General features: G+C 41.8%; 1 protein-coding gene across 3 annotated transcripts; it reads right to left on the minus strand.

Moving 5' to 3' along the window:
* Nucleotides 1-57,171: 57,171 nt before the first annotated feature.
* Nucleotides 57,172-114,884, minus strand: GXYLT1 (glucoside xylosyltransferase 1). 3 transcript variants are annotated; one of them, XR_008892676.1, is made up of 10 exons: nucleotides 114,217-114,880; nucleotides 108,653-108,745; nucleotides 89,069-89,243; nucleotides 85,845-85,970; nucleotides 83,891-84,142; nucleotides 81,087-81,210; nucleotides 80,001-80,170; nucleotides 74,022-74,174; nucleotides 59,652-59,830; nucleotides 57,172-57,898 (listed from the first exon to the last, which is right to left on the minus strand). XR_008892676.1 is itself a non-coding variant. In XM_056573944.1 (9 exons), exons 1-9 carry the CDS (start codon nucleotides 114,378-114,380, stop codon nucleotides 67,638-67,640), a joined length of 1,464 nt encoding a protein of 487 aa, XP_056429919.1. In that variant the 5' UTR covers nucleotides 114,381-114,884; the 3' UTR covers nucleotides 67,254-67,637. The 3 variants fall into 3 exon arrangements, 2 of the variants coding, with proteins under 2 accessions (XP_056429919.1, XP_056429920.1); XM_056573944.1 differs by lacking the exons at nucleotides 57,172-57,898; nucleotides 59,652-59,830 and adding an exon at nucleotides 67,254-67,844 and having other exon boundaries at nucleotides 114,217-114,884; XM_056573945.1 differs by lacking the exons at nucleotides 57,172-57,898; nucleotides 59,652-59,830; nucleotides 108,653-108,745 and adding an exon at nucleotides 67,254-67,844 and having other exon boundaries at nucleotides 114,217-114,883.
* Between the last annotated feature and the right edge of the window lie 29,295 nt (nucleotides 114,885-144,179).

Genomic DNA, 144,179 nt, shown 5'->3' on the forward strand with positions numbered 1-144,179 from the left:
TATTTTTAACATTTAAATTGAAGATTTCAAATAGATGAACCTAAAAAGTTTTATTTTATGTGCCAGCAGCATGAGGAGACCACATGGTGGCACAGTGACACAGTCTAGAAGTGGCAGCAGCATGAGGAGACCATAATCTGGCAGAATGACACAGCCTGGAGTTGGCAGCAGCATGAGGAGGCCATAATCTGGCAGAATGACACAGCCTGGAGTTGGCAGCAGCAAGAGGAGACAACATTTTTTGCATGCAGCGTGCCATTTATGCAAGAGACTCGGAGGGATTCCCTCGGAGGTGTGTCTGGGTCCTCTGTCTCACCTTCCTCATAACCCCTTTAGCTCCTCTGGCTGCTCCTGCTCCTCCTGTCCTCCAGTTCAGCCCCCACAGGGCTCCTGTGGTGGTGAGATGTAGGCTCCACGTCTCCAGTGCTCTGACCAGCCATCATTTCCAACACGTGTTGTAGGAAATGAAGCAGTGGAATGATGTTGTTCTTCCCGTAATGCTGGCGACTGACTAATAATGTGGCTTCCTCAAAGGGCCTGAGCAAATGGCAGGTGTCACTTATGAGCTGCCACTGGTTGACATTGAAGTTACATAGGAGAGTGTGCCTATCCGCTTGGATCATCAAGAATTCAGTGATGGCTTTTCTCTGTTCGTATAGTCGGTCCAAAATATGGTGGAATTCCAACGAGTGGAAACGTCGCAAATCAGACTATGTTGAGGGATGCCATTCTGACGCTGCGGCTCAAGGAGGGTGTGCTTTGCAGTGTACAAGTGGCTGAAGTGCATGCAAAGTTTCCTTTCCATTTTTAGGATGTCTTGCAGATGAGGGGAACACTTCAGGAACCACTTGACAACCAGATTGAACACGTGTGCCATGCAGGGCGCATGGCTCAGGCTTCCTTGTCGTAGCGCAGACAAGATGTTATTCCCGTTGTTGGTCACCATGGTTCTCGTTTCCAGTTTTTGTGGAGTAGGCCACCTCCTACGCCATGCTCCTTATCACTACTTTCCCACCTAGCGGAGGAAGCAGCAGATGTCTCCTCCACTTCTTGGCTGGGCAGTAGCTGCTGACTGTCCTCTAGTAGAACCTCCTCACTAAATAGGGGAGATGAACCCACAGCGTAAGATATTTCAATAGGGGAGGGAACAGCATAGGACAGAGGCAATGGGAGGACAGGGACTGCTCCTGGGCCATTCCAACTGAGGGTTGTGTCTGAGGAACCCACCGACTGTTGACTAGGGGTGTCGGATGTCACTTGGGATGAATTGGATGACTGAATTAACCAATCTATGACAGCACATGGGTTGCTGGTTGAGACACGACCGCTAGCTAATACTGGGAGCTCAGGCCTCTCGCTGCGACTCCTGCTGCCACTTGTCCCTAGTCTGCTGCGACCTCTGCCTGATGAATTTAGACCTCTACCACTCCTCTGTGCATGTCCTGGCACTTCTCTGCCTGACATAGTTATACACCAGCTGAGTGCGTATATGTTACATTTATGAGAGGAGGACAATACATTCCACTACACTTAAAACTGTATTAGGCTACAGAAAAAGTGTGTAGCTTTGGCTGGCCTTTCACAGTAACTAGGCCCAAATTAGTTTAACAGGAAAATATATAAAGGACACCACGTAGGTGTACACACAGTTTACACTTATGAGAGTTGGACAATACGCTCCACTACAAACTGTATTAGACTAAAAAAAACAAGTGTGTAGCTTTGGCTAGCCTTTCACAATAACTAGGCCCAAATTAGTTTAACAGGAAAATATATAAAGGACACCACGTAGGTGTACGTACAGTATAAACTTATAATAAGAGGACTGTGTGCTCCACTACAAAGTGTATAAGGTTACAGAAACAAGTAGGTAGCTTTGGCTGGCCTTTCACAGTAACTAGGCCAAAATTAGTTTTTCAGGAAAAACAAAATGTTCACTATGTAGGTGTACCTACCGTTTACACTTATGAGAGCTGGACAATGCGCTCAGCTTAAAACTGTATAAGGCTACAGAAACAAGGGTGTAGCTTTGGCTGGCCTTTCACAGTAACTAGGCCCTAATTTGTTTTCATGAAAAAAAAAGCCTACACCATGTAGGTGTACGTACAGTTTAAACTTATGAGAGCTGGACAATGCGCTCTACTACAAACTGTATAAGGCTACAGAAACAAGTGGGTAGCTTTGGCTGGCCTTTCATAGTAACTAGGCCCTAATTTGTTTTTCATGAAAAAAAAAGCCTACACCACGTAGGTGTACATACAGTTTAAACTTATGAGAGGAGGACTATGTACTCCACTACAAACTGTATAAGGCTACAGAAACAAGTGGGTACACCACGCAGGTGTACAGTTTACAACTATGAGAGCTGGACAATATGCTCAGCCTGGCTGGCCTTTCACAGTAACTAGGCCAAAATTTGCTTTTCAGGAAAAAAACGTACACCACCTATGTACGCACAGGTTACACTCATGAGAGGACAATAAGCTCCGCTGTGCAACCTGTATTAGGCACTGTAAACAGGTGACTATGGCTTTTCGTGCTCACCCTAACTGGCCCCTGTTAGCTTTACAGTTGTTGTACAACCAACTGCAGCAGTACAGAATCGCTGTGTAGTAGCGCCCAGTACAGTATTATTAGGCACTAATAGCAGGTGACAATGGCTTTTAGTGCTCTGCCTAACTGGCCCCTTTAACCTCTTAAGGACCAAGGATGTACCAGTACGTCCTGAGTCCGCTCCCATTCTATAACATCGTGGCCCCACGTCATAGTGGGTCGGGCCCGGCACCTAGCAACGGCGGGGACCCGTGGCTAATAGCACGCGACACTGATCGCTGTGCAGCGCCATATTCACCCTTTAGACGCAGCATTCAAAGTTGATAGCCACGTCTAAAGTGAAACTAAACTACCCCCGGCTAGCTCAGCGGGCTGTTTAACAGCTGTAGGACAGCAGGAGGGTCCCTTACCTTGCCTCATGTTGTCAGATCTCCGAATGACTGCTCAGTGCCTGAGATCCAGGCATGAGCAGTCAAGCGGCAGAATCATTGATCAATGGTTTCCTATGAGTAACCATTGATAAATGTAAAATATCAGTGTGTGCAGTGTTATAGCCCCCTATGGGAGCTATAACATTGCAAAAAAAAGTGGAAAAAAAGTGAATAAAGATTATTTAACCCCTTCCCTAATAAAAGTTTGAATCACCCCTCTTTTCCCATTTAAAGAAAAAACTGTGTAAATAAAAATAAAAATAAACATATGTGGTATCGCCACGTGCAGAAATTTCCAAATTATAAAAATATATTGTTAATTAAACCGCACGGTCAATGGCATACACGCAAAAAAATTCCAAAGTCCAAAGTAGTGTATTTTTGGTAACTTTTTATATAATTAAAAAATTTATAAAAAGCGATCAAAAAGTCCGATCAATACAAAAATGGTACCACTAAAAACTTCAGATCACGGCACAAAAAATAAGTCCTCATATCGCCCCATACGCAGAAAAATAAAAAAGTTATAGGGGTCAGACAATTTTAAACGTATACATTTTCCTGCATGTAATATGATTTCTTCCAGACGTACGACAAAATCAAACCTATATAAGTAGGATATCATTGTAATTGTATGGACCTACGGAATAAAGAGAAGGTGCAATTTTTACCCAAAAATGGACTGCGTAGAAACGGAAGCTCCCCCCCCCCTTCCCCCACCCCAAAAAAAATTTGTTTTTCTTCTATTTTGTTGCATAATGATTTTTTTTTCCGTTTCGTCGTAGATTTTTGGGTAAAATGACTGATGTCATTACAAAGCAGAATTGGTGGCACAAAAAATAAGCCCTCATATGGGTTTTTAGGTGCAAAATTGAAAGAGTTATGATTTTTTAAAGGTAAGGAGGAAAAAAAGGAAAGTGCAAAAATGGAAAAAAAAACCTGGCCCTTAATGGGTTAAGCTTTAGAGTTGCTGTACACCCCACAGCAGCAGTGGAGTCACTGTTAATTACACCCAAAAGTGTACTTTCTCTCTCTCTCTCTGTCAGTGCTTTTATGCAGTGATTTGTGGTGAATCGCTGCTGTCAAGCTGTGCAATGCACACTCTGCTCTATCCCTACAGTGAAAAGCTCTCTGAAATAAAACGCTGTGTGACTGTCCGTAAGATGGCTGCCGATTATATAGGGCTGTGACATCACAGGGGTGGCTGGCTGCTGGTAGGCTGCATGCTGCATGTGATTCAGGGTTTTCCCGCCTACCCGCCTGAGTCCTTTGCCCCATGTCCTCACATGTGGATCCACCATTTTAGATGCCCTGAAGCCTGGACCACACTAAATAGAGTTTAATAAAGTGATTTGTGCAATTGAATCTTATTCGGATTAGTTGAAAAGCTAATTTTTCCTGAAATTCATAACAAATTCGGATTCATCAGATTCGATTCACTCATCCCTAATGGCTATCTCATAAACTACATATGGAAGTAATGGTTCAGGGTAATGGTTGTGTGAACATGTCACTAATGCTGCCATCTAGACTTTGAATTATATTGTTGCTTTCCTGTCTTTTCATTTATCATTTCGCTGCTGACATCCAGTGAAAGGATACTATTTGGAGAATTTTTACCAGAATTCACATAAAGTAATGTTTTTGTTTTTTTAAACGTAAGGAGGTTGACAAACTCTGTTTATGGTATAAAAGCAATGATCACTGTGTATAGAACTCTGCAGTAAGCAATATTGCTATCTACTTTCTGGCCAGGTGATCATGTGATTGCTAATGCCTGGTAGTTGCAGAAGCTCCCAGGTCTTAGTAGGCCCAGATGATCTCTGCAGACAATGTCAGGGGGCTGTATTTCCCCTGTTATGGGGGCTACTGTATCAGCCCCACTTATAGGGGTAATCATTAATGATTAAAAATGTGTTTGCATAAAAAATGATCTTATGGGGGAATAAAATGTAAAATAAAAAAGTCTAAACATATATAAGAGTTAATAAAATACTTAAAGGGGTACTCTGGTGGAAATTTTTTTTCTTTAAATCAACTGGTGCCAGAAAGTTAAACAGATTTGTAAATTATTTCTATTAAAAAAATCTTAATCCTTCCAGTACTTATTAGCGTCTGTATACTACAGAGGAAATTCTTTTCTTTTTGGATTTCCTTTCACGAACACAGTGCTCTCTACTGACACCTCTGTCCATTTTAGGAACAGTCCAGAGCAGGATAGGTTTGCTATGGGGATTTTCTCCTGCTCTGGACAGTTCCTGACACGGACAGATGTGTCAGCAGAGAGCATTGTGTTCATGACAGAAAAAATGTCCAAAGAGAAAAGAATTTCCTTTGTAGTATACAGACGCTAATATGTACTGGAAGGATTAAGATTTTTTTATAGAAGTCATTTACAAATCTGTTTACAAATCTTTCTGGCATCAGTTGATTTAAAAAAAAAAAGTTTTCCACCAGAGTACCCCTTTAAATAAATACTAGAAAAATAGCCTTAACTATGCCCCTACTGCCAAATAAAATGCCTCCCCACCCATATAACATCCTGTATAGTAGTAACTGTAATAAAAAGGGATAAAAATAAAACATTATTTTAGCAAAACTTTGTGCTATTATAAAACAATAAAAAATTATTTGAAATCTGATATTTTTCAGTTTTGTCATCTATATTTTCCTCTGATGGCACAAAAAATGTGCATATAATGATGTATCACAGAAAAAAAACAACAAAAAACTATTTGAGTATCCAAACAAGAAGACACTTTAAAATTCTGAAATGTGTCTGGCCTGTAGCCTCATCTGGAAGTGGTTAAAGAGTGTTCTTTTGGCATTAGAACAATATTATTCAAGATATATTTGCCTCTACTATATGCAAAAAAACATGTATAGTGTATACACCCCTCTTCACAATGTCTTCTGCACAGGTGACAGAGCATGCCAAGAATACCTTCCCATAGAATTCAGTGAGTCACCACCAAGTTACATTTTCATGTATCCATGTAAATCTTATGAAGAAGATCTGCCGTTTATAGAGCAGATAGACAGTTCATGCAAACAGGCATCTTATATATTTATATTCTGTAGTTTACAAAGTATGTGTCAGTAAATGGTTTTAAATAATAGGAAAAAGGATGATACATTTCTTGTAAATCACGTGGTAAAATAGTGAACTAGGACATTTAACAATTGTAGCACAATACACAATACATATCTTTTTAAAATTCAAATGCATCATAAATAGGTAATTTTTCTGTTATGTTAGAGTAGAACCAATAGATTGCGACACAGCCAAATGAGCAAATAACCTGTGAACCAAGAAAGAATGGCTCACGGAGTAGCAGGTAGCATGTGATATACTACTGCATTATAAAATGTTAATGGTGACAGATTCACATTATATCTGAAGAAGTGAAGAGCAGATCCTGTAAGGGCAATTGCGGCCAAGTCCTCTCAAAAAGATTTAACTACCCAGTACAGCCCCACAGGGCTGATTTTTATCAAAGGCAGAATATTAACTCTTTTTTATGACAGTTTAGTGTTACAGCTCCATTGAATATGTTGTCCATAAACTATCCTCTGTTTACATTTAAAAGAATTTAGCATTTAGAATGTTTTCCTTTTAACTTCATTAACCAATTATAATCCATAAACTTATTCTTCTGGGTTATTAATTTTTATCAAGGATCAATTAAAGGGGTATTCTGGCCATAGACATCTTATCTCCTATCCAAAAGATAGGGGATAAGGTGTCTGATCATGAGGGGCCCGCCGCTGGGACCCCCCGCAATCTCCCATAGACATGAATTGAGGGAGCGTGGCGTGAAGTCACGTCTCCAATCCCAAAAACTCAGAGGTTTCCGACATTGGAGCAGCAGCCCAATACAGAATGCCGGGCGCTGCACAGAGATGGCGGGGGGGTCCCAACGGCAGGCCCCCCACGATCAGACTTCTTATCCCCTATCCTTAGGATATTGGATAAGATGTCTATGGTCGGACATGTACACTGCTCAAAAAAATAAAGGGAACACTAAGATAACACATCAAAGATCTGAATGAATGAACTAATCATATGAAATACTTTGTGTTAGATAGCTGAATGTGCTGACAACAAAATCACACAAAAATTATCAATGGAAATCAAATTTATCAACCCATGGAGGTCTGGATATGGAGTCACACTCAAAATCATAGTGGAAGACCACGCTACAGGCTGATCCAACTTTGATGTAATGTCCTTAAAACAAGTCAAAATGAGGCTCAGTAGTGTGTCTGGCCTCCACATGCCCGTATGACCTCCCTACAACACCTGGGCATGCTCCTGATGAGGTGGCGGATGGTCTCCTGAGAGATGTCCTCCAAGACCTGGACTAAAGCATCCACCAACTCCTGGACAGTCTGTGGTGCGTTGGTGGATGGAGCAAGACATGATGTCCCAGATGTGCTCAATCGGATTCAGGTCTGGGGAACAGGCGGCCAGTCCATAGCATCAATGCCTTCCTCTTGCAGGAACTGCTGACACACTCCAGCCACACAAGGTCTAGCATTGTCTTGCATTAGGAGGAACCCAGGGCCAACCGCACCAGCATATGGTCTGACAAGGGGTCTGAGGATCTCATCTCGGTAACTAATGGCAGTCAGGCTACCTCTGGCAAGCACATAGAGGGCTGTGCCACCCCATACCATTACTGACCCACCGCTAAACCAGTCATGCTGGAGGATGTTGCAGGCAGCAGAACGTTCTCCACGGCATCTCTAGACTCTGTCACGTGTGGCACATGTGCTCAGTGAGAACCTGCTTTCATCTGTGAAAAAACGTATGCGGTTGCAGTACGTTTTTTAAACCGGAGTCAAAACCGTGGTTGACCACAATTTTGTCTCCGGTTTAAAAACCGTACTGCAACAGCATACGTTTTTTTTAACATGGACGTCAATGGGAAACGCACATGTATACGGTTCCATACGGGAAAAACGTATACGTTTTTACTTTGCACATGCGCATTTGAATCCTAAAGTCCCCACCCAAGACCCCTCCCATTAAAAATGGACAAAATTTTCAAAAACGTATGGGTTTTTTTAAAATAAAAACTGACGGAACTGTATGCACTTTTAAAAACAGTATACTGTTTAAAAACGCATACGGTTTACTTTTTCCCATACTGTTCCATCCGTTTTTTTGCCATACGGTTTTCTTTAGAAAAACGGATTGAAAACAGTATGGCAAAAACGTAGTGTGAACCCAGCCTAAGCCAGCTTTTCAAAATGCATCCGGCTAAATGTGGGTTTTTAATTCTGCTTAAAAACCTATGTAAATGTGTGTTATATCTTTTGGTTGAATTTGTTTGTGGTGTTTTTTAGATTCTTCAAGATAAATCCTTGAATGACATAACAAATCACATGGATTGCAATGGGAAAAACTCCACAGAAAAGTGCACAAGCAAGAACGCATGTGCAAAAACAAACTATTTTAGTAAAAAGCCACAAAAGTTGCATATGAATAAACACATAACAGGGTCCAAAAAAGGCAGAAAAAAGAATGTGTGAAAGTGGCCTAAGGTTGCTCTTATTTTCTTTTGGGTTTTTTTCTGTGCCAAAGCCAGAGACGTATGTGAAAGCTGAAAACTCTAATTTTCCTTCCTGCATTTTCCAGCAATTTGAGTTTTTTTTGGCATTTTCTTTATTTGTGTGGAAACACCAAATTTTTTACCTGTGACCATTTTCAAGGTTACCCCTCCATTGGTTGAATCAAATTTCAAATATTCAAATATCAAATTTTTATGGATTTCTTTTCCTGTGACTTTTAAATTGATATTGAATCACTGAGAAGTGTCTGATTTGCCACTAGCAACCAATCACATTTTTTTTCCTGTGCATTTTTTTTTTTTAAAGAAAAAAGCATGGTATATTGTTCAGGTATTTCTCCGTAGGCTACTCTACAAAAATACTGAAACACAGGTATGTCAAAAGTGTTTACAAAAGCCATGAATCGTTCAATTCCTTATATACTACAGTGCAATATTATTGTACTGCAGTGTATTGTCAGAATGGTGGCTGGGGCAGGCTGAAATAGCTGCCATGGCAAACAATCAGCACCCCAAGATTGTAACCCTGGCAGCACAGTCCTCTATCAACAAACCATCTGGATGCCATGTTTGCTAATGAGGGGAATATTCTCACTACCAATGGTGCAAAATACCTAAAAGCCATAAGTGAAAGGGTTAAATGATGGTAGAAAAACACAATTAATTCAAGCTCCTCCCATTTCAATTTTTAAGAAATGTTTTTGGTATTTTTTTTATTTTGTTACATTTGTGATATGCCTTTGTTCTACTATCCTTCAGGTCCTATAGATGGCCTATGAAGAGAAGGGCCAGAAAAAGACCATAGTCATTGTATTTTGTGTTTTATAAAAAATTGCCACAACAATGCCACAAACTTACAAGCAATGTTCATTTATTTTACATTTCACTTTAGACTTTGAGATAACATATGGCTACAAACAATAAAATGCCACAAAACTGTTAAAACAACATAAAAAAAACTACAAGAAATGTGGCTCTTTCACAAAAATGTAGTGAAACCAGTATATTACGGTACATTATATCGAGCAACATCCTTTCTTTGCAGAGATAAAAATAGATACATTTAAATCACATTTTACTTCACTTCTCGGAATTGCGGGTCAGTTCCCAAAATATTACAAAATGTCAACAACATATGAGCCAATTATGTTGAAATGATAAATAAGTTGGAGAAAGCATATTGAGAGGCAGAAATTTCACCAAGAGTAGGTTTTCTCCAAGCCTCTACCAGTCTCGAGAGGACAGCTGAAAATGAATAGGTTTTTAAAGAACACAGGTGGAGATGAGATCTACAAATATATTTCCCTGCCTGGCTATTATACACAAATGGAGATGTCATTTCTTACCATGGTTACAAGAGTTCTATTCAGTCATCACATCTTTTTATCTGGCACAGCTAATTTGTGAGCAGGTTATTGTGTGCATCCTGCTTTCTGGGAAAACAAACATATTTGAATATTAGTCAATTGTGCATTTTAATGAACATATATTTATTGTATTTAACAAAAATTGTTCATAGATAAATACTGATTTATTAGGACCTACTCTCACACATAGTTTATTACTTACCACTTACGGCATGTTGCACCTAAACCTTACGCTTTGTGAAAACCACACCACACTACACTTACACTTTAATGAACAGTGTACATTAAATGGATATCTCCATCTCAAGATGTTATCTTCTATTCCCTATCCAGTGGTCTAACTACCTCTAATTCTGAGAACTGGTAAAAAAAATTGTACCCAGAATGAATGGTGAACTCCATTACATTTTTGTGGGGCCACCAAATAGTGCTACGTTCATAACTCAGTAATGTTCATCTGCCCTATAGAGAATGAACAGAGTGGCGGCCTTGAACACACGATGCACACCATTCAAACTGTTGCCAGCGCCATGCCTGTGTTCTTCTGATTTTTTTTATCAGATTTTTTTTTCACATGATTTTTAGAAATCATAACCCCCTCTGGGCAGTGGTGTCAAGAGTAACTAAAATGGACACCAAAAGCGTTCTGCTAGAACACACCTAACAACAACAAACCAGATGGGGAACAGGGTTATCCCCCATTTGTTGTTGCTGCTAGAACACAGACATTAACATACTGTTGTTACTAAGAAAGGTCCTGAAACATCTGATGTCTCACCCTTTGAAATATAGTCCAGAAATAGGAACTGAAACCTTCTGATTTTAAATAAAAAAATAAAGCTGTGAAATTTAATTGTGAGTGCCAATGATATTTCTCCCATCTGTATGTAAATTGCTATGGTTCCTGGATTATTAAGAATAATGCTTTAGGGCTATTTATATTAAATGAAAAGGGCAAGTTATTATACTATCTATAAATATTTATATATTTCACATTACCCCTTAACCTCTTAAGGACACAGTGTGTACCTGTATGTCCTGCACCTGTGCCCGTGTGTGTCCTGCGTGTGTCCCAGTGTCATAGTGGGTCGGTCCCGGCACCTAGCAATGGCCGTGACCTGTGGCTAACACCGGACATCACCGTTAGCGGTGATGCCTGGTACTAACTCCTTAGATGCGTCGATCAAAGTTGATCGCCACATCGAAAATGTAAAAAAAATGCTTCCTGGCAGCTCAGCAGAGCTGATCGGGACCACCGCGGTAAAACCACGGTGTTCCGATCAGCTGAGAGGACAGGAGGAGGGTCCCTACTTTCCTCCTCGGTGTCCGATCACCGATCTACTGCTCCATGGCTGAGATCCAGGTTGGAGCAGCAGAGTGCCGATAACACTGATGAATGCTATGCTATGGCATAGCATTCATCAGTGTATGCAATTAGAAGATCGCATGTTTTAGTCCCCTATGCAGGCTATACAAGTGTAAAAAAAAAGTGAAAAAAAGTTAATAAATGTGATTTAACCCCTTCCCTAATAAAAGTTTAAATCACCCCCCTTTTCCCATAAAAAAAAATTGTAAAGAAAAATAAACATATGTGGCATCGCCGAATGCGTAAATGTCTGAACTATAAAAATATAATGTTAATTAAACCACATGGTCAATGGTGTACTCGTAAAAAAAAATCCAAAGTCGAAATTGCGTATTTTTGGACACTTTGTATACGATAAAAAAATGTATGAAAGCAATCAAAGTCCCATAAAAACAAAAATGGAGCCGATAAAAACAGATCATGCCGCAAAAAATTAGCCCTCATACCACCCTGTATGCAGAAAAAAGTTGAAGGGGTCAGAAGAGGAAATTGTTAAACGTACTAATTTTCATGCAAACAATTTTAATTTTCACCAGAAGTAACACAAAACCAAATCTATCTAAGTTGGGTATAATTTTAATCATATGAACCTACAAAAGAAAGATAAGGTGTCATTTTTAACGAAAAATGCACTTCGTAAAAACGGAAGCCCCCAAAAGTTACAAAATGGCAGTTTTTCTTTCAATTTTGTCCCACAAATATAATTTTTTTGTTTCATCGTAGATTTTTGGGTAAAATGACTAATGTCATTACAAAGTACAATTGGTGGCACAAAAAAACAAGACATCATATGGGTCTGTAGGTGCAAAATTGAAAGCCTTTAGATTTTTAAAAGGTGAGGAGAAAAAAACTAAAGTTCAAAAACGGAAAAACCCTGAGTCCTTAAGGGGTTAAGGCCACAGGTTTTTTTTTTTTGTTTTTTTTTTCATTTTCGCACTTTTTCACCTCACCTTCTAAAAATCAGAAGGCTTTCAATTTTGCACCAACAGACCCATGTGAGGGCTTATATTTTGCACCACCAAAAAATTTACAGCAAAACCAGAAAAAAAATATCTGTGGGGCAAAATTGGAAAAAGAATGCCCTTTTGTAACTTTGAGGGCTTCCGATTTCTATGCAGTGCACTTTTTGGTAAAAATTACACCATTTTTTTATTCTGTTCTGTTCTATTCTTAAATGACACCATATCTTTATTTAGTTCAATACGGTTACAAGGATATCTAATCTATATAAATTTTATTTTATTTTTCTGCTTTAAAAAAAATTATAACTACATGCACCAAAATTAGTATGTGTAAAATTTTCATTTTCTGACTATTTTATTTTCCATATACAGGGATGTATGAGGGCTAATTTTTTGCGCTGTGATCTGAAGTTTTTATGGGTCCCATTTCTGTTTTGATGGAACTTTTTGATTGCTTTTTATACTTTTTTTAGGGTATACAGAGTGACCAAAAATATGCAATTTTGTTTACATATAATTTTTTTTCAAATGGGAATAGGGGGGTGATTTAAACTTTTACTACTGAAGGGGTCAAATCACATTTATTATCTTTTTTTTTTTTTTTTACATTTTTTACACTTTTTTTTACTCCCCATACTAACTTTGATCGTCGATGTCCGATATTAGCCACGGGTCCTGGTTGCTGCCACGGACGTTAATATATATCCGTGGTTGTTAAGGGGTTGATCATGTGAGACATCTTTTATCTGACTTTGAGGAAGTGCTAGGTGACCCAAAATGGGCAATGGTCACTTCATGTGTTTACGACTACTGTGTTTTAATAAACATAAAAAGACAGTCAATATTTCAATTAGTTGAGTGTGATGGATACATTTCTTTATTTTTTAGTTTAAAATACAGATACACTTTTGGTGCATTTCCTTGAATTGAAAGCTTCCCGAAAACACTTTAGCATATTCTAGCCTAATTTAAACAACAATGTTATTGTACAGCCTCCATATTAAAGCTGCCCTTACAAGATTATTGCAATGCATAAGCCCCTAATGAGATCATTTGCACATAGAGTTCATTATGACCATATTGGAATTTTTAACTACCAGTAAGAAACACATTTTGCTGCAAACTGTAGACATTTACAACTGTTTGCTGGATTGGAATATAATTGTCTCACCCTGGAAAACAGAGGCTGGTTTTGCAAAGTTAGCAAACAGCTGTATGTTTCTCTAAATGTTCCCACAGAGAAATTAGAACGACTGCTGTGCCAGTCCCAGCCATCTACTTCAGGCATATTCTATACACATGAATACCCGCAGTGCTTTGGCTCATTGCTAAACAAAAGGAAAATGTCACCACTCAGACACAAAAGAATACTAATCCCTACTCTGTCATTATACTTTTGCAAGCAAATCGTCAAAGAAAATATATTTTTGCCCAAAATGGTCCAAATTTGTACAGTACACAATGCCTACTGATGTGCTTCTGTGTAACAGGAGCAATGACTTTACAGTTGTGATTATTTTTCCCATCTCACATGCTTTTACATTTACATTATACACCACACATTGTAATTCTGGCACGTGTAAAGATTAAACTTAGAGAAGGCATATATTCAACTCATTACACGAGTCTGAACGGTAGAGTTGATTGCTACTATAAGCATTAAATATTTAAATGAAATTCCTGGTTACCACAAAGCACCATTTTACAGACAGTTTAACGTACAATTATACCATTAGCTTTTTGGAGTATTTTTTATTTAGTTTGTAACAATTGATTCCGCAGCACTTTGCTGAGCTACATTATATACTCTCCAAAATCAACCTCATTAGATAAACTCTGCGCTAAAGCAAATATGTTTTGGGGTAGATATTCTTCAATGCAGACTTCCCTTTTAGGATTAGGATGTCATTGGACTTATGTCTAGTTTTATATTGTAAAACATAACTGGCTACAAAATTTTACTGTACGTAGTAGTTTTTTTTTCTCACACTCTACAATTTACTTTGTTAGGCCTCCTGCACATATGCTATTGTGTGGCTTTATTTGACATAAAAAATACCAGTTGGAGTGTTTATTCAACACAGTGCTTTAGTGCATGCATCTTTTGGTTGCATTTTTGTGGCTTTTTTCCCATCACAAATCATGTGGTTTATTGATGATGTGATTTAAATGGGCACTGTCAGACACAAAAACTTTTTACATGTTGTACATCTTGGCAACACATTAACCTTTCTAATATACTTCACAAGAACATTTTATTTCTTTTAATAGAAATCATGGCTTATAAAATCACAGCTTTGTCCAAGTTGAAGCAGAGGCATGGACAAAGTCCAGTAAGTGAGGGTGTGCTAGCACTCCTCTGTGCTGTCTCCTGTCTGATAGCACTCCTCTGTGCTGTCTTCTGTCTGATAGCACTCCTCTGTGCTCTCTCCTGTCTGATAGAACTCCTCTGTGCTCCCTCCTGTCTGATAGCACTCCTCTGTGCTCTATCCTGTTTGATAGAACTCCTCTGTGCTCTCTCCAGTCTGATATCACTCCTCTGTGCTCTTACCTGTCTGATAGCACTCCACTGTGCTCTCTCCTGTCTGATGGCACTCCTCTGAGCACTCTCCTGTATGATAGCACTCCTCTGTGCTCTCTCCTGTCTGATACGACTCCTCTGTGCTCTCTCCTGTCTGATAGGACTCCTCTGTGCTCCCTCCTGTCTGATAGTACTTCTCTGTGCTCTATCCTGTCTGATAGTACTCCTCTGTTCTCTCTCCTGTCTGTTAAAACTCCTCTGTGCTCTCTCCTGTCTGATAGGACTCCTCTGTGCTCTCTCCTGTCTGATAGTACTCCTCTGCCCTCTCTCCTGTCTGATAGTACTCCTCTGTCCTCTCTCCTGTCTGATAGTACTCCTATGTGCTCTTTCGTGTCTGATAAGACTCCTCTGTGCTCTATCTTTTATTTTAGACCTTCTTCTCATGTATCTTTGTCTGTATTCTAAATGTATTAAGTATAACTTAGCTTTAAACATGCATAATATGAGCCTCCGTCTTTCAATAAAATTGGAGATTTTCCTAGTCTAGATAACGGAAAATATGGATTTTATTAAAGACAGGAGGCGAATATTATCCCTCCCTTTTAACCCTCCCTATTTATCTTTGTTGTTGTATCTTGTTTATTTCAGCCTAGATGGAAGACTACTGACATGCCTCGTGGTCAATTCTGCATTCTGATGTTCTTCTCGTTGGCCTCCAAATTCCAGTTCTATTTCGGAAGCTGTTTGATGTTCTTCACCTAGACTCCTCGCAACAAGAAAGAGGAATAACAGTTGGTGTCAACAGACTTTATCACCTGTACCCTACTCTGATTGGATGATATGGACTTCCATACACCTTATGTTTGGTTACGCTAAAAAAGTTTTCTTCACTTTTCTGTATGTTAACTCTTTGCTGCTGTGGGCTAGATTAAAGAAAGATTAGCATAATATTCGCCTCCTGTCTTTCATAAAAATCCATATTTTCCGTTATCTAGACTAGGAAAATCTCCAATTGTTTCAACAAAATGTATACGAATGACTTGATGCTAAACTATTGTAATAGAAAAGCTCAGAATACAACTCTGTTTGTAAACTTCTTCATGATGAACAACAGGAAAATTCCTAGGAGAGAAATCCTGTACTTAAAAATTAAAAACATATCAGCTTTTTCATTAACCCCTTAAGGACAGAGTGCATTTCTGTTTTTGTACTTTCGCTTTTTCTTCCTTACCTTTTAAAAATCATAACCCTTTCAATTTTGCACCTAAAAATCCATATGATGGCTTATTTTTTGCGCCACCAATTCAACCTTGTAATGACATCAGTCATTTTACCCAAAAATCTACAGCGAAACAGAAAACAAAATCATTGTGCGACAAAATGGAAGAAAAAATGCAATTTTGTAACTTTTGGGGGCTTTCTGTTTCTACGCAGTAATTTTTTTTGCAAAAATGACATCTTATCTTTATTCTGTAGGTCCATACGGTTAAACTGATACCCTACTTATATAGGTTTGATTTGGTCGTACTTCTGGAAAAAAATCATAACTACATGCAGGAAAATTTATACGTTTAAAATTGTCCTCTTCTGACCCCTATAATTTTTTTATTTTTCCACGTACGGGTAAATTACATGTTATTATCCAGACATGCTAGTTAGGTGAATTAGTGAAATGCAAAGGCTGTAAAATAGGGAACTGCTAGAAGTTGTCTATTGGGAAGGGGGTACTGAACTTTAACCCCTTAAGGACCAGGCCATTTTACACCTTAGGACCAGAGCGTTTTTTGAATATCTGACCACTGTCACTTTAAACATTAATAACTCTGGAATGCTTTTAGTTATCATTCTGATTCCGAGATTGTTTTTTCGTGACATATTGTACTTTAACATAGTGGTTAAATTTTGTGGTAACTTGCATCCTTTCTTGGTGAAAAATCCCAAAATTTGATGAAAAACTTGAAAATTTTGCATTTTTCTAACTTTGAAGCTCTCTGCTTGTAAGGAAAATGGATATTCCAAATAAATTTTTTTTATTCGCATATACAATATGTCTACTTTACGTTTGCATCATAAAGTTGACATGTTTTTACTTTTGGAAGACACCAGAGGGCTTCAAAGTTCAGCATCAATTTTACAATTTTTCCAAAAATTTTCAAACTCACTATTTTTTAGGGACCAGTTCAGACTTGAAGTGGATTTGAAGGGTCTTCATCTTAGAAATACCCCACAAATGACCCATTATAAAACCTGCACCCCCCAAAGTATTCAAAATGACATTCAGTCAGCGTTTTAACCCTTTAGGTGTTTCACAGGAATAGCAGCAAAGTGAAGGAGTAAATTCACAATCTTCATTTTTTACACTCGCATTTTCTTGTAGACCTAATTTTTGAATTTTTACAAGGGGTAAAAAGAGAATATTTATACTTATGCTTGTAGCCCAATTTCTCTTGAGTAAGTACATACCTCATATGTCTATGTAAAGTGTTCAGCGGGCGCAGTAGAGGGCTCAGAAGCGAAGGAGCGACAAGGGGATTTTGGAGAGGACATTTTTCTGAAATGGTTTTTGGGGGGCATCTTGCATTTAGGAAGCCCCTATGGTGCCAGAACAGCAAAAAAAACAACATGCCATACCATTTTGGAAACTAGACCCCTTGAGGAATATAACAAGGAATTAAGTGAGCCTTAATACCCCACAGGTGTTTCACGACTTTTGCATACGTAAAAAAAATTCACTAAAATGTGTGTTTCCCTCCCAAATTTCACATTTATGCAAGGGTTAATAGCAGAAAATATTCCCCAAAATTTGTAACCCCATCTCTTCTGAGTATGGAGGTACCACATAAGTTGACCTGAAGTGCACTACGGGGGAACTACAATGCTCAGAAGAGAAGGAGTCATATTTGGCTTTTTGAGAGCAAATTTTGCTCGGGGGGCATGTCACACTTAGGAACCCCTATGGTGCAAGGACAGCAAAATAACCCCCCACATGGGGTACCATTTTGGAAACTAGACCCCTTGACCAATGTAACAAGGGGTACAGTGAGCATTTACCCCCCACTGGTGTCTGTCAGATCTTTGGAACAGTGGGCTGTACAAAATTTTTCATTTGCACAGCCCACTGTTCCAAACATCTGTCAGACACCAGTGGGGTGTAAATTCTCACTGCACCCCTCATTACATTCCGTGAGGGGTGTAGTTTCCGAAATGGGGTCACGTGTTTTTTTTTGTTTTTTTTTGCGTTTGTCAAAACCGCTGTAACAATCAGCCACCCCTGTGCAAATCACCTCAAATGTACATGGTGCACTCTCCCTTCTGGGCCTTGTTGTGCACCCCCAGAGCACTTTGCACCCCCATATGGGGTATCTCCGTAGTCAGGAGAAACTGCATTACAAATTTTGGGGGGCTTTTTTCCCTTTTACCTCTTGTCAAAATGAAATGTATAGGGCAACACCAGCATGTTAGTGTAAAAAAAATGCTGGTGTAGACCCCAACTTCACCTTTTCATAAGGGATGAAAGGAGAAAAAGCCCCCCAAAATTTGTTAGGCAATTTCTCCTGAGTACGGCGATACCCCATATGTGGCCCTAAGCTGTTGCCTTGAAATACGACAGGGCTCCGAAGTGAGAGCGCCATGTGCATTTGAGGCCTGAATTAGATATTTGCATAGGGGTGGACATAGGGGTATTCTATGCCAGTGATTCCCAAACAGGGTGCCTCCAGCTGTTGCAAAACTCCCAGCATGCTTGGACAGTCAACGGCTGTCCGGCAATACTGGGAGTTGTTGTTTTGCAACAGCTGGAGGCTCCATTTTGGAAACAGTGGCGTACCAGACGTTTTTCATTTTTATTGGGGAGGGGGGCTGTGTAGGGGTATGTGTATATGTAGTGTTTTTTACTTTTTATTTTGTGTTAGTGTAGTGTAGTGTTTTTAGGGTACAGTCACACGGGCGGGGGATTACATTGAGTTTCCCGCTGCGAGTTTGAGCTGCCGCGCAAAATTTGCTGCATCGCAAACTTGCAGCCTGATACTCACTGTAAGCCCCCTGCCCATGTGAATGTACCCTGTACATTCACAGGGGGAGGGGGAGACCTCCAGCTGTTGCAAAACTACAACTCCCAGCATGCACAGTCTATCAGTGCATGCTGGTAGTTATAGTTTTGCAACAGCTGGAGGCACACGGGTTGGGAAACACTGAGTTAGGAAACAGACAATGTTTCCCAACCAGTGTGCCTCCAGTTGTTGCAAAACCACTACTCCCAAACATTCTCAGGCATGCTGGAAGTAGTAGTTCGGCAACATCTTTAGAGCCAGATGTTGCCGAACTACAACTCCCAGCATGCTTGGAGTTGTAGTTTTGCAACATCTGGAGGACTACAGTTTGCAGACCAATAATACAGTGGTTCCCAATCTGTGCCCTTTCAGATGTTGCAAAACTACAACTCCCAGTATGCCAAAACTGTCCAGGCATGCTGGGAGTTGTAGTTCTGCAACATCTGAAGGGCCAGATGTTACAGAACTACAACTCCCAGCATGCCTGGACAGTAAGGGCATGCTGAGGATGTGTAGTTTTGCAACATCTGGAAGGGCACAGTGGTCTCCAAACTGTGGACCTCCAGAGGTTGCAAAACTGCAACTCCCAGCATGCCCAGACGCCAAGGGCTGTCTGGGCATGCTGGGAGTTGTACTGGAAAGGGACCAGATGGAGCAGTCCAGATCGCTTTACGGCGGTCTGGACTGCTGCAAAGGTCCCATGACGCCGCCGAAGATCAACTCACCTCTCGCCACCGCCGCCGTCTCTGCCACTGGGATCCAGGTCTTCAGGGACAAGGTAAGTACCGGGGCCGGGCCCCAGCACTCCCCCGTCCCCCACCGCATCCTCCGGTCTTCCTCCCGTTTTCCCTGGACTTCCAAGGGCCGGGCAGGGCGGCAAGTAACCGCCCCCCCCCCCCCCCTGCGATTGGTCAGTTAGCTAACCGAAGAATAACAGGGGATTCAGCATGGTCCTGGCTGTCTGTGACAACCGGGATCATGCTAAATTACCGGGCGGTCGGGTCCCAGAGACCCGATCAGCCCGGTATCGCCGCAGATCGCTGTTGTGATTTCAGCAGCAATTTGCGCCAATCACCGACATGGGGGGCCTACATGGCCCCCCTCGGCATTTGCCCTGGATGCCTGCTGAATGATTTCAGTAGGCATCCGGTTCCGATCTCTGCCCGGCGAGCGTCGGAGACCGGAATGACTCAGGACATATGCATACGTCCTTGGTCCTAAAGTACCAGGGTCCCAAGACATATGCATACGTCTTGGGTCCTGAACAGGTTAATGGTTGTAGGTGGTTTCTCCTCACAGGCTGATAGTATGGCCAGAAGAACACTGTAAAATAGTTCATAAGGTTGAAAAAAGACCAGAGTCCATCAAGTTCAACCTATATCTCTAATAAGTCCCTACTGAGTTGATCCAGAGGAAAGCAAAAAAAAAACTCATCTTAGAGGTAAAAATTCCTTCCTGACTCCAAAATGGCATTCAGAACAAAATCCCTGGATCGACCTTCTGTCCCTATAAATCTAATATCCATAACTTGTAATGTTATTACTCTCCAAAATACATCCAGGCCCGTTTTACCGAGTTCACCATGACCACCTCCTCAGGCAGAAAATTCCACAGTCTCACTGCTCTTACAGTAAAGAACCCCCATCTGTGCTGGTGTAGAAACCTTCTTTCCTCTAGACGTAGAGGATGCCCCCTTGTTATAGATACAGTCCTGGCTACAAATAGGTCATGGGAGAGATCTCTGTACTGCCCCCTGATATATTTATACATTGCTATTAGGTCTCCCCTACGCCTTCTTTTTCTAAACTAAATAACCCTAATTCTGATAATCTTTTTGGGTACTGTAGTCCTCCCATTCCCCGTATTACGAACCCTCTCCAGCTCCACTATATCTTTCTTGTACACTGGTGCCCAGTACTGTACACAGTATTCTATGTGTGGTCTGACTAGTGATTTGTACAGCGGTAGAATTATTTCCTTGTTGTGGGCAAATCTGCCCCTATTGATGCACCCCATGATTTTATTTGCCTTGGCAGCAGCTGCATGACACTGGTCACAACTTGGTGGCAGACTAGGTTGGTGTTGACCAGCTGAAAAGAAACAGTTCCAAGGTCACTAAGGAAGAATATTTTATTCATAGGAATGCCATTTCTGTTGTGTGGGATAGAGGACTAGAATACAGTAATATGTTGCTGTTATTAATGTTATTATGGTATATAACAATGTGGCAAAACCCCTTTAATTAGCATTCAAGCTAAAAGCAGTTTGATGGACATACAGTTACTTTGGAAACTACATGATGACATGGTCCTAGCCACATTGCAGTTGCTAGGTGTGAACACAGCCAAAAAGTCATACTAATTACTGCTTAGGGAACAACTGTCAGTGACAGACTATGCCTTGTTACATTCCCCACATAAGAATGAAGAGTCGTTTATGGTCTATTTTTCTCACCTATGAAGGCAGTCAGCATCAACATATTGCTTGTGTGTAAATGATCAGATATGCTGCTCTGATCCATAACCATGTTTCATATGAAAAGCAAATCAATAGAACATACAGAAAATGATTTCTTGATGATATTACTAACTGCCAGTTTGTTATATAAATCCAGACTACCGACTGATGACTAGAAATATAGTTGTAAGATATATAGTGTTATTCCTCAGAAGATGTCAAATCTTTACACGAGAAATCAGGTAGATGAAAATTAATCTATAGTAATATATGCTGCACTTCTTTGTTCTATCAAGTAGAAAAATGGTGAGCTTTGCCGGATACAGCTGCCTTTAGTGCACCTTTCCATTATCCATTGCCATTACAGCAGATCATTAGAAGATTTCAGTATGAATGTGGACTTCATTTCATAATAAGGTTAGAACATGGGATAACTGGCTTTGACCTTGGCTACAACTGGAGTCCTGAAGTCCAGCATTACGTAAAAAAATAAGATTTTTGCTACTTACCTAGAAATTCACAATACAGTAGTTGATCTCAGCCACCATCTTTGTCAAAATGGGTCCAAGAGTACTTGATGCTTGTAGGTGTGCAAGCAGTATTTCTCAAACAGTGAACTAAGAAGCACATGAGGCTTCCATATCCCTTGCATGTAGCTCCACAGCTGTTGATAGCAGTGGTTATTGTTGGGCCAATATATACTTTTCTTTTGTGCCAACTATATGCCAAGAATACGCTTTATACCCTATCTGTCCCTCCGCAGATGTTGTTCCAATGAGACAGCTGGGATCTGTTGTGCCACACACTAGCGCTAGTTGGTCACGGTAGCTGGAAGCTGGAGTGGAGCCTCTGGTCCCAGGACATACCTTCGGCACATCTCAGCAAGTGGTAATAGGGGTGCCCCATGAGCATTGTAGTAGATGGTAATCCCTTAGTATGTTACATCTGAATACAGTGACTGGCCAATGGTACCTTCGAGTGTCCTCAATTTTAAACTGGTGCAGTTCAATTCAGGACATCAGGAGATGGAAGAACAAGATCAGAGAGCTGTGCAGATCAATGTGTAACAGATCATCCATACATATAGAGACAGGGGCGTAGCTATAGGGGGTGCAGAGGTAGCAGTCGAACCAGGGCCCTGGTGCCTAAGAGGGTCGAAAAGCACATCTGCCCCATAAGAGACAAGTATTATAAATTACAAATGGGGCCTTGTTGCAGATTACGCATCGGGGCCCCGAAGCTACAAATTATGTCTCTGTATAGAGACACAGTTGTTGAATACTTTACAGCTCTAAAGTGAATGAAACAACAACAGGTGGGGCAGTTGGTGCAAAGTTAAAGCGGTACTCCACTGGAAAACATCTTATCCCCTAATCCTAAATTCAATTTAAAGGAAAAAAAGAAAAGTGGCAAAAATTTTACAAATGCTCATCTGTACACTGTTCTCAGCAGCCATGAAACTCTCCCACAGAGACCATGAGTGTTCAAAAAAAATTATACCCCCAAAAAGAAAAAAATGCTGATCAGTGTTGGTCACCGATCAGCTGTGTGAGGCAGATAAGTCTGCATCACAGCACAATTGGAAGTAGGCCGCAATGAGAGGGTAATGAGAGGTAATTTCACAAAAACAATAACGGGGGGGGGGGGGATGGACAGTAAGTAGGAACCGATCAAAGCAAAAATGACATTAACAGAGCCTTGTCATTACTTTACACAGCCTCTATGGATTGGCCAGTCACCCCAGACCGGCCAATCATAGCCATGGTGATAGGTTTTTGCCCACAGAAAGCTGCCACTGGCTAGGCACATTTGATCAGCCAGGGGCAGCAATCACTGATGCAGAAGGGTAACAGAACAACACCCCCATCCCAGTGCCTTGAGGCAACTTACTGCAGAGGTCAGAAAAACCTTATTATAAAGCCAATATCCTGACCTATGAGCTTTCAAATCACATTTTAGGCAAGTTGTTAAAAATAAATATATGTTCAGGGTAGAATTACTATTTTTAATGTGCCCCTTAAAGTTAAAGATAGTCACATCATTTTCATTTTGAAAGCTAACATTTTAGTTGTATTATAGGAGGCAATTCAATGCAAAGAGCAAATGTGAGGAAGCAAATGATGTCAGACTTTGAGGAGAAAAAGTAGTTCCTAACTATATGATAAAGTCATTTAGGAAGTTTAGGTGCCATAGCTATCCCACAAAATACATATCATTTGGGGAGACACCGCAGTGAAGGATTATTTCAGCACTAGAATTCATAAGATTACTATGTTGTAGCACAACAGCAAGATTCTTCATTTTCCATTGCAAATGTAAACCAGAATGTCAATTATGAGCGACTTCAGCTTTCATACTTCATGACAAAAATTACCATATTGAGTACAATCAGATTGAGGAGCTGTGGTCAAAGTGCAATCTGTTAGCTATGTGGGTCTGTAATGAGACAGGACTGGGAGACAGCTATTATTTATACCTAATAAAGGTTGTTCAGCCCAGGAGAAGGGTGGAGATGAACTGGCATATCAATAAGCAGGCTGAAATTGTTACTTTCATAATGTAATTCCCTCTTTTATGATTCATTAGGGGTCCAAATTCATAAGCTTGAACTGCATTTGACTATACGAGTGCAAAAGTGATGCAATAATGCAAAAATATTAGAAATGAAAGGCATCAAAGAATGTGAACGCAAAAAGGTGACAGTGGTTAGGGGTAGGACTTGAGTTAAAATCTGGCCCTGGCACACAACACACATAAAGACTAGACAGACAGATAGTCAGATAGATGGACAGACAGATAGATCAAAGAGGTCGATTAGATAGATAAACAGATAGATAGATATGAATAATTGAAACCAGGTAGTGAGGTACATACAGTTAGCTTGACATTGGCTTTATCTAAACTTACTGTTGCAGTCTCCTTAGAAATGTTACAGGAGCTGCAGAGCAACATTTGCTCCCCTGACCAAAGTGAGGACTAGACTAAAGAGAGGAAACTAGTTCTACCTCTTTCCAGGCTGGGGGGGGGGGAGGGAGGGGGGAGGGATAACTTTATTTTAACACTACATAAATGTAAGTGCACCATGTCTCCCGCCCTAACAAGGAGGATAACAGGCAAACGCGGCCATGGATCAGGGATCGGTAGGTATTGTTATCATCAGTGTCACCCGCACTACACACCTGTACCAACAGGTTAGTGCAGGTGAAACTGATGACAGTTTCCCTTTAATAAAGTTTATTTTAACGTTTGTCATATATTTATATTCCGGTGTGCCTCTTTTCAATGTTTGGCTATTTGGGCACAGGAATCAGTGTGCTAACCCAGGATATTTTTGTTGTTGTATTGTGAGTTAACAAGTTGTAAAAGGCCACTTTATCATATATTGACAATATGTAAGCAAAAATTGCGGAAACCTTTCAGACCAGATATGTAGAAGTTCTAGGGTTTTAGTCTTTCACATTTCAAGCATATTTAGCCTAGCACATATGTTATCATATGTTAAACACAGATAAATAATTGATAAATAAATTAAAATGATTGCATTGCATGTAATCCCTGGTAAACTTACAATTCAGTGTAATAAATGTCTGCTGTCATGATGATATATTGTGCTCCCAACAGCGTTCTGCTTTGTGTCTGAGTTTCTTTTATTCTTCCTTTTGCCCTGAACAATCTGTTGAAAAAGAGCATAGTAAGCAAGTTTTTATTCTCTATACCATAATGTACTGGAATTAGGATGCTTAGTCAGCCCCCATCTAACACAGAACATTATTCTACAAAATTAGGTAAGGAAATAAAAAAATATTACCTCACATACGTTTACATGTATATATATATATATATATTTTAGTTTTTAATTAACACTTATATGTATGTGAAAAAATAGAAAAGGCCTATGCTGGTTGGTATGGGCAGATATTGGCTGCATTTTACACCAGAATCTGGAGCCATAGGACCTATAATAAATTCCTGTACCCACGCATCAGCCTAAAGACAAGACTTTTCCTTGCATCACTAGAACGGTCCTGTGCAAATACTGTATACACAAAAATATGAACTTTCATGACTGCCGAAGATGATTAGATTATATGGTCATTAAATAGAATTGTACAACATATCTTATCCTTAACTAAATAATGTTCAGGATTTTTCCTCTCCTCCATTAGTGATGCTTCAATGGTTTCATGTGTATCGGCAGATTTCTCTTATTTCTCCTTAAGTTCATTATCCTCTCATAATGAATAGAAAAACAATGATGGACACATTATGCAAGGAAATTGTTGTTTCTCAAACTTCTCCATCTCAGGGGATTAACTTTATTAAATTACATTGGAAAATGGCCCGTCTTTCCGCATGGTGCTCTCCTCCTAATAACTGTAAGGAGAGGAAATACTGATTATTTCTAGGCCTTCAGACTCCTTAATAAATCATTTGCTCAAGTGTTGTGCTTTCATGCAGAGGCGAACTATAACCAAAAGACGCTATAGTTAAAGGGGTTATCCACCATAAGGTGATTTTAGTACGTACCTGGCAGACAGTAATGGACATGCTTAGGAAGGATCTGCGCTTGTCTTGGGCTAAATGGCTATGTTGTGAGATTACCATAATACTGTGGATAGCTTTTTGTGAACTAGTATTTCCAGACAACAGTCATTTTGTATGCTGTTAAAAATAAATATTGGGGTGAAAATCACAGAAGAATAGTGAGAAAACCGTCACACACAGGTACAGACACTATATTATGAACTACACTTACAGCCCCTGTAGCATAGTCAAATAAAAAAAAATCCTGGAATACCCCTTTAAAGGAGAACTCCAGAATATAAAAATTGTCCCCCATACTGCTGGCAGTAAAAAAAATAAAGATGTACATACCTTCCTCGGCTCCCCCGGGGCCTCCGGTAACCGTCTCCCGTCTCCGCCGTGATCCTCTTCCTGGTTGCTGGTGGTCGGATGAATAATACTGCACTCAGCCAATCAACGGTCGCAGTGAAGTCCTGACTCGGCCGGCGATAGGCTGAGCGGAAGTGTGAGAACACTTCAGGACACAAAATTCTTCACTACACCGGCACCTGCTGCTGGGGCCGAAAACGTCACACTGCCGCTCAGCCTATCGCTGGCTGAGTCGGGACTTCGCTGCGGCTGGTGATTGGCTGAGCGCAGTATGACTCACTGACCACCAGCAACCAGGAAGAGGATCGCGGCGGAGGCCAGAGCCGGTTACCGGAGGCCCCGGGGGAGCAGAGGAAGGTATGTACATCTTTATTTTTTTTACTGCAGGCAGTATGGGGGACAATTTTTATATTCTGGAGTTTTCCTTTAAGGTTTACATGCTTTATATTTCCCTAAAGAAGAGCACAGTCACCTGCCAGTCTATAGAGCAGCTGGAGGTGCGTATTGGTCAAGCAAAACTTCATCCTCCAGTATCATCATAGAATTATGTTTCCGTTGTCTGGACACATTTGTAACGTTATATAAGTAACTGTTATTGATGTTTCTAATGTCAAATAATTATGTCACTGGAAATATGTTTCCCATATTGTAAGTTTTTTATGGCAATGATGAGGATACCAAATAATACCATAATAATTCAGTAGAAAAAACCTCAGAACACAATAAAAGGTGATCCTACACAGGTAGTAAATATGGCATATTCCTGACCTTAGTGCTGCCACCAACCCTGATAACAGGATGTGAGCAGGTAATGATGATTATGGTGATGCAGAAATATGTCAAATTTTGCTGTGATTTAACTTTTCCTGCAAACTAAGACCATAGTTATGATGTCATTAGAAATATCTGACTTTTGCATGAACATCACATATGCCTAATGATGCTTATAATGTCATAGAATTATTTGACCTTTCTATGGGCATTTTGATTATTGCTGAGGGAATCAAAACAGTCAAACTCGATTTCAGTCCAAACTTAACTAAAAGTTCAGTTTTGCACAAAACCAAAACTCAGTCTCATGAAATTCCTTAATAAAATTACTTGATAATCTGATCCTAATGAACTACAACAAAGACTAATACTGACATGAGTACATGAGTACAATTACATGAGAACATACCTTTGTAGAAGTAGAAGCCTGAGGGGTCCATTGGGTTTCTCTTTTCTATGCAATGGGGTTCAACATCTTCACATTGTGCCACTAGAATTTGAGATTGAGTTTTTGCTCTGCAGTTGTGCTACGCCAAAACGCCAAGCCTGCACTTAGTATGAAATAGAAGCTTTGTGGCTCTCTAGAAAATCCTCCATTTGAATTGCTTTTTTATTTGATGTATAAGATCAGTCCACCAGTAGCTGTATGCTATATAATCATTAGGACATTTACATACATGCTGTCTAGTAGCTAAATTCCCTCCTGTGTCAAAAACACACAACCCCCCCCCCCCCCCAAAAAAAAGATAACTGCCCACTAAGACAAAAAAAAACTAAGTGGCAAAAAAAAAACCTCTATTTGTGATATATTTCCCTAAAGACTTAAGTAAAAAAAAACAACTGGCTGCAAATAAAATTTATACAAATTTGTCATTCATAAAAACACACACATTGGCCTAGATTTATCAAAAACTGTCTCGTTTGCCCATAGCAACAAATTAATAATCTATGATTGGTTGCCATGAAAAAAAAAACAGGCATTTTCCATTTCAACAATTTTCTCTGGGCAAATCAGACAGTGTTTGTCTTAGACAGATTGATATATCTGGGCCACTTGTGTGCATGTTTGTAAAATCCCTCTTTAAGATAAACATGTGTAGCAACAAAAGTTTAGAAACATTTTAGACAGACTGGCATGCGTAATAAATAAGCATCAATTTCATAGATTGGCACAGAGATACAAATACAGTTAAGGAGACGGCTGTCCTGAGATTCGGAACACCGGGATAAAAATCCAGGGCTTAAAGGGGTACTCCCCTTTGGATAGAGGATAAGATGTCTGATCGCCGGGGTCCGCCTACCGGGACCCCCAAGATCTCCGGCCCGGCACCCGGACCACGGCCGCCAGAGGATCCGTGGTCCCAGCGACTAGACCCCCACACAATTAGACATCTTATCCCCTATCCTTTGGATAGGGGATAAGATGTCTAGGGGCGGAGTACCCCTTCAAGCCCTGGATGACCTTTAAGCTAACTGGATAATTTTTCCAGACCTATATATCCATCATTCATCAGATGCAATTTTTTACCTGATAAAACAATGTCATCTCTACTAGTGTTGAGCGGCATAGGCCATATTCGAATTCGCGAATATTCGCGAATATATGGACGAATATTCGTCATATATTCGCGAATATTCGCATATTCGTTATATTCTCGTTTTATTTTCGCATATGCGAAATTCCGCGTGTGCGAAAATTAACATATGTGAATATTAGTATATACAAAATTAGCATACGCGAAAATGCGCATATGCGAAACTTCGCATATGCGAAAATACGCATATGCGAATCTTTCGCATATGCGAAAGTTCGCACGCCAGTCTCACACAGTAGTATTACCGCCTTCTTTACACCACACAAGCTGGAAGCAGAGAGGGATGATCACTGTGATGTGTACTGTGAAAAAAAAAAAATTAATAAAAAAAAAAACGAATATTCGTAATTACGAATATATAGCGCTATATTCGCGAAATTCGCGAATTCGCGAATATGTGATATTCGCGAATAATATTCGAATTGCGAATATTCGTGAGCAACACTAATCTCTACATATAATTGGGCCCTTACACATTTAAGCTCTAGGAAACAGTATGTTGTTCACTAAATGTGTCAATAGCTTTGTTGTGATCAAGAATGCTCTCACTGTAAATGCTTTGCTTTTGTGCATTACAGTCCTGGAGCACCCTAGAATCAGTCTAGTTCACATTACTTTGTGTGTCCAAAGTGGTGACATTAATATAAGGGATTAATTCATTCTGAAATTGGTCCCTTAATTCATCCTGATATAATAGTCACCTTCAGATTTAGGGAGGAAAGATGAATTTAAGATGAATATTTTTGACAACTGTAAAAAGATAATGAAATGCAAAACTAGTAAATGACTATGATGACTTATGACATGTTGGACAATTCTTGGTGTTTCTCACATTTGAACATATATAACGTGACAAGTTAATTTTCTATAAAGGCATTTAAATGCCATGTTATGCCAGTGATTAATGGCTAGACTCCCATGATTCCACTTGCTTTTGAAAACATTTCTTACATTTTAGAAGGAGGGTAAGTTGTGGCAGCACTATTGTGGGGAATCAAGGAGACAGGGAACTGGTATAAAAATAAAATGATGAGTAGACAGGGAGATGATAGCCAGACAAAGAACTTGCTAAGCAATAACTTTTGCCTTAGAAGTTATGGAAATGATGAGGTTTAGTGTTCCTTTGCTGTCAACATGATAGCCATCAATATATCAGAACAGAAACTTTCAACAGCAAAGGAAAATAGAAGCAGAATTCATGACAGACTATAAAATTCACAGGTGATTCAAAATGTTGAGACTTTGATGATTCAATAATTTGATGATACAGTTTTGTCTTAGATACTGAAACCAACTAGACTACTGGGGGCATAAAGATCCGACTTTAGGGCAGTACAGTTAGATTTGCTAGGTAGTGCCAGGTCAGGCACACTGTCAAACAATGCTACAAATTAAAGGGGTTATAATAGATACAACAAAAAAAAAACTTTATATGTTGCTGGGGGGGGCATAAAAATAATGAAAATAAAAAACACATACTCACCTACCTTGTCATCCGGTCCCTTGTCATCTGTTTCTTTGCATCTCCGTCTACTTCCTAATTCCTAGACATCTACTTCAGCAAAAACAATTGACGGGTTCAATGTTTATGCAGAATCTGGAATTCGGAATTCCCGCAACTCTACAAAGGGGCGTGTCCATCAGAGAAAAGGGGCATGTCTTAATTTAAAAAAACGAAACTTTCAGAAGATACCTACAAATTTACTTAAGTTTAAACGTAAAATATGGTAGATTTGAGCTCTGGAAAATACAACTACTCAGAGCAAGTGTAAAAATAGCAAAACATAGAAGAAATTGCCAAATACAAGATACAATAGTAAATACCATGGAAAAATACCTGTTGAAAAGAAACTCAAAGAAAACTATACTCCACTCTTAGTAAATGAGGTCCAATGTGCAGTAAATTTTGCCGAGATGTGCAGTGTATTACATCAGAGATCATTGGGGAGATTCATTAAGACCTGTGCTGAGGAAAAGTTGACCAATTGCCCATAGCAGCCAATCAGATTGCTTCTTTTATTTTAAAGAGGCCTTTTCAAAAATAAAAGAAGTGACCTGATTGGGTGCCATGGGCAACTGGTCAACTTTTCCTTTGCACAGGTTTTGATGATCCCCCCCATATGATTATATCTATGCTGGTAACTCCATAGGCCTCGAGTTTCCTGATGCTAAAGAGACGGATCTGCAAATTTGCCTGAAGTCTTAGCAGGTCTATGGGACTTCTGGCAAAACTGGAGACTGCTCTCTTGAGCAGCAGGCAACTCATGGCTGCAGAGTAGCCATCAGTTTTAAACATGTATACTGCCATTGCAACATCATTGGAGTTGTGCTTTAATCCTCCTCTTTAACACACAAGCCTTTATTCAGCTATATCAAGAGAAAGAGAAAAATGTATGTCTGTAAAAATCACTGCAAGGCTATGTTCACATGTCAAAATTTCTGTGCGGAATTCAGCATTGGAATTCTGCATGAAGATTTCATAGCAGCATTTCAATTTCCGTGCAGAAGTTCTAACATCTGAATATAGCCTATGTGTTTAATGACTCAAAGAGAAATTTATAATGATATTTTTACCTCATGCTGAATGGTGAAAAATTCAAACACAAAAAAAAAAAATTCCATTACAACTCCCCACCCCCCCATCCTCCCCCAAAAAATTATTACAAAAGTGAATCAATTACCCAAAATATTTGGCATTGAAAAGTACAAATTGTGCTGAGTAAAACAACCTCTCATATGGCTATGGAAACTGAGAAATTAGAAACATTGATTGAAGGAATTCTACCTCGAGTAGGTGGAAGTGACCACTAAACCAAGCAGAACAGAACCCTCACTAGTCCTGAACACCTTTCTCCTCACTGTATGGGACAATATCATAATCACTGAACAGCATGATTGGTGCAATGCTCTATAGTGAAAACAAATATCACAAAAAATTCCCTCACAAGAACAGAACCTTGTGCAGAACATTGTGTCAAACACTGCAGACTATCTCATTTAGCCTACGTTTCCATGCAGGTTTTTTTCTGGCTTTTTAGGAAAAACTGTCACTGCAGTTTTAGAGCCAAAGCCAGAAGTGTATTGAAAAAGAATGGAGAACATAAATTAAGGACATATTCTTCTCCTTCTTGCTGGATCCACCTCTGGCTTTGGCACAAAAAGGGCAGAGGTCATTTTCCAAAAATCTCCAGAAAAAAAAACTGTGTGGAAACGTAGCCCCACTGCTGCAGAACATTACATGAAACATTACATAATGTGGCCTTCGCTTCTGCAGAGCATTTCACTGATGTACAAATCACAGTTACAACTTTACAGTAAACAGTACAGTAAGAAAAACAGAGCACCCAGATTCCTGCTCCCTGCAGAGAATTGCATGCCCAACATTATAGCTCACTCAAAGTCCCTGGTGCCTGTAGAACATTGCTTTCCTTGGAAAAAAGTGCACCTCAAGGGCCAAAGTCTCAATGGCCCTGCATATGTGGATCACATCATGTTGTTGCTAATACACAGTACAGGTAAAGTAAATGAGCAACACCATAAGGTACACAATGCCGGAGCTACTGCCCAGATTCCAGCAACTTGGCAACCACTATCAGTGAACTATGATTTTAAGGAAGTGACGGGCAGGAGGCACGCCTGGTAATACACCTAGTGGACAGATCGACGTCAGTGGCTCCAGTTCTTCAGCTCTAGTCCCGGTGTCAATGTTGGTTGGCAGTTGATGTGTAGGATCCTTGGTCTGGTGTCTAATTCACAAAGGAGTAGTCGTGCTGGGATCTTTAAAGAAATAAAAATAAATGCTACTGTCAGATACTTCATGTGTAACTCGCTCGAGCCTCCTAAGATTGTATTATGTATACATACTATGCAGTACAAACATATAATATGTCAAAGTTTGAGGAGTTTCTATGTTAACTTCATATGACTGTTTAATTGGAACATGTTTGTGTAAAATTTTAGGTATACAGCAGAATTGCAGAATTACACTTTTGAGAAGGATCATCAGAGTAAAGACTTTTTTGGTACAATATTACATTTGCCCATGACCCACTTCATCACTCCCCATTATCAATACAGCCACCTTAAACTGACAAAGACCCCAGAAAAGACTCGCTAAGCAAATACAGACCACAGGCCAGACTGCCTAAATAAATACACAACATTCAGAGCTCTTGAAGTAATACAGACCCTAGACCAGAATCTCTCTTAATAAAAACTCCACATTTTAGGTTTTGAATGGGTTTCCCATCTTGCAGAGTTATCCTCTATCCACAAGATAGGGGATCACTATTTGATCATGGTGGGTCTGACAGCTGGCACCCTCCACAATCACTAGAACTCCAGATCAGACTCTCCATTAATATAGACCCTAATCTAATCTAACTATAGACTCTGGACTACCCCTTAATCTCGACTCAGACTCCTTCTTAATGTAGACCCTAATGCAGCTTCCCCTAATACAGACTGCAGACCAGGCTACCATTAAATACAGACTCCAAACCAGACTACATCTAAATACAAACCCTAGACCAGAGTCTCTATTAATACAGACCCCAGACCATACTTTTTCCACAGCAGGAACACCATTCCCATTAGCAGGAGTCCTGCGAGACCAGCTCCTGAGTGGAGATCTTGGGTGAGTTCCTGTACTTTTACTCTAGGAATTGCACCCTGGACCAGGCTATTCTAACTACAGATTCCATGATACCTCTTAATCCAGACCCAGACTCCTCCTAATGCAGACCATCAGTCTGCCATTACATACAGGCTTCAAACCAGACTACAGCTAAATGGAAACCCCAGACCAGACTACACCTAAATACAGAGTCTAGAACATACTGTTCTATGAATACAGACTTCAGACCAGACATGCAAAGAATATAATCACTTATTCTAATTCCTCCACTCTTCTTAATTCCTGCTTGTACATGGCTGTTTTTAGCCAGCTGCATATGCATTGAAAAGACAGGAAGGGCACATACGTGAAAACTTTTACTGCATAATAGCGACACTGTTTTAGCCAGTGGAAAAAAGAGGGCTATAATGCAGTGGTTACTAAACTGTGCCAACTGTACATTTGTTCTGCTTTGACAGAAAACTGAAACATAAGGCTCTCTTTGTGTTCCTCTTCAATTATACAAATAAGTGCAGGGCAGGAGGCAGGGAAAACTGTTTGACTTTATAAAAATATACATTTCTTTCTATAATTGACCAATGGTGCTTCACTGTTGGGTTGCTAGGAAACCTTGGGCAACTGCCAGGTTTGCCTAAAGAAAAGTCCTGAAACATAAGGCTCTTACCATGTTCCGCTTCCTCTTTAGTTATACAAATAAGTGCCGAGCAGGAGGCAGGGAGAACAGTTTGACTTTATAAAGATTAATTTCTTTCTATCAAGTGAATGGGGTCCGTCAAGACCCGGCAGTTTCCATTGTGCTGTGTTCCGTTTCAGGGTCTGTTCTGTGCAAGGGGAAAAAAATTGCCAAATGGACCCTGAACATGACGGATGTGAATGGCAATGTAAAAGTTCTTTACATTCTTTAGTTCTAAAGTGATCACTACTCAATAGGTACTGTACATACCAGCGCATAGCAATTACATGAGAAAACACTTCTAAATTTGGGATTCAGTATAAACGTACATGTAATTGTTTTGCTCATTCATAGATATTAGACAAAGCTCTACTTTAATATCAACGCATACTTGGAAATTCTTACATCGAGGTTTTGATGTTTAATCCATCTCTAGCAGTAATCTAATTAAAATGTCTATCATTTTACTCATAGATGTAATGAGCAACCACGTATTTTCATAAAAAACTTCCCCTCCACTACCCAGAAGTAATCTCCTGCTTTCATTCTCTAATCCTGGCTGTGGTTGCTGTCATGAGTAATCCTTTAACTGCATTAAAGTGCTAATCCGACACACTGAGCCATTAATGAGATAACGTGGCCAGCAGTTGTGAAGCCTTTTTCTTTATTAATATCATATGAAATTCCCTAATGAGAAGCTTTCATACAGCCTCGCTATCAAATCAATTTAAAACCCAAATTCTAGAAATAGAACCTTTTTACTGAAAATGCTTTGCATGCTTGCTCTTTGCTAAGGTGTCGTGCACCTTCTGATCTTTAGAACAGTTTGATCCTTAGGATTTTATTAATTTTTTTAATCCATACTCGATTTAGCTTTGTCTAACATTTCACTACAATTTTTTACTTTTGTAACAAATGAAAAATTCAAGACTTCTTGCAATTTAAAGATGTCATTAATTTGTGACTTCAGATGAAGTTAAAGGGGTCTTTTGGCTTTAGAAATTTTATCCCCTATCTAAAGGATAGGGGATAGAATGTCTGATCGTGGAGGGCCCACTGCTAGGAAGACCCCCCCCCCCACACACACACACACACACACACACGATCTCCCTGCAGCACCCGCATTATTTGCGGAGCTGCATCTCCAGGCTCGTAAACCGGAAGTTTCCGGGACTGGAGACACGCCCCCTCGTGATGTCATGTCACATCCACTCCCTTCATGTCTATGGGAGGGGACGTAATGGCCATTATGCCCCCTCCCATAGACATGAATGGAGAGGGTGTGGCATTACGTTACGTCTCCAGTCCCAGAAACGTCCGGTTTCTGATCCGCACATAATATGGGTGCTGCAGGGAGATCGGGTGGGGTCCCAGCAGCGGGCCTCCGTGATCAGACATCTTATCCCCCATCCTTCGGATAGGGGATAAAATGTCTAAAAATGGAATACCACTCTAAGGATGTGCAAAAGCCATTGTTTCAACAATAAAGTAGATATTATATAGGCAACCCAATCAGCTGATATTAAAGGGAGGTCTTAGGTTCCCTCCTCCAATACTATGGCAATATGGGCATGCACAGGGTACACCCCAAAAAATAAAGAAAAAAGGGAATGGCAAAACGGGTCTATTGGTCACCAATAACTTATCTTTGAGGGTGTAAGCATGCACGAGTATATTTCATAAAGTGTGGTCGCCTTGGTAATAGGGCATTGCTGCTAACACAAATTTCTGCTTAGAAGCATATGTATCTTTCATACTTGGGCTTTGACCCTGTGGGGGAGGGGATGATGGGTGGGGTGTGTGTCACATGTGAGTGGTTGGTGTTGGTTATAGAGTTAGACATATCCATTTCTACAGTTCCCTATTGCCTTTGTAACTCTTCTTGCCTGTACTCATTACGATTATTCTTTGTTGGATTCTGCTTCCTGTATGAGATCAATATTGTACAGAGGCATTACTTGTTTTCTCTGCAGTCCATTTTTTAGTTTTATTGTAAAATTAGAAATAATTAAAATAATAAAATATAGGTGAAAAATCTGAGATCACTGGGGGACCCACCACTAAGATACTCCTTTGTCTTCTTTTCCTCCCCACGATGCAGATGAAGAGTTTACACAGAGCAGCAGTCAAGCATGTGTTCTGCTCCTCTATAGGACTCGAAAGGAGTTATGGAAACAGCCAAGTGCTAATGCTTGTGGGGGGACCGTGGATACAGTGGATAGCTAGGATATGGGAACACCATTTTTACAAGATCCAAAATGTTATAAATAAAATGGAGGTAGATATTTTGCCATCTATTGTAGAAGATTGTTTTCCTATGACAGAAGTTTTCTATTTAGACCTCTTTTTTTTTCAGTAGGCACAGAATTTTATTTTTCTTCCTTAACTTGCCAAATACATCTGAAAACTTATTTAAAGCTTTTAAAACCATGTGAATCCATCATTCAAGTATTTTTGTGGTGTTTTCTAAATATTCCATAATCTTATTTATTTTTTTATATATATTTTGACTTATTCAGAGCACTACATTATTGTGATTCACATTGTCCTATGACAGGTAATTTGCTGAATTAATGTATTCACACACAATCTCATAGAAGCTTCTGCTTTACATCTTAGCCAATGCTAAGTGTCCACAATCTCACCTAAGTCTAATATATTAGCAACATTATTTATGCTAATGCATTATAAAGATCGCTGACATGAATAACAACATTACCGTAATAAATATCACCTAATCACATTAGCATTTCTATTACATTAGCAACTTTCTAATAAAAGCTTCACTGGGAAGGAGTTGGCTGACACAAAGCACAACCCTGCAATACAAATTCAATTAGAGTCTGTGGTTAGACTTACCTGTCCAGATGAAATCTTACAAGTGTAAACTAAGCTAATGAGTAATTTCATTGAAACATCTTTTACTGCTATGATATGCTGTACTGGTCTGTTACTAATGGCTTGTATTAATGGAATGCATTGTATATAATATTATATATTTACACATGTATAAAAAGTAATACAAAATGCAGGAATATTCATTTTAATGGCCCTCATTTTTTAAATATTAAAGAAGAAAATCATACTATTGCCCAATAAATATAGCTTAAAGGGGTACTCCAGTGGAAAACTTTTTTTTAAATGAACTGGTGCCAGAAAGTGAAACAGATTTGTAAATTACTTCTATTAAAAAATCTTAATCCTTTCAGTACCTTTTAGCAGCTGTTTGCTACAGAGGAAAATCTTTATTTTTTTAATTTTTTTTTGTGTTGTCCACAGTGCTCTCTGCTGACACCTGATGCCCGTATCAGGAACTGTCCAGCGCAGGAGAAAATCCCCATAGCAAACTTAAGCTACTCTGGACAGTTCCTGACATGGACAGAGGTGTCAGCAAAGAGCACTGTGGACAACACAAAAAAGAAATTCAAAAAGTAAAGAATTTCCTCTGTAGCATACAGATGCTAAAAAGTACTAAAAGGATTAAGATTTTTTTAATACAAGTAATTTACAAATCTGTTTAACTTTCTGGCAACAGTTCATTTAAAAAAAAAATTTTAGTTTTCCACTGGAGTACCCCTGGATGTCTTACAGAAGAGTACCCCACTCAGAACACCCACAAGCATCCCACAGAAAAAAAAAACTATGGGATTGGAGTGTAGGTTTCTTTGTGGGTTTTGATTTCTGACAGGTATTTTCCCAAGGTATTTACTAAAATTTCCCTACATTTTGCACTTTTCCTTACATTTTGCTTTTTTTTTTACACATGCTCTGATCTGTGGGGTTTTGCTCAGCTCAAATCCACCACATTTTCTGCGGAAACCTTATTAAATATGTTGAGATTTTTCAAAACTATCGGTGACACGCCCCCTTTTCAGGTTTTTCTTGTAAAATGGAGGCTTTTGGTTTTTTTTTTTGCAAATTGTGTCGCATGGAACATGCGACACAATTTGGGCACAAAGACCAACAAAAGAGTCGGGATCACGTTAGTAAATAAACCTCAATATGTTATGCAGTACCTAATCCTGATCACATACATCTAGTTTTTATGCCTCTATCACCTATGTATATTATAAAAATACCTCTTTTCATTAGCTTACAGTGTTAGAAATCCTCTCAGAGGAAGGGGGCGTGTTTCTCCCTTGTGGTGGTGGGAGATGATTGGTGTGTCTGCTCATGCAGCCTTGTCCATGATTCATCTCTTGTCCATCTCTTGTCTTGAATCATGGACAAGCCTGAAGCTGCTCCACAGGCCATTTTCTTTATTAAATATTCAAACAAATGAATACGGTAACTAACAGTGCCCATTTAACCCATTACCGACGCAAGATGTAAATATACGTCCTCATGCAGTGGTACTTAACACACCAGAATGTACATTTACATCCTGTACATGACTGCGAGCGCTGGGGGGGTGCTCATGTCATGCATGCCAGGTCTCGGCTGCTATCATCAGCCAGGGACCTGCCGGTAATGGCGGACATGAGCGATTGCGCTTATGTCCACCATTAACCCCTCAGATGCCGTGATCAATACAGATCATGGCATCAGCGGCAACGAGGTCAGAAAAATGGGTGATCGGATCTTCCGCAGCGCTGCCGCGTGGATCCACCCATCGATAATGGCAGACGGAGGTCCCTTCACCTGCCTCTGTCCGTCTCCTGGGGTCTTCTGCTCTGGTCTGAGATCGAGCAGACTAGAGCAGAAGATCGCCGATAATACTGATCAGTGCTATGCCCTATGCATAGCACTGAACAGTATTAGCAATCAAGTGATTGCTATAAATAGTCCCCTATGGGGACATATAAAGTGTAAAAAAAAAAGTTTTAAAAAAAGTTTTAAAAAATGTGAAAAAAAAAGTAAAATGTCCCTTTTTCCCATTTTACCCCCAAAAAGTGTAAAAAAATTAATTAATAAACATATTTAGTATGGTCACGTGCAGAAATGTCCGAACTATCAAAATATAATGTTAATGATCCCGTACAGTGAACGGCGTAAACGTAAAAAATAAAAAAAATTGATGCTTTTTTGTGATATCATATTACAAAAAAAATTATAAAAAATGTATGAAAAGTTTTATATTAGCAAATGTGGTATCAATAAAAGGTAGATATCATGGTGCAAAAAATGAGTCATACTACCGCTTATTTGGAAAAATGAAAAAGTTATAGGTCGTAAAAATAGAGGGATTTTAAACGTACTAATTTGGTTAAAAAGTTTGAGATTGAGTGGTACAGTAATAGAAAAATATGTAATCATGGGAATCATTTTAATCACATTGTCCCACAGAATAAAGAAAACTTGTCATTTTACCGTAAATTGTACAGCGAGAAAACGAAACCTTCCAAAATTTGCAATATTGCGGTTTTCTTTTCAATTTCCCCACACAAATTGTATTTTTTTGGTTTCACCATACATTTTATGGTAAAATTAGTGATGTCATTACTAGTGTTGAGCGGCATAGGCCATATTCGAATTCGCGAATATTCGCGAATATATGGACGAATATTCATCATATATTCGCGAATATTCGCATATTCGTTATATTCCCGTTTTATTTTCGCATATGCGAACATTCGCGTATGCGAAAACTATCATATGTGCATATTAGCATATACAAAATTAACATATGCGAAAATTCGCATATGTGAAAATTCGCATGTGCTAATTTTCGCACATGCTAATTTTCGCATGTGCGAATTTTTTCGCGCGCCAGTCTCACACAGTAGTATTAGAGCCTTCTTTACACCACACAAGCTGGAAGCAGAGAGGGATGATCACTGTGATGTGTACTGTGAAAAAAAAAAAAAAAAAAAAAAATGAATATTCGTAATTACGAATATATAGCGCTATATTCGCGAAATTCGCGAATTCGCGAATATGCGATATTCGCGAATAATATTCGAATTGCGAATATTCGTGAGCAACACTAGTCATTACAAAGGACAACTGGTCCCACAAAAGACAACCCTTCATACTCATCTGTGGATAAAAATATAAAAGAGTTGTGATTTTTCGAAAGACGAGGAGGTAAAAACAAAAATGCAAAGATAAAATTAGTCTTTAACCACTTAGGGACCCAGAGCGTACAGGTACTCCTTCGCTCCCCGATAATTAAGGACCCAGGGCATATCTGCACGCCCGTGGGAATTTCGGTCCCTGCCGCGCGTTGGGCAGGGACCGGACCAGGGTGACTGCTGATATCTATCAGCAGGCACCCCGTGCAAATGCCCAGGGGGGTCCTGGGACCCCCCCATGTCGGCATTTACGCTGGCGATTTGCGGCGATTCCGGGTCATATGGGTCTCCGGTGACCACCAGTGACCCAGAAAATAAGGGGGATCGGGGTTGTCCAAGACAGTAACAGGCAGAGTATGGGAGGAGACAATGGGAGAGAGTAAGGGAGGGCCATCAGAAATATGGCAGGATTTCACAAAGAACTGTGGGTAAGAGGGGGTGGGGGGAGTAGAGGAAGGAAAAGGGATAAAGAAGATAAGAGAAGAAGGAAGTAGCAGGCTAAATAAACAGATAAATGCGGAAAATATGGAAGTGAATCTTCACATTCCCAATTTGTGTAGTCCTTGTGGACCAGTGAGCAAACAAGTGTGAAAACTAAAAAAAGAGGCTATTAAAACTTTGAGCTTCTCGGTATGATAAAGGAGAAGTAATGCATTTCAATCTCTGTTCAGCTTTTCAGGAAAGCCCTTTAGACTTATAATGGGGCCACAGGATGGAAATCGCTAACATGGGAAAATGTAAGCAGTTATTACCGAAATGAAATGCAAAAAGAAATTGAAAAAAATTAAATTGTTGTGGGCAAGCTCTTTGACCTGCAGAGGCATTGCTAGGATCTAAAAAGATCAGGGATATGAGTCCCACCGCCTTATCAGGACACTGGTTATTACTTCACCATAAAACCTGTACCCATAGACACATCATCCCTGCCCCCACATAATTTGTACTACAGAGAACAAAAAAAAATCAATCTCATAGATATCTACTACACATTACTTGTATAAACAATAATATCATCATACAGTGCCACTGCAGTGGTTACATACCAGCACTGCACTGGCACTCTGCAGAGTAAAATCAGGCTGTAGACCACAGAAAGAGAACCCTAATATCACAATGGCCCCCCCCCCTTACATTATTAAACAAAGTACCGTTATACCCAGCGACTCACATTTGATATCTTCTCTGATTGATTTACTTTTCCTTTTTATCTGGCCTATGTTACGCCGAGCGCTCCGGGCCCCTGCTCCTCCCCGGTGCGCTCGCGGCGTTCCTCTCTCTGCAGCGCCCCGGTCAGAACCGCTGACCGGGAGCGCTGCACTGACACTGCCGGCGGGGATGCGATTCGCATAGCGGGACGCGCACGCTCGTGAATCGCATCCCAAGTCACTCACCTGTCCCGGCCCCCGGCTGTCATGTCCTGGCGCGCGCGGCTCCGCTCCTTAGGGCGCGCGCGCCAGCTCTCTAAGATTTAAAGGGCCAGTGCACCAATGATTGGTGCCTGGCCCAATCAGCCTAATTAGCTTCCACCTGCTCCCTGTGTATATTACCTCACTTCCCCTGCACTTCCTTTCCGGATCTTGTTGCCTTGTGCCAGTGAAAGCGTTTAGTGTTGTCCAAAGCCTGTGTTCCAGATCTCCTGCTATCCTTATTGACAACGAACCTTGCCGCCTGCCCCGACCTTCTGCTACGTATGACCTTGCCTCTGCCTAGTCCTTCTGTCCCACGCCTTCTCAGCAGTCAGCGAGGTTGAGCCATTGCTGGTGGATACGACCTGGTTGCTACCGCCGCAGCAAGGCCATCCCGCTTTGCGGCGGGCTCTGGTGAATACCAGTAGCAACTTAGAACCGGTCCACGCCAATCCCTCGCTGACACAGAGGATCCACATCCAGCCTGCCGAATCGTAACAGCCTAGACTGCCATGACAACAACTTCTGGCCATGGCACAATTCTGGTCTGGTGCACACCTCAGTGTACCATACTACACTAGTGCCCCCTTAATTTCCCCCACAGTAATGGTACACCTATACACGGTAAAATTGTGTTGCCTATATTGGTGCCATATTAGTTCCTGTCACCTATTCAGTATTCTTAATGCCCCTCTCAAAATGAGTGCATGAGGGATGTATTCATTTTTTTTTTTTTAAGGTTTTTATTGAACTTATACATATATATAGGAAAAGAAAAAAACAACAGCAACACAGCAAAATGAAAAATACTTATCGTAATACTTCTAACAAAATAAGAAAAAATTTGGGAAAAATAAAAATTCGAAATAAAAAAAATAACAGAAAGAGTCTGGGGCTAATTAATTAATCAATCAATCAATTACCTTGTCCAGTTTTTATAATTTGTCCCTTTCCCTTCTCTCTTCCTCCTATTCCCCCATATATAGTTATAGAGTAGTTTTTTTTTTTTTTAATCAACAGAAGGGAAGGTCAAAAGAGCCGTAAAGCGGAACTGATTCAGTAATAACTTATAGAGCCTTAAACTCCAGCCATTTACACCAGGCAGAATTAAAATAAGTTAGACAGTTGTTTGCTATAGCAATTGATCTCTCCATTAGAAAATAGGAATGAGTTTTGTTAATAATATGTTTCAGGACAACAAAGAGTGGATGTCAGCTTCACTTCTCCGAAGTGTACGGTAGTCTCCACAGGAAACAGGCAATGAAAGAGCAGGAACCAGCGCTGATGTATCTTCAGATTTATTGGAGGTTAAAACACAAGAGTAGATAAGCACACATACAAACACGCAGGGATAACAGTAACGCGTTTCAGGTCACATGACCCTTTTTCAGACTGATCACAGAATAATATGTTTCACATTGGGAACATTTTTTAGTTTTCCAATTGCCTGCTGTATTCGATTTAGCAACTGACGAAAAATGCACTAATAGGGTGGGTTGGTGTATTCTGGTCGACCAATACCCATATGCAGCAAAGCTGTTTCTGGTCCCCATTGAAATGGTGCATTTATAATTGTACGCAGCAGTGTATAAATCTGGTCCCAATAGCATCACACTCCCACCAAATGTGCAGGAGAGTGCCTACCTTTGGGTTGCATCTCCAGCACAGGTCTGAGCATCCCGAATACATCTTGGAAAGTTTATATCGAGTAATATACCAATGGTATAGCAGCTTTCTTGATATCTCTAAGTGTGAAATACAATGAGATATGTCTATGCTCAGTCTGTATAATTTTTCGCATTGGGCAAGAGAAAAGGTCCTTCCCAGATCCTTCTCCCATTTATGGCAACATGGGAAAATGTCAGAATTAGAAGACAGAGCTACATATGCTTGTGAGATACCTTTTTGCGAGGAATGTGAAGAAAAAAACAAAGAACTGAAGAGCGGGCATGTGGTCTCTAGAGGAGGTTTAATAGAATTTATATAATGTCTTATTTGCAGGTACTTATAGAATTCTGTATGTGGGAGATTACATTTATTTGCAATAGTAGAAAAGGGTAACAGACCCGAAGAGTCAGATATATCTGAAAGCTTAAAGATACCACTACCCTGCCACCTAAGGAAACTTGAATTGGGAATTTGTAACTGTATAACGTCAAGAGATAGCTCTCCTGAAGGTAGAGGTGGTAGCAGTTGTGATATTTTTGGAAGAGTCCAAACTTGTATCACTGCTTTAACTGTAGGGAGCAAGCATTTTTTATTAGGAGTTAAAAGTCCAGAGTATAGTTTTAAATGAGGCTGTATAATTTTCAGCAGTCTAAATGTCAACCCACTGTCTTGACTTTTCATCTAGCCACAAGTCTGGTCCAATATAGTAGCCTGATAGTAGCTTAACAAGTCAGGACATCCTAGACCTCCTCTCTCTATTGGCAAACAAAGAAGTTTTGAAGACACTCTAGCCTTTTTACCTCTCCAAATGAACTGAAGCAGCAGTCTTTGTAGACCGGAAATTCTACCTTGTGGCAAAAAAAAAAAAAAAAATAGAATTTTAGGCAAGAATATCATTTTTACCACGGACACTCGAGCTACCGAGGAAATGGGGAGCTTCATATATTTTTCAAGGTCTCGTTTGAGGGAAGAAGCCAATAAATCATAATTGCAAGACACCAAGTTAGATGATAGGACAGTTAGTGTAATCCCTAAATAAAGCATTTGTCCCTATGTCCATTTAAAAGGGTATTCTTTTTGTAATTTATCCTTCATATTTGGCGGAATAGCTAGGCCCAGAACTAGTGACTTTCCTTCATCGATTTTGTAATAGCTGATTTTGCAAAATCTTTGAAGTATGTCCATTATTCCTCTCAAAGTGTAACGTCTGCGCTGCGGCCGGACGGCCGTGAGCACTCTTTGCTCATGTCCCAGCTGCCAGCAGTGTTGGGATTCGCTTCATGGGATGTGACTCTTAAAGGGCCAGTGCTCATTTAGTCAAGTGTCTACACCTGCACCTTGTCCTTAAATATCAACTCCTCCCTTGGTTCCCTGCCAGATCTTTGGTTACCTTGTGCCATAGTGAAAGTCTGTTACCGTGTACCTGTTCCTTGCTACCTTATCTCCCCTGCACCTTCCCTGAGCTACTACCATCTTACCACATCCTGCAAGTCTCCTTCTGTGCCACGCCACCTCCCAGCTACCTGTGTGGACGAGTAGGGGTAGCGACCTGGGTGCCGCCTGCCGCAGCAAGACGATCCCACTTTGCGGAGGGCTCTGGAGAAAACCAGCGGCACCTTAGACTCCGCTGCCTGGTACAGCTCACGTCATCATCCACACAGGCCCAGAGGATCCACCACTTGCCATGTCCCGTTACAGTAAGATCCGGCCATGGATCCTGCTGGGGTGCCTTTTCCAGATGTCTCAGATATTTCCACCATCGTGGCTCAGCAGTCGCAGCAGTTAGCTCATGAGGCACAACAACTGAATCAACTTTCAGCCATGGTGCTACAGCTCCTTGCCGCTCAGCAGCAACAACAGCAGCAGCCACCTGTTCCTGAGCCTCCTCCTGTGTCTGCAGCTTCCTCTGGGGTTAAGGTTCATTCATTGCCTTCAAAGTATGACGGAGACCCCAAGCTGTGTAGAGACTTTGTGACACAGTGTTCTATCCATCTTGAACTCATGGCAGATCTGTTCCCGACGGAGCGTGCTAAAGTGGCGTTTGTGTTCAGTCTACGGTCTGGAAAAGCTTTGGCCTGGGCTAGTCCTCTCTGGGATCATAGAGATCCGGTCTCCTTGAACCTGTCAGCTTTCCTTGCAAAATTCTGCAGAGCATTTGAAGAACCCACGCGAGAATTGATGTGCGTTTTGCCAAGAGGCAGGTGGAACTTCCTTTGGAAAAAGAACCTGCCCGAACACGGTGTTTACCTCGTCTGGCCCCCGTGGCCTATTTCCATGCCAGTAACGGGATAGTTTGAGTCGCTGTAGTTTAAGATCAAATTTGAATGAATGTAGTTGGGCTGTGAGGTCAGAAATTTCTCGGGCTCTTATTTGATCAAAACAAAGCTTGTTCTGGCTATGGAGATTAATTAATTTATTCTGTATGTTTACTATCTCTTGTGTATTTACTTTTCTGAAATGTGACCCCTGTTTAATAAAATGGCCCCTAATAGTTGCCTTGTGGGCACACCAAAGCGTGTTGTCTGAAACATCTTTAGTGTCATTACAGATAAAATATTGGCTGATTGGCCATCGACTGTGGGTTGCATATAGGTAGAGTGGTGCAGAATAAATGAATTTAGTCTCCATAATGAATCTCGTGAATATGGGACTTGTTCTCTTATGGAGAGAAATGTAAGGCTATGATCCGACCATGAGATTATTCCGATTTCTGTTGTTTCCACTAAATGTAGGAAAGATTTTTTAACTAGTAAAAATCTATTCTGAAATACATCTCATGGCAGGGGGGAAAAAAAGTAAAATCTCTCTTGCCTGGATGTTGAATTCGCATAGGCCATATAGTTGTCAAGATTGAAGGGTTTTGACATATGGGGTTGGTTCATTTACCTGACGGGGATTAGTGGAATCCATAGTAGGCCATTGTGCTATGTTAAAATCCCCATTTATAATTAAAAATCCCTTTATGATTGGATTCATAATTTTTAAGATTTTTTCAAAAATGTATGCTGTTTTGTATTTGGACTATACAGTGATACTATTGTGTATAATACATTATTGATTAAGCAAACAGCAAGAACGTAGTGGCCGTCAAGATCTACCCATGTGTTTAAAATATAAGTTGTTACTGAATCTTTTATTAATATTGAGACCCCTCCCTTCTTGTGTGATGCAGGGGAGGAAATAATATGGGGGAATGATTTGTTTGTTAGTCTAAAAAGATCTTTATTATTCAAGTGCATTTCTTCTATCCAACAAATATCTGCGTTATGTTGTTTGAATTCTTTAAACAAGAGGGATCTTTTATAAGGTGAGTTCAGTCCCTTAGCATTAGAAATTTCAATACCATTTATTTAAAGGGGTACTGTGGTGGGAAAAAATGTTGTAATCAACTGGTGCCAGAAAGTTAAACAGATTTGTAAACTACTTCTATTAAAAAATCTTTATCCTTCCAGTACTTATTAGCTGCTATATACTACAGAGAAAGTTCTTTTGTTTTTGGATTTCTTTTTTTTCTGTTCACAGTGCTCTCTGCTGACACCTCTGTCCGTATCAGGAACTGTCCAGATAAGGAGCAAATCCCCATAGCATACATATGCTGCTCTGGGCAGTTCCTGATACAGACAGAGGTGTCAGCAGAGAGCACTGTGGACAGAAAAAACAAAAAACTTTCTCTGTAATATACAGCTGCTAATAAGTACTGAAAGGATAAAGATTTTTTTAATATAAGTAATTTACAAATCTGTTTAACTTTCTCGGACCAGTTGATTAAAAAAAAAAATGTTTTCCACCAGAGTACCCCTTTAAGTAATAAGTCATAGTCATGCAGCAAAAAGTAAAATCTCTAATATCAGCTGGACAAGGTATTTCCATAGAATATTTATTTCTAGTAAGCACAAACAAAACAAAGATAGCCAGCTCCCCCAAGCCAAGGGTTATGTTTATAAAGCTACTTAAAGAAAAATATTTAAAAAAAAATAAAAATAGAAAGCAAATAAATAGGTAGGTTAACTAGTGTGGCTGCCAGGGTCGAGGGGTGGTCCTGGGTGCATTCATTGTGCACCCATTGGGGGGGGGGGTTGATGGGGTATTTCCATCTTATTTCTATAGAGGCTAAGCCAGCAAAAACTTATAAAGCTATAATAGGATATATATGGAAGAAAAAAAAAAGAAAAAAATTAAGTATTGATGTGCCCGTTGAATACTGGCGCAACAGCGCTGGTTAGTGCCTGTCAGTCAGTAATAATGTACCCTTTAGTGATGTCCTTCTTAGAGTCCCTATTAATATTAATGTCTGCATTCATGCCCCCACTTAGTAATAATGTCCCCTGTAGTGCCCACGTTTAGTAATAATGCCTACATTTTCCCCCAATTAGTTGTGATGTTTCCCTTAGTGTCCCATTGAGTAATAATGCCTTCATTTATGCCCCCCACATAATAATGCCCTTCCTTATTGCCCTTGCTGTCTAAATATGACTCCCCATTTATTCACTGTGGCAAAAATTAAAAAAAACATATACTTAACTATTACAGTTTTTATGGGGCCACTTTCTCTTCAAATCTGCCGAGTATGAGCCGGTTCCTCAGACAGGTATGATGACATCACATCACCTTGCTGGCCTGTAAAACCATATAGTCCTGGTGTTTGTAGGCTGCAGGCCTAAAACTGCCTGCAGCCTATGAGAGTGAAAAGGCAGCGCAGGGAGCAGACAGCTCTCTGTTACACCAATGCATTCAAGTGCCTATGTGTCCTTACGCAAATGTATTTAAGAAGAGGGTTCGTCTGGACTTAAGGAGCACTGGGCCAAAAATTCATGGCTTGCATTCCATATATACGATGTTATGAATATCCCTGTGACCTGTGCAGATGCCACTCTACAAGGAGGGGAGGTGAGCTGTCCCCTTCACCTATTGTTAGCGGTGTGATCCTGCATTATCTGCCTCCAGCCTTCTACAAGTGATGTTACCTTCTATGCTTTGTAATGATAATGATATGAATGTTTAGTAAACCCTCAGTGGACACAGAATGAGCTTAAAGAGGCAGGAGCCACCAGTTTAAAATAAAAGTGTAATCTTTCTATTCCTCCATGATAATAGCTAAAAATCCCTGTTTGGTTAGCAATGACTAAAGTGTACTTCAATGACAAAATTGCCAAATCGACTTGTAATAAATGTTATTTTTCAGATAGCCTAAGGGTTTGTTTGCATAACAATTATTTCATGACAGATGCAGATTTGAATGACAATGCATGGCAAACTGACCCTTGGATTCCTGCTGCGGATATGCAGTTTGATATACCACAGATCCACTCGTGGCTCAGCTCCAATTGGTGGGAGTATCCTACAAGTGGTGTACAGGAACTTTTTTCTGGTGCTCTTTTTCCTACATAGAATATTATTACTTCAAAAATGCATAGAAAATCATTAAAAAAAATTACTTAAATATCACTGAACACACTTAAAAAAAAAATTAAGAAAAAGGGAAAAATAAAAAAAGACACCTGAGTCTGATGCATAGAGTGTCAATTATGTGGGAATCCTAGATCATCTGCTCAAAGAACAACGCATATATTTTATTTTTCAACGTCTAGCATATATGTGTAAGGATATGATAAAATAAAATATAATACAATGGGAGTGGATTCCTTCCCTTGCAAACCTGTGTCCTGGCTGAGAAGGCACATTGCAATAAAGGGAATAACAGTGCCATCTGCAGGTGATTTAGTGTCAGTTACATTTTGTGAGACGGAATAGTGTTCATCATGAAACATATTAAACACGTACAGAAAACCTAAGAAGCCTCACAAATATATAATAAGACAGGAGGCAGTGAGATATCAGATAGTCAGACAGCTAGGAGCTAAACACATCCTTATTCAGGTTCAGGAGTTCAGCTTCCATGTGCTGTCAAATCCCATGAATTTTATGGCAGTGTAAGTTTGCTGAGGGTTGAAAACATTTCTTAAAGAACAAATGAGATGACAAGTGGAAAATGTATATGAGATAAGTTCATTAAACATTACCATTCTATCACGGATTTTAATGTGGTTTCCGTTTAGCAATGTAAGGTAATTCCTGGCTTTAAGGTTACAGCCCAGGGGTAATAGCAGAGCATAGCGGTGCATGTTGCAGCTGATATATTAAACTATACATTATAACATTTATTTGCTGGGATTAATATAGGCAAATACAGTCTTCATTACACTATAATGCATAAAAAAAAAATGCCATCCAGAAAAAGTAAACAAATTCTTGAAATGCTAGAAACCCCAGGGCCCCGATGCGAAAAATTGCCCTGGCCCCCCCTGACGACCCGCTTCCCCAATCCCGGATGACCCCTTACTCAGCCGCACAAAGATATCAGTGACTACAGCACTGATGGGACACAGTCAGGAGAATACACAACAATATAAGTGACTAACAGGCAGGGCCGAACAGACAAAACATAGGCCCAGGCATTTAAGAATAAGCAGCCCATTTTTCTGGAGGGGGTTCAATTGCTGGGACCCGCACCAATCACCTTGGTTCCAGTTGCTCTCCAGTTGGTATAAATCTAGAACTCCCATCATGTCTGGAGAACCTCAGGAATTATGGGAGTTGTAGTTTTGCAACAGATGGAGAGCCACAGATTAGGGTACATTGTCACCTATCATCACTGCAGAACTAACAAGTGATTACAGCTGATGGGACAGTCAGGAGAATACACAATGATATCAGTGACTACAGCTCTGATGTGACAGTCAGGAGAATACACAATTATATCAGTGACCTGAGTGACGTCTTCTCTGCTGTCTTTTCATTTCTTCTTCATCTGGTCGAGACCTCAGGACGTCTTCCAGCTCCATCTTCTCTGCAGAGTCTGACATCCAGACACTATTGGCTCCTCACTTTGTCAGTAGATCCTCATCCCTCTGCATGAAGACAATAATCATTATAATTCTGCTAAATACTGTACCCCCTGAATATAATACTGCCAAATACTGTATCCCCTGAATATAAAACTATCATCCACTGTACCTCCTGCATATAATACTGCCACCTACTGTACCCCATGAATATAATACTGCCACCTACTGTACCCCCTGAATATAATACTGCCACACACTGTACCCCCTGAATATAATACTGCCACACACTGTACCCCCTGAATATAATACTGCCAAATACTGTATCCCCTGAATATAAAACTATCATCCACTGTACCTCCTGCATATAATACTGCTACCTACTGTACCCCGTGAATATAATACTGCCACCTACTGTACCCCTGAATATAATACTGCCACACACTGTACCCCCTGAATATAATACTGCCACTGACTGTACCCCCTGAATATAATACTTCCACCGACTGTACCCCCTGAATATAATACTGCCTCCTACTGTACCCCCTGAATATAATATTGCCACCGACTGTACCCCTAAATATAATACTGCCACCTACTGTACCCCTGAATATAATACTTCCACACACTGTATCCCCAATACTGCCACCTACTGTACCCCCTGAATATAATACTGCCACACACTGTACCCCCTGCATATAATACTGCCACCGACTTTACCCCTAAATATAATACTGCCACCTACTGTACCCCCTGAATATAATACTTCCACACACTGTATCCCCTGAATTTAATACTGCCTCCAACTGTACCCTCTGAATATAATACTGCCTCCTACTGTACCCCCTGAATATAATATTGCCACCTACTGTACCCCTGAATATAATACTGCCTCCTACTGTACCCCCTGAATATAATACTGCCACCTACTGTACCCACTGAAAATACTGCCAACTACTGTACCCCCTGAATATAATACTGCCTCCTACTGTACCCCCTGAATATAATACTGCCTCCTACTGCACCCCCTGAATATAACACTGCCACGACTGTACCCCTGAATATAATACTGCCTCCTACTGTACCCCTTGAATATAATACTGCCACCCACTGTACCCCCTGAATATAATACTGCTACATACAGTACATACGCACACATCATACAGTACATACACACACATACTTACACACACATCATACACACACATATCATACAAACACATACATACACACACATCATACACACACATATCATACACACACATATCATACATACACCCGCCGCCTCCAGATCCCCCCCCCAGAATACATCTCCACATGTCATACATACATCTTGTTTACACATATCTTTCACACACACATTATTCATACATCATACATACAGTACATCATACATGCACACACATCAGCAAAATCTGCTGAAGCAAATATGCAGCAAAAATACGCACACGTGAACGCACCCTTAGGGTAGGGTCACATGTAACAGAACAATAGTGTATGTTACTCTGCTGATCCGTCAATGACCTGACCCTATAGTGTCCTTCCAGCTGTTTTCCCCTGTGTCCTGCTTGCAGCAGCAATCTGCCGCTCCACGATGTCTCAGAATACTCTGCATGTGCCCACAGTGACTTGCAGGTCCCTGTGAGGCTGCTTTTTAGCCGTAGATTACTGTTGTGAGCAGCACACAGGGGGGAAAACAGCAGGAGGCACTCTATAGAGCCAAGTCATCTGCGGATCATGTAACCGCAGACATGTAACCCTACCCTAATGTTAATCTGTACAGGATGATTTATGATAAGAGAGGTTTCCACAATATATAATTTTTTTCTTTAACTTAAAGGAGTACTCCAGGATGCAAAAATTTTCATTCAGACTGCCGGCAGTAAAATAATAAATATATATACGCACCAGGGGAGCGGCCTCTGCCGCAATCCTTTTCCTGGTTGCCTGTGGTCGGTGAGTCACACTGCCGCTCAGCCTATCGCTGGCCGAGGCAGGACTTCGCTGCGGCCGGTGATTGTCAGTATGCCTCACCAACCACCGGCAACCAGGAAAAGGATCGCGGCGGAGGCCACTCCCCAGTAGGCACCAGGGGAGAGACAGCAGGTATGTATATTTATTATTTTACTGCCGGCAGTCTGAATGAAAATTTTTGCATCCTGGAGTACTCCTTCAAGATATTTACTGTAAGCCAGTGTTTTCCAACCATGGCACCTCCAGCTGTTGCAAAACTACAACTCCCAGCATGCCCAGACAGCCTTTGGCTGTCCAGGCATGCTGAGAGTTGTAGTTTTACAACAGATGGAGGCACCATGGATGGAAAACACTGGCTTCTAAGATCAGAGGATGTCACTATGCGCAATTACTATGAAGTAATTACTTCATATGCGCAATTACTATGAAAGAGGTCAGAGGGGGGCCTATCCCCCCCCCATCTGTCCTCCACAATGTTCCTTTGCTGACACCCCCCCCCCCCCCCATCTGTCTCCATGTTCCTCCCCCCTGTGTCATACAGCCTTTGGCTGTTCAGGCACGCTGGGAGTTGTAATTTGGCCACAGCTGAAGGCACCCTGGTTGGGAAACACTGCTCCATGCTCTTCTAGCCATCAAACCCTCCACCGCCACTCTCACCTCTGACCCTCCGTCATTCTTTTCCATCCTCGTCCAGCTCCTCACGTTGCAGGGAGGATGCAGCATCTCTAGGCGGCGGCGGGATGTTTTTGTCCTCCTGCGCAGCTGGGGCAGGGACCGTCACGTCAGGTACGTGCTTCCGACGTCTGCTGCTCTTAAAGCAGCAGTGTCCCTTCCCCCAGCCGACGTTACTTGGGGCCGGGGGACCGGACTAAATGAGGCCCCCCTTCAGCGCCACCAGAGAAGGGGGTCTCCTGGGGAGCAGAACTGCCAGGGAGGTTTTCTTTTTTGTAAATATGGCAAGGCGTAGGGGCCCGGTCGACATGGCGACCGTTAAGACCTCTATAGCTACGCCACTGCTTGAAACCTTGAAACCTTAGGGTACAGTTACATGTGTTTATTATGCTGCAGATTTTCTGACGGCAATGCATTTTCAGGCGGATTCTGCCAAAAGAATGAACAAGTCTAAAATTTGAATATCCATAACAGAATTTTCTGCTATAGAAATTCAGCAGTGTGCACAATGCAGCATAATCCCATTGAAAAGAATGGGAGGCTGCCTCATCAGAATCTTGGCCCAGAATTTCTCCAGGTTCAACAATAACTTATGTTTTCCATTCTGAGCTTCAGATGGCAGTCTTGGAAAAAAAAAGAGTAGCACATCATGCACTTCTGTTCTGTTATCCCTCATAAGGTGATTTTAGTATGTACCTGGCAGACAGTAATGGACATTCTTAGGCTAGGTTCACACTACGTTTTGTAACTACGGTTCCCATATACGGCTGGGAGGGGGTGGCGGGGCTTAATCGCGCCGCCCGCACTCAGCCGTATAGGGGAGCCGTATTTAATGCATGTCTATGAGGCTGCGGTTCACTCCGGTCGGCTGCTTTTTCGGCCGTATGCGGTTTCCCGACCGTAGGCAAAAACGCGGTCGACCACGTTTTTGCCTGCGGTCGGGAAACCGCATACGGCCGAAAACGCAGCCGACCGGCGGCTGTGGTTCACTCCGGTCGGCTCATAGACATACATTAAATACGGTTCCCCTATACAGCTGAGTGTGGGCTCTGCGTTTAAGCCCCACCCCCCTCCTCTCAACCATATACAGGAACCGTTGTTACAAAACGTAGTTTGAACCTAGCCTTAGGAAGGATCTGTGTTTGTCTTGGGGCTAAATGGCTATGTTGTGAGATTACCATAACACTGTGGCTATCTTTTTGTGAACTGGCTATTTCATGTTGGAGTTCATTCCCTTAAGCTACAAATCTCATGATTTCTTGTTTTAAGTGTGAGGTCACTTTTCTCCTTCCCACACATTAGCCACCCCACCCATGATCTCTTCAATGACCAGTGTTTTCTGACAATAGACCAGCCTCCAGCTGTTGCAAAAACAGAATGATCTTCCTTTCACCCAGCGGTCGCTCCACCCATTGCCGCAAAGATAGGCTCCCTCTGATCACCGGACTAGTGATGTAATGTCCCAGGCTGCACTGCAACCTGGGAAAACCTGCGACAACACTCATTTTGTATGCTGTTAAAAATTATACCTTGGGGCAAAAATCACACATGACCATCAATCACAGGTACAGACACTATATTATGAACTACACTAACTTTATAGCCTCTGTAGCATAGTAAAATATAAAAATCATCCCGGAATAGCACTTTAATAGGGTCTGTTGTGTGCCGTAATATCTGTTGTGGCTTCAGACAGTCAGTCGAGTCCATCAGGCAGCTGTGGTAGCTGTTATGCAACAGAACCAATAATGATTTCCATTTAGTGATTCAATGATTTCCATGAGTTCCAAATGACTATCTTGGCAGACATGTTGGAATAAATAGGTCACACCGTTCCTTTTTTTCCCCATCAAAATGATAGCAACCACAATGAAACTAAAAGGACTCATGGAAACTATGGTGCTGATATGAACAAAGCCTTATTTTTGCCTAAGGTTTGAGCCCCTTTAGATCTGGATTGTAAAATCCTTTCACTTTGGTAACAGTTTTATAATGCATGTCACACATGTAAGAATCTGTATTATAATTGAGCGCAGTATAGGCCCATAATAACAGATTGCTATAGGACCATTGTGTATCTCTAATATAATATGAAGGCAAATACATTTTTTTTCAAGGATTTCCTATGAACTTGAGAAAAATTATTACTTAACCTCTTAAGGACCAGGCCAATTTTATTTTAGCATTTTTGTTTTTTCCTCCTCGCCTTTTAAAAATCATAACTCTTTTATATTTTCATCCACAGACGAGTATGAGGGCTTGTCTTTTGCGTGACCAGTTGTCCTTTGTAATTACATCACTAATTTTACGCTAAAATGTATGGCGTAACCAAAAAAATACTATTTGTGTGGCAAAATTGAAAAGAACACTGGAATTTAGAACATTTTGGAAAGTTTTGTTTTCACTCTGTACAAATTACATTAACCCCTTTACGCAAAATCAGGTACATGTACGTGGTGATTAGCGGTGACTTCCCGCATCACCACGTACATGTACCTGATAACTTTAAACTGTCACAGCGCCGCCGAGCCTCCCTGAAGCTGGCCAGGGACCAATCACAGAGGTCCCCGACCGGCGATCGCTGCTATATCGCAGCGGTCCCCAGCCGGTGATCGCTGCTATTGGTCCCACTGGTAATAGCAGGGATCTGGCAGGGGTCTCCTTCTTCCCTCACACTGTGTGAAGCGATCGGTGGTGAGGGGGTCCAATCGGAGGAGGAGCTGCGCTCCGATCCTGAGTTAACCCTGTAGACGCTGTGGTCACTGTGACTGCAGTGTCTATTAGCGTCACAGAGGGAGGGAGCTCCCTCTGTCACCGATTGGCGCTCTGCAAAGTGAAAGCAGAGCTCCTCTGGTTGCCATGGCAACCAGAGGCCTGACAGTGGCCTCTGCTGTCATGGCAACAGATCATTCTAAGGTAGAGACTGATCTATCGTATGCCGGTCAGTACTGACAGACATAGGCATAATTCAATGGATTACAGATGTGAACTCCATTGAATTATGTGTATAATAGTTTAAAAAAATAGAATAAAAAAATTAGAAAAAATAAATAAAAATAGTCCCCCCAAATACATAAACATGTCCTGTAAAAAAAAGTCCTCACACAATTGCATCAGTGAAAAAATAAAAAAGTTCCAGCTCAAAATAGTTTTTATGCCATAAATGAACTAAAATATAAAAAAGTATATAAATTTGATATCGCCGTAATCAAATAAACCTGCAGTGTAACGTTAACATGTCATTTATACTGCATGACAAACGACCTAAAAAATGAAAATAAAAAAAAACAACCGCAGAATTTATTATTTTATGTATACCTTTTCATAAAAAATGAAAAAAAAAAAACGATCAGTGTCTCATGTACTCCAGAATGGTACCAAACTTGTCTCCCAAAATATTTTTGCACCCCAAGGCCCCTGTCATTTTATATGTTAACAAAATATCCTAAACTAAAATGATGCCCCAAAAGCGTGGGTGAAACAGCTGTCACACCTTAGACGTTTGCAGCGTCCTGCATCGACTCCCTACACGAGCTGCAAGGGTCTTGCCTGTAACTTCATTACGAAAATAAACCAATACTTTGCTTGCTACAAGACGGGGTGAGTGCATCTTCAGTCTACTTGAATATATTCATGCGATTTGTGCACCACTAGATAGCACCCCCAGCATATATCAGCACTTGCCGTGGTTGAAGCCTGTACACAGTTAGCCACCGATAGACTGTTGCATAACGCCGCTGGTGCTCAGCAGTGCTGTATCTGCTTCCTATCTATATTTATTTCAATATATTCGGTTATAAATACCATCAGCAGAAGCTGTTTTATGTTAACCAGCAAAGTTTCTTAGACAATATATTCTCAACTTGAGACTAAGCATTCCATCATCAAACCCCAGGTCCAGTAGGCAGCAGAGCTAACCATCAGTTGGCCTATATAGTCCAATGAGGCATCCTAGCATCATAAAAAAAAATTCAACACATTCAGAATCGGGAAACATTATAGCTGTAAATCGCAACTTCCATCCAACAGGCAGAGCATGCTGAGTCTTTCAGTGCGGCAGCACAAGGATAATCTCATAGTTGACAGCCAACATTCAATATTTTTATAACTTCTTGTTCTGTCTATTCTATACCTTCTTTACAATTCTCAGAAGGCAGTGACAAAAGCCGTACAAATCCGAAATGAATATGTCTGTACAGAGTTGTCTGTCAATGCACAAATTCTAGTGAAGTATCTCATTGATTTTTCGTGAATATTGTGTGAGGTGAAAAGAAAAATGCACCAAGGAGTAGGAAATATTGATTTAAGAGCATTGATTTAGAACTGCAGGCTACCTAGTGATTACTTACTTTAAGAACGGCTCGCACAGGTGACTCTCCAACATTCCTCTATCGACTTCCAAAGACACGAAGGATACCTCAATTTCATCCACAGTGCAAAAAGCACATTACAAAAGACAGATCATTATTTATTAGTTTGACTGCTGCAGGTAAAGGAACTTTTGAAGGAAATATCTCATCGTAATTCGTCTACCTTCTGTCTATAGAGTATTATTGTAAATGGCAATAGAGAACAATAACTTTTGTTGGTTTTATGGCTTTTAGACCTTATTCAGTATTAGTAAAAAAAATACAGACAAAACAAACCAATGTACTTGACGCCATATGTACTTTTATTCTGTGTACAGTATAGTGTTCATATTCATTATATAATTGGCTTTTATTTATAAAGCAATGAAATAGTGTAAAGATGGTTACATACAGCAGGCATATAACAGATATTTAGCCAGATGCTTTTTGTAAGCCTCCTTCTTGATACAGCTGTATTATAGCTCCATACAATCTTATAGGGCTGCAATACTACAACTGTAGACTTCTATTACTCTCTACAGTACATATGTATACTTATAATTCTCTACTTAAGTCTATGGAGGTTACTTGTAATCATTGTATGCTCCATCACATGCCATATTACAAAGCTATTCTTCCAAAGAAACATTGTTTCAGGGAGAAATAACCCTGTGACATGGTGCTTCACAGAGTGCCTAAGGCGGCAGGGATTGTGTTTCTTCATACAGCATCTTCTGAGAGAACATGTCATATAATTTGAGCTTCTATATGAAAGTCTTTGCAATAGGAAAAAAAATCTATTGTGCTCCGTACTGACACCAGTCCAGAAGTAAGCATATTCTGACATAAAAGATCTGACTTTTCAGATTTGATGTCACTTATGTGAGATGTCAGCCTTCTGGTACAATGCAGAGATATCAGTGCCAGCGTCAGGGCCACGAGCTAATGCTTTACAGAAAAACAGATTTACAAAAAAAGAATCCATTTTTAATAAATTGAAAGTCATAACCTCATGGCTCCCATTAACTTCAATGCGATCTGTCAGGTTTTCTGGGTAAAACATAATAAACTATTCTTCCAGCCAAAACAGAAGCTGCATGGAATGGAAGACATCTGAAGGTATCTGCAATTAGAAAGTTCCAATTAAAACAATCAGTAAATCAGCTTTATTTCTAAGACTGGGTTCACATATGTCCGTTGTCCGGCACAGTTTCCCTCCCGGCGTGCATCGGAGGGAAACTGATGCTAGAACTGATCCGATTCATTTGAATGGGACAGTTCCCAATCATCCAGCATCTCAATTTTGACGCTGCATGGTTGGACACGCCGGATGGCACCGGACAGGAGAACACAGCTTGCTGCATTCCCCTGTCTGCTGTCCAGAAACAATGGGCGCCGGATCCCATACAACTGATGACAAGTTGAGATTTAGGCTGAGATCACCTATGCCAGAGACCGGACATATGTGAACCCAGCCTAATATGCTTGACAACTCTTTCATGGTGGCTCATGTACAACTCAGACTGGTCTCTAAATTGTTTGTCATTGAAGTGTTTCCTTAGCATATTCTATTGGAACCAATGTCAAATGTCCATGTCCTATATAACCAGAATAAAGCTATCTTTGAATATAAGAATCAACTAAAAGGGGTAAGTATTCTCCTTAGGGAGGAGCACTGCTTCCGCACCCCGAAACAGCTGTCTGCAGATGGGTCTTCTTCCCTTCTGGGGAGAATTCTGGCTTGGCATAAATCCCAATAAGTTTCTGAGACTTCGTAACTGGAGCCAGAGCTGATCTTAGGGCACGCTACCTGAGAAGGTGGTGTGATGAGCTGCTTTGCATATTCCTTACCAATAAAAGAATCAGAAATACAATTGTGCGTGACATGGTAGTCAGACAGACTACATAATGAAAGCTTAGTAATGAATGAATAATACAGCCACAAAAAGTTGTCAAAATATGCCTAATGTACCTATGACAGAATGGTTTAAAATAAAATTGAATTATGTATACAATAAAGATAAAACTTGCAAACATAGAAAAAAAAATTTTTTGTTGTTGTTTTGACTGCACACATACTGCTAAGAGTAAAACTGCATTTCACTTAATAAAAAAAAAAAAGAGGAACTTTAAAGGCTTTTCCGAGAAAACACTTCTATATCTGCAGGTTATACAGAAATAATTTGAGAGCTTTTTGATTTTTATCAAAAGTGCACTTCAAACAAGACTCAGAATTCACCAGGGAATATGAAGAGCTCCTGCTTTTAAACACTAAGTTTCCAGGCAACATTAATGTATTTTTGGAACTCAAGACCACCAGAATCTGCTAAATAAAAGGAATAAACTATTAACAGACAGAGGCTGATAAAATTAGTGTCCCACAACACAGGGAAATGTGTACAATAGAGGTCCTCTTCTGCTAGAGGCTCTACATCCATCATGACAGTGGACTTAAGGTTACCAGCACATTCCAGAAAAATCAATACAATACATCAGCAGTGACTTAAAAATATTGCTTTGCTTGTAGCCAACTGTCTTCATTGATATATTGGAAAAACATCTCTTTGATTCTAAAAAATGAAAGAAATGTCCCATCTCTTTAAAAGCCGCTGCTCTTATGCACTGGTTACATAGGAGGGGAGCAGAGTGCAGGACAGATTTACTGCTGTATTCATGACACATGAGCACAACATCTGCCAAGACTCTAATACTAGTCAAAGAGAAGTACAATGTGATATTTTATATCTCTATCTATATGTGTATATATATATATATATATAGTAATGAATATAGATCAAAAAGAAGCGGTGCGCACCTAGTGCAGATCGTCAGAGTATAAGGTGAAAGACAAACACAAGATAAGGATGGCACCTTACCAAGGAGTGTTATGCTATGGGCACAACACCTGTATGCGCTTGTGGGAAAATGAATGATTCCGCAGCCACAGGTTCCCTCCAGGTCCACGATCAGGTAACCGGTAGTAGTATCAGCGTCACGGGATAGCTTGTGCAGGAGAAAATGGGAAATTCTACTAGGGCGCAGGATTCCTAAGGGACTGGAACAGGATCCAAATGAAATGGTACTTTATAAATACATGCAAAGCATAGAACAAGCGTTTCTAGCCCGAATCGGGCTCTTCATCAGGCATAATTAAAACTTCCACCTCGTATATGTATACTTATAATTTTGACCTATGTTTTTTATTTTTCTTTATACTGGGTTGTTTGAGAGATCACTTTTGTGCCATCATCTGTAGTTTTTATTGGTAACATTTCTGTTTACATGGGATCATAAACATTGGCTCTGATTTGCTAAGAGTTGAGTGTAGCTTTCTTTGTGTTCTTTTTTTCCCAACAGATATTTTTCCACAGTGTTTACTAAAATTCCTCTACATTTTGCTTCCCCCCCCCCCCCCTCATATCCTGTCCTCACATTCCAACCTCCCATCCCGTCCTATGATCCCGAGTCAATATTCCATGCCCATATCACGACATTTTATTCTGTCCTCATATCCTGTCCTCAAATCTCATCCTCATATGGAGTTTGTGGAGTAAGGTACCAGAAGCCCCATATACTTGCACGGGACATGAAATAAAAACCTCATCTTTCATGTAAGTGCTACCCATTTAGTTATCATATATTTTAATTTGAAATAGAAAAGACAAAAAAAAAATCGTAGAGTGGAGGATATTTACACACAACAGGCCTCTTTTGTACTGTAAAATCCAAGTACTTACTTTACAGAGGGGGTAAACTGGTCCCTTACTCCCCTCATTTCCGGCCAGCTTTCAACAGAACCACCTCGCAATCTCCCACGCTCTCACTCCAGGTATAGGGCATTCCGCCTCATCATTCATGTGTGTTCAGGAATGTAACAGACTTCCATGTCTCTTTATCAAGCAGCAAAGTTCACATTTATTCCAAATACATATAAAATGTACATTAAAAAAATGGATCCGACGTGTTGCAGGGACTTCTCTCCTTCCTCAGGGATATTACACCAACAATCTGTTACATTCGTTTATAACCCTCCTTCCTACGGAAATGACATCAAGCTTTCTACTTTCTCCTCTATACCAATTCTTCATTACTGTTCTCTTATGGACGTTCTATAACCTCATTAAAACCATACGGGGCCAGTGTGTTAAGTTTAAAAAAAATAAAAACGTTCTCTCCTACACAGGTTTGTAAACCTGCATAGACCTTTTCCAATCTGCTCCACCAGAATTACCTGGAGCAGATCGAGATCTGCTTTATGGTGAGTAGCAAAGTGCCGTGAAACACTATGCTTGGGGTATCTATACTTGATGTTGAATCTGTGAGTTTATGCATTTTCAGAGCATTTGCAAAGTTCTCACTACATACTGAATGCCACAAGGGCATACCAGCACCTAAATCACATAATCACTCCCACAATTTAAATGCATTTTGATGTCTATTATCTCTCCCATGGACGTACTAATAACGCACCTTTTGCCATTTTCTATATGTGAACATGTACCACACCTTTTTTGATTGCATTTTTTTTTTTTTTTTAAACACAGACAGGAGGGAGCAATGGCTTGTGCCACAGTTTTCGCTCGCCTATATATAAATTTAGGTTTCAATTCACGATCTTTAAAACTTTCTTTTAAGTAGGGATCGTGTTGTAAAATCATCCAATTTTTTCTAATTATACCTTCAACTTTTTTTGCATCACTGGGGAAGCGGGATGTAAAAGCAGTACTAAAATAATTATTATTATTTTTGTTTTTCTCCTTTCACTTATTTTTCACCTTATTTGCAGGATTTACCATATTTTTTGCCCTATAGGACGCACCGGCATATAAAACGCACCCTATTTTAAAGGTGCAAAATCGAGAAAAAAAAGATTCTGCACCCAATAGTCATCTTCAACCTGCGGACCTCCAGATGTTGCAAAACTACAACTCCCAGCATGCCCGGACAGCCGTTGGCTGTCCAGGCATGCTGGGAGTTGTAATTTTGCAACATCTGGAGGTCCGCAGGTTGAAGACCACTGGATAGGAGGTAGTACTCACCTGCTCCCGCCGCTCCGGACCCGTCACCTCCCCTGGATGTCGCTCCATTGCTGTCAGCTTTGATCGCCGCGTCTGAAGGATTAATACAGGGCATCACCGCGATCGGTGATGTCCTATATTAGCCGCGGGTCCCGGGCGTTGATGGCCGCAGGTATTCGCCGTATAAGAGGCACCAACTTCCACTTCCCCTCCCCCCCCCCCAGTTTTGGGGAAGAAAAAGTGCAGTGCGTCTTATACGGCGAAAAATACGGTAGATTTTTTTATTTGTTGAATTCTATCTACTGCATCTGCTTTTTTTTCTTGCTCCTTTTATAACCGCTTTTGGGTATCCTTTGTCCAAAAATCTTTTTCTATTATTTTTTCCTGTTCTTCATAACATCATTTTTCTGAACAATTTCTTTGTATTCCGGTGAGGTGTCCAAACAGAATCCAACTTTTCAGAGGGCTACTATTATAAGGCAGGTATCAATTCGCATCAATTGATTAAAAACAAGTTTTAGTATGTACTCTCTTCTCTTTAATATAAATTTCCAAGTCTAAAAAGGTAATAACTTCTTTACAAATATGCTCTGTAAACTGCAAACTCCATTCATTACTGTTCAACTCCATAAAAAAATCATAAAAAGCTATTTTACTACCCTCCCAAATAATAAAAAAAAATCATCTATGAACCTTCTATAAAATTTTATGTGGGACTGATAGGGACTATACTCAATACACGATTTCTCTATTGCCCCCATATACAAATTTGCCAAAACAGGTGCGCATTTCATGCCCATGGCGGTCCCATGGTGCTGAATAAAATACTTATTCTCATACACAAAATAGTTATGACTTCATATAATATCTAACTTTGTACAATAAAATCTTTTTGGCAATCCGGCATTAAAATATCTGTACATAACAATTCCTCAATCACCCTAATCCTCTTTTTCCGACAGAATATTTGAGTATAATGAAACTACGTCCATAGCAATCAACCATGAATTATCATTCCATTCCTTCCCATTTAATAATTGCAATAGCTGGCAAGAGTCTCATAGGTAGGACAGCAAAGCTGTAACATAATTTTGTAATATGCGATCCACATATTCCCCTTGCCTACTCATCAGGGAATCAATCCCTGCCACAATGGGCCTTCCTGGGGGGCATAGGGGGTTGTTTTGTAATTTCAGCAAAAATTAAAAGTAAGGGGTTGCTGTGTCCTCAATTAACAAATAACCTCTTTCACTTTTTACTATAGCTCCTTTTTTATAACCTTCTTTCACCAAACCCTCCTATTTCTTCTTAAACACTTCCTTAGGGTCCCTTTTAATTTTCTGTAATATTTAGTGTCTTCAATGATGCAAAGATTCTTCTATGAAATAATATCTGGATAATACAACACTCCCCCAGTCCACCCCCCCCCCCCCCCCCTTCATCAGCCTTTTTATAACAATTTCTTTATTCTCTCTTAACCTTTTTAATGTAATTCTTTCATTCTCAGGCATATTCTTATTTCCAAAGAGAAAAATGGAAGAGAGGCTCCCATCACCCAAGACTGGAGCCGCCCAAATAACACCTATGCCCACAGTGCCAAAAAGTGCAAAATATAGTAAACAAATTGGGGCTCAGAGTCGTAAATATTGGAATAACGTTGGTTTATTGTGTGTATATATATATATATATATATATATATATATATAAAATATTAATGTGCTTGTGTTCTGTGACTCACAGGGCCCATGTAGGTCAACAGGGACACAAAATATATGGTTAATAAATTAAAATCAATAACATGGCAAAAAAAAAAAAACCTTGTTAAAAAATAGGGTTAAAAAGAATATAATCTGTTGAAAAAGTGTCCACGCGTTCTATGGAGATAAAGGCAGTGAAATAGAAAATATATGGAGTGCGTAAGGATTAATTTACCTATCCTATATTTTTAGTTGACATATTAGTAACATGTGGACCAAGTGATGCTGGAACATACACACATTCATACACACATTGGGGGAGATTTAGCAAAACCTGTGCACAGCATCCAGTTTTATGCATAAAGATTTTATCAGCAGATTGGACCTGTGATCCACACGGAACAGATGAGGGGACCTCAGGCGGGCATGTAAACCAATTGGACCCCGCATATATGTTGCAAGGGTGGCAATTAGGCAGGGGGACAGTTATTGCGGCATTTAAAAGTAATACTCTGCCCATGTTATACCCTATCTTAACAATATGGCATAAGATATCTGATTACAGGGGTTTCAGGGCCGGCACCCTGGCGTACTGAACATTTATGTTCAGAAAGCCAGCTTTGGGCAGTCGTGTAAGTGACGCCATGCCACACCCACTCAATTCATGTCTATGGGAGGAGGCATGACGGCTGTGGTCTAGTGGAAATGAGATTGTGGGGGGTCCCAGTGGCCTAACTATCTGAAATGAGACATCATATCCCCTATCCTTAGGATGGGGGTTAAAATTTCTAGGGGCATGGGTACATTCTTTAACGACCACAGACGTATATTTACGTCCGTGGCCACCACCCATTATGCGAAGCGCGTATCTGCTAGGTCCCAGTTGCTATTAGCAACCAGGACCCATGGCTAATACTGAAAATCGCCGATCTGGCTGATGTCCGGTATTAACACTTTAGATGCCTTGATCAAAGTTGATTGTGGCGTCTAAAATGGGAGAATACACTGCCTGTTAGCTGAGCTGCTGGGGACCGCCACGGTGAAATCATGGCATCCCGAACAGCTGAGAGGACAGCAGGAGGTGCCATACCGTGCTCCACACGGTCTGACCTGCATTTGATTGCTCCAAGCCTGAGATCCAGGCTCAAGCAATCGACCGCAGATAACACTGATCAATGCATTACTATGGCATTGATCAGTGTATTCAATCAGTGTAATGCATGTTATAGTCCCCTATGGGGGCTATAACATTGTAAAAAAAAAAAAAAAAGGAGTTCATAAGTGTGATTTAACCCCTTCCCTAAAAAAGTTTGAATTAGCCCTCTTTTTCCATTTAAAACGAAAAACTATGTAAATAAAAATAAATATAAACATATGTGGTATCACTGCGTGCATAAATTTCTGAACAATATTATATCATTAATTAAGCCACACTGTAAATTCCAAAAGTCCAAAATAGCGTATTTTTGGTCACTTTTATACCATAAAAAAAAGCAATCCAAAAGTCTGATCAAAACAAAAATGATACCGATAAAAGCTTCATATCACGGCACAAAAAATGAGTTGTCCTTAAGGGGTTTAAAAAGTGACCTTCTGTAAATTAAATGTATTCCAAAGGGGATGTCAACAGTAAATGTGTACCTGTTTAGTGCATAAGGGCATTCATATGACTAGACCAAAACAATAGGTGCCCTAAACATATATAGGTTTGTAATTTGCTTTTAAAAATAAATTATCACTATTTTGATGGAATTCTTGTACACCTTTATGCACAGGTTACTAAAGGCCTGCCTTATAAGAGCCTCTTACTGCAACCCTGAAAGAACACCATGAAGTTTAAACAATGGTGACACTAAACCATTAGCAAATATTACTACTACTCGTACCGTAACTATTATAGTTATACAGTGTAACTAATATAATGGCAGGTGTAATATAATGATAGTATCTATGCTAGAAAGGTAAATGAATAGGAAAAGGGTTAAATAGTTTGCACCTTGGAATCAAATTAGCCAAAATCCAAAATGAAAAGTGAGATTGTTTATAGATAAAAATAAAAATAAAACACTTGACATACTGATCTTGACTGAAGTCAATCAGAAAGTCCACTGGATTAGAATGTTAATTATACCTAATACAGCTGCATATACTGCTGCGGGGTGATTAGAACTAGTCAGCATGTTTTATGGGTAAACACGGTTATATAATTTTTCAGGTGTACAAGTGATTATACAGACATCGGGAGGTTGATTTCACAGCATGCTGTGTAGTATGTCTAGAAAGTCTCGCCAAGCTTCTAAGTTGCACATAGTAAATCAGTAGCCACAATGGTAAACTAATTTATATGAAAAGTATTTTTTTAAGGAAAAAGAGTAAACAAGGTGAAAAAAATACACTGAGCCTTTGGGATTTCTTTTCCCTTTACATATGTATGGGACTCATTAAGTTCCAGGGACATACAAACAAATTGAAGTGAACACAATAGCCCGCTTCACTCCCCGCCTCTTAGCAATCTCCGTCCTGTTTCCCTGGATAGCCCCATAGACTTATGGGTAAGATTTATCAAAAGCTGTCCAGAAAAAAGTTGCCCATAGCAAGCAACCAGATTACTACTTAAATTTTTAAGCAAGTGTTTGCTATGGGCAACTTTTCCATTACACAGGTTTTGATAAATCTCCCCCATTATGAGGACGCAAGACAAAGATCACCACTTCTCCCCACTAATGATCAGTGGGGGTCTAAGAACTTTAATATCTCAAGAAAGGGCGGGTGTAGCAACCAACTAAAAATAGTTTAGGAATTAGGTGTGGATATATTAGCATCTTAAGGAGGAAGGGCATATGGGTACACCCTTGCATCCTGGTACTCAAGGACCAGAGGCGTACCAGTATGCCCTGGTTCTGTTACCAGTGCTTAAAGCACGGGCTAAGCGTGCTTTAAACTCGGTGAGTCCCGACTGATATCAGCAGCCAGGACCCAGGGTTAATGCCCAGTATTAACACTTTAGATGCCGCAATCAAATTAAAACAATCTTGGCAGCTCACCGGAGCTGATCGGGACCATTACCATGAAATCCTCATGTCTTGATCAGCATGATTGCCGTCCGATTGGTGATCCTCTGCTGTCTTCAAGCTGGAGCAGCAGAGCAACGATAACATTGCTCAATGCTGAGCCAAAGCTCAGCATTAACCAGTGTATGCTATCAAATGATTGAGAAAAAAAAAAAAAGTTTATGTGTGAAGAAGCCCCTCCCCTAATAAAAGTTTGAATCACCCCTCTTCTCCCATTTTTAAAATAAAATAAACATATGTGGTATTGCCGCATGCGTAAATGTCCGAACTATTAAAATATAAGGTTAGCTAAACTGCATGGTTGATGTCATACACTTAAAAAAAATACCAAAGGCCAAAATTGTGCATTTTTGGTCACTTCATATCCTACATTTTTTTTTCATAAAAAGCGATCATAAAATCCCATTAAACCAAAAATAGTACCGATAAAAACTACAGACCACAAAAAAAAAATTTGCCCTGCATGCAGAAAAATAAAAAAGTTATAGGGGTCAGAAGAGGACAATCATAAACATACAATTTTTTTTTAAAGTAGTAAAATAAAATAAAACCTACATAAATTGGGTATCTTTGTAATCGTATGGACCTACAGAATAAAGTTGTCATTTTTACCAAAAAGTACACTGCAAAGAAGCAGAAGCCCCCAAAGTTACAAAATGGCGTGTTTTTTTTAAAAATTATTTCACCACAAAGTTTATTTTTTTTGCCGGAGATTTTGTTAGACAATAAGTGGTCATTACAAAGTACAATTGGTGATGCAAAAAACAAGCCTTTATATGGGTCTGTAGGTGCAAAATTGAAAGAGTTGTGATTTTTAGAAGGGGATGAGGAAAAAATGAAAGTGTTAAGTCCTGCCCTGAATACGAGTCTAATGACATGAACAGACAGCTTTTTTTGCACAAGGAAAAAAATAAATGTGTTGTAATATTCAAAGGAACTAAAAACTTTTTTTGTAGTTCTGTTGAAAGAACTGTTTGGTGGCTTTATCGCTTCTGGTGTCTTTTAAAAAGGTACCGAGCGGAGGCCTGTCTGAAGTTTGCCAATAGACCTTTGATTCAGATGTTTAATGGAAAATTTCAGATGGGCCTGTACATGTGTTTTCTTGAGCAGGACCTTGCGAATGTGCATTTTTTCATTCCATCGCAGCGTAGCATGTTACCAATTGTTTTCTTGGTGACTACTGTCCCAGTTGCATGGAGATCATTGACAAGATGGCGTCTGTGTAGTTTTGGGCTGATTCCTCCATGTTTTAAAACTCCACCGGTTGAGAACTTACATGAACCCTGCGACGGAGGAAGACCGAGTTATTTTGTGTTTCTTCCATTTGCGTGTAATTGGTAATTTAGGTCTAACCAAGCTGCTTGGTAGGACGTGTAGCTCATTCTAGCCTTTGTAGGTCTACAGTTTTGTCCCTGGAGAATTTGGAGTCTGATTGCTTCTGTGGACAGGTGTCTTTTATACAGGTAACAAGCTGAGGATAGGAGCATTTTTTTTTTTTTTAAGAGTGCTCCTAATCTCAGCTTGTTACGTGTTTTGGAAACCTTGGAGCCAGAAATCTTGCTAATTTATTCGGGATCAAATACTTATGCAAAATGCAAATCAATTCCTAACTTCTGTGAAATGTGTTTTTCCTGGACTTGTGTGTTGTTCTGTCCCTCGTTGTTCAAATAAACCCACTATTAAAATTATAACTGATCATTTCTTTGCCCGTTGGAAAACATACAAAATCAGCAGGGGATCAAAAAATGATTTCCTCAGCTAACACACATTAATTATGGCAAAATCAGTTGTGTGAAATTATGCATATAAGCACTTAGCTACAGCATTCTAACAATATGGAAGATGGTACTCATGGGTTAATGACTATTTTACTTCAGTTTTCGTGTATGTATGAAAACAACCACATTTATCTAAAAATAAATGTTTCTCAAACTTTTTCTCAGAACAAACAAATTCAACAGGGTTTATATTTTTAATGTATAAAAATGAACACATTTTTATTCCAGAAGGCCCAGGAAAAACTTGAAAGATATAAACCAATGAGTAAACCTGAGATGCTGATATAGTCATTGGCATTTCAGCTTTGACAAGTAAGGAATTGAACATATATAAGTATTTAAAGGCAAGAAAGAAACAAACATTCATATTTGATTACATTTAACTATACATGATTGTCAAAAAGGCACAAATACAATGCAAAAAATAAAATAAGGCACAGGTTCACTAACAAAATGTAAACTGATCTTTTCACATTTAATTAAAACAAAACAAAAAGAAGAAAATGTGTAACTGTATGTTCGAACATGGCAGAAATTTCAGAAAATAAGGATGTTCAGGCAGCACGTGCATGGATGTTGACAAACCCCTTTTCTGATGAATGGAACAGTTAAGAGTCTGCAATAAAATGTGTGCATGTACCCTACTACCACTTTTGGTCAAACAATATTTTATATCAAAGATACATTAACAAAACTGGCTCTTAATACTGTACATACAAGTGTGGTTTTAGTGCATTATATCACACTTTCTACAAAAGCTAAAACAGATCACCTTTTTCATCAATTGTCAAAGAGTGACCAATGCAACAAATGCATTAGTCATAAAAGGGGATTTCTATGCTTACTTGCTCATTAACCCCTTAAGGACTCAGCCCATTTTGGCCTTAAGGACTCAGACAATTTAATTTTTACGTTTTCATTTTTTCCTCCTCGCCTTCTAAAAATCATAACTCTTTTATATTTTCATCCACAGACTAGTATGAGGGCTTGTTTTTTGCGCGACCAGTTGTCCTTTGTAATGACATCACTCATTATATCATAAAATGTATGGCGCAACCAAAAAACACTATTTTTGTGGGGAAATTAAAATGAAAACGCAATTTTGCTAATTTTGGAAGGTTTTGTTTTCACGCCGTACAATTTATGGTAAAAATGACGTGTGTTCTTTATTCTGAGGGTCAATACGATTAAAATGATACCCATTATTATATACTTTTATATTATTGTTGCGCTTAAAAAAAATCACAAACTTTTTAACCAAATTAGTACGTTTATAATCCCTTTATTTTGATGACCTCTAACTTTTTTATTTTTCCGTATAAGTGGCGGTATGGGGGCTCATTTTTTGCGCATGATCTGTACTTTTTTTTTGATACCACATTTGCATATAAAAAACTTTTAATACATTTTTTATAATTTTTTTTTAATAAAATGTATTAAAAAAGTAGGAATTTTGGACTTTTTTATATTTTTTTTCGTTCACGCCGTTCACCGTACGGGATCATTAACATTTTATTTTAATAGTTCGGATATTTACGCACGCGGCGATACCAAATATGTCTATAAAAAATGTTTTTTACGCTTTTTGGGGGTAAAATAGGAAAAAACGGATGTTTTACTTTTTTATTGGGGGAGGGGATTTTTCACTTTTTTTTAACTTTTACTTTTAAATTTTTTTACATTTTTTTTTACACTTGAATAGTCCCCATAGGGGACTATTCATAGCAATACCATGATTGCTAATACTGATCTGTTCTATGTATAGGACATAGAACAGATCAGTATTATCGGTCATCTCCTGCTCTGGTCTGCTCGATCACAGACCAGAGCAGGAGACGCCGGGAGCCGCACGGAGGAAGGAGAGGGGACCTCCGTGCGGCGTTATGAATGATCGGATCCCCGCAGCAGCGCTGCGGGCGATCCGATCGTTCATTTAAATCGCGAACTGCTGCAGATGCCGGGATCTGTATTGATCCCGGCACCTGAGGGGTTAATGGCGGACGCCCACGAGATCGCGGGCGTCAGCCATTGCCGGCGGCTCCCTGGCTGCGATCAGCAGCCGGGATCAGCCGCGCATGACAGGGGCATCGCTCCGATGCCCGCGGTTATGCTTAGGACGTAAATGTACGTCCTGGTGCGTTAAGTACCACCTCACCAGGACGTACATTTACGTCCTGCGTCCTTAAGGGGTTAAAGTACACAGCTGTGAAAAGTATAAAGACATTCACAATACATTCTACCATATCCCATCCTTTAGAACTTGGGCTCTTAACCCATAGTACCTGTATCCGGGGGGGGGGGGGGGGGGGGGTACATGCCATGCCTACGCAACCAGTCTGAATCCGGACCAGGGATGCAAGCTATCTGCACCCCACAGAACTGCCATATTAGATGCATTGGAGGACGACAGGGAGAACTTGCAGGTGGAGAGTTAACACAGCAGTAGACTTGTAAAACCATAAAATAGGAGGTCCTAAGGCTAGCTTAGGGAAACCAGAAACAACATATGAAGCAAAAAGGGCCAGCCTTCAGGAATGGAACTATAGCTAGTACCTGGCACACTTTGTGTGTGGCCAGCATTTGGATAGTGTCTGTAGCAGTGCCTGGAAATGAAAAGAATTTGGGAGTTTATATATATATATTTATTTATTTTGTCCTGGGGGTCAGGTCTAAACTGAGTTAAGGGTCTAGTATGTAGAACTATTTACATGAAGATATGTGGGTAGTGAGAAAAGTAAAAGCTTGCTAAACGTTAACTAGACAACATCTTTACTTAGCTTGGACCTTGCCCTAACCACAGAACTAGTTAAGTGGACCTTTATTAAAACTAGTTGAGTATGCCTGCTTTTACTCAACGATTGAAAACCCAAATATTCTTTTGTCTGACTATACCTGATCTAAAAAAAAAAAAAAAAACATATGCTGTTAACTTTCATAATACACACAGTCTGAGGGATGTTCATGAAGCCAAAATGTTCCCATTTTAAACATAAATTGTTGTGTGTCCTATCTGTGATTTGCATATTTGCTACTAAGCAAAATATCTGGGTGAACATCCTCTAAGTGTGGGGATTCCATGGATTCTCTCAGGGGTTGTATGTAACAATTTCAATTTGGCTCCTGCTTCTCAAGAGATCAACTAGTTGAAGGAACAAAGTTAATTACATTTTAATATAAGGGCCTGGAGGCTTTTTCAGCAAGAATAGAAAAAGTTTTATATGGATTTTTAATATATTAGAGGATTCTATTGCTACAGATTTACACCAAAGAAATGCTTCTATGGGAAGATCTCAAGGTGTAAGGTAATATCAGCACTAGCAAATGAAACTGTCTTAAAGGACTTCACTGTCCCCCATAATTGTTTGAAGGGATTAAACTGAAGTGTTCAAAACAGCTGCAATGAATCTGAACATGGTATTTGTAGCACCAGTGGTTCTACATAATGTGCTTTACTATTGGCTGAAATATCACTTTAAAGGGGTATTCCAGGAATTTTTTTTATTTGACTATGCTACAGGGGCTGTAAAGTTAGTGTAGTTCATAATATAGTGTCTTTACCTGTGTGTGACGGTTTTCTCACAATTCTTATGTGATTTTCACCCCACTATTTATTTTTACCAGCATGCAAATTGACTATTGTCTCGGATTTTTCCCAGCTTGCAATGCGGCAGAGACCTGACTCACTAGTCAGCTGATGACCGGAAGCCTGTCTGCTTCAATGGGTGGAGGGATCAATCTGCAAATAATGCAACAGCTGTAGGCACCCTGATTGAAAACCACAGGTCTGCAGCTCATTTTTGTTTTAATGGGTGAGGTGGCTGATGTGTGGGAGGGAGGAAAATGGAATTGTGGGATTTGTAGTCAAAAAAAGAAAAGTCAAACAGGAAATACCAGTTCACAAACAGCTAGCCACAGTGTTATGGTAATCTCATGACATAGCCATTTAGCCCCAAGACAAGCGCAGATCCTTCCTAAGCATGTCCATTACTGCCTGCCAGGTACGTACTAAAATCACCTTATTGTGGCTAACCCCTTTAACCCCATTTTCAAACTTGTGACTTGTGTTGAAATTACTGCATTAGTTTATTTTTTTAGTTTTTTACAAACAAACAGGAGAAGTCAAACTCTGCCTGTCATTATTAAAAGGGTACTTCACTGGCCAGCGTTCGGAAGTAAATGTTCAAAACGCTGTTTTCGTGCTGCGGGGGTAGGCGACGCCCCTCGTGCCATCATGGTCACGCCCCTTCAATCCAAGTCAATAGAAGGGTGCGTTGTCACGCCCCCTTCCATTGACTTGCATTGAGGGTGTGTAGCCATAATGTCACAAGGGGCGTGGCCTATTCCACAGCAAAAAAACAGCATTCTGAACATTTACTTCTGAACTCTAGCCAGTGGAGAAGGAATACTTAGTGAAAGAAAATGTAAAACTTAAAACATAAAAAGGTATTTTTGTCATCTCAAAAGAAATTTTAAAATAAATTAATTTTAAAAATGTCCTTAAAATTTACAGATGTTTAATCCATCAGACCCTTTGTGAACAGAAGTGTAATATTAGACAGAGGTATTTGGGAAACTAAATTCTCCAAAGATGCCCTAGTGCAAAGAGTCTTAGTGCAACAGAATACAGGAGCCATTGTCACTTCTGTTAGAAGCCACCAAATAAAGGGGCAGTAGTGATGTGCTGTTAACAAAGAAGCCAGCGCTTCTCCTCTACTTTCTCCTCATATATAGTGAAACCTCTTAGAGCTCGCCACCTAAAATTGCAATGAAAAGGTTTTCTTTTAGGGTAATGGTCTTCCCAAAGAAGATTGCTAGTTAGTATAGTATATGGTGGACCAAAAAATCTGGAAACCTGAAGGAAATCAGGTCTATATACAGTTGTGATATTCTCAGAGGCGGTATTTTGAAGGGGCTTCACTGCATTCTCCTAAAATTCTTGGATTCTTTTTGTTCCCTATATGTCATTATGTACCCAAGAACAACACTTACATGAAGCTCAAAATGGGCATAGACCGTAGTGTTTTCATGAAAAAAATTAAATAGAATGAATTATATATATATATATATATATATATATATATATATATATATATATATATATATATATATATATATATATATATATATAATGATTTGGGGGAGATTTAGAGTGTCTCTGCAAAGTATGCCCAATCCTTTCTTTCTTCATAGTGGTGGAAAAGGAAACAAACTGACAGCAAAACACTGAGCTGAGTATAGGAGGACATCTCTCCAACCAATGGTACTTATGACATACATTACCATTTATGACCAGGAAAATTATGTTTCAGATGGCTCAATCATTATACAATATTCAAGTTAATATTACTCATGAATAGAACAATTGTTATAAAGATACATGCATAAAAACTGTGGATACCCTTCATTCCGCTTGAAAGCAAGCTACAATACATTATCCCAAAATCATTTGGATATATAAAACCTACAACCAAGAAACTCTAATCCTTGTACAGTATTATGCAAACACAGTAGGATATTTTGAAAGCATTTGCTCATTTCTTGGCCACAAAGGTTTCCAGCAAAAGTATACACAGCATGAAGTGCTTCCTATGAACAGAAGCGTATGATCAACTGTGGCTCTGTTCTTTGTATGATTCCATTTAGTTTGCACATAATGCAGCACGACCAAAAGCATCACCTTACATTAGATTGCCTTGTATAAAAGTCGTCAATGCTTTTGGTAAGCTGCTTTGTGAATAGCTGATGTATCCTGCCACAGTATGTGTGTTCTGTTTTCTGTAATTCCAGTTCTAAGGGATGCAACAAAGACTCAATGAGGTCATATCCAAATGAGAACTATGGAAAAAGAAAAAAAAACGTATGATTAATATCAAAGCACAGAATGTTTTCACTGCTTTTACAGAAGAAAGGCCAGCAGGTTATAGGACATAATGAGAACTATACTGATCAGCCATAACATTAAAACTGCTGAAGCAAAAAAATGAACAAAAGAAAAGTATACACAACAAAGCAGGGAATTGAAGAGGAGAGCACCACGTCATATGCTACTAGTGCTGGAAGAATACATAAGCGGAGATGGCTAGGAATCCTGTGAGATACTTGAAACCTGTGGGGTGCATGCAATAAAGCTGTAGTAACAACGTAGCAAACACAAAGAAGAAGCATGCACTCACCGCGACTATGGTGTCTATACGTCCGGAAGTCCGGGGCACCGGGAGGACATCGGGCTGGAAGCGAAGCGCTCAGAGGCACTGAGCGCTTCGCTTCCAGCCCGATGTCCTCCCAGCGCCCCGGACTTCCGGACATATTGACACCATAGTTGCGGTGAGTGCATGCTATTGAACAAGTGAAAAGACTGAGGATTGGGTGTCAGTGACCCCATAGTTGGTAACAAATGCATATCAGGAACATCTTACAAGACAAGTGATCAGTTCAATGTGCGTGGTGAGTGAAGGTTAGCCCATCTGATTCAAACCCACAGAAGAGCTACTGTAGCACAAATTGAAGAAAATTTTACTGCTGGTTTTGGTAGAAAAGAACCAAAAACACAGTATTACAGGTTGCTGTATAGCTGCACACTAGTTAGGCCATGTTCACATGGCGGAATTTGCAAGCAGAATTCCACAGTAATATTGCATTCAGATTTCAATGGGATTCTGCTGCACTGTGCACACAGCAGAATTTCTAGATTCCGGAGTCTGCACAAACACTGAACCTGTTTAATGTTTCTGCTGATTCTGCTTAGAAGTGCATTGCATTTTCCAGCAGAAAATTCACACATTTTCGGCCATGTGAACATTGCTTTAGTCTATGTTCACATGCTAGAATTTCCCGATTTCCGGTGCCCTCCTTTTCTGGGTGTTGGGGCACAAAACATAAATTGATGCTTAGCCAATCACTGGACACAGCGGTGCCCTGGCTCAGCCAGTGATTGCCCAAGCAGTAATTTACATATCACCCAGCCTCAGTGAATGGCTGAACGGCAATTGGCTTATTGAGCCCCAGGAAGAGGAGCACAGCAGAGTTACTTGCCACTTAAACTAGCTGAGGCGGCACACCACTGCGGCCAATGATTGGCTGAGCAACAACTGACGTATTGGACCCAAGCAACCAGAAGAGGAGAAAACCGGAGACCAGGAGCAGCGTTATCAGAGGCAGCGGAGGAGCACAGAAGGTATGTACAGGTAAGTTTTTTTTTAACAGATGATTTACTAAGATTATCAACTACCCTTTCCCATAGTCAGACATGGCAGCCCCCATTAAAATTATAGGCATATTTTTATGTGCAGCTGAAATATTCAAACTGGCTAGTAAATTCCTTCAACCAATAAAACAGCTTCCATGCTATGAAGTACTTGTCCGTAACTGCATGCAGTTTATCACCAGATGCAGTTAAATTGCTATTGTATTGGCTGAAAAATCACTATGAATGCCAATAATAATCACCATTAAAAATTCATGTTCTACTAGTCAACATCATGCGATGGCAATACTGACCGCAATGCTTCATGCTCGCTAGATCTCTGTATTGACTACCATAATACAAAAAGGAAGTGATGATGCACATAAATGAACAGATCCTCTACCTAAACTGTCAGGAAATGCTTTAGCTTACAAGACTGATACGGAAAGGTCATCTTCCAAGTGAGAAGGGCAGACTCCTCTAAAGCATTTTAAAAAAAAAAACATTATGGAATGGTTTCATTGAATGCAGAACAACCTCACATCCCTAAAAGCCCCCTTTTTCATTTTAACTTCCACATGACAGTGGTTATATAGCACCATTAAAATATAGTATTGATTTTTGAAGGTTATATACAAGGAAGCCTTTTAGATTACCATGATTGCCAAGCAATTTTACAACTCATCAGTGGGTTTACAAGTAATAAATTGTTTATTAGAAGGCTTATTTGTAACCTGAAAGAAAGAAATTAGATCTGCTTGGATGAAGACCATGCATACATTTAATGTAATAACCTCTGGAAGGCTGGCAAATAACCAGGGCAATTTTTTTCAATGTATTCCCAGACTGAAGCAGTGGTTCTTATTGAGGGCACCATTACACTAGACTCTCACTGCTCCATGGAGTACTCCCAAGGAGACTACATCAACGGGTCCAGCTTTACTTTAGCAGTCTGCCCGATTTCGCCAGTGCACTTTTTCAAGTTTATATGACTGTGTTCTGATGAGCTATACACTATATAGTGTAATATTCCTTTAAAAGAAACCCTGATGGCATCCAGTTTTATCTGGTACTGATTGCACTGGCTTCTCAGCACATCTCATTTGTACAGAAGATTTTATTTCACATCTATTTATCTATATGGATAATACCACTGGTGTGGTGGATGAAAAAAATTGCACCTGTCCACATGAGAAATCAAAACCTATTTACCAGGTAAAATCTAACTTAAAGAGACTAGAGAACTACATTTTTTTAAATATATATCTATAAGAATTTCTATTTAATTCTGAGTCAGAGCAGTGGGAATGCATTCTGAGCCTGTCTGCCTCCTCTATGGAGTCTATACTGTGCCTGAAAGTTCAATCAAAGTTTCCTTTTTTCTCTGACCACCCACCAATACAGTTCTGGGCAACTGTCGCTTGTACACATGTGTTCTTGCTATGTACACTATAATGCCTTCTGCCCCCTCCATTTAGCTTATTGGTAACAGCAGCAGTTCACTGCTTAGACCAGGGCTGCTTTTGCAATGTAACTTTTCCTTGCTGTCATCCTGATGCTGTTTTCCTTTCGGTTCCCATAGCACCTTTCAAAGCCAGTACATCAATAACCCCCTAAATCATATCACAGCACAGTGCCAGCCTGTTCAGTCTAATTTTTCCAGCACTATGTTATAGCACACAATACAATGCTGTCCTGTAATTGCACAGAGAAATAGGAGAAAGTACTGCAGGCAAACAATCCAGATTTGGTTTCTCCTCCTGAAATAGATAAAAATGAGAAATAGGTGTGCACAAAGGAGGGAATTCTCAGGGGCTCCGCAACAGCAGTGAGAGTACTAGAATCAACTTGTCACCACTCTGAATGGTTAATGTGAGCAACCATGTAGGTACTTTCAAATTATTTTTAAAAGTACAGGTATGCTTTAGGAATTATTTCCAGGTGGTTTACCTAGTTGAGCTCTTCCAGATAGTAGACATAGCCTTGTGTATGTCCTGCTGTGTGTAATTCATCATCCCTAGCTACCATGTATTGTATTTCATAACAGACCAACTGTATTAACCAAACTAATATACTTCTAGTCAGCCTTCCAAGAGGAATGTGGTAACTTCTAAGCAGGCGTTACACCATTTCTGAAAAGCATTGGGGGGGGGGGGGGGTTTACGGATACTGCCTACTTTTAGACAGTGCAGAGGAACAGTCTCCAAATGCACCAGATGTATCAGATTGGTTTAGGCTGACTGATGAATATGATGCATCTGTACACTAACTAGTCTAACTTTAGACCATCTATTAACTTAGACCATCTATGGCTTAACTTTAGACCATCTATGGCTTACTTTACACCACAATTAAGGCTGAATTAATGTCTGAATCTATCTATCTATCTATCTATCTATATATATATATATATATATAAAACTCAACGTGTGTGTGTGTGTGTGTGTGTGTGTGTGTGTGTGTGTATGTGTGTATGTATGTGTGTATGTTCCACAAAAACTTTTAAACGGCTGAAGATATTAACATGAAACTTGGCACACGTTACTTATAAGTCAACAACAAACATAGGATAGGTGATTTAACCCTTACTCACCCCCATTTGTGGGTCAGGGTTTTTGTTTAAAGTCCCATGCAAATCAATGGGAAATGTATGTTCCCATATAATTTCTGTACGGCTGGAGCTATTTCATTACCTGGTACACATATTACGAGTCGGGATACGAGGACGGGATAGGAGGTCGGGATAGGAGGACGGGATAGGAGGTCGGGATAGGAGGTCGGGATAGGAGGTCGGGATAGGAGGTCGGGATAGGAGGTCGAGATATGAGGACGGAAAAGGAGGACAGGATAGGAGGACGGGATAGGAGGTCAGGATAGGAGGTCGAGATATGAGGACGGAAAAGGAGGACGGGAAAGGAGGATGGGAAAGGAGGACAGGATAGGAGGACGGGATAGGTGGTTGAGATAGGAGGTTGAGAAAGGAGGACGGGAAAGGAGCTCAAGATTGGAGGACAGGATAGGAGGACGGGATAGGTGGTTGAGATTGGAGGTGGGGATAGGAGGTGGGGATAGGAGGTGGGGATAGGAGGACGGGATAGGAGGACGGGATAGGAGGACGGGATAGGAGGACGGGATAGGAGGTCGGGACAGGAGGTCGGGACAGGAGGTCGGGACAGGAGGTCGGGACAGGAGGTCGGGATGTGGGGTTGGGATATGACAACAATATATGAGGACGGGATATGAAGTCAAAAGCTTCCTCCTTTGTTTATTTTCCTCCCCAACAAGGATTAGGAAGGAAAACCGGGCAACGCCGGGTACTCAGCTAGTATACCTATATATATATAAAACTCAACATGTGTGTATGTATGTATGTTCCACAAAAACTTCCAAACGGCTAAAGATATTAACATGAAACTTGGCACACATGTTATTTATATGTCAACAACAAACATAGGATAGGTAATTTAACCCTTACTCACCCCCATTTGCCAGGGGCGGGGTTTATGTTTAAAGTCCCATACTATGGGAAATATATGTTACTGCATAACTTCCAAACGGCTGGAGATATTTCGATAATACTTGGTCACATGTTACTTATATATCCACTTAAAATATAGGATGGTTACTTTAACCCTTTACTACACCCATTTGTGAGGGTCGGGGTTTTTGTTTAAAGTCCCATGCAAATCAATGGGAAATGTATGTTCCCACATAACTTCCGTACGGCTGGAGATATTTCAATACCTGGTACACATATTATGGGTCGGAATAGGAAGTCGAGAAAGGAGGACGGGCTAGGAGGTCGGGCTAGGAGGACGGGCTAGGAGGACGGGCTAGGAGGTCGGGCTAGGAGGACGGGAAAGGAGGACGGGAAAGGAGGACGGGAAAGGAGGACGGGAAAGGAGGACGGGAAAGGAGGTCGGGAAAGGAGGACGGGAAAGGAGGTCGGGAAAGGAGGTCGGGAAATGACAACAATATATGAGGACTGGATATGAATTCAAAAGCTTCCTCCTTTGCTTATTTTCCTCCCCAACAAGGATTAGGAAGGAAAAACCGGGCAACGCCGGGTACTCAGCTAGTCACATAATAAATATGGTGCCAGTCATGCAAGTAATTTTTTGGCATAAACTGCACTACATTTTCAGTGGTAAATCTGCCCCATTGTTTTTATGAATTGAAGCAGAAAAACACATCATATGTGGGACGATTATATGTAAGTGGATAACAGATACTGAGAAGTGTTCTGCATTGATCCCTGGAAAACAATGATTTAATTTGCTAATTGCGTGCCCTCGGGACACATTCTCATACATTCTAAAAATTTCTATCAGTTTTCCTTAAAGGTTTAGATGTATCCAACATTTAATATCAAGTTTTATTTTATAAAGCAGTTAACAGGCAGTATTTAAATAAATGGAATATATATAGTGGTAAACTTTGCTGTGTACTGAAGTGGTCATAGAAACCATGCTCCTTACATTTCGTAGTGCTTCGTATACAGCTCTAAAAGCTGGCTGCTTATTGTCATGGTATACACCTCTGTTCCCATGAAGGATAAAAATTCCATCTTCTGCTTCATTACAATTGCTTCCATAAATGCAGTGATCAGGACGATAATTCCACTGGCATGGGAAGATGTAAATACTTTCTGTTGTAAGGAAAAAAGTAAAACTATTAGTTCTTTATGAATATCAATGACATTTATTGGATTATAACACAATCTATATAAACTAAATTCTACACTGGTAGACTTTCTTGGTGGAGATTACAAAGGATAAAATAATGCATGATTATTTGTATATATTATTGTAAACACATTGTATATTTCCTAATATCATCTACAATATTATTTTCAATTTAAAATCCTGCTGGTATCTAGACTAACACCTCCCAGTACTCCCTTGTACAGAGCCTGACGAAATTGTTAGGAAAACGCTGGCACAAAAGGATTTACGGTAATTGGCAACAGAAATAGTCTGAATGATGCTCTGGGCAAAAATACAGCCCGATGAATGGTAGCTCATGGCAGCAAAGTATAGTGTTTAACGGCTTATGTAAAACAAATGAAATTATGAACTAGCTAAACCTAAACTACTAAACTGACTTGTAGATGGTACATTATTCAGTGAAGTCTAATTTAGAGGGGTTCCAGAAAGGCATTTTTGCAGATTATACTGCAGTACTTACACTTTCTACAACTATGTTCAAATAACAAGTGATGAATGTTTGGAAATACATTATAGATATGTCTACTTACCACTGTATATACTGACTTGTCCATATGCTATAAGTCTAACAAGTGTTCTTTTGGCATACAAGTCATGAAACACCTTTTTAATTTTACTCATAAACCTAAAAACCCTAGCTGACTGTGAACACCACAGTAATTTTTAATCAGTAAGTCAATGGCAGATGTATGAACATGAGTCTATACAGTTGCATATGTCTGGGACATGATAGGATAGGACATAGGATGATACCAGAGCCTGTTTATCACACCCCAGGAAGTCTATATGACCTTTTCTAATAATTCCATTTAACCAATATTTTAAATGAAAACTTACCTGGATTGTGGGAAAAAATTATATTTAATAGATCTTGGTCACCCCATGTTATGTTTAGCTTGTATTTTTTCAGCAATGGCATAAGGATTTCTCCCCAGTGCAGAGGAACAGTGGTCATGTCATTCTATATGAAAAGAAATAGATATTTTATATGAAGCTATTCTTAAAATGTAGCAGTCTATTCTTGTGGACATTACGAATAGTTACCCTAAAATATTCTACTGGAAATATTTTTAAATAGACTCAATAATTAAACTTATGACAATAATCTGATTATTGTGGATAACACCATGGATTGTCAGGATAAGAACACTGCACAACATTTAGCCTTACAGACCCAAAGATCAATCTGAGATGTTTCTGAAGATCAACTAAGAAGCTCAGAAGCCTGAAACGTAAAAACCTTATAGCACCACCTTTAGGATATCTTGGACAAACACCGGAAGAACAGTAATGTAATTCTCCAAACACAAAACTTGTGTTAACCGTGGGGCATTGTGTTGTTATTACAGGAAATGCATCTTAAATCTATAGTCTTTAATATATATTATATATATATTTATTATATCAGTGCTGGGCAGTATGACCAAAAATGTATATCATGGTATTCTTCTAAATTATGGCAGTTTCACAGTATTTATCAGTATTTTTTTTTCTTTTTTTTAAATAAAAATTTTAATTTCATTTTAATTTCATTTTTAAACTGGGAAAAGGGGCTTGATTCTGACTTTTATTAGAAGGGAAAAATGATATTTATTAACTTTTTTTTTTTGCAATGTTATAGCCCCCATAGGATATAGCCCCCATTGCATACACTGATCTATTACATTGAACTTTGTTATCCCATAGGATAACATTGATCAATGATTCTGCTGCTTGACTGCTCCTGCCTGGATCTCAGGCATGGAGCAGTCATTCGGCGATCGTACATGCAGGAGCAAGGTATGGGACCCTCCTCGTATCCTCCAGCTGTTCGGGACGCCGCAATTTCGCCGCGGCGGTCCCGAACATCCCACTGAGCTAACCGGCACTGATAAGCTTTCAACGTAGCAATCAACTTTGAACGCCACGTCTAAATGGTTAATAGCGCACGGCACCGCGATCAGTGCCGTGCGCTATTAGCCACGGGTCCCGGCCGTTGCTAGGTGGCCCCACATTATAGGAAGGGAGCGAGCGGAGGGCGAACAAGTACGCCCTCCGTCCCAAACAGGGTATACACTCACCGGTATTGTGGTATATGAAAAATTCATATAATTAAAAAAAAAAAAAAAAAAAAACACACACACACACACACACACACACACACACACACCGGTATGAACTGGTATACCGCCCAGCACTAATTATATATAAAAAATGTTTATATATGTATGTGTTTATATAAAATATCTGGATTCTGTGTATAGTGGAACCCATAATTGAATGTCCATATACAATGTAACGAGAGCATACATATAAATATATATAAATATTTTTTTCTCAAATCATTGTATATCGACATCCAATTATGCCTTATTATTATTCATGGAATGTAATTTGTGATCCATTGCAGATTTTATATCCACCTGGATAAGTTCCATTCAAGGTGTCCATTTGTAACCATATAAAAAGGACACTGAGCCCCAAGATGGTTCAATAAATTATTTAGGCTACTGAAGACAGTAGTGCTCCCTAGGAATGAGGAGAACTAGCAAAACATCAGCTACCCTACTGCAAGCATGTGGTAGGTAAGAGACACTGTGTGCAATTCTTTCCACAGGATTACAATGAAAAGTGCATCACATCTATCCGGAACTATTATGAAATTGAATAGAATATTATTACTATGCAGGATTCTATATAAAGATCATAGTATTTTGTTTCCTTGTTTACAGGACTATTGCAACCAGTGATTTTTGCCTGCAGGACATCTGCATTTACATTTTTGTTTACAGGACGTTTGCATTTTATTGTGCAAGGACAACTGATTCTACTTTTTATCCATCTACTTTTATCTTATTTTGTCTGCGCTTTTCTTATGAGCACTATGCATTATTTACTAGGATACAGTGTATGAGATTTGAAGCATTTTTTTAAATTACTTTTCTCACTGTGAAATGGGCACAGTCAGCTCAAAATTTTTTTTATATATATGTTGCTACTGATTAAAATTATACGGGCGATTCCAAATTTTTTATATTTAATAAAGAAAGCGGTTCCTGAAAATCCCACCACTAGGGGTCCCCATACATGCTGGGACACTAACCAGCCATGCAGCAGCATCAGGCTTGTCCATGATTCATGACGAGATGACTCATGGACAAGGCAGCATGACGCACCAATCACCTTCCACCACCACAAGGGAAGGGAGCCCACCTGGAGCCCACCCCCTTCCCGAGAGGATTTCTAACACTGTGAGCTAATGAAAAGAGGTATTTATATAATAAGTATAGGTGAGAGAGGCATAAAAATTTAATTGTACATGGTCAGGATTAGGTACCGAGTACAATTTTTTTGTATGGTATCTGACAGGTAATTGTGGATATATTCTCATCATATTCCTGGTATGCAAAAGGGCCCTGTGGTATGCTTTTATATATTAGTGGTATATACATTTATACATTAATTATCTTTAGAAGTACTTTTTTTTTTGCACCATCATTAGCAGTTTGTAACTTATATTCCTCAGCTCTGACCTCCATTTTGCTTTGTTCACTTTTCTATCATCTAGGATATAGGTGAATTTTTTGCTGACGCAGGTATAAACATAGATATCAATTTAAGTGAGCCTTCCCTAAATTTTGTTGTATAAGATATTTCTTTACCTTAAAGTGTTTTCTTCTGATACGAGTCATATTCATTAACATAACCCCAGAATTAATGCCAGTCTTTCCATAAAAAGGGTGGCGTGCAAATCTGTTATACCATCCTATGCGTGGCTCTTCATGCTCTGGAGCCATAGCAGCGATCTGAGTAGAATTAAACTCATTTAAAAAGAACCAAATATCATCCACGGGACGTAAGAAAATGATGTCCGTGTCAACATACAGCAAGGAGTCCAAATCTTTGAGGATTAACTGTGAAGAAAATACACCATTTTTTAAAAAAAAAGCACTAAAGCAATATTGCATTTATAGTCACCTACTTTGAACTAATTTTACACAGATAGTGGGAAACACTTTAACTAGCTAACTACATTGATCTTCCAAATGTAAGCTAGGCAGAAGTAGGGCACTGGATCAGAAGGACAACAGATTTGCCTTTTATAGTAATGTCTAGATGAGCTGTGTGAGAACACAAAGGAGGCAAGTGTGTTTTCTTATATAAAAGGCAATGTCACATCTGAAGGTGTTGGCAGCACACAAAAAAAAAAGAAGAGCAGATCATGAACAGAAAAAGCCAGTATTGCCAAATGTTATTTCTGTAATGTGCACTTACATCCTGTAAGTCATGTCACTTCAGATCAGATTATAAGCCAAGGTCCTCGGCACTTTGACATCCACAGGAACAGTCAGTTGGTTTTACATGGCAAGTTCAGTAGACTAGGACTAAACTTATATTTACACAGTAGTACCCCAGATAAGTATGATGATATTTGGTCTTCATGGCTTTATTCCCCACACATTGAAAACTACACAGGAACAGATGTCACTGCTACTTGGTAACATAACCCAACCTTGTTCCCTCCCTTATACGGACTCTTTACGCCTACAGAGTACATGTTCCCCAAAGGGGAGATTTGACATTAGTTTTATTCTGTTTTTTGCACAACTCATTTAATACACGACTTAAATGCAATGTGCCATGGTAAGCTTTTTGAAGTGGTCGGTGATTCATCAACTGCAACTCTTTTTTAAACTGTCAGGCAAAATGTTTGCACAGCCTGGACCACACTAAGAAACTACACGAACGCTATGAAGAGCATGCACCTCTTTAATAAATGTAACTTATGTACACAAGCTGTAAGCCTAGGCAAACTGGGGTAAAAAGAAAATTATTTATACAAGCCAAGATTAATTCCCTCAATATCTCTCTCTCTAGTGAATATCCTGTGTACTCTACCTGTGCTCTGTAAGGAGCCATAAGTCTACGCAATAAATGGCACCTCAAATTACTTTTCGTTGTAACTACCTTTCCAACTTTTTACAGAACACACATTTTTCTGCATTGACACCCTATTGTTCAAACATAAAAACATTTTTGAATAAGTAAAAAAAAACAATCCCCAAAACTTTCAGACTGCCTCCATAGATGTTGGAGTGCCAAGGATCCTATTATATAATGTGACATAACTCCTGTAAGTGCAACTTACTTACATTTGGCGATGCAGACAACACTTAGGTATAATAGGTTTCTCTCTCTCTCTCTCTTTTTTTTTTCCTCACCAACAGTTCGGACTGTGGCAATCTGCTGCCTTGTCGGAAACTTCCAAACAAAAAAGGGGCATCTACATTCCCAACTCTGGTTACATGTCCTTCAAAAGAAGATGATCTTGCCAGAGGGAAAAACAATAATATTTAACTTGGAAAAGGTTGTCCCCTTTTCCTCGGCTAGTATCCAATCTGTTGGGCATAAAATAGTTTTAGGCATAAGACATTATATATATGGAATACAAACTGTAAACTTGCCCATGTATTAAAACTTTATATGGGTGGGGGATTGTGTAACTATTTACTCAGCTCTGGCTGAGACAAAGGAAGTAGTTCAATAAAGCAGGTTTACTATTTGGGCAATATATATCAAATGAAAAAGGTAGTTCCATTCAGAAATACACCTTACCGGCAAGAACAATCTCTGTGATGCACACGGCTTAAAAAGTTTCCTCCATTCTGCTGCATTTTCTGACGGAAAGGAAATGGGGTATAGTGTGTACTTAAACTTCTTTGAAAACCCCCAACTGTTGAGCTGTAAAACAAGAGGGTATTAGCCTCTACCAAAATGTACATGGTATAAACAAAATGATAGTCATATGACTTTCATTAGATTTATTTGATGGCACATCTTCCCATAGAAAAGGACCAAGCCAGTTTGGGTATTATTGCTCAAACAAAGGTCTTTCTTTTCATAACATCACATTCTAAAAACTCTAACTTTCTTATTTTCCGGCTGATGCAGCCACATGCAGGCTGATTTGTTGTAGGACAAGTCATACTTTAAATCTTATCCTCTATCTACAGAATAGGGGATAAGGGTCTGATAGCGGGGATCCACTGGGACCCCCACGATCTCCTGTATGGTGTCCCTGGCTTTCTTTGTGCATGGAGCAGGGATTGGCAGGCCCCCCTCCTTGCATTTTTACAGGAGAGCTGGAGTTTGTGGGGGGTCCAAGTAGCTGGACCCTCCGCGATCTGACACATAGTCCCTAACCTGTGGGTGAAGGATCAGAAGTAAAGTATTTAAAATTTATGCTGTTCACCATATACATCACTTTATTCTCTAGATCAGTACAATAACAGCAGTTGGCTTTATATTTAGAAAATAAACACGTTTTAAGCAGAATAATAATAGTAATAATAATAATCCCATTCATATAAAAACAGAAATATCTTATTTGCTCAAAAACAGTTCACGTTACATATTCATGTATAAGCCCACCTTTAACCTCTTATGGACACAGCCTGTTTTGGCCCCTAGACATCTTATCCCCTATGCGAAGGATAGGGCATAAGATGTCCGATTGTGGGGGTCCCACTGCTGGGAACCCCCCACGATCTCTCCTGCAGCACCCATGTCATCTGCTGCACAGAGCAAACTTTGCTCTGTGCCTGATGATGGGCGATACAGGGGTCAGAGTATCGTGCCGTCATGACTCCGCCCATAGACATCACGTGGGGCAGGGTCGGCCCCTGTATCGCCCGTCATCAGGCACAGAGCGAAGTTCGCTCCATGCAGCAGATGACACGGGGGTGCTGCAGGAGAGATTGCGGGGTTCTCCAGCGGTGGGACCCCCGCGATCAGACATCTTATCCCCTATCCTTTGTATAGGGGATAAGATGTCTAGGGGCGGAGTACCCCTTTAAGGATACAGCCAGCTTAATTTTTGCATTTTCGTTTTTTCCTCTTCATCTACTAAGAGACTCTTATTTTTCCATCCACAGACCCATTTGAAGAATTTGTTTTTTGCTCAACCAAACTTTGTACTTTGTAATGACCCCTTTTTTAAACGAAATTAGTAAAATCACCCTATTCTCGTCTTTCACTGATCAGTAATATTGGCAATCTACTTCTCTGGTCTGCTACAATGCAGACCAGGGGAAAAGATTCCCGAAGCCGCTGGAAGGCAGGTAAGGGGCCATCCAGCAAGCCCCAATAATGCCACAGACGCTGTGATCAATATTGATCATGGCATCAGAATGGTTTATGAAGGGCCTAGGCATAATTGTTGATGTCAGCAATTACCGATGGGTCCCTGGCTGCAGCTAGTAGCTGGGCTCACCGTGCTTAAAGCGTCCTGCGGTCACCTCATGTGCAGGATGTAAATATACATCATGGTGCATTAAGTAGCAGGGCACAAGGACATACATTTACTTTCATTGTCCTTAAGGGGTTAAGATGACCTTACCAATTCTCTTATGCATTGAACTTTTACGTCAGTGTTTAGTTTTTGCTTGAATTTGTGAAACTGAAAAGTGATAACTATAAACTTTATGTTTCTGCGTAAGGAGCTGTTTTGGCATAGATTAAACTTATTAAACGCTTTTTACATCATATTTTCTTTGATGAGATAAAAAAAAAAAAAACTTAAATAGGCACTGTCATTAAACAGGTTTTATATAATTTTTTTCTTCTTTTTTCTTATTCCTTATTAATATATCACTTTTGTAATTTTCTAATGCTATACATCTGGCCACCAGGGGTCTCCCTTCTTGGCCAGACCACTTTCCATCTGGTCAAAAGCTCAGATTTTGGTCTCCTACTGGACTGGCAGGAGACCAAATGACAGAAATGCGGTCTGGCCATAGGCAGTGCATAGAACTCTCTCTCTGCCTATGGAGAGGAGAGAGCACATGCTCTGCACGGCCGTGCGCCGAAAGGCGATTTTGCAGAATGCAGAACGGCATGTCTGTGCTCCGATCTTTCTCCTCACTTAAGCATGTGCAGTGCTAAACAGAGTAGGAGATTCAGTAACAGCTTGCCGTGCCAGGGGCTGGATGATTTATGCACGCTCCCGAGCCTGAGCGAAGGATACAGGAGGAAGGGTGGAAGTAATCCTCAGCAGGCGTCAGATGACTTTGTGCCTGCTGGGGAACGCCCTCTTCCTCCCTCACAGACAGCAAGAGAACTAAGCAGCCTGACAGAGCAGAAAAAGGAATTTTGGGTGTTTTTTTTAGGGGGGAAAAAGCGCAGGATGCTTCTCAGCATCAGTCAGGGAGAGATATAAGAGTATTTCAGGGATAGATTAGCTAGTGAAAGGTACTCATTAACACTGAGTATTTTTTCCATTTTCCCCATTTATCGTTCAGAATCAATAATTCTGTATGCAGTGATACCAAGTGTTTATTTGCTGGGAAAATGTAGAATTACATGGTGACCATTCAGATGAACGGCTGTCTAGGTGGAAAGCTTGGGTCAATCAGATCAGCTACCATAATGGTTCATAGCACTGGGTCAAAGTTTAAAAAACTACCTCTATGACCTCCATATTTCCTAACCATTCATGTGTACAGGGGTTGTTTTCTTGAGACAGCAACCCATCTAATTGGTATAAAGTACAGGCTGACAACTTTTAGTCATCATTTATACTTCGAATACCTCCTGCTGTAAGCTTACAGATGCCTTGCCCCTGTCTTAATAACAGACTGCCACGCAAATGGGATAAGTGACCAAAAGAGTGAAAGAAAATCCCATGAATTTCCTTCAAGTGCAGCAATATACTAAGGAAAGATGCTACTGAAAACATCAGTGAGCTTTGCTGTCACAGCTGACCACACCACAAGCAATGAGTGAAGTTACTGTCATAGGAAGGAAATGGTAATTATACTGGGCTCTAGTGAACTACTCACAATTGTGCTGAAATCTTTGTGCAGCTGGTCTTCAGCAAAGACATGAAACTGAAGGGGCTTTATACTAAAAAGAAGGGCAGACTTGAGCATCGTAACAGTCTCATCCAAGCGATCACCACAGGCCACGACTGCCAAGTGCATCATATCCAGTTCATGTCTTTCAGGAAGGTTGTATCTGCAAGAAAAAAAATTAACACATACATTAGGAGGTTAAAAAGGTTGTCATCTTCAAAAGCTAAAGGGCTTGTCCAGTTAAGATGTTTACATACACGATAAGGGTAGTAATCTCAGAATTCCTTTATCACTAGGCCACCAATGGCATCTCATATGCTGGAAAAGTTGTCCTGCACTACACTGACTACCCACTGATTTGAATGGGCACTGTGCAATGCTTAGCATCACCTGTGGTGGTGCTGTAGGGAGAGAGAACACCTCTAGGTTTTCCCAGAAAGTACTGATTGATAGGAGTTCCTGCACAGGGGCACTTAATAATAAACATATATGGGGAGATTTAGCAAAACCTGTGTTGAGTAATGCAGTTGCCCATAGCAAACAATCAGAGCACTTTTATTCTTAAGAGGTGTTTTTAAATATGAAAGAAGCTATCTGATTGGTTGGGGAAACTCCACCACTCTGCCTCTACACAGGTTTTGATAAATCTCCCTTATTGCCCTTGATTTATCAATCTGTCCAAGATAAGAACTGGAGTGATTTGCCCATAACAATCAATCAGAGCTCAGCTTTTATTTTACCAATCCTCGTTGTAATATAAAAAGCTGAGCTGTGATTGGTTGTTATGGGTAAATCATACTCAAACCGAATCAATGGGTTCTGCCAATTTATCACTTAGCTTTCTTCTCAATCCCATTACATAAAGAATTGTATGTTTAGGGTATGTTTACACATAAAGGATCTGCTGCATATTTTCTGCAGCTGATTTTGCTACCCATTTAAGTTAATGGGTAGCAAAATCAGCTGCACAAAATATGCAGCAGATCCTGTACGTGTGAATGTACCCTTAGTGTGTAATTGTGTTCCTCTAGAACTGTAAAGTGCTCAGAACATATTGGTGCTTTATAACTATCATTTAGGAGTATGAAATGAATTCATCCTTGGCAGCATGATGGGTCAGTGGTCAATACGGTTGCCGCGCAACACAGGGATGATGGGTCCAAAACCTTGTAAACATTTGCCAAGAGTTTATATGTTCTCCCCTTGTTTGCATGGGTTTCCTCTGGTTTCTTCCCACTAACACCGACTAGCGCTAGTTTCAGGTCACGTGACACTTTCTCAAGGCATGTCTTAAGAAAACGTCATATGACGCAAAACTAGTACTCGTCGTTGTTCGTGCTATCCTCTCATCTGTGCCTGGAATAAAGACAAGTTATTTATTTGCATCAAGTACACGTGTGCTGAGGACTTTTGAATGTGCTGGTTATTACTACATTAGGTTGTGACATCTCTACTGTGCTGTTCTAGAATAAAGTCAGGGGCTGCATCTGAAGTTCCCAGGGTGAGATAGGTGGACCGTTGCCTGTTACCACAACAACAACAAAATCCTAAACAAAAAATACTCCCACCTTTAAATCAGAAGGATCAACGACTATGGAACAACGATATTCTGTGAGCTATTTCTGTCAGGTAAGAAACTTAAGTAGAGAAGGGACAGCATCCTGCATAGAGCTGCATGCTGCCGAACCCCTGACAAATGTGATAGTAGACTATCTTGTGAAAAGATACTCCTCTAGTAGGCTAAACTAAAATCATTTGATCAAATATCAAACTAAGTTTTTCAAAACGCTTATAAAAAAATACCTTTTATGATATCTACATGCAAGAACATTGGTCCAGTTGGTAAGTGACAGGGTGGATTTCACCTGACAAGTAGTCTGGTAAAAAAAAATAAAAAACAGACTTATTCAAAAAGTGTTCCCTACAATCCTTTCTAGACTCATCAACAACCAATCTGTTCCATTTACAAAGAAAATATTCCTTGAAGGATGCATTTATAGGTTGGAGATTTGTTGCAGAAATATCTGCAACTGAAGATTTATTTGCATTTACAGAAGTATTTAGACTGTGGCAACTCCCATAATTCAGCTTCTGTACCCCACTACAATAGATGTGAAAGGAAGCCTTCAACATGTGACTTAACCCCTTAAGATGTTTTTGTTTTTTCCTCCTCGCCTTCAAAAAAATCAAAACGCTTATATTTTCATTCACAGATGAGTATGAGGGCTTGTTTTTTGCACAGACAGTTGTCCGTTGTAATGCCATCACTCATTTTTACCATAAAAGGTATGGCACAAAAAAAAAAAAAAAAAAAAACTTTTTGTGGCAAAATTAAAAAGAAAACCGCAATTTAGCAAATTTTGGAAGGTTTCGTATTTACGCCGTAATTTACGGTAAAAATCATGTGTTCTTTATTCTTTGGGTCAATACAATTAAAATGATACCCATGATAACATGCTTTTCTATTACCGTTGCGCTTAAAAAAAAAAAAATCAAACTTTTTAACCAAATTAGTACGTTTAAAATCCCCCTATTTTGAAGACCTATAACTTTTTCATTTTTCAGTATGAGCAGCAGTATGAGGGCTAATTTTTGGCGCTGTGATCTGTACTTTTTATTGATACCATATTTGCATATATAAAACTTTTAATAAATTTTTTTATCAAAATTTTTTTTAAATAAAATATTTTTAAAAAAGCAGCAATTTTGGTCTTTTTATGTTCACGCCGTTCACTGTACAGTATCATTAACATTATATTTTAATAGTCCGGATATTTACGCACGCAGTGATACCAAATATGTTTATTAAATTAAAATTTTCTTGATTTCAGGGACTTAGGCCGCAAGCTTAAGGCAAGGACCTCCAAGGTAATATTTTCTGAAATACTACCAGTACCACGAGCCACACTAGAGAGGCAGTGGGAGATCAGGGAGGTAAACATGTGGCTCAGAAGCTGGTGTAGGAAGGAAGGGTTTGGGTTCATGGAGAACTGGGCCGACTTCGCTGTCGGTTACCGGCTCTACCGTAGCAACGGGCTGCACCTCAATGGGGAGGGTGCAGCTGTGCTTGGGGAGAAGATGGCTAGAAGGGTGGAGGAGTGTTTAAACTAGGGACTTGGGGGGAGGGAACCTACAGCAAAGAGGGGGAAGATAGTGTAGATAGAGAGGTGGGAATTAAAAATGTACCTGGGGGTGGAGCGGAGGGAGGGGTTAGAATAGTTAATAGGAATAGGCTTCATAGGAAAATAAAACTTACACCCTTGAATCCCATTAACCCCAATAACATAAAGGATGGAAATGTAAAGTGTATGTTCACAAATGCCAGAAGCCTAGCAGATAAAATGGGGGAGCTTGAGGCCTTGATACTGGAGGAACATATTGATATAGTTGGGGTCACTGAGACATGGCTGGACTCCTCGCATGACTGGGCTGTCAATCTGCAGGGGTTTACATTGTTTCGCGAAGATAGAATGAACAGAAAAGGTGGTGGAGTCTGTCTGTATGTAAGAAGTGGTATGAAAGTCAGTGTGAACGATGCCATAGTGTGTGATGATTCTGAGGATGTGGAATCATTGTGGGTAGAATTACAAAAGGAGGGAAATACGGAAAAAATAGTATTTGGTGTAATCTACAGACCCCCTAATATCACTGAAGAGATAGAAGGTCGGCTTCATAAACAAATAGAGAGGGCCGCCCGGGCAGGTACAGTGGTAATAATGGGAGATTTCAACTATCCAGATATAGATTGGGGCCGGGGGCTGGCTAAAACTACAAAGGGGCGACAGTTCCTAAATTTATTGCAGGATAATTTTATGGGCCAGTTTGTGGAGGACCCAACAAGAAGTGATGCCTTGTTGGATCTGATCATTTCCAACAACGCAGAGCAAGTTGGTAATGTAACTGTGCGGGAAAACCTTGGTAATAGCGACCACAATATAGTTACTTTTGACTTAAAATGTAGAAAACAAAGACAGGCGGGGAAGGCAAAAACATATAACTTTAAAAAGGCAAATTTCCCCTTGTCTGAGATCTGCACTACAGGACATAGACTGGGGGGAGGTGTTCTCAAATACTGATACAGAAGGTAAATGGGACATATTTAAATCAACTCTAAATAACTATACAGCTAAATATATACCAAAGGGGAACAAATATAAACGATTAAAACTAAATCCTACATGGCTGACAAATGATGTTAAAAGAGCAATAAACAACAAAAAAAATAGCCTTCAACAAATTCAAATCTGATGGGTCAGCTATAACATTTAAACAGTACAAAGAGCTTAATAAAATCTGTAAAAATGTAATAAAAACAGCAAAAATTCAAAACGAGAGACAGGTGGCCAAAGAAAGCAAAACTAATCCTAAATATTTTTTTAGATATATAAATGCAAAAAAACCAAGGACAGAGCATGTAGGAACCCTTAATAATGATAATGGGGAGGTTGTCACAGGCGATCAAGAGAAGGCGGAGCTACTGAATGGGTTCTTTAGTTCTGTATACACTATGGAAGAAGGAGCTGACATTGGCCAGGTCAGTGCTGGTAACACATCATGTAATGTACTGAACTGGCTTAATGTAGAGATGGTACAAGGTAAGTTAAGTAATATAAATGTAAGCAAATCTCCAGGGCCAGATGGATTGCACCCAAGAGTTCTTAGAGAGGTAAGTTCAGTAATATCTGTACCCCTGTTCATGATATTTAGAGATTCACTGGTGTCTGGTATTGTGCCAAGGGACTGGCGCAAGGCGAATGTGGTGCCAATCTTCAAGAAGGGCTCTAGGTCTTCCCCAGGAAACTATAGACCGGTAAGTTTAACGTGCATTGTGGGTAAATTGTTTGAAGGATTTATAAGGGATTACATACAGGAATACATAGGGGATAATAGTATTATAAGTCATAGCCAGCATGGGTTTACTAAGGATAGAAGTTGTCAAACCAATCTAATTTGCTTTTATGAAGAGGTGAGTAGAAGCCTTGACAGAGGAATGGCTGTGGATATAGTGTTTCTGGATTTTGCCAAAGCGTTTGATACTGTCCCTCACAGACGTCTGACAGGTAAGTTAAGGTCTTTGGGCTTGGAAACTTTAGTTTGTAACTGGATTGTACACTGGCTCTTGGATCGTACCCAGAGAGCGTGGTCAATGATTCGTACTCTGATTGGTCCCCGGTTATTAGTGGTGTACCCCAAGGTTCAGTACTGGGACCGCTGTTGTTTAATTTATTTATCAATGATATAGAGTATGGTATTAACAGCTGTTTCTATCTTTGCAGATGACACCAAGCTTTGTAGCACAGTACAGTCTATAGAGGATGTGCATAAGTTACAAGACGACTTGGATAGACTAAGTGTCCGGGCATCCACTTGGCAAATGAGGTTCAATGTGGATAAATGTAAAGTTATGCATCTGGGTACTAATAACCTGCATACATCGTATGTCTTAGGGGGGATTAAACTGTCAGAGTCACTGGTAGAGAAGGATCTGGATGTACTTGTGGATCACAGACTACAGAATAGATTGCAATGTCAGGCTGCTGCTTCCAAAGCCAGTAGGATATTGTCATGTATCAAAAGAGGCATGGACTCAAGGGACAGGGACATAATACTCCCCCTTTATAAAGCATTGGTACGGCCTCACCTGGAATATGCTGTTCGGTTTTGGTCGCCTGTACATAAAAGGGACACTGTGGAGCTGGAAATGGTGCAGAGACGCGCTACTAAACTAATATGGGGCATGGAACATCTTAGCTATGAGGAGCGATTAAAGGAGTTACAATTGTTTAGTCTTGAGAGGAGACGTTTAAGGGGGGATATGATAAACGTATATCAGTATATTAATGGCCCATACAAAAAATATGGAGAAAAACTGTTCCAGGTTAAACCCCCCCAAAGGACGAGGGGGCACTCCCTCCGTCTGGAGAAGAAAAAGTTTAGTCTCAAGGGGCGACACGCCTTCTTTACCATAAGAACTGTGAACTTATGGAACAGTCTACCTCAGGAACTAGTCACAGCAGGAAAAATTAACAGCTTTAAAACAGGATTAGATACATTCCTGGAACAAAACAACATTAATGCTTATGAAAAAATATAAAATCCCATCCCTTCCCCAATATCGCGCCACACCCCTACCCTTCAATTCCCTGGTTGAACTTGATGGACATATGTCTTTTTTTCGACCGTACTAACTATGTACACTTTTTGGGGGTGAAATGGGGAAAATGGGACAATTTATATTTTTATTGGGGGAGGGGATTTTTCACTTTTTTTTTTTTTTTTTTTTAACACTTTAATAGTCTCCATAGGGGACTATTTGTAGCAATCAGTTGATTGATAATACTGTTCAATGCTATGCATAGGGCATATCACTGATCAGTGTTATTGGTCATCTTCTGCTCTGGTCTGCTCAATCTCAGACCAGAGCAGAAGTCCCGTGGAAGGCAGCGAAGGCAGGTGAGGGGACCTCCATCTGCTGTTCTGGATGATCGGATCGCCGTGGCAGCACTGCGGATGATCCAATCATCCATTTTAGTGACCGCAGCTCTGCAGATGCCATGATCTGTATTGATCACGGCATCTGAGGGCTTAAATGGCAGACATCCGCGCGATCGCAAAAGTCTGCCATTACCAGCGGGTCCCTGGCTGCTATCATCAGCCGGGACCTGCAGTGCATGACGCGAGCATTGCTCCGATGCACTCGGTTATGTATATGACGTAAATGTACGTCCTGGTGCAATAAATACCACCTCACCAGGACGTACATTTAAGTCCTGCATCATTAAGGGGTATTCCAGGAATATTTTTTATTTGACTATGCTACAGGGGCTGTAAAGTTAGTGTAGTTCATAGTATAGTGTCTGTACCTGCGTGTGACTGTTTTCTCACAATTCTTATGTGATTTTCACCCCAATATTTATTTTTACCAACATACAAAATGACTATTGTCTCAGATTTTTCCCAGCTTGCAATGCGGCCGAAACCTGACTCACTAGTCAGCTGATGATAGGGTGCCTGTCTGCTTCAATGGCTGGAGGGATCGCCTGGTGGGAGAGAGATCAATCTGCAACTAATGCGACAGCTGTAGGCACCCTGATTGAAAACCACAGGTCTTTTGAATGGATGCAGCTCATTTATGTTTCAATGGGTAGGGTGGCTGATGTGTGGGAGGGAGGAAAATGGAATTATGGGATTTGTGGGCAAAAAAGAAAAGTCAAACAGTAAATACCAGTTCACAAAAAGATAGCCACAGTGTTATGGTAATCTCATGACATAGCCATTTAGCCCCAAGACAAGCGCAGATCCTTCCTAAGCATGTCCATTACTGCCTGCCAGGTACGTACTAAAATCACCTTATGGTGGATGACCCCTTTAAGAGTAGACTTTCAGCTTTTTATTCTAGGAGTTTAATAAAAAATATTCTATTAACCATATTTATATGGCACCAGTATATATAAATAAGGTCTGTGGGGGACATGTATCATTTCCAGTGTATAATAGAAGTTTTTTACCCCTCTGCCTGTTGTCTAAATTTGGCGCAGCTGCGTTAAGGTTATCATTCTTGCCCAGCTACTTTCTTGAATTGCGTTTAAATTTAGAATTCTCCTCAGAGCATAAATTTACACCGCAGCTCTATTTAGTAGGAGCTTTGTCTGCAGCGTATCTGCACCTAAACAGTATGTGTCCTCGTTATTAGTTTTAGAATTTTTTTTCTTCATTATGTAGAGTTTTAATCTCACAATAATACCACTTTTTGCATCCAATTATAACACATCAATTATACCAATGTCCTTATTCTTCATTTAACATCTGTGACACCCCTGTGCAAATCACCTCAAATGTACATGGTGCACTCTACCTTATGGGCCTGGTTGTGCGCCCGCAGAGCACTTTGCGCCCACATATGTGGTATCTCCGTACTCTGGCTAAATTGTGTCCCAAAAATTCACAGCGAGTTTGCTGCATCTCAATCTTGCAGCACTCCCTGTAAACCTCCGCCCATGTGAGTGTCCCCTGTCCATTCACATTGGGAGGAGGGCGGGGGGGAAAACATCCAGCTGTTGCAAAATTACAACTCTGAGCATGCCCTTTGGCTGTCCGTGCATGCTGGGAGTTGTAGTTTTGCAACAGCTGGAGGCACACAGGTTGCGAAACACGGAAACAGACTCTGTTTCACAACCAGTGTGCTTTCAGCTGTTGCAAAAACTTCAAATCTCAGCATGCAGTCACAGCAGAAGGACATGCTGGAACTTGTAGTTATGCAACAGCTGGAGGCATACTGCTACAACTCCCAGCATGCCCTTTGGCAGTCCGTGCATGCTGGGGGTTGTAGTTATGCAACAGCTGAAGGCACACTGGTTGCAAAACACTTGAAAGTTTTTTACTTAACTTAGTGTTTCCAAACCAGTGTGCCTCCAGCTGTTGCACAACTTCAATTCCCAGCATGCATGGTCTGTCAGTGCATGCTGGGCGTTATAGTTTGAAGGCACAGCTGGAGGCACACGGGTTGGGAAAAAGAGTTAGGAAACGAACAATGTTTCCCAACTAGTGTGCCTCCAGCTGTTGCAAAACTATAATTCCCAGCATGGCCAGACATGCTGGAAGTTGTATTTCGGCAACATCTGAAGAGTCAGATGTTGACGAACTACAACTCCCAGCATGCTTGGGCAGTCTGGGAGTTGTAGTTTTGCAACAGCTGGAGGTCCACAGTTTGTAGACCACTGTATAATGGTCTCCAATCTGTGGTCTTCCAGATGTTACAGAACTACAACTCCCAGCATGCCTCGACAGAGTGGGCATGCTGAGATTTGTAATTTTGGAACATCTGGAAGAGCACAGATTGGAGACCATTATACAGTGGTCTCCAAACTGTGGCCCTCCAGATGTTGCAAAACTACAACTCCCAGCATGCACAGAAAGCCAAAGTTTGCAGTTTTGAAACTCCCAGAGGCAGCAGTAAGATCGATTTACGGCGATCTCACTGCTGCCAATGAAGATGCCACCCTGCTGCTGCAAACTCACCGCGGGGACGCACCACCCCCGGGACCGCCTAGAGGACGCCGCTCGCGCCGGGACCGCTCGGGGCACCGCATGGCCGGGTAAGTGACGCCGGGGGACGGGTAAGGGACACTTAGCAGAGCGGTGTGTGTCCCAATCCCCGTGATCCGGACTCACACACCGCGCTGCTAAGTATTCTCATAGCGAAACGCTGCTATCAGCTAGTCAGATTTGACTAGCTGATAGCAGCGATCGCTGGGGGGGGGGGATGAAACCCCCCGTGGTCACATGGTAAGATGGCTGGCTATCAGTGATAGCCACCATCTTACCGGGCGCTGGGGAAAAGTATAACGGAAAGCAGTAAATTTTAAAAATAAAAGGAGAATGATCTACAGAGTTAAGTGGATTACAAAGCTATTTTAATGTGACGGAGCTTGTTCAATGATAAGTAAGCTATCAAACATTTCCTATGTAAATGTATTAAATTGTTGGATCATAAAATACCAATATACAAGTGATCTAATGAATAACTGAACTGTAAACAAATATTCTATATGCAAATTATTTTAAAAGTGCTTTGGAATAACCAAGGAGTAAAAAGCAATATAAAGCAAACCAAATGAGGAATTGAGATAGGAAAGTAATAACATTCTGGAGGTTCCTTAGTAGAACTTTCCTTCAGAAATAGAAAGGATTGCTACGTGCAGTTAAAGTTGGCTTATATTTATGGGGAAAAAGACGCACTTGCGTCAAAATTTTTGGTGCAAAGGAAAAGTACGCAGGTAATAAATCCATGTGTACTATATATGCAGCTCCAAGGTACCCTGATTCGGCCACATCTGGACGACATGCTCTACCAAAACGTGTGCAAAAAAATGCGCCAAAAAAAGGGCTTGCGCAAAATTTTGCGCAAAAAAATACCCACAAAACAGGGGTAAAATCTTTGATACAGGTCCCCCTGTGAGTACAAGACTAAAAACTTATGTAGGATAGTGTCCATTTAATAACGCACACGTGCAGCCAGCTTTTTAAATGCATCATGCACTGTGTCAAGAGGGAGGCCTTTTCGTTTAAAGTGAGTAGCCAGTTTATTTTGTACGCTGCTCATATGTCCAACAATAAAATCCAGTCAGCTACTAATATGTTTTCTTTTATTGTCAATACTACAGGAAGCCAAGAATGTATAAACAGGCCATGCACTCATCACCCATCCTTCATTAGCTTCCTCAGCTCAAGCAAGTACATTGGTATGAATTTAGCACACCCATCTATTTTTCAAAAAATTAAAACAATCACTTCTAAACAGTGAGCAGCATTTGGAAGAATCAATCATATTTAAGTCAGATATGTAGTGCTGAATGATTGCCACAAGATGGTGCTATTTCATAGCTAAATGTTGCAACACACAATAAGTTATCATTAGCCTGTAGTGTTTTTACATACTGGTCATTCTAATGAAATGTACAGAAATAGCTTATATGCGATATGGGTTCTGGAAATTCCAATGATCAGCAATTCCCATATCAATTGCCCCTCTGATAGAGACCCTACAGCACAATGTTGCTGGCTCCTACATTGGAGCAGCCTTCTGTATACCCTATATGATACTCATATTGTTTGACATACATGGACTGAAGGAAGCATGAATTCACGGTGGTGCCGAGAAGTAAATTACAGAGAACCATTCACAGGAACACTGACATAAACCTAGAAATCTGCCCACTCAAACGCACTATTTTGGTGGAAATACATATAATATTGGTGGATACTATTTTGACACATGGGCTGCCCATCACAACCAATCAGAATCCTTTAAAGAGTAGCTATCACTAACCTAAATTTCCCTGATCCCCCTCCCCATCTGTCCCTGACACTAACTACATCTATCCCTGTATTTATTTTTGGTCAGAATCCCCATAAAAATACCTTTTGTAGATCAGCTTCGGTAGCTCAGAGATGAGCTCTCTGAGAAGAGCAGGAAGTGGACGGCCCCGGCAGGCGCGACGTCATCTGAAGCCTGGCCGGGGCTCGCTTCCGCCCGTCTCCTCTCACACCTGCAGCTCGCACACTGCAATGAATGAGGAGAGGGAGATGCAGGGGGCGGGATATTTAAATTTTGCGCAGCGCGCACACATGACAGATGTGCTCGCTCTCTGCCTGTTTCCTATACAGTGCTCGTGCAAGCGGGCCGCGCAAAATTTAAATATCCCCACCTCCCTCTCCTCATTCATGTGAACGCACATTCCGGACCACACTGTGCCACACTGCCCGGCCAGCGTTGGTCCGAACATGATCAACGTAAGGTGGGGGAAAGTAATCCTGAGCCATATAGGGCGACACCTAGTGGCCAGGTTTACAAATGTAAAAAAAAACATGTAAAACATGTTTTTTTTTAAATAAAATATATAACAAACATTTTTCTTTTTACATAAAGTATTCAATAAAAGAAAATTTTAACGAGAGTACCCATTTAATTTTTAAAAGGGTCGCTAAGAAATTAAATTTGCTGATACATTGTAGAGTTTCCCCACTGAAAGCAACAGTGAAGTCAAAATCTGCACAAAATCCATGTTAGCCTCTTCAGGATGCCAGGCATATGCATACGCCCTGCATCCAGAGTCCTTAAGGACGTGGGGCGTATGCATACGACCGTGGGAATTCTGGTCCCCGCCGCTAGCCGGTTGGGGACCAGACCGGGATGCCTGCTGGAATCATTCAGCAGGCATCCCGGCACATCGCCGAGGGGGGTCCTGAGACCCCCCATGTCGGGGGATCGCAGAAAATCGCATGTCAATTCAGACATGCAATTTTCTGCTATTCCGGGCTGATCGGGTCTCTGGTGACCTGATCACCCAGAAAATAGGGATGATCGGAGCTGTCAGCGACAGCCCTGACCATCCTGAGGGATAGGAGCGAGGTTGCAGTGCTACGATCTCCTCCTATGCCCTGCCATTGGTCAGAACTGATTCTGACCAATGGCAGAGCAGGACAGTGGGTTGCCATGGCAACCCCCCGTTCTGCCCACCCCTGGATGTCGGGCAGAATGGGGGGAGAAGATGGAGGCCGGTACATGGAGGAGAATATGCCTGGGGACCGCAGATCGTCGCTGGAGACTGCAGAGATCCTGGCTGGCTCAGGTAGGAAAACGACGGTGGGGGCAGGGGTGGGGGGGGGGGGGGTAATGAAAGTGAAAGTAAAGCGATCTTTACTGTGACAACCACTAGGAAGGCAGAACTGCAACCCCCAGCATGCCCAGACTGTCTGGGCATGCTGGGAGTTGTAGTTTTGCAACATTTGGAGGGTCACAGTTTGGAGACCACTGTTACAGTGGTGACTAAACGGTAGCCCTCCAGATGTTACCAAACTACAACTCTCAGCATGCCTAGACTGCCCAGGCATGTTGGGAGTTTTAGTTCTATAACAACTGTCCCTTCAGATTTTGCAATTTTCATGAAATGTTTGAAAATTGCTGCTCTATTTTGAAGCCCTCGGAAGCCCTCGGAATATCCATTTTCCTTACAAGCAGAGAGCATATCTGAACGTACCCATAAAATGTTCATTATTGTGGATTTAACTTCAGTTTCACAACTGCTTATGTTATATACACTGTTCCAGATTTACTATTGATAATTCCCCTCTTTTCTGGTTTCTAACCATAGTAATAAAGGTAGCAATGGCATATAGTGTCACTGACCTGACACTATTAGATCTTGATGAACTAAAACAGGGACTTTATTGGCTGGGACCTCAATACAGTGGTCCTCAAGTTACAATATTAATCTGTTCCTGGACGACCATTGTATGTTGAGACTGTAACTCTATGGAAACCTGGTAATTGAGTCTGACGCTCCAAAATGTTCTCCAAAAATAGAAGAAGGGAGGATTAAAGAAAAATAGATAACTAATACAGATAAAGGAAGTCCTTAGATATAAAAGTAAGACAGAGCTGCTGGGAGCTGTAACTCACTGTCTATGTAGAGCAGTGTTTCCCAACCCAGTCCTCAAGGCACACCAACATTCCGGGTTTTTTCAATGGAACAGGGAAAAATTAAAATCCTGGACTGGGTTGGGAAACACTGATGTAGAGGACAGGAGCTTCTTCAGGGTCCTGTACAGTACACACAATGTCCTAAAGTAGTATGGAGCCGCCCTCATCTGGTGGCACAGCAGCTAACCCTGGCACAGGTAAATAATACTGTAGTACAGAGACGCTCTACTAGACAGCCAGTCAGTGCATGCACTTCAGTAATACAGGGGTTTTACCAGTGAATGCCCATTCTGATTGATCAGATCTTCCAGCCATTGACACGTTTCACAGATATGATATGGACTGTATGCAGCATTGTACGTTGAGTATGGTTTCAAGTTACCATGACTGAGAAAAGACAGTTGTATGTTGGAAATAATGTAACCTGAGGCCATTATAAGTTGATGGACCACTGTACATGCTACAGGAAACAGATGCTGTTTGAACTTTAGTCCAACAGTCCCTTAAACACAGTAGCCAAAACAACTCGTTTCAGGGCTTTGGAATTTGTTTGTAAAAAAATTAAAATAAATAAAAAACTGCCACAAACCAAGGTTCATGCCAGTTCCAAAGCCCTAAAACGCATTGTGTTTTGGCTACATAAATGTTGTTTGTGATTATCTGAATAAATCTGATCGTGCTGATACTGAGATTTTGCCTCTTTCTCCAGTGATTCCATTTAAAGGAGTACTCCGGCATGCACTTTTTTCTTTTTATCCCGTTCGGGCTGCAAAATAAAAGAAAACACACTTTCTCCTACCTGCCAACGAGCCCCCGGAGCTCCGGTACACTCCGGTACAGGTGTTCGGTCCCCGGGCTGTATTCTTCTTACTTCCTGTTAGCCCGGCACATCACACGGAGCTTCAGCCTATCACCGGCCGCAGAGATGTCCCGCCTTGGCCGGTGATAGGCTGAAGCTCCATGTGACGTGCCGGGCTAACAGGAAGTAAGAAGAATACAGCCCGGGGACCGAACACCTGTATTGAAGCTCCGGGGGATCGTTGGCAGGTAAGAGAAAGTGTGTTTTCTTTTATTTTGCAGCCCGGACGGGATAAAAGGAAAAAAGTGCGCGCCGGAGTAATCCTTTAACATAGTGACATAAGTAGGGATCGACAGATTATCGGTTGGCCGATATTATCGGGCGATAATCACGATTTTGGGCATTATCGGTATCGGCAATTACCTTGCCAATATGCCCCGCCCCCACCGCACTGCCCTGGCCCCATTGCCTCCCCCATCCCCGGTTTTATAATTACCTGTTCCTGGGGCCTGGGGTCAACGCTACTTCTAGCTACTGCTGCGTCCTGCGTTACGCTGTGCGCAGTGACGCGACGTCACCGCGCACAGTGACAGCTCTGGAGAATGCCACCGGAGCCAGATGTAGAGTGGACCCCGGGAACAGGTAATTATAAAACCGGGCATGGGGGAGGCAATTGGGCCGGGCCGGGGAGGGGTGCGACGCGGTGGGGCGGTAGGGGGCGCTTTAAATCAATGATCTGCAGCGGTGGGGGGGAGGGGGGGGGGGGTAAATAGCCGATAACTTATACCAATATTACGGTATAAGTTATCGACTATCGGCCCTAACCTCCACAGATTATCGGTATCGGCCCTAAAAAAACGATATCGGTCAATCCCTAGACACAAAAGTATCATTACCTGACTAAACAGGACTTGCCAAAGGAGATTTTTTATTACTTACCGTAAAATCTCTTTCTCGAAGGATCCATTGGGGGACACAGACCATGGGTGTATGCTGCTGTCTCTAGGAGGCATGACACTATGGCAACAAAAAAAAGTCAGCTCCTCCCAGCAGGATATACCCGCCTCCAGGCCATGAGCTAATCAGTTTAGTTCCAGAGCAATAGGAGAGGAACGACAGGTCAAGAAGAAAACATGAACTGTCCGAGAACCAGAGAAATATAAAACTGAACTCACTCTCGGACAGAGAACCAAAGAGAAACCCAAAAGGGCGGGAGCTGTGTCCCCCAATGGATCCTTCGAGAAAGAGATTTTACGGTAAGTTATATAAAATCTCCTTTTCTCTATCGGCTCCATTGGGGGACACAGACCATGGGACGTACCAAAGCAGTCCCTTGGGTGGGAAGAAGAAAACCCGGTTAGGAGGATGGCTGAACCACCGCCGCCTGCAGCACCTTCCGGCCCAGACTAGCATCAGCCGATGCTAAGGTATGAACCTGGTAAAGACCTCAAGAAAGTGTGCAAAGGTGACCAGGTAGCCGCTTGCAGATCTGCAAGGCTGAGGCCTTGTTCTGGAGAGCCCAAGAAGCCCCAACATAACAGGTAGAATGAGCCAAAACCCTGAAGGGAGGGATCTTCCCCCTACAGTGATAGACTACCGAAATAGCAGACCAGATCCACCGAAAAATGGTGGCCTTGGAAGCAGGTTGTCACTAGCAACGACCTTCCGTAAGGACGAAAAAGGATTGCACTGACAAAAGGAAGCGGTGACAGAGAGGTAGGCCTGAACAGCCCGCACCACAGCCAGATTGTGGAGTAAACGCTCCTTGGGATGAGAAGGAGCGGAACAAAAGGACGGAAGGACGAAGTCCTCATTGAGATGAAAAACCAAAACTACTTTAGGCAAAAAAGGATCTGGCCGGAAAACGACCTTGTCCTGGTGGATCACCAGAAACTGAGAAACGCAGGAAAGAGCTACCAATTCGGACACTCTCCGAATAGAGGTGATAGCTATACGAAACGCGCCGAAGGCGCAAGGACACTTCCCTAAGAGGTTCAAAAGGGGGACCTTGGAGGACACCCAGAACCAGATTTAAGTCCCACGGGGGAGAAGGGGACCGATGAGGGGCAGCATGTGCTTCTCCTTGAAGGAAGGTCCGGACATGAGAATTAGAAGCCAGAGGACGCTGGAAAAGAATAGAAAGGGCCAAAACCTGACCCTTAAGGGAACTGAGAGACAACCCCAGTTCCAATCCCGACTGCAAGAAAGAGAAGAAACCGAAAAGGTAACAGGACACAAGACCTGAGCTTCACACCAACTAAATAAAATAAGATCGCCAGGTACGGTGGTAAATTTTTGCCGAGGAGGACTTACGAGCCCTGAGCATGGTGCGAATGACTTGGGAAGAAAAACCGTGGCTCTCAAAACCGCGGTCTCGACTGCCTCGCCATCAAACCAGAGACGGTAATAGGGGTGGCAAAGGAGACCTGAGATAGGAGGTCTGGACGATAGGGAAGGCGCAACGTTAAGTCGTTAGGGAGCCTGACCATGACGACGTACCATGCCCTCCGGGCCCAGGCTGGGCCACTAGAATGGCAGAAACGTCCCACTGAGAGTTTCCTCAGGACCCCAAAAAGAGAAGAAAGGGAGGAAACATAAGGTAGGGCAAAGTCCGACCACCAAATAGACAAGGTAGGGCCAGGCTCGACCAAGAGAGGAACGCTTTGGTTGTGGCGGGACAAGCAGAGTTCCACGCCTGGAGCGCCCCAGGGGTTGCAGATCACAGCAACACCCCTGGATGTAGGGACCTTGGACGACTGAGGACCGGCCGAGAAGATCACATCCCAGGGACGGCAAGACTGAAGATAACTGAGATGGCCGGAAACCTGAGTTCCACCCAGGAGGGAAATTCCCAAGAAGCAAGCAAAGAAAATTGCCCTAGGCCCCAAAATGTTGAAGGGGAAAAAGCTTCTCGGGGGCCAAGACCCCAGACCGGGCAGTCCCTGAAAAACACCTCCCCAGCCTGACAGACTGGCAGGGGAGGACAGGAAGAAGCACCCCCTTCAGGCTGAGGAAGGCCTACGGGTGCCTGATGGGGTCAGCAAACGTCCAGAACGGATAGCCGACCTCCTGGAGGAATGGGATTGGAAACAGGAGCCCTCTTACCATGAAGGCGCCTGGCTGGACCCTTTGTTGGTACCAAAGGTCCGCAGAACCGGAAGGAGGACTTACGACGGAAAGCGGTTCTGTGAGTCTTACCAGAGGTAATAAAGAACTCTTTTCCGCCCATCGCCTCACTTCCTGAAGGTGGCGTCCGCATTGCAGGCTTAAAGCCACATGAAGGGACGGTGGCTACCAGGTAGCTTGCGGTAAAGGCAGCACAGTGGCTGCACATGGAAGCAGAGCACAGAAAAATCTCCGGCTGCGGAGCAACACTGGCGGAGTTGGAAGACCATACTAAAAGGGCCTTTGACACCCAGGCAGAAGCAAAAGCCGGAAGAACCTGCTGCCTCAAGGGCAGAGATTGCCAAAGTATCCGCCTACATGTCCGCTGGATTCTTGAAGGAATACCGCCCTTGAACCTTCTTCGTTTCCCGAAACTTCTGGTCAGGAAGACTTCAGGCGGATACCCGCAGGGCGTAAAATTCAGCGTGAGAGCTGAAAGTCTTGAGTGCCTGTCGGGCACAAAGAAAGGAGACTTCTGGAGCCACGTCTGAAGTTCCTGGGTCCTTTAGATGGAAGGGGTCTCTTATGGCCGCAACCACTGAGTACACCACATCAGGCACATCCGTGCAGTCCTCTGAGTCAGAGGACGAATCAGAATCATCATCCACAAGTTCTCCAGGTGAATGGGAAAGAGGTGAGGCAGCCCTGGAAGAGGTCGGACACGATGAAAGGAAACTTCTGGACCAGGTCCGAAGTTCCTGGGTCCTTTAGCTGGAAGGTGTCTCTTATGGCCACAACCAATGAGTACATCACATTAGGCACATCCGTGCGGTCCTCTGAGTCGGAGGCCAAATGAGAAACTTCTTCCACAAGTTCTCCAGGTGAATGGGAACGTGTGAGGCAGCCCTGGGAGAGAGAGACGGACCTGGTACGCGGGTCTGGAAAGCCAGAGAGGCAACCCTGGGAGAATTCTCTAGAGGAGCAACGCCTGCTACAGGTCGGAGTAACGGGGCGATGCCTGCGAGGGGAGCGCCCGTGCCTGCCAGAAGACTCGGGGAATGAGTCAGGTGACACACCCCTAAGATGCTGCGAGAGCATCAGAATAGGGAGAGAGCGGGACCCTCCGGAGGGCCGGTGTAGGCAGGGCCTCTCCAAGGCAGTCACCACATAACGGGAGACCTGAGCCAAGTCGGATATAGACTGGGAGAGGGAGGGAACCCAGGCTGGAGGGGCGGCCGAACCCACAGGGTCTGGAAGAACAACCGGGGTAGAGTAGCAGGGGGGTCTGGGGAGCAGTGGAGCAGGCAGAACAAGTGGTTCAGCAGAACCAGACAGATTAGAGTTACAGTATTAACAGATTAACTGTTTAGAGGGAGGTCGTTCTGGGCCTCTCTCACCCAAGACTGTGTTCCATTTCACTGTGTTGCTGATACAGTCTGCTTATCTTACTGTTTCACATGCCTTGAGATCCCCATAGACCACAATGGGCCCATTTTAAAAATTAAACCACAACACTGTAACACACTGTCCCACCCAGGGACTCAAACCCGTGGTGGTCTCCAGGCTGTCAGAGAGGAGAAATGCCAGCCAATAGCAAGGGAGGGGCGTGTTAGGAGCAGGGGGCACCACTGATTGGCCCCTGCCACCATAATCGCGCGCCCAGAGAAGCTTCGGTGGCCCTGGGTGGGCGGAGCTAAAGCATATTAACAAGAAGTCCCGTAATGGCGCCCGCTCCATGCCCCAAGCGAACATGCGAATGCATGTGCGCTCGTGGGGAATAGAGTGGACTAGACGCCGCCGGCAGCAGCCGCTGCTGAAAGTGAAATTAAGCCGGCGCTCAGAGCGCCCGCATAGAAGAATGCCACGGCTGTCAGCCGCTTCAATGTAAAAAACAGACACACAGTCATTTCCACACACACATGAATAAAGTGTAGAAAGCTGTGCCCCATCCAAACTGCCACTGCTCACACCAGTAATAGAGGACCCCCTGTCCAGGCCAGCCCCATTAGACCCATGAGAAAGGTGGGCCAAAAACTGAGGGTCTCCAGATGTTGCAAATCTGCACCTAAGGAGAAAGGGAAATATACTCACCTCAGCCAGAAGAACTTACCTCATGAAGTCTTCAGCCAGCTTTTATCACCTGCATCATGCCGGGCTTCCATGCCGGGCTACCATGGCGAGCAGGGAGATAGGGTGACCCGGACCCATGAAGTACAAACCCAAGCGCTGACCGTTGGCGAGAGGGGGTGAACAGCGCATATACGCAATGTCTATTCCCCCCTCACTTGCAATGGGGAAAAAGTGAGCCTCAGTTCCTGAGGCCCCACCTGAAAACAGGAAAGAAAATGGAATAAAAAAAAAAATCTAACACATCCCTAAATCTAGGAAAATAAAAAAAACATAAGACCTGGTCTGGAGAGAACTCCAGACCATGTCCACCTCCTTAGACACTAAGCTTAAACTGATTAGCTCAGGGCCTGGAGGCGGGTATATCCTGCTGGGAGGAGCCGACTTTTTGTTGCCATAGTGTCATACCTCCTAGAGACAGCAGCATACACCCATGGTCTGTGTCCCCCAATGGAGCCGATAGAGAAAAACAAAAACACAAAACTAAACATTACTCTCACCTGACAAACCAATAAGCAGGAAACTATTCCAATAACAAATCCATGAAGACAAGTCCTACCTAAAAGCAGCTTCCCAAAAGCAGTCCTTTCCACAAACACCAGAGGGCAGCATCCAATAGGGATTCCAGAAAGAGACAGAGAAATTCTGACACCTGACAGAATAAGATACAAAAGTTTCCAGCTATTAGAGAGCTGTAGCATCGGGAATAAAAAAAGTTATAACTTTCGAGGAGTGTAATACACACAGGCAGAGGACTTCACTGCTGTAAACACTAGCACATCAGTAGATTTCCTTATGACAGTCAGACACTGTATTGCTTCACTGAGAACAAGGTCTGGGGCTATATGAGAATGTTCATCTACTGCTCTTTCCTTACATTAATATCCCCCCTAATGGTCACAGCAGTTTTCAGTGTTTTACTATATGCTATATGTAGCAGACTCAGAGGCAGTGGTAGTGTGCCGCAGATAAACCACACCTTTTACCAGTTTTACTAAGTGGTAAGCCTCCATCACCTTTGTCTGAGGACCAGCAAGTATCAGCAAAGTACACCAGCATAAGGCTAGGTTCACACCACGTTTTTGCAGTTCCCGGATCAGGTTCTTGCTAAAAAAAAAAAAAAAAAACGGATTTCTCAAAACCTGACTAAACTGTACCAAAACGTGTGTACACATTTTAATCCGTATACGGTTTGAAAAATGATGTCCGGTTTCATCCGTTTTTAAAGAAAAAAAACAAACACACGTTTTTAACACTTCATTCCATTATGAATAAAGTTTCACTTGTTTGATTGAAATTCCAAGAAAATAACTCTGCAAAGTCAAAAACCGTATGGTGAAAACCAGATGGAATCGTACGCACATAAAGTTCTGTACGGTTCCCATTGACTATGGGACTATGTTTAAAAAAAAACAGTATAGATTTCAATACGGTTTTTCACCCGGACCAAAAACCGTGGTAGGCTAAGTTTTTGGGTACGGGGAAAAAAAACTGACAAAACCGTACAGGATGCAAAACGGACACAACCTGATGCATCTTTTGGCATACGTTTCTCAATGGAGAGTCAATGCATACTGTTTTCAAATTGAAAACATATACGGGAACTGTATTGCAAAAACGTGGTGTGTACCCAGCCTAACAGGGTGGGCTTATTCCCCATAGACTAAAATAGAGTGTGCTGGCTGAGCTACGCAGAAGGAACAGGTGAATTACACATGGAATACGAGAGATATGGTTCTTCATTTACTTGGTGGTCAGTTCTTTCAAAATTTTAGTATAAAAATTAAAAGGAAAATATTTTCCTGCCATAAAAAAACACAAGTTCTGTCATATCACATCCCACAAAAATAGAATAAAAATCTATTAAAAGTCTCAAAGAATACTAACAAAAATGACATTATGGCCTCAAAAAAGAGCCAGAAAATTAAAAAGTAATAGTGGTCAGAATTGTTTTTAATTTAGTTTTTTCAATTTTTTTAAAAAGTATAGTCAAACAAGACAAAAACCACACAAATTGGGAATCGTTGTAATAGTACAATTTTGAGGACGTCAACATGTCAATATCACCAAACAACCTGTTGGTTTTAGAAATTATGCTAAGAAGCCATCATAATACAAGTTGTGGATGTGCAGCCATGTCCTGTGTATATATCTATGCAGTTTACAAAAAGGAACAGGGGGGTGTAGGGAAAAAAAAAAAAAAAAAAGACAGAAGACAGAACAGTACTCCGATGCAGTTTAACTTTTTAAAAAGTAGGTACGTGTGAAAGAATAGCAGAAATGCTGCTCACCTTAACCAGTTGTGTTATTGGCAGGCACAACACTGGGAATTGCTTTGTGTTGGGTTGCGGCACGGTCCGTGAGCCGCCAATCGTCGGTACCACTGGCAGCGGTCAGGAAAGCAGCTGTGGATGCAGGTTGTGGGAATCCCCGCCTGGGGGTGGTCCCAAATCCGACTTCCGGTATTGGCGCTAGAAGTAGTTCTCGCGGACAGTTTACTGTGAAAGTTTTTTATTCACCAGAGTATGTTATACAGAGGCAAATTAGTTACACAGATAGCTGGGGGCTCAGGACAATGTGTTTCGAGAGGGGATTCCTCTAATCGTCAAGTCCCACCTGACAGAGAGGAATCCCCTCTCGAAACGCGTTGTTTGGAGCACCCAGCTTTCTGTGTAACAAATTTGCCTCTGTACAACATACACTGTGGTGAATTAAAAGTTTTCACAGTAAAATGTCCGCGAGAACTACTTCTATCGGTGAAGTGCCGATACTGCAAGTCAAGACAGGTTTGGGACCACCCCCTGCCAGGGTTTCCCACAACCTGCATCCAGCTAATTTACAAAAAGAGTATATTGCAGCACTACTCATCCAAATCCATGCACCATGTATAGATAAAACTATGGTGCAGCACTCCAAAAATTGTTGAAAAAAAGTAGTTTGAAAATGGTCCTGTGGTAGGACAGAAACATTGCTGTGATGTATACAATATAAAAGAGAGAGAGAAAGAGAGACAGAGACAGAGAGACAGAGACAGAGAGACAGAGACAGAGAGACAGAGACAGAGAGACAGAGACAGAGAGACAGAGACAGAGAGACAGAGACAGAGAGACAGAGACAGAGAGACAGAGACAGAGAGACAGAGACAGAGAGACAGAGACAGAGAGACAGAGACAGAGAGAGATCTTCACTGGAAGGAAAAGGAAACACCTGCCGGGATTTCCACCTCCCACATCTGTACTCCTGTATTATACTAAGATATAGTGCCCTATGAGGAGCTCTGATTTTCTTTTGTTTCTATAAATATATTGTAGATTCAAAACTGACATATTTTATCTTCCTTTATCTCCAAAACTGTTGTAGCAATCTTCAAAAAAAAGCAAACAACTGTGTTGTAGTCAGAGTCTGACAATTTTAGGGACGTTTTTTAGAGAGCAGGAGAAAAAAATAAATCACTTTTCCTTAAGGTATCATGTCTATTTTTCCTTCTTCTAGTGATGTCTAGGCTAGTTATGCCAACCTCCTAGCCCATAAACCAGGTATAGAAGACCTCATTGACGAAGTCAGTGATGTCACAGGTCATGTGACATGCTGGCGGAGCAGAGAACAGGCCTATTTTCAGGAGCGGAATTAAATGACTAATTTAATGTGCGCAACGAAGAGGGGACTAAAGTATTAACCCCTTCACGACGAGCGACGTACATGTACGGCGCCGCGAAGTGTCACTTGGCGCGCGGCGACGTACATGTACGTTGCGGGGTTCCGGGAGCGCCGCGTCACCGTTAGCGGTGATTGGGCCGGGATGACTGCTGTTATCTAACAGCAGGCATCCCGGCACATCGCCGAGGGGGGTCCTGAGACCCCCCATGACCGCGATGCGCGCAAATCGCAGGTCAATTCAGACCTGCGATCTGCGCAATTCCGGGTCATTGGTGACCCGGAAAATAAGAAGGATCGGGGGTGTCCAAGACACCCTCGAACCCCCTAAAGGGATAGGAGTTTGGTGGCAGGGGTGTCACCCCTCCTATCCCTGCTATTGGTCGGCCGAGCGACCGACCGATAGCAGACCGGGGGAGGGGGGGTTAAAGTTCGGTTCCCCCGCTTTGCCCACCTATCGGTGTCCGGGCAAAACGGGGGAACCGTCCAGGGAAGGTCGGCGCCGGAGGTCCCTACCTGGATCCCCGTTCGCGATCCTCCCCCACGTGCGACGGCAGCAATATTTCCGGGGCCTGCTAGGTGAGTTGTTGCCTAGCAACATCCGGAGGGCCACAGTTTACAGTGGTCTCTAAACCGTGGCCCTCCAGATGTTGCAAAACTACAACTCCCAGCATGCCCAGACAGCTGTTTGCTGTGTGGGCATGCTGGGACTTGTAGTTTTGCAATATTTAGAGGGGTTCAGGTTGTAGATCACTAAGTGGTCTCAAACTGTAGCCCTCCAGATGTTGCAAAACTACAACTCTCAGCATGCCCAGACAGCAGTTTGCTGTCTGGGCATGCTGCGAGTTGTAGTTTTGCAACATCTGGAGGGCCACAGTTTTGAGACCACTGGACAGTGATTTACAACTTGAACCCCTCTAAATCTTGCAAAACTACAACTCCCAGCATTCAGGAACAGCATAAGGCTGTCTTGGCATGCTGGGAGTTGTACTTGTGTGCCTCCAGCCATTGCATAACTACATCTCCCAGCATGCCCTTCCGCAATCAGTACATGCTGGGAGTTGTAGTTTTGCAAAAGCTGGAGGCACACTGGTTGGAAAATACTGAGTTAGGTCATAGAACCTAACTCAAGGTTTTCCAGCCAGTGTGCCTCTAGCTGTTGCAAAACTACAACTTCCAGCAAGCACTGTCAGTGCATGCTGGGAGTTGTAGTTTTGACCCCCCCCTCCCATGTGAATGTACAGGCTACATTCACACTGGCGGCAGATTACAGTGAGTTCCCCGCTAGAAATTTGAGCTGCGGCAACCGACGGTACCGACACCTTGCTCTCTGTTCGGGTCTGACGGTACCGACACCTTGCTCTCTGATCGGGTCTGACGGTACCGACACCTTGCTCTCTGTTCGGGTCTGACGGTACCGACACCTTGCTCTCTGATCGGGTCTGACGGTACCGACACCTTGCTCTCTGTTCGGGTCTGACGGTACCGACACCTTGCTCTCTGTTCGGGTCTGACGGTACCGACACCTTGCTCTCTGTTCGGGTCTGACGGTACCGACACCTTGCTCTCTGTTCGGGTCTGACGGTACCGACACCTTGCTCTCTGTTCGGGTCTGACGGTACCGACACCTTGCTCTCTGTTCGGGTCTGACGGTACCGACACCTTGCTCTCTGTTCGGGTCTGACGGTACCGACACCTTGCTCTCTGTTCGGGTCTGACGGTACCGACACCTTGCTCTCTGTTCGGGTCTGACGGTACCGACACCTTGCTCTCTGTTCGGGTCTGACGGTACCGACACCTTGCTCTCTGTTCGGGTCTGACGGTACCGACACCTTGCTCTCTGTTCGGGTCTGACGGTACCGACACCTTGCTCTCTGTTCGGGTCTGACGGTACCGACACCTTGCTCTCTGTTCGGGTCTGACGGTACCGACACCTTGCTCTCTGTTCGGGTCTGACGGTACCGACACCTTGCTCTCTGTTCGGGTCTGACGGTACCGACACCTTGCTCTCTGTTCGGGTCTGACGGTACCGACACCTTGCTCTCTGTTCGGGTCTGAAGGCTTACGGACAGACAGACATGATAATACGCCTGTGTGTTGAGCCCCTTACATGCCGGTATGTTAGACGTGTAAAGAAACATCATGGACTGTACCAACACCATCCTGTGCTCACGTCAGACAGATTATCTATGAGTGAATTGAGTGATGGGCTACACCTCACATCATAAATACTGAAATCCCAAACAGTGAACAGTTTAAAAATGGATATATAGCAGTGATAGCAGCATTATGGATGACCATAGTGTGAACACTCATGTACTAAGAGTTTTCTTCTACTTGTCACTGCCAGGCATGGTGGAGTAGTAATACAGTAATATCAGATACAGGCCCCTCATATATCCCATTTGGGCACTGCCTATAGGTCCCACAACTACCACACGTGCCGGTCCGGTAACGCGCACTACTCACCTGTGCCGCACACCGGGCGCCCCTCGCCACACTGCTGAGGAAGAGAGGGCGACGGGGTCCTGCCCCTCAGTACCCCCGCTCCCCCTCTGCGTCAGGGCATACAGCAGCGAGCAGAAGCCGCAGACCAGGCACAGCAGCACCAGCCGCGATGCCGGCCACCTCATCCCACTGTCCCCCGGGCCGGGCCAGCTCGTCGGCCTCTTCCTTCCGGGAGCTGACTCCAAGCCCTGGATCCGGGGGCGCGGTTGGAAAACTGTGGGGGGCGGAGACGACAGAATGGAGAAACGTGACACTATCTGCACGGAGGCGTAACGCGTGCGGCAGGCGGGGCTGTGTACATTACGGTATTACCGTATTGTAAAGTGGGGGTCCTAGGAGGGAGAGCCACTGCTGAGCCTGGAGAGAGGGAGCACCCCCCAGGGCAGTGTTTCCTAACAAGTGTGCCCCCAGCTGTTGCAGAACTGTGGCTGTCCAGGCATTCTGGAAGTTGTAGTTTTGCAACAGCTGGAGGCACCCTGGTTGGGAAACACTGGTTTAATTAAATAAAATCCCTTGACACCAGGACCACATATTACTGCAGAGACTATCGAATATCATCATATTGCTAGGAATGAATAAAAACTACTACACACACCAAAAACACCACTATACAAGGGACAAATGATTGTGCAACACCATGACCACTAGTATTACCACCACATACAAGGCATGCAAAAAAAGGAAAAAATAAAATTCGCACAGGCATAAGGAGTCAAACGCTTTGTTATGACAATTACAATTTAGCTCTGGGGCCTCCAATCATCTCTTGAGATGTTTCTTCACGTCCATCAGTCACCTGTTTATATACAAGGTCTCATAGCTGACAATGTGTATCACAGCAAAAACCAAACCATGAAGTGGAAAGAACTGCCTGTAGAACTCAGAGACAGGATTGTGTGGAGCCACAGATCAGGAGAAATGGACAAAAAACACTTTACCGAAAGCACAGTGGCCTCCAGAATTCTTAAATGGAAGATGTTTAACCCCTTAATGACCCAGGGTTTTTCCATTTTTTAACTTTCGTTTTTTCTCATTACCTTTAAAAAAAAAAAAAATCATAACAAAATTTTGCACCTTAAGGACTGAGCCCTTTTTCACCTTAAGGACTCGGCCATTTTTTGCACATCTGACCACTGTCACTTTAAACATTGATAACTCTGGAATGCTTTTACTTATCATTCTGATTCTGAGATTGTTTTTTCGTGACATATTCTACTTTAACATAGTGGTAAAATTTTTTGGTAACTTGCATCCTTTCTTGGTGAAAAATCCCAAAATTTGATGAAAAATTTGAAAATTTTGCATTTTTCTAACTTTGAAGCTCTCTGCTTGTAAGGAAAATGGATATTCCCCCAAATTTTTTTTTATTCACATATACAATATGTCTACTTTATATTTGCATCATAAAATTGATGAGTTTTTACTTTTGGAAGACACCAGAGGGCTTCAAAGTTCAGCAGCAATTTTCCAATTTTTTACAAAATTTTGAAACTCGCTTTTTTTCAGGGACCAGTTCAGGTTTGAAGTAGATTTGAAGGGTCTTCATATTAGAAATACCCCATAAATTACCCCATTATAAAAACTGCACCCCCCAAAGTATTCAAAATGACATTCAGTAAGCGTTTTAACCCTTTACGGGTTTCACAGGAATAGCAGCAAAGTGAAGGAGAAAATTCACAATCTTCATTTTTTACACTCGCATGTTCTTGTAGACCCAATTTTTTAATTTTTGCAAGGGGTAAAAAGGAGAAAATTTTTACTTGTATTTGAAACCCAATTTCTCTCGAGTAAGGACATACCTCATATGTCTATGTAAAGTGGGGCGGGCGCAGTAGAGGGCTCAGAAGGGAAGGAGCGTCAAATGGTTTTTGAGGGGCATGTCACCTTTAGGAAGCCCCTATGGTGCCAGAACAGCAAAAAACCCCACATGGCATACCATTTTGGAAACTAGAACCCTCGGGGAACGTAACAAGGGGTAATGTGAACCTTAATACCCTACAGGTGTTTCACGACTTTTGCATATGTAAAAAAAAAAATAAAAAAAATTACCTAAAATGCTTGGTTTCCCAAAAAATTTACATTTATACAAAGGGTTAAAGCAGAAAATACCCCCCAAAATTTGAAGCCCAATTTCTCCCGATTCAGAAAACACCCCATATGGGGGTGAAAAGTGCTCTGCTGGCGCACTACAGGTCACAGAAGAGAAGGAGTCACATTTGGCTTTTTGAAAGCAAATTTTGCTCTGGGGGCATGCCGTATTTAGGAAGCCCCTATGGTGCCAGGACCGCAAAATAACCCCACATGGCATACCATTTTGGAAACTAGAGCCCTCGGGGAATGTAACAAGGGGTTAAGTGAACCTTAATACCCCACAGGCGTTTCACGACTATTGCATATGTAAAAAAAAAAATAAAAAATTTTACCTAAAATGCTTCTTTTCCCAAAAACTTTACATTTTTAAAAAGGGTAAAAGCAGAAAATACCCCCCAAAATTTGAAGCCCAATTTCTCCCGAGTACGGCGATACCCCATATGTGACCCTTAACTGTTGCCTTGAAATACGACAAGGCTCCAAAGTGAGAGCGCCATGCGCATTTGAGGCCTAAATTAGGGATTGCATAGGGGTGGACATAGGGGTATTCTACGCCAGTGATTCCCAAACAGGGGGCCTCCAGCTGTTGCAAAACTCCCAGCATGCCTGGACAGTCATCGGCTGTCCAACAATACTGGGAGTTGTTGTTTTGCAACAGCTGGAGGCTCCGTTTTGGAAACCGTGGCGAACCAGACGTTTTTCATTTTTATTGGGGAGGGGAGGGGGGCTGTGTAGGGGTATGTGTATACATAGTGTTTTTTACTTTTTATTTTATTTTTTGTTAGTGTAGTGTAGTGTTTTTAGGGTACAGTCGCACGGGCGGGGGTTCACAGTAGTTTCTCGCTGGCAGTTTGAGCTGTTGCAGAAAATTTGCTGCAGCTCAAACTTGCAGCCCGATACTTACTGTAAGCCTCCGCCCATGTGAGTGTACCCTGTACGTTCACATTGGGGGGGACATCCAGCTGTTGCAAAACTACAACTCCCAGCATGCGCTGACAGACTGTACATGCTGAGAGTTTTAGTTTTGCAACAGCTGGAGGCACACTGGTTATGTATCACAGAGTTTGTGACCTTACTCAGTGTTTCAAAACCAGTGTGCCTCCAGCTGTTGCAAAACTACAACTCCCAGCATGTACGGTGCATGGTGTAAGGTGACTGCTGGGAGTTGTAGTTTGCAACAGCTAGAGGCACACCGGTCGTGAAACACTGAGTTAGGTAAAAAAAAACTGAGTTTCACAACCAGTATCCATACGCCCTGCATCCTTAAGAGGTTAAACATTAATAACTCTGGGATGCTTTTAGTTATCATTCTGATTCAGAGATTGTTTTTTTGTGACATATTCTACTTTAACATAGTGGTAAAATTTTGTGGTAACTTGCATCCTTTCTTGGTAAAAAATTCCCAAATTTTGATGAAAAAATTGAAAATTTAGCATTTTTCTAACTTTGAAGCTCTCTGCTTGTAAGGAAAATGGATATTCCAAATAATTTTTTTTTTATTCACATATACAATATGTCTACTTTATGTTTGCATCATAGAATTTATGAGTTTTTACTTTTGGAAGACACCAGAGGGCTTCAAAGTTCAGCAGCAATTTGGAAATTTTTCACAAAATTTTCAAACTTGCTTTTTTTCAGGGACCAGTTCAGGTTTGGAGTGGATTTGAAGGGTCTTCATATTAGAAATACCCCATAAAAGACCCCATTATAAAAACTGCACCCCCCAAAGTATTCAAAATGACATTCAATAAGTGTATTAACCCTTTAGGGGTTTCACAGGAATAGCAGCAAAGTGAAGGAGAAAATTCACAATCTTCATTTTTTACACTCGCATTTTCTTGTAGACCCAATTTTTGAATTTTTGCAAGGGGTAAAACGGAGAAAATTTTTATTTGTGTTTGAAACCCAATTTCTCTCGAATAAGCACATACCTCATATGTCTATGTTAATTGTTCGGCGGGTGCAATAGAAGGCTCAGAAGGGAAGGAGCGTCAAATGGTTTTTGGGGGGCATGTCACCTTTAGGAAGCCCCTATGGTGCCAGGACAGCAAAAAAAAAAAAAACACATGGCATACCATTTTGGAAACTAGACCCCTCGGGGAACGTAACAAGGGGTAAAGTGAACCTTAATACCCTACAGGTGTTTCACGACTTTTGCATATGTAAAAAAAAAAATAAAAATTTTACCTAAAATGCTTGGTTTCCCAAAAAATTTACATTTTTACAAAGGGTTAAAGCAGAAAATACCCCCATAAATTTAAGCCCAATTTCTCCCGATTCAGAAAACACCCCATATGGGGGTGAAAAGTGCTCTGCTGGTGCACTACAGGTCTCAGAAGAGAAGGAGTCACATTTGGCTTTTTGAAAGCAAATTTTGCTCTGGGGGCATGCCGTATTTAGGAAGCCCCTATGGTGCCAGGACAGCAAAAAAAAAAACACATGGTATACCATTTTGGAAACTAGAGCCCTCGGGGAATGTAACAAGGGGTTAAGTGAACCTTAATACCCCACAGGCGTTTCACGACTATTGCATATGTAAAAAAATGCTTCTTTTCCCAAATATTTTACATTTTTAAAAAGGGTAAAAGCAGAAAATACCCCCCAAAATTTGTAACACAATTTCTCCCGAGTACGGCGATACCCCATATGTGACCCTAAACTGTTGCCTTGAAATACAACAGGGCTCCAAAGTGAGAGTGCCATGCACATTTGAGGCCTAAATTAGGGATTGCATAGGGGTGGACATAGGGGAATTCTACGCCAGTGATTCCCAAACAGGGTGCCTCCAGCTGTTGTAAAACTCCCAGCATGCCTGGACAGTCAGTGGCTATCTGGCAATACTGGGAGTAGTTGTTTTGCAACAGCTGGAGGCTCCGTTTTGGAAACCGTGGCGTACCAGACGTTTTTCATTTTTATTGGGGAGGGGAGGGGGGCTGTGTAGGGGTATGTGTATATGTAGTGTTTTTTACTTTTTATTTTATTTTTTGTGGTAGTGTAGTGTTTTTAGGGGACAGTCGCAGGGGCAGGGGTTCACAGTAGTTTCTCGCTGGCAGTTTGAGCTGTTGCAGAAAATTTGCCGCAGCTAAAACTTGCAGCCCGATACTTACTGTAAACCTCTGCCCATGTGAGTGTACCCTGTACATTCACATTGGGGGGGGGACATCCAGCTGTTGCAAAACTACAACTCCCAGCATGCGCTGACAGACTGTACAAGCTGAGAGTTTTAGTTTTGCAACAGCTGTAGGCACACTGGTTATGTATCACTGAGTTTGTGACCTTACTCAGTGTTTCAAAACCAGTGTGCCTCCAGCTGTTGCAAAACTACAACTCCCAGCATGTACGGTGCATGGTGTAAGGTGACTGCTGGGAGTTGTAGTTATGCAACAGCTGGAGGCACACCGTTCGTGAAACACTGAGTTAGATAAAAAAAAAAACTGAGTTTCACAACCAGTGTGCCTTCAGCTGTTGCAAAACTACAACTCTCAGCAGTCACCGACAGCCAATGGGCATGCTGGGAGTTGTAGTTATGCAACCAGCAGGTGCACCACTACAACTCCCAGCATGCACTTTAGCTGTTTGTGCAAGCTGGGAGTTGTAGTTATACAACAGCTGAAGGTACACTTTTCCATAGAAAAAATGTGCCTCCAGCTGTTGCAAAACCATAAGTCCCAGCATGCCCATAAGGGAATGCTGGGAGTTGTGGTGGTCTGCCTCCTGCTGTTGCATAACTACAGCTCCCAGCATGCCCTTTTTGCATGCAGGGAGCTGTTGCTAAGCAACAGCAGGAGGCTGTCACTCACCTCCTGCTGCTGCTCAAGGAACAGGTCAGTCCCACCGCCGCCGTCGCTCCTGGGGCCCCGTTCCCAACAGGGACGCCGGGGATCGGGGTCCCCAGAACCCGGGGTCGTCTTCCCGCACACGCTCACTTCCTCCGGAAGAGAGGCGGAGCGGGTGCGGGAGTGACGCCCGCAGCAGGCGCCCTGATTGGTCGGCCGGTAATCCGGCCGACGAATCAGGGCGATCGTGAGGTGGCACCAGTGCCACCTCACCCCTGCAGGCTCTGGCTGTGGAGACCCGGTTGACCCAGAATCGCCGCAGATCGCTGGACTGAATTGTCCAGCGATCTGCGGCCATCGCAGACATGGGGGGGCATAATGACCCCCCTGGGCGATATGCTGGGATGCCTGCTGAATGATTTCAGCAGGCATCCGGCTCCGGTCCCCAACCGGCTAGCGGTGGGGACCGGAATTCCCACGGGCGTATGGATACGCCCTGCGTCCTTAAGGACTCGGAATGCAGGGCGTATCCATACGCCCTGCGTCCTTAAGAGGTTAAAATCCATATGATGGCTTATTTTTTGCGCCACCAATTCTACTTTGTAATCACGTCAGTAATTTTACCCAAAAATCTACAGCGAAATAGAAAAATTAGAAATAGACAAAATTGAAGAATAAACACAATTTTGTAATTTTGGGGGTTTCCATTTCTACACAGTACATTTTCGGTAAAAATGACACCTTCTCTTTATTCTGTAGGTCCATAAAAAGATACCCTACTTATGTAGGTTTGATTTTTTCGTACTTCTGGAAAAAATCATAACTACATGCAGGAAAATTTCTACGTTTAAAATTGTCATCTTCTGACCCCTACAACTTATTTTTTTTTCCGTGTAGCGGTACTATGGGGGGGGGGGGGGGGGGTAGTTTACTTTCACTTTAGACGCGGCGATCAACTTTATACACCGCATCTAAAGGGTTAATAGCGCCATTGCAAAGCACTGATCAGTGTAATCGGCGATCTGCTGCTCTGCGGCATCGAGCAATAGATCACCAATCGGATAACGGAGAGGCAGGTGAGGACCCTCCCGTCTTCCGGTAAGCTGATCGGGACATCGCAATTTTGTCGCGATAGTCCTGATCAGCTCCATTGAGCTGCAGGGATTCTTTTACTTTCGTTTTAGATGACGCGATCAACTTTGATCGCGGCACCTAAAGGGTTAATGCCGGGCATCGTCCCGAATGGCCATGTCCGGCATTAGCCGTGGGTCCTGACTGCCCATAACAACCTGGGCCATCCGGGTTTAACCCGTTCTCTGCTGGAAAGAACGGTTTAAACCCGGTAAATGGGACTAGGGCACACAGGTACGCCCTCAGTCCTTAAGGATCGGGGGTGCAGGGCGTATGCATACGCCCTGCGTCCCCAAGAGGTTAACCCCTTAAGGACTCAGGGTTTTTCCGTTTTTGCACTTTCGTTTTTTCCTCCTTACCTTTAAAAAATCATAACCCTTTCAATTTTCCACCTAAAAATCCATATTATGGCTTATTTTTTGCGTCGCCAATTCTACTTTGCAGTGACATTAGTCATTTTACCCAAAAATGCACGGCGAAACGGAAAAAAAAATCATTGTGCGACAAAATCGAAAAAAAAACGTCATTTTGTAACTTTTGGGGGCTTCCGTTTCTACGCAGTGCATATTTCGGTAAAAATTACACCTTATCATTATTCTGTAGGTCCATACGGTTAAAATGATACCCTACTTATATAGGTTTGATTTTGTCGCACTTCTGGAAAAAATCATAACTACATGCAGGAAAATTTATACGTTTAAAAATGTCATCTTCTGACCCCTATAACTTTTTTTTCCACGTACAGGGCGGTATGAGGACTCATTTTTTGCGCCCTGATCTGAAGTTTTTATTGGTATGATTTTTGTTTTGATCTGACTTTTTGATTACTTTTTATTCATTTTTTAATGTTATAAAAAGTTACCAAAATACGCTTTTTTGGACTTTGGAATTTTTTTGCGCGTACGCCATTGACCATACGGCTTAATTAATGATATATTTTTATAGTTCGGACATTTACGCACGCGGCGATACCACATATGTTTATTTATTTATTTTTTTTACACTGTTTTATTTTTCTTATGGGGGTGATTCAAACTTTTATTAGGGAAGGGGTTAAATGACCTTTATTAACACTTTTTTTTTACTTTTTTTTTGCAGTGTTATAGGTCCCATAGGGACCTATAACACTGCACACACTGATCTCTCATCCTGATCACAGGCGTGTATTAACACGCCTGTGATCAGCATTATCGGCGCTTGACTGCTCCTGCCTGGATCTCAGGCACGGAGCAGTCATTCGTCGATCGGACACCAAGGAGGCAGGTAAGAGCCCTCCCGGTGTCCGATCAGCTGTTCGGGACGCCGCGATTTCACCGCGGCGGTCCCGAACAGCCCGACTGAGCAGCCGGGATACTTTCAGTTTCACTTTAGAAGCGGCGGTCAGCTTTGACCGCCGCTTCTAAAGGGTTAATACCGCACATCGCCGCGATCGGCGATGTGTGGTATTAGCCGCGGGTCCCGGCCGTTGATGAGCGCCGGGACCCACGCGATATGATGCGGGATCGCGGCGCGATCCCGCTTCATATCGCGGGAGCCGGCGCAGGACGTAAATATACGTCCTGCGTCGTTAAGGGGTTAAAGTGGTACTCCACTGGAAAACTTTTTTCTTTTTAAATCAACTGGTGCCAGAAAGTTAAACAGATTTGTAAATGACTTCTGTTTACAAATCTTAACCCTGCCAGTACTTATCAGCTGCTGTATGCTACATAGGAAGTTCTTTTCTTTTTGAATTTCCATTGTGTCTGACCACAGTGCTCTCTTCTGACACCTCTGTCCATGTCAGGAACTGTCCAGAGCAGGAGCAAATGTCGATTGCAAATCTATCCTAAAATGGACAGAGGTGTCAGCAGAGAGCAGTGTGGTCAGACAAAAAGGAAATTCAAAAAGAAAAGAACTTCCTCTGGAGCATACAGCAGACGTTAAGTACTGACAGGGTTAAGATTTTTTTAATACAAGTAATTTACAAATCTGCTTGCAACAAGAAACAGCGTTCGGCACAGCCAGCCATACAGCCAAAAACCGCTCCTTAGCAGAAACAGGTGTGTACAAGCGCCACCTCCGGTGGGGTGCTCATCCTTGACAGGATCATAAATCAGACGTGTAGAAGAGTGTGAAATGAGCGGCACTCACCACGTCCAGGTAGCGACAAACTTCTTTATTTCTTAAAGTGCAGTTAGGACATACAGGTGCAGGGAGACAGGAACGCCGGAAAATCCGGTAGACTGGTCACAGCCGTATCGTGCTTCCGCACTTCGTCAGACCATCTCGTCCACTGAGGGCTCTCCAGGTAAATACCTGTGAGGCTCCACCCATGGGCGGTCATTTCTGTAGTTACATATAAGTGCAAAATTACAAAACATTAAAAAACGTTTAAAAACAGAAATAAACCAGGATTAGCAAAACCGTGGCAATCATATAGTGAAAGAAATATACTTAAATCAAGTTTATCGTTCAAGCCGAGGTCTCCTTGTGCGTTTGTACGCATTATCCATCGGGCCTCGGCTTGAACCAACAACTTGCGTCTGTCAGAACCGTCTATGCTGTCAATTCTTTCTATAGCGAAGAATCTTAAAGATTTTGGGTTACCTGCATGTGTATTGAGCACATGGTCGATCACTCTTGGTGAGCCTTTTTTAGATTTGAACCCCGTAAGGACAATGGACGTACTCCTACCCCCCCCCCCCCGTTTCCGAGTCCTTAAGGACCGAGGACGTAGGAGTACGTCCTGTCCATTCCCGGCCCCCCGCCGCTAGCCGGAGGGGAGCCGGTGCCCGATGCCTGCTGAAATCGTTCAGCAGGCATCGCGGCATATTGCCCAGGGGGGTCATTATGCCCCCCCATGTCGGCGATCAATTCAGTCCAGCGATCTGCGGCGATTCCGGGTCAATCGGGTCTCCAGTGACCCGGCGACCCGGAATTACTGGCTGATCGGGGCCATCAGAGACGGCCCCGAACAGCCATAGACAGCAGGGGTGAGGTGGCACTGGTGCCACCTCACGATCGCCCTGATTCGTCGGACGGTTTACCGGCCGACCAATCAGGGCGCCTGCTGCGGGTGTCACTCCTGCAAAGCGCTCCTCCCTTTTCCAGAGGACGTGAGTGGGTGCGGGACGTGCACCCCGGGTGCTGGGGACCCCCCATCCCCGGCGTTAATGTTGGGATCGGGGCCCCAGGAGCGGCAACGGCGGTGGCGAGGGACTGACCTGATGCGGCGTGGAGCAGCAGCAGGAGGTGAGTGAAAGCCTCCTGCTGTTGCTTAGCAACAGCTCCCAGCGTGCAAAAAGGGCATGCTGGGAGCTGTAGTTATGCAACAGCAGGAGGCAGACCACCACAACTCCCAGCATTCCCTTATGGGCATGCTGGGACTTCTAGTTTTGCAACAGCTGGAGGCACATTTTTCTATGGAAAAGTGTACCTTCAGCTGTTGTATAACTACAACTCACAGCTTGCACAATCAGCTAAAGTGCATGCTGGGAGTTGTAGTGGTGCATCTGCTGGTTGCATAACTACAACTCCCAGCATGCCTGTTGGCTGTCGGTGACTGCTGAGAGTTGTAGTTTTGCAACAGCTGAAGGCACACTGAGTTAAGTAGCAAACCAGTGTGTCTCCAGCTGTTGCATAACTACAATCCCCAGCATCCCCAGCCAAAGTAGTATGCCTCCAGCTGTTGCATAACTACAAGACCCAGCATGCCCTTCCGCTGTCCGTACATGCTGGGGGTTGTAGCTTTTGCAACAGCTGAAGGCACACTGGTTGCAAAACACTGAGTTTGTTACCAAACTCGGTGTTTCACAACCAGTGTGCCTCCAGCTGTTGCAAAACTACAACTCCCAGCATGCACTGATAGACCGTACATGCTGGGAGTTGTAGTTTTGCAACAGCTGGATGTTCACCCGAATGTGAATGTACAGGGTACACTCACATGGGCGGAGGTTTACAATAAGTATCCGGCTGCAAGTTTGAGCTGCGGAAAATTTTCTGCCGCAGCTCAAACTGCCAAAGAGAAACTACTGTGAACCCCCGCCCGTGTGACTGTACCCTAAAAACACTACACTACCAAAAAATAAAATAAAAAGTAAAAAACACTACATATACACATACCCCTAAACAGCCCCCCTCTCCAATAAAAATGAAAAACGTCTGGTACGCCACTGTTTCCAAAACGGAGCCTCCAGCTGTTGCAAAACAACTACTCCCAGTATTGCCGGACAGCCGTTGACTGTCCAGGCATGCTGGGAGTTTTGCAACAGCTGGAGGCACCCTGTTTGGGAATCACTGACGTAGAATACCCCTATGTCCACCCCTATGCAAGTCCCTAATTTAGGCCTCAAATGCGAATGGCGCTCTCACTTTGAAGCCCTGTCGTCTTTCAAGGCAACAGTTTAGGGTCACATATGGGGTATCGCCGTACTCGGGAGAAATTGTGTTACAAATTTTGGGGGGTATTTTCTGCTATTACCCTTTTTAAAAATGTAAAATTTTTGGGAAACCAAGCATTTTAGGTAAAAAAAATAATTATTTTTTTACATATGCAAAAGTCGTGAAACACCTGTGGGGTATAAATGTTCACATTACCCCTTGTTACATTCCCCGAGGGGTCTAGTTTACAAAATGGTATGCCATGTGTTTTTTTGCTGTCCTGGCACCATAGGGGCTTCCTAAATGCGACATGGCCCAAGAGCAAAATTTGCTTTCAAAAAGCCAAATGTGACTCCTTCTCTTCTGAGACCTGTAGTGCGCCAGCAGAGCACTTTTCACCCCCATATGGGGTGTTTTCTGAATCGGAAGAAATTGGGCTTCAAATTTTGGGGGGTATTTTCTGCTATTATCCTTTTTAAAAATGTAAAATATTTGGGAAACCAAGCATTTTAGGTAAATAAATTTTTTTTTAACATATGCAAAAGTTGTGAATCACCTGTGGGGTATTAAGGTTCACTTTACCCCTTGTTACGTTCCCCGAGGGGTCTAGTTTCCAAAATGGTATGCCATGTGTTTTTTTTTTTTTTTTTTTGCTGTCCTGGCACCATAGGGGCTTCCTAAAGGTGACATGCCCCCCAAAAACCATTTGTCGCTCCTTCCCTTCTGAGCCCTCTTCTGCGCCCGCCGAACAATTACCATAGACATATGAGGTATGTGCTAACTCGAGAAAAATTGGGTTTCAAATACAAGTAAAAATTTTCTCTTTTTTACCCCTTGCAAAAATTCAAAAATTGGGTCTACAAGAACATGCGAGTGTAAACAATGAAGATTTTGAATTTTCTCCTTCACTTTGCTGCTATTCCTGTGAAACACCTAAAGGGTTAATACACTTACTGAATGTCATTTTGAATACTTTGGGGGGTGTAGTTTTTATAATGGGGTCATTTATGGGGTATTTCTAATATGAAGACCCTTCAAATCCACTTCAAACTTGAACTGGTCCATGAAAAATAGCGAGTTTGAAAATTTTGTGAAAAATTTCAAAATTGCTGCTGAACTTTGAAGCCCTCTGGTGTCTTCCAAAAGTAAAAACTCATAAATTTTATGATGCAAACATAAAGTGGACATATTGTATATGTGAACCAAAAAAAATTTATTTTGAATATCCATTTTCCTTACAAGCAGAGAGCTTCAAAGTTAGAAAAATGCAAAATTTTCATTTTTTTCATCAAATTTGGGGATTTTTCACCAAGAAAGGATGCAAGTTACCATAAAATTTTACCACTAAGTTAAAGTAGAATATGTCATGAAAAAACATTCTCGGAATCAGAATGATAACTAAAAGCATTCCAGAGTTATTAATGTTTAAAGTGACAGTGGTCAGATTTGCAAAAAACGCTCTGGTCCTTAAGGTGTAAAATGGCCTGGTCCTTAAGGGGTTAAAGAGTATAAATGTTCCCGAAATCTGAGGTGCATTGGTCTGGTAGTGCTGTCGATGTAAGATCGGCCACAATCGCACACCAGACCATACACCACAAACTTCGTCTTACAACAAACAAGATCCCTACATTTAATGTCTATACCTCCGATTCTAATATTCTTGTCGCAGATCAAAGAGGGACACCATTTGCACGACCCGCACTTGTAGTTACCTTTAGGACCGTTAGATCTTAACCAGTTCGGGTCTTGTTTGTTTGAGGAAAATTTGCTTCCGGTGAGTACATCTCTTAAATTCTTAGCACGCTTAAAAGTAACTAGGGTCATTTCTTTACTGTAATTAGACAGCACAGGGTCTTTTTGAATCAAATACCAGTGCTTGGATATAGCCCTTTTTATTGCTGTGCTCATGGAACTGAATCTAAAAGAGAAACGATCTGGTCTCTCCCTTCTCGATCCAGATCTACATAGCAAAGCGTTTCTATTTTGGTTTGATGCCCTTTTAAAAGCTTTGTCCAAGACTGGATTTATGTAGCCCCTGTCTTCCAACCTAGTGAGTATGTCTTGTGCTTGCAACTTAAAGCTCTCTTCAGAGCTATTGATACGTTTTAATCTGAGTAGCTGCCCATAGAGGATAGCAGATTTAGTATGTTCCGGATGGTAACTTAAGCAATGAAGTAGGGAATTCCCTGCTGTAACTTTTCTGAATCCGGATGTAGATAGTCCCCCCTCATTTAGGGTGACTAACACATCCAGGAATTCAAGTTGAATAGGACTAGTTTTGAAAGTAAAGCTCAGATTCATATCATTAACTATGTTGAGAAACTGGACGAAATTTTAAAAATCATCTTCAGTACTGGACCACATAATGAAGATGTCGTCCACAAAGCGGACGTATCCCTCTATGTGGCCCAGAAATGTCTTCTCGAAACAGGCTACAAACAGATTGGCGAGCGTACAAGCTACCGGAGTACCCATAGCCACTCCGCCAATCTGTTTGTACAATGTGTCATCGAACAAGAAAGCGTTATTCTCTAGAACAAAAAGCAAAGCATCACATATAAAATCAATGCAATGACTACTTTTACCAGATTTAATTAATAATTTCCTAATCCACTGTACACTTAAGTTCTGAGGAATATTTGTGTATAAGGATTCTATGTCGAGGCTACAATACAACCCTCCTGCCATTTCATAGTATTTAGAACAGAAAGAAATTCATTAGTATCTTTAACTAAAGCTGGGACGTCTTTCAGAAGGGGTCTCAAAATGTAATCTATGTATTTTGATAAGGGCTCGGTGATAGACCCCACCCCGGACACTATAGGACGTCCTGGGGGGGCCTCCAAGCTCTTATATACCTTTGGTAGAAAGTACCAGCAAGGGTACCTAGGATGTGAGGGGATTAATTTTTCAGCTGTCCTCTTGGAAAGAACTCTATTATCAACGGCTTTTCTGAGTAATGATTGTAGTTTAGAGGAAATTTTACTCGTGGGATTGAAAGAAAGTTTTTCATAATTTTTAATATTACCTAATTGATGTAAAGATTCTTTAATATAATATGCTTCAGTCATTACAACAATGTTGCCCCCCTTGTCGGCTTTCTTGAAAACGACCCCTTTCAGGGAGCGCAGCCAAGAAAGAGCTTCTTGCTCATTTTTATTTAGGGGGGAAATATCAATAGGATATTTTAAAGCTCTCAATTCCTCTATAACTTTAATCTGAAAAAGATCTAGATTGCTTCCAGGAGGTATAGGGGGACAAAAATTTGACTGCACACCACCGGTAAAAGGGGGAGTCACAACTCCATGCCCTGTGTTCGAATCAAGATCTCCTCTGTTTAACTTTCTGGCACCAGTTGATTTAAAAAATAATAAATAAATAAAGTTTTCCAGGGGAGTACCCCTTTAACAAGATTTGCTGAGAAAAATGGCAGAAAATCTCCTAAACCAGGTGGCATCATATAAAGGAAGAATGGAGGCAGCAATCACTGCTAAAGGGTCTTTACCCCTTGGCGACACATGATGGATCTGGCCCATCATGGTGTCACAAAAGATGTATGGAACGGGCTCTTGGCGGACCCCAGCTGATTCGGTCCCAGCTCTGCATTAGATAAAGCCTGGCTGGACCAGGCTCTACCAAACGAATGCAGAGCACACAGATCAATGTAGTTCTATGGAACAACAGATCACAGCGCAAAAAATGCAGCTAGGTATACAAAAAAATAAAGTTATAGGGGTCAGAAGAGGACAATTTTATGCATACAAAAAGTTATAATTTTTTAACCCCTTAAGGACCAGTTTTTTTTTTGCACTTTTGTATTTTCCACCTCGTCTTCTAAAAATCAGAACACTTCAATTTTGCACCTACAGACTCATATGAGGGCTTATTTTTTGCGCCAACTGTACTTTTAGACAATAGAAGAAATGATGTCCAGCACAAGATCAAGCAGAATAGAGCTTTATTGCAGAGTTTCACCTCGGTGCACAGACAATGTAGACAATCATGACGCGTTTGGGCCCCACATACTGGGCTGGTATGACTAAGGCCCATTTGGTGGGACGAAACAAGTCATGATTGTCTACATTGTCAGTACACCGAGGTGAAACTCTGCAATAAAGCTCCGTTCTGCTTGATCTTGCGCTGGACATCCTTTCTTCTATTGTCTACAAGCCATTGGCGTGGTCCATGCCAGTCCGAGCGCTGTGGGGCAAGGGGAGTGAGCTGAGGACTTGCACACGTTCTCCACCAATTGTACTTTGTAATGAAATCATTCATTTCACCACAAAATTTACGGCAAAACCAATAAACAAAACGCCATTTTGTAACTTTTGGGGGCTTGCGATTCAACGCAGTGCACTTTTTAGTAAAAATCTTCTCTATTTTATTTTACTACTTAAAAAAAATAACTACATGCACCAAATTTAGTATGTGTAAAATTGTCATCTTCTGACCCCTATAACTTTTTTATTTTTCCATATACAGCGATGTATGAGGGCTTGATTTTTGCATGATCTGAAATTTTTATCGGTACCATTTTTGTTTTGATGGGACTTTTTAATCGCTTTTCATACATTTTTTTAGGGTATACCAAGTGATCAAAAATATGCAATTTATTACTGAAGGGGTTAAATCACATTCATTAACTTTTTAAATTTTTTCTCCAGAGCGTGCTTTACATAATGGGAGTTGGCCACGGACGTAAATATACATCTGTGGTCGTTAAGGGGTTAACTTGTTAAGGACAAAGGGCGTACAGGTACACCCTTGCGTCCTGGTACTTAAGGGTAAAGAGCATACCTGTAAGCCATAAATTCTTAACCCCTTAAGGACACATGACGTACTGGAACGTCATGTGTCCACTCCCGATCTATAACGCGGGGCCACGGCGTGGCCCCGCGTCATAGCGGTTCGGGCCCGGCCTCTAACAACGGCCGGGACCCGTGGCTAATAGCGCGCGGCATTGATCGCTGTGCCACGCGCTATTAACCCTTTAGACGCGGCGTTCAAAGTTGAACGCCGCGTCTAAAGTGAAACCGAAAGCATGCCGGCTAGCTCAGTGGGCTGTTCGGGATAGCCGCGGTGAAATCGCGGCATCCCGAACAGCTGACAGGACAGCGGGAGGGCCCCTACATGCCTCCTCGCTGTCCGATCGCCGAATGACTGCTCAGTGCCTGAGATCCAGGCATGAGCAGTCATGCGGCAGAATCATCGATCACTGGTTTCTTATGAGAAACCAGTGATCAATGTAAAAGATCAGTGTGTGCAGTGTTATAGGTCCCTATGGGACCTATAACACTGCAAAAAAAAAGTGCAAAAAAAAAAGTGAATAAACATCATTTAACCCCTTCCCTATTAAAAGTTTGAATCACCCCCCTTTTCCCATAAAAGAAAAAACACAGTGTAAATAAAAATAAAAATAAACATAAATGGTATCGCCGCGTGCGGAAATGTCCGAATTATAAAAATATATCGTTAATTAAACCGCACGGTCAATGGCGTGCGCGCAAAAAAATTCCAAAGTCCAAAATAGTGCATTTTTGGTCACTTTTTATATCATGAAAAAATGAATAAAAAGCGATCAATAAGTCCTATCAATGCAAAAATGGTACCGTTAAAAACTTCAGATCACGGCGCAAAAAATGAGCCCTCATACCGCCCCATACACGGAAAAATAAAAAAGTTATAGGGGTCAGAAGATGACAATTTTAAACGTATTAATTTTCCTGCATGTAGTTATGATTTTTTCCAGAAGTCCGACAAAATCAAACCTATATAAGTAGGGTATCATTTTAATCGTATGGACCTACAGAATACATATCAGGTGTCATTTTTACCGAAAAATGTACTACGTAGAAACGGAAGCCCCCAAAAGTTACAAAACAGCGTTTTTTTTTAAATTTTGTCGCACAATGATTTTTTTTCCCGCTTCACCATAGATTTTTGGGCAAAATGACTGACGTCATTACAAAGTAGAATTGGTGGCGCAAAAAATAAGCCATCATATGGATTTTTAGGTGTAAATTTGAAAGAGTTATGATTTTTTAAAGGCAAGGAGCAAAAAACGAAAATGCAAAAACGGAAAAACCTCCGGTCCTTAAGGGGTTAAGCGACTTTGAAGAGAGAGCGCAGGAGCTGCCGGTCACAACCCTTTAGAAGCTGTGATCAATACCAATCACAGCATCTTAAGTGAAACTAAAAATCTCCGGCAGCTCAGAGGGACTCAAGGAACCCACGTGACGTGATCGCGGGGGTTCCCTGAGCTACTGCCTCCTACTGCCGATTCACTGATGTAGCCTGGCTTAGCATATCAGGCACTGCAGACTATATCCAGTGACTCACAGGTGGCGTCTTGTAGTAATGTACTCTTCTTTCTCCATCTGGCTCAGAAAATCATGATGACGTCCTTGCTTTTCTATATACCTGTATTTGGATCCGGATTTGAGCCGTGCCCACCATAATTATATTTTGATTGCTACATATGCATGTCTTGGGGTACCATTGATGTATATAAATACCAGATGTACAACAAAAATTTTATTGAATACGTATCTTTTTTGCTAAATGAATATGGAGGAAAATGCTAGCATACAGATGGACTATAATACATTAGAAAATGATTCTAGAATCAAAAGTATAGCAAGTGTCTTTTCAGGGGACTCTGATATCTCATGTGCTTCTGATCTAAAGAAATTAATGTGGGATCTACAACATGCTAAGGCACAACAACTTAGAGTGTGGTGGGATGCAACCAGACTAACACAATATGTTGAAAAGTCTATGATCCCTCGTGGCTTGAGGATTCGTAAAAAAGCTACTGCTATATATAATGAGGACTTTGATACCAGATGGGATAATGCGCTCACAAAATGTTCGTTTGAATTAATATCACTCCTTATAGAGAAAGAACAAATCAAAATTCACAAATTGGAGGAGACAATAAATAGAGATGAGCGAACTTTTCAAAAATTCGATTCGGCCGAATCGCCGAATTTTCCCGAAAAGTTTGTTTCGATCCGAATTTGTTTGTGGCAAATCAATATTAAAAAAGGCTATTTCTAGCCTACACACAGCCTCTATAGGGGTATAGAACACTTTGCTGTGTCCTAAAACGCATATGGAGTGTGCTGGGGTAGTGAAATAATACTGTTATTCAGAATAGCATGAGGATTACCGGCATCGCTCTTAGATTCACTGCCGCACAGCAGCACAATGACAGAGCCTGGTGGTGGCATCAGTGTCAGGAGACCATATAGTGACTGAATGACATAGCGTGGACATGTTGGCAGCAAGAGGAGACCATTTACCGTATATACTTGAGTATAAGCCGAGTTTTTCAGCACGATTTTTCGTGCTGAAAACACCCCCCTCGGCTTATACTCGAGTGAACTCCCCCACCCGCAGTGGTCTTCAACCTGCGGACTTCCAGAGGTTTCAAAACTACAACTCCCAGCAAGCCAGGGCAGCCATCGGCTGTCCGGGCTTGCTGGGAGTTGTAGTTTTGAAACCTCCGGAGGTCCGCAGGTTGAAGACCACTGCGGCCTTCAACATCATCCAGCCCCCTCTCACCCCCTTTAGTTCTGAGTACTCACCTCCGCTCGGCGCTGGTCCGGTCCTGCAGGGCTGTCCGGTAAGGAGGTGGTCCGGTGAGGAGGTGGTCCGGGCTGCTATCTTCACCGGGGAGGCCTCTTCTAAGCGCTTCGGGCCCGGCCTCAGAATAGTCACGTTGCCTTGACAACGACGCAGATGCGTCGTTGTCTAGGCAACGGCTCTATTCCGGGCCGGAAGCGCGGAGAAGAGGCGCCCCCGGTGAAGATAGCAGCCCGGACCACCTCCTCACCGGACCACCTCCTTACCGGACAGCCCTGCAGGACCGGACCAGCGCCGAGCGGAGGTGAGTACTCAGAACTAAAGGGGGTGAGAGGGGGCTGGATGATGTTGAAGGCCGCAGTGGTCTTCAACCTGCGGACCTCCGGAGGTTTCAAAACTACAACTCCCAGCAAGCCCGGACAGCCGATGGCTGCCCGGGCTTGCTGGGAGTTGTAGTTTTGAAACCTCTGGAGGTCCGCATGTTGAAGGCCGCAGTGGTCTTCAACCTGCGGACCTCCGGAGGTTTCAAAACTACAACTCCCAGCAAGCCCGGACAGCCGATGGCTGCCCGGGCTTGCTGGGAGTTGTAGTTTTGAAACCTCTGGAGGTCCGCAGGTTGAAGACCACTGAGGGCGAATGATGAGAAGAGGATGATGAAGGGGGGTGGGGGTGGGGATGATGAAGGGGGGTGGGGATGATGAAGGGGGGGGTGTGGGATGATTACAAGGGGATGATGAAGGGGGGATGTGTGGGATGATAAGGGGATGTGTGGGATGATGACAAGGGGATGATGAAGGGGGGATGTGTGGGATGATAAGGGGATGTGTGGGATGATGACAAGGGGATGATGAAGGGGGGATGTGTGGGATGATAAGGGGATGTGTGGGATGATGACAAGGGGATGATGAAGGGGGGATGTGTGGGATGATGACAAGGGGATGATGAAGGGGGGATGTGTGGGATAAGGGGATGTGTGGGATGATGACAAGGGGATGATGAAGGGGGGATGTGTGGGATAAGGGGATGTGTGGGATGATGACAAGGGGATGATGAAGGGGGGATGTGTGGGATGATGACAAGGGGATGATGAAGGGGGGATGTGTGGGATGATAAGGGGATGTGTGGGATGATGACAAGGGGATGATGAAGGGGGGATGTGTGGGATGATAAGGGGATGTGTGGGATGATGACAAGGGGATGATGAAGGGGGGATGTGTGGGATGATGACAAGGGGATGATGAGGATGTTAATGACGGGTCTGGATGATGACAGGGGGGGATGAGGTATTTCCCACCCTAGGCTTATACTCGAGTCAATAACTTTTCCTGGGATTTTGGGTTGAAATTAGGGGTCTCGGCTTATACTCGGGTATATACGGTAGTGGCTGAATGGCACAGCGTAGAGTTGGCTGATGCACTAGTACACTACACACCAGGGCTTCACAATCCCCCCTCCAAAAACAACACAATGAGAAATTTTTGATAAAGATTTCTCATTGGTAGCACCCGTTATTCAAAAATTAGAAATTTCCAGAACCAGGCCCCACCCCTGCGGCATCAGTAACCCATATATTGCCTGCATGACGCAGCCTGGAGTTGGCTGATGCAAGAGTACACACCAGGGCTTCACAATCCCCCCCAAAAAAACAACACAATATATGAAATTTTTTACAAAGATTTCTCATAGGTAGCACCCGCTATCCAAAAATTAGAAATTTCCAGACCCAGGCCCTACCTCTGCGGCATCAGGAACCCATATATTGCCTGAAGGACACAGCCCGGAGTTGGCTGATGCACCAGTACACACCCGGGCTTCACAATCCCCTCCAAAAAACAACAACATTTTAGAACTTTGTGTAAGAACAAGTGCATATCCAACAGTTCACAAGACTCTATAATGCAGGACGGTGGACCACCCAAAGACATTCTTCTCAAAAATAATAAACCACACAATGTTTGAATTTTTTTTACAAAAACTAATTCAATATGTGTGTAAGCGCATCTGTCTCCAAAAGATCAGATGACCAAAGGACTTTTTTCGCCCAAAATGATGAAGCAGAGTTAATCCCTGTCCGTTTTTTGTTGTTTTTTTTTTTCCATTAAAAAATCACACGCAACAAGCGTTCCGTTGTGTAATGATTAGCATTCTGGAAAATTCAATTTTATTACCGATAAAATTATCAGTAAATAAAAAAAAAAAACACTACCCAAGAGTGTTTAATTACCCCATACATTACACCAGGAGCAGTCAGGAGTAGACCTCAGCAGTACCCAAGAGGCTTTAACCCCTTAAGGACTCAGGGTTTTTCAGTTTCTGCACTTTTGTTTTTTCCTCCTTACCTTTTAAAAATCATAACCCTTTAAATTTTCCACCTAAAAATCCATATTATGGCTTATTTTTTGCGTTGCCAATTCTACTTTGCAGTGACATTAGTCATTTTATACAAAAATGCACGGCGAAATGGAAAAAAAATCATTGTGCGACAAAATCGAAGAAAAAACGCCATTTTGTAACTTTTGGGGGCTTCCGTTTCTACGCAGTGCATATTTCGGTAAAAATTACACCTTATCACTATTCTGTAGGTCCATACGGTTAAAATGATACCCTACTTATATAGGTTGGATATTGTCGTACTTCTAGAAAAAATCATAACTACATGCAGGAAAATTTATACGTTTAAAAATGTCATCTTCTGACCCCTATAACTTTTTTATTTTTCCACGTACAGGGCGGTATCAGGACTCATTTTTTGCGCCGTGATCTGAAGTTTTTATCAGTATGATATTTGTTTTGATCGGACTTTTTGATCACTTTTTATTAATTTTTTACTGGTATAAAAAGTGACCAAAAATGCGCTTTTTTTGACTTTAGAATTTTTTTGCGCGTACGCCATTGACCGTGCGGTTTAATTAATTATATATTTTTATAGTTTGGATATTTACGCACACGGCGATACCACATATGTTTATTTTTATTTTTTTTATGGGAAAAGGGGGGTGATTCAAACTTTTATTAGGGAAGGGGTTAAATGACCTTTATTAACACTTTTTTTTTGCAGTGTTATAGGTCCCATAGGGACCTATAACACTGCACACACTGATCTTTTACACAGATCACAGGCGTGTATTAACACGCCTGTGATCAGTGTTATCGGCGCTTGACTGCTCCTGCCTGGATCTCAGGCACGGAGCAGTCATTCGCTGATCGGACACCGAGGAGGCAGGTAAGGGCCCTCCCGGTGTCCTGCAAGCTGTTCGGGACGCCGCGATTTCACCGCGGCGTTCCCGAACAGCCCGAATGAGCAGCCGGGTCACTTTCACTTTCACTTTAGAAGCGGCGGTCAGCTGTGACCGCAGCTTCTAAAGGGTTAATACCGCACATCGCCACGATCGGCGATGTGTGGTATTAGCCGCGGGTCCCGGCCGTTGATGAGCGCCGGGACCGACGCGATATGATGCAGGATCGCGGCACGATCCCGCTTTATATCGCGGGAGCAGGACGTAAATATACGTCCTGCGTCGTTAAGGGGTTAAAAGGCACTTTTTTCAAGATAAAGAACAGACCCCGGTGGAGTCGAATACAGACGAATCTCAAAATAATTATCTAACTACTAGAGGCATTAACCTTATGCCTCTTGGAAGTACGTTCCAGGAACAAGCCTCGGTTATGATACTTACTAATCTACAAGATTTACCATCAGACACTTCGTCAGTTATTACTACTAACACTCTTTTCACTACGACCAACCCTACTTTTTATCCCATTAATTCCAGGTGTGAAGCAATGGATTTATTCCAACAACGCGTAGAAAGAGATCTAAAGGAACTGGAAATAAATAAAAATAAAAACAAAAACTATTTTTTCAATAATTTAACATGGAAACAAAGAATAGCAATAACTGAATTGAGCAACAATACCAACATTGTCATGAGATGTTCTCTTTTATAAAATGAGTTCTAAAATCTACCTGGAAATGCTCTAGAAAATCCAAAGAATGTGGTCATACCCTACATATGTTAGTAGTTTAACCTCGAGGACGAAGGGCGTACCTGTGGGTTATAGTGGGGAGATCCCGGCAGCTGTTTGCCGCCAGGACCCGTGGCTAATTTCGGACATCATTGATTACAGAGACGACTGGCGTTAACCCCTTAGACGCTATCAAAGTTGATCGCAGTGACTAAAACAGTGGTTCTTAACCTTGTTGGAGGTACTGAACCCCACCAGTTTCATATGCGCATTCACTGAACCCTTCTTAATTGGAAAAATAAAATATGATAGGGGTATGTGTATATATACACATATATATATTTTTTTATATATATAACTGTAACATTACTATACTGCACAGTCAATGGCGTATACGTAAAAAAAATACCAAAGTCTGGAATTGCGTATTTTGGGTCACTTTGTATACCCTAAAAAAAATAAATAAAAAAAAATTATAAAAAGTGATCAAAAAGTCCCATCAAAACAGTGTGTGCAGTGTTCTATCTCAAAAACATCAATAGAATTTCTGGATCTGCTGATAACTCATACTGACAGGCAGATAATCACAACTACCTATTTCAAACCGGTGGATTCAAATAGCTATGTTCCGTTCCATAGTGGGCATCACAAAAAATGGAAAAAAAAACATCCCCTATGGGCAATTCCGTAGAATCCGGAAAAATTGTGCTAAGGATGAAACGTTTAAAGAGCAAGCAGAGACCCTGAGAAGCCCGACTTCAACATCAGCGGATTCAGTAAAGAGCAGCAGAAAGGGGAATCCAACCCTGAATTTTATCAGTACCTACTCTGGAGGACACAGATTGGTACAACAAATTATAAGAAAACATTGGAATGTTCTGAGGTCAGATCCCCATCTAATTGGATTACTCCCTGAAAAACCGGGTTTCACTTATCGCAGGGCTCCCACCCTGCGTAATCTGATTGCCCCCAGTCGTGGGAAGAAGAAGAGTTTGCTGACCAATACAGAACAACAGAAGAAAGGCATCCCTCAGAAGAATGGCGCCTTCTAGCACAACAACAGGGGCTATTTTCCATCTCAAATCCCATATGAATTGTCAATCTTCGCACGTCATCTATTTGATCACCTGTATATGTAAAAAGCAGTATGTTGGTCGGACGACACAACCCATGCACCTGCGTCTTAATCAACACAGGACCAATATTAACCCCTTAAGGACCAGGCCATTTTATACCTTAAGGACCGGAGCGTTTTTTTGCAATTCTGACCACTGTCACTTTAAACATTAATAACTCTGGAATGCTTTTAGTTATCATTCTGATTCTGAGATTGTTTTTTCGTGACATATTCTACTTTAACATAGTGGTAAAATTTTATGGTAAATTGCATCCTTTCTTGGTGAAAAATCCCCAAATTTGATGAAAAAAATTAAAATTTTGCATTTTTCTAACTTTGAAGCTCTCTGCTTGTAAGGAAAATGGATATTCAAATTATATTTTTTTGGGGTTCACATATACAATATGTCTACTTTATGTTTGCATCATAAAATTTATGAGTTTTTACTTTTGGAAGACACCAGAGGGCTTCAAAGTTCAGTAGCAATTTTGAAATTTTTCACAAAATTTTCAAACTCACTATTTTTCAGGGACCAGTTCAGTTTTGAAGTGGATTTGAAGGGTCTTCATATTAGAAATACCCCATAAAAGACCCCATTATAAAAACTACACCCCCTAAAGTATTAAAAAAAACATTCAGTAAGTGTATTAACCCTTTAGGTGTTTCACAGGAATAGCAGCAAAGTGAAGGAGAAAATTCAAAATCTTCATTTTTTACACTCGCATGTTCTTGTAGACCCAATTTTTTAATTTTTGCAAGGGATAAAAAGGAGAACATTTTTACTTGTATTTGAAACCCAATTTCTCTCGAGTAAGCACATACCTCATATGTCTATGTTAATTGTTCGGCGGGCGCAGTAGAGGGCTCAGAAGGGAAGGAGCGACAAATGGTTTTTGGGGGGCATGCCGCATTTAGGAAGCCCCTATGGTGTCAGGACAGTAAAAAAAAACACATGGCATACCATTTTGGAAACTAGACCCCTCAGGGAACGTAACAAGGGGTAAAGTGAACCTTAATACCCTACAGGTGATTCACGACTTTTGCATATGTAAAAAAAATATATATTTTTTTTACCTAAAATGCTTGATTTCCCAAAAATTTTACATTTTTAAAAAGGGTAATAGCAGAAAATACCCCCCAAAATTTGAAGCCCAATTTCTCCCGATACAGAAAACACCTCGCATGGGGGTGAAAAGTGCTCTGCTGGCGCACTACAGGTCTCAGAAGAGAAGGAGTCACATTTGGCTTTTTGAAAGCAAATTTTGCTCTGGGGGCATGCCGCATTTAGGAAGCCCCTATGGTGCCAGAACAGCAAAAAAAAAACACATGGCATACCATTTTGGAAACTAGACCCCTCGGGGAATGTAACAAGGGGTAACGTGAACCTTAATGCCCTACAGGTGTTTCACGACTTTTGCATATGTAAAAAAAAAAAAAAAATTTTTACCTAAAATGCTTGTTTTCCCAAAATGTTTACATTTTTAAAAAGGGTAATAGCGGAAAATACCCCCCAAAATTTGAAGCCCAATTTCTCCCGATTCAGAAAACACCCCATATGGGGGTGAAAAGTGCTCTACTGGCGCACTACAGGTCTCAGAAGAGAAGGAGTAACATTTGGCTTTTTGAAAGCAAATTTTGCTCATGGGGCATGCCGCATTTAGGAAGCCCCTATGGTGCCAGAACAGCAAAAAAAAAACACATGGCATACCATTTTGGAAACTAGACCCCTCAGGGAACGTAACAAGGGGTAATGTGAACCTTAATACCCTACAGGTGTTTCACGACTTTTGCATATGTAAAAAAATATATATTTTTTTTACCTAAAATGCTTGGTTTCCCAAAATTTTTAAAATTTTAAAAATGGTAATAGCAGAAAATACCCCCCAAAATTTGAAGCCCAATTTCTCCCGATTCAGAAAACACCCCATATGGGTGTGAAAAGTGCTCTACTGGCGCACTACAGGTCTCAGAAGAGAAGGAGTCACATTTGGCTTTTTGAAAGCGAATTTTGCTCTGGGGGGCATGCCGCATTTAGGAAGCCCCTATGGTGCCAGGACAGCAAAAAAAAAAACACATGGCATACCATTTTGGAAACTAGACCCCTCGGGGAACGTAACAAGGGGTAATTTGAACCTTAATACCCTACAGGTGTTTCACGACTATTGCATATGTAAAAAAATATATATTTTTTTTACCTAAAATGCTTGTTTTCCCAAAAATTTTACATTTTTTAAAAGGGTAATAGCAGAAAATACCCCCCAAAATTTGAAGCCCAATTTCTCCCGAGTACGGCGATACCCCATATGTGACCCTAAACTGTTGCCTTGAAATACGACAGGGCTCCAAAGTGAGAGCGCCATGCGCATTTGAGGCCTAAATTAGGGACTTGCATAGGGGTGGACACAGGGGTATTCTACGCCAGTGATTCCCAAACAGGGTGCCTCCAGCTGTTGTAAAACTCCCAGAATGCCTGGACAGTCAACGGCTATCTGGCAATACTGGGAGTAGTTGTTTTGCAACAGCTGGCGGCTCCGTTTTGGAAACAGTGGCGTACCAGACGTTTTTCATTTTTATTGGGGAGGGGAGGGGGGTTGTATAGGGGTATGTGTATATGTAGTGTTTTTTACTTTTTATTTTATTGTGTGTTAGTGTAGTGTAGTGTTTTTAGGGTACAGTCGCACGGGCGGGGGTTCACAGTAGTTTCTCGCTGGCAGTTTGAGCTACGGCAGAAAATTTGACGCAGCTCAAACTTGCAGCCGGATACTTACTGTAATCCTCCGCCCATGTGAGTGTACCCTGTACGTTCACATTGGGGGGGGGGGGGGGAAATCCAGCTGTTGCAAAACTACAACTCCCAGCATGTACGGTCTCAGTGCATGCTGGGAGTTGTAGTTTTGCAACCGCTGGAGGCTCCGTTTTAAAAACAGTGGCGTACCAGACGTTTTTCATTTTTATTGGGGAGGGGAGGGGGGCTGTGTAGGGGTATGTGTATATGTAGTGTTTTTTACTTTTTATTTTATTTTGTGGTAGTGTAGTGTAGTGTTTTTAGGGTACAGTCGCACGGGCGGGGGGTTCACAGTAGTTTCTCGCTGGCAGTTTGAGCTGCGGCAGAAATTTTGCCGCACCTCAAACTTGCAGCCGGATACTTACTGTAATCCTCCGCCCATGTGAGTGTACCCTGTACGTTCACATTGGGGGGGGGGGGACATCCAGCTGTTGCAAAACTACAACTCCCAGCATGTACGGTCTATCAGTGCATGCTGGGAGTTGTAGTTTTGCAACAGCTGGAGGCACACTGGTTGTGAAACACCGAGTTTGGTAACAAACTCAGTGTTTTGCAACCAGTGTGCCTTCAGCTGTTGCAAAAGCTACAACCCCCAGCATGTACGGACAGCGGAAGGGCATGCTGGGTCTTGTAGTTATGCAACAGCTGGAGGCATACTACTTCTGCTGGGGATGCTGGGGATTGTAGTTATGCAACAGCTGGAGACACACTGGTTTGCTACTTAACTCAGTGTGCCTTCAGCTGTTGCAAAACTACAACTCTCAGCAGTCACCGACAGCCAACGGGCATGCTGGGAGTTGTAGTTATGCAACCACCAGATGCACCACTACAACTCCCAGCATGCACTTTAGCTGATTGTGCAAGCTGGGAGTTGTAGTTACACAACAGCTGAAGGTACACTTTTCCATAGAAAGAATGTGCCTCCAGCTGTTGCAAAACTACAAGTCCCAGCATGCCCATAAGGGCATGCTGGGAGTTGTGGTGGTCTGCCTCCTGCTGTTGCATAACTACAGCTCCCAGCATGCCCTTTTTGCATGCTGGGAGCTGTTGCTAAGCAACAGCAGGAGGCTGTCACTCACCTCCAACGATCCTCGCTGCACCAGGTCAGTCCCTCGTCGTCTCCGCCGCCGCCGCTGCTCCTGGGGCCCCGATCCCAACAGGGGCGCCGGGGATCGGGGTCCCCAGCACCCGGGGTGCACGTCCCGCACCCGCTCACGTCCTCCGGAAGAGGGGCGGAGCGGGTTGCGGGAGTGACACCCGCAGCAGGCGCCCTGATTGGTCGGCCGGTAATCCGGCCGACGAATCAGGGCGATCGTGAGGTGGCACCAGTGCCACCTCACCCCTGCTGGCTCTGGCTGTTCGGGGCCGTCTCTGACGGCCCCGATCAGCCAATAATTCCGGGTCATCGGGTCACTGGAGACCCGATTGACCCGGAATCCGCCGCAGATCGCTGGACTGAATTGTCCAGCGATCTGCGGCCATCGCCGACATGGGGGGTCATAATGACCCCCCTGGGCGTTATGCCCCGATGCCTGCTGAACGATTTCAGCAGGCATCGGGCACCGGCTCCGCTCCATATGGTTGCGGGGGGCCGGTAAAACACATGACGTTCTCATACGTCATGTGTCCTTAAGGACTCGGAAATGGAGACGTATGAGAACGTCATGTGTCCTTAAGGGGTTAAAAAAGGTTTCCTCTTACACAGCCTGTCCCGGCATATCAGTATCCATCACAAGGATGCCCCTAATCCGACCTCCATCATACCGATTGAACAAATCCCGGCAACCATGGATAATAGATCTGCTGCATTGAATAAAAAAAGAGATGTTTTGGATTTATACCATGCAAACACTCCACCCTATGGGTCTTAATGAAGCCACTGAAGTAATATGCTGAAAACTTTGCAGTCCTTGGGGACCCTTACCCCTGGTCACCTTAACTAAGAACATCTCTACTGCCCCTACGATAATATATTTTGCAGGCCTATGATCCCCCTTAAGATATAATTTTTCTCCTCTGGATTTTATATTCCAGAAAATAAATGAGGGGGTTCTGTTTCTGTTGGAGCCTGAGCGGTTGTGTTTGGTGCCCCCCACCCGGAGAGTTGCCCGGGGTGCAGCTGCTTAGCCTTGCGGCTATGTCCTTGCCCCTAACCTTGTACTATTGAGACTGTTGATGAGTATAGGCATGTATCATCCTTGCCTGATTTCATGTGTTCTCCTAGGTTTATTAAGTCTGTATTGCCTTTTTATTTCTAATTTTTCATGTGGCATGCATATATTTTATGTATGATATGCATTTATGGATTTGTGCTCTGTACATAAGTCTATCCGATCATTATGTTTTGATTATATGGATTTTTAAATGTTTGATTTTTGCGGGCTTTTCCCGTCCATAAATTGTAGCCCGGCCCACTAGTCCTTTAGGGATTGGACCTGAGGAAGAGGGAAGCTTGTACATCGTAACGCGTAGTCATGTTTTATATCCTGAATAAACTCCACTTTTACCATCGGATTTCAATATTCATTTCTGCCGCACGGGTGAGCGCCACACCAGGATCGTCTATTTTCCACATCATTTACTTAGCATTTTTCATGTTTTTTCCCCACTGAGTGAAACCCAACATTTATAAATGTATCTCACATAAGGGCTTATTCACACCACGTTTTGGGGTTACAAACACCATTCATTTGAATGATAGTGACTCCGGTCAGCTAATTTTTGGACCGTACCCGGTTCTGTTGCCAGACTGAAAACTGTGGTGTGTCATAGTTTACAATGTGGCAATAAAACAGATACGGTTTAAAAATGAGCCAAATGCATTTCCATCTATAGAGCTAGCATATGTTTACGCAGTCCTACTGGCAATGATTTTGGTAGCACCCGCTGCAAACAAGTGGGAGAAAAATTTGTTTAAAACAAACCTAGAAATAATGAAGAAAAAAAGAAAGTGAAAAATGGTCAATTTCTCTACCTTTTGCAATACTTTCCAACAATCCTATGTAGATTCTTAACAGCAAGAAACACACTTTTATTTGGTTTGTTTTAGGTTCAAATTTCTCTCATGTGGGCGTGTCCTCCCAGTAATACATGCTGGAGGTCCATGGGGGAC

Source organism: Hyla sarda, chromosome 4 (assembly GCF_029499605.1).
Source record: "Hyla sarda isolate aHylSar1 chromosome 4, aHylSar1.hap1, whole genome shotgun sequence".
Classification (NCBI taxonomy): Eukaryota; Metazoa; Chordata; class Amphibia; order Anura; family Hylidae; genus Hyla; species Hyla sarda.

Excerpts from the sequence above, each read along its gene's own strand:
- GXYLT1 (XM_056573944.1), bottom strand. The coding sequence starts at position 114,380 with ATGAGGTGGCCGGCATCGCGGCTGGTGCTGCTGTGCCTGGTCTGCGGC. Across the intron at positions 84,143-85,844 it reads CACAGAGATTGTTCTTGCCG|TTAATCCTCAAAGATTTGGA; the intron begins GTAAGGTGTATT and ends TTTTCTTCACAG. Across the intron at positions 67,845-74,021 it reads TTTATACAAGGCAATCTAAT|GGTTCATGTAAGTTCTCAAC; the intron begins GTAAGGTGATGC and ends CCTCCGTCGCAG.